Source organism: Aricia agestis, chromosome 15 (assembly GCF_905147365.1).
Source record: "Aricia agestis chromosome 15, ilAriAges1.1, whole genome shotgun sequence".
Lineage (NCBI taxonomy): Eukaryota > Metazoa > Arthropoda > Insecta > Lepidoptera > Lycaenidae > Aricia > Aricia agestis.
Genome location: NC_056420.1, coordinates 1,998,879 through 2,114,353, shown reverse-complemented (window position 1 = coordinate 2,114,353; position 115,475 = coordinate 1,998,879). Strand labels below are relative to the sequence as shown.

Here is a 115,475-nt window from a genome sequence, read left to right as displayed (position 1 = left end):
TTTTTTTTCACTTTTGTATGTGCAAGGGCCCGAGCGTCACGAGTTTCCCCATACAAAAGTGAAAAAAAAATTTGGTCTTTCAGCGCTGCTACTTTCACAGTGAACTCTCTACAAGGAACACGTACAAACCCTAAAGTATTATCACTTATTTTTGTTACACCCTGTATGTATTTTAGTAAGAGAGTGTTGTTATGTAGCATCCTGCATCATCATGCCTAAACTAATGAATATATTGATAAACGTGATATCTACAGTTTTATAGGATAAACAGGTTTATTCAAAATTATCATTTGAGTGTTGCGAACTTATTTTTTACTTTGTATAAAAAATTCAAGATAAGTACCAACAATGTTCTTAAATTTCTGTTTGGTAGGCCTGACAATACAACTTGAAATAAATGTGTTGTCAGGCCTAAACTACCAAACAGATATAATTATTGACTTTACTACGGTAAACTTATAAGGCAAGTTATTTATAATATCAGTAAAGTAAAGCACACTAAACCATTTTTTTTTAAATGAAATAAGGGGGCAAACGAGCAAACGTGTCACCTGATGGAAAACAACTTCCGTCGCCCATGGACACTCGCAGCATCAGAAGAGCTGCAAGTGCGTTGCCGGCCTTTTAAGAGGGAATAGGGTAATAGGGGAGGGTAGGGAAGGGAAGGGAATAGTTGAGGGTAGGGAAGGGAATAGGGTAGGGGTTAGGGGATTGGGCCTCCGGTAAACTCACTCACTCGGCGAAACACAGCGCAAGCGCGGTTTCACGCCGGTTTTCTGTGAGAACGTGGTATTTATCCCGTCGAGCCGGCCCATTCGCGCCGAAGCATGGCTCTCCCACGTATAAGTCTAGTTATATAAACACACCATCTAGTTATATAAACACAAACTCCTTAATCATAGAACTACATAAGTAATAACAGCGGTATTGCTACACTACGTCTACGTAGCACACGCGTACCATAGCACCACGTAGCACACCGTATATTAGACGTAGTGCAAACATTTACATCTAATATATTAAGAGTATACACCAGGGGCGAGAGAAATTGAAAATAGGTATTTGAAAATGTATTGCTGTCTCACCAATCTCAAGTCTCCCACCGCAGAGCGCGATAGAGACAACACGACGAAAGTTGTAATAAAAGAACAGAAAATCTTCGATTCGTTGTCCGCTATTCCTTCTTCAAAACTTAACCGATTTAAGTACTTTTTTCATTAAGAATTAAAGCAAGGCTTGAGCTGTGTTCCTATGTTTTATTTTTTTTATATATTTAAGCCAGTTTTGTTTTCTGGGTTTTTGAACACAGAGGAAAATCTTGCCATTTTTTTGGGTTTTTAGACGTTATTATCTTTTTTAATAATAAAATTATGAAAAAAAAGAAAACATAGGGACATGCTAATAGTGGTCATAGATATTCAGGAAAAAAATCATAACTCTACCGGCATTATCCAGGGAAGAAACAGGGGACAGAGTTTGTATGGAAAAACTGCGGTGTGGACTCCTCTTAAAATAATTAGTAATTATTAATTACTGTATGTAATGATATAGTTTGATAAGTATTATAGCAGTAATAATCAGCATTTGAAGATGGATGCACCGGTGTACGGACAAACCCTTCAGGTTTTTGTGACACCGAGTTTTGTTCTTGTAATATGTATACTTTTGTGAAGAAATAAATAAATAAATAATATAAAAATATTAGTAATACACTAAGTAATATTAGATATAAATGTCTGCTTGTTACAATTTCATCTCAGAATGTTTGTCCCAGAAAAGAAACTATATATTAATACGGGAGCGAAAAACTTTGGAACTCTTTTAACGAAAAATGCGGTAACGTAGGAGCATGAAATTTCGCACAATTGTAGTTTATATGCAGAAGGAGTGCATCGAGCTAATATTGTTTTAAAATAGTGCTTTTATCATACATCATTTTAATAAATAAAATATTACACACACCACAACGCGCGCACTACAATGTTTTGACTGGCAAGCCTATACACACACGAATTATATTCCTTTGTTTATGGTTGAAGTATGATGTCAAATTAAAAGTGGATTTTTGTTTTTTTTTAAATTTAATTTGAAATAGTCAATATTTTAGAAGGGGAGCCAAAAGAAGAAGATAATTAAATTAAAGGTCGAATTTCGACCATTGGGCGATCTCTAGAATAAATTATTGAGATGGTTTTTTTATAATGAAAAATTTAAAAACGTAATTCAAATAATAATTCAAATTGAAATACCTTTTTAGGTAAAAGTAAAAATATTATTTTCGTTACAGAAAATATAATATTTTTTGGCCTCCAGTGTCACAAAAATAATATTTGACCTCATATACACGTGTGTAACTAACTCTAGGACGTACAAAAATATTGCCCCAAGATATTTAAAAATGAAGACGTATTATTTCAAGAAAAACTACCATTTTATTTGAAACGACTAGAGACTGGAGAAAAATAATTATACTCAGTATGAAAGAAATAATGATTTAAATTTAGTTTGTTATTATTTTTAGCAATATTCCGCGAAAACATTTTTTTCGCGGAATATTGCTAAAAATAATAACAAACTAAATTTAAACTATGGATTTCCGCAAAGTAACGCCTGATTCCATTAACTATTTAGAAATAATGATCTTAATAAAATAAACTGTATTTCTAAGAATAGCTACTTCTTATAAAAAATAATATAAGTACACTAAAATAGTCCCTTTATTACTTTACTACCAAGTGAAAACCGGCCAAGTGCGTGTCGGGCCACGCGCGATATAGGGTTCCGTAGTACCGCTAGTTTTCGATAATTATTTTTGTATGGTCATAATGAATCTTATATCTTTAAACGAGCAATTCTTGTATATATATTATATATAATTGGAATCTCGGAATCGGCTCCAACGATTTTCATGAAATTTAGTATATAGGGGGTTTCGGGGGCGATAAATCGATCTAGCTAGGAATCATTTTCAGAAAATGTCTTTTTATTCGTGTTTTATCGATAATCGATAAACTAAAAAATATGACTCTTCCTGACATCTATTGGCGACTAATAATACTATTTTGTTAGCAACTAATTGTTTTAACGACCAGCAGATAGCGTTATTAAGTAATACGAAGTCAATGAGTGTTTGCTATACCGAGCAAAGCTCGGTCATCCAGGTACTGTACATTTAACTAACTATAACGTGTTTTACACTAGGTACTGACAACATCATCTCAGTTACGTTCAAAATAACGAAAAGTTCCTTTATACTTCGCCGAATGTTTTTTTTTAGTTGGTCGACTATAACTCGAAAACCTCTGAAGTCTTCTTAGCCGTGATAGTTTTTCTTTTAAATTCAGCATATTTCCTACTCTCGTGAATTTTTTCGATTGTGACAGATATACTTTGAGTCCTGTGAAAAGGATATAGGAAGCTTTTTATCCCGGAAAAATGTACGGTCCCTGCGCGAAAGGTATTTTGGGGCAAACGGAGGGCGTCATCTAGTCTAGTATAAAAGCACGTCGCATTTTCTGTGATCTAGAACTTTTTAAAGGCTTTATAATGATATCCGTTGCGAGGAAAACCGGTTTTCCGATAAAATATCTATTTACGTCCGGCGCCATCATAAATCTCTATAATACGGGGTGTTCTGTCGTTGGCGACGAGTTATTGCTGCTAAATGCTAATGTTCACTGAATGACGCCTCCAATACGACGTGACGATAGCTAAGGTTTCAGTAGTCAGATAGTAAGGTTAAGACTTAAGGTAAATTTTTCGGGGATAAAAACTATCCTATGCCCTTTCCAGGGACTCAAAGTATATCTGTACCAAATTTCAGCAAAATCGGTTCAGCGGTTTGGGCGTGAAGAGGTAACAGACAACAGACACACTTTCACATTTATAATATTAAGTATAGTATGGATAAACTACGACGTTGAATAGATGAAGTTCTGTTAAACTACCTCGGAAACCGGATATATAAATAAATTATTGCTCTCTCATAAGCACAAGTGACATAGGTGTATACTGTATACGAGGCTATGTGGTCGCTGCTGTATACATAATTGACGACTTCTGTGGCTCAATAGCTATGTCCACATTGTGCCTTTTTTTGTTCATCAAGGGCATGCGTTATAGCGCAGGCAACAGCGCACGTGAGGCATGCCCGCGACGCATGCCCTCTGACCGTATACAAAACTTTCGCTTGTTTCTTTTTTTGCAATTTCTTATGACCAAATAAGCCGCACATATTCCACCCAGTAAAATGTTCTCATCGCACATGTTACAATAATCTGGCAACTGAACAAAAACGACAATGTTGGCGTTGCGTTCGTTGACGCATACAATTATTGAATGCGCCAAAACTAAAGTTGAATAAAAGAAGATGACGAAAATTGAAGATGAAAGTGCATAGTGTGGACATAGCTACTGGGTTGAGACTTGTGTGTGTGGCAACTGGCAGCTCAAGCCGGGGGTCGCGGGTTCGAATCCCGCCGACTCTATCGAGATCTAGTTCTTAAGATTAAGAATAACATTAAAGGTAACTAAGTACTTAAATTAACAAAATCTCCTAATTTATTTGTCTACGACTTTATTAGTTTAGAAACTTAGAATATTAGTTACAAGTTTGTTAATAAAATTATCGTCTGTAGAGTTAAGTACGTACAGTAATTAACTTAGCAACTGATGGAAGAACGAAACGGTATTAAATCTAATAAGCCCTGTGGCTACGAATAATAAATACTATGGAAGAGTAACTGAGTAATAAAATGGTTCCATGATAGGCACACCAGTTTATTTACATTTTTTTTAAATCATTTTACATCTACATCAGAGACCAGACATATCTACATGCACACATCCATACAAATATAATAAATGCGGAAGTGTGTCTGTCTGTTTTTATCCCAAAAAATGTACGTTTCCTTCGTGTTAAACAAATTTTTCTGAAACGGATGTCATCTATAGTAATCTAAATATATATAATATATATAACTCAAAGACTGACTGACATAGTGAACTTTCAACGCACAGCCCAAACCACTGGACGGATCAGGCTGAAATATGGCATGCACGTAGATGTTAAGCATCCACTAAGAAAGGATTCTGATTTCTGATCAATTCTACCCCGAGGGGATAAAATAGGGAATGAAAGTTTATATGAAACTGTGTCAATTTTAAACCGATTTGGCTGAGACTTGATAATTAATTATTAATTAATAATAATACTTCTTAACGCGAGCGAAGCCACGGGCAAAAGCAAGTGTTGTATAAACGCGCCACAATTCCCGCAACACTTTATTTGGACACTTTAGTATAGTTCTCACAAATACGTAGAATTTTGTAATAACATAGGGGTGCATTTAGTACAGCTTTCGCCCTTTCAGTTAATTCTCAAACACGGAACAGTCATACAATTATCGTTGCACTAGCTACGTTTCTATGTCAGCAACTAGGACGATATTTGAACATAAACTGTAAATATCATACATATTATATGTGTATGATATTTACAGTTCTATGCGGTATTGTATTTCGATGCTCCCACGAGATGGAATTAAACACTGGAGTGGAGTCGCGAGCTGTAACAAGATGAACCACTCACATAAACGTCACTGCATGTGAGGAAAGAAACATGTTAAATCCTTATTTGGTTCGGCTCTGTGATTGGTCCAAATTTTGACAGCCAACCAATCACAGAGCCTGAACAGTGTCTTGAGACCGAGATGCATCTTGAGTACTGACCAAAAATACGGGCCTTAGATTGAGTAAATCAGGAGATTATACCCTAAAATCGTTTTATCGGTATTTGTTTGCCAAAATCGGGAGATCTACCGATAAATCGGTAACTTTTACAACACTAAACAAAAAAAAGACGTAAAATTAATTTCTCTGATAGTGTACACGCTAATATCAATTAGTATGTAACATTTTTTATGACCGATAATATAACTGTGTTTAGGTCGCCTTTTACTAATAATTTGTAATAGCTAGACGTGGGAGAGCCATGCTTCGGCACGACCACGTTCTCACAGAAAACCGGATGAAACAGCGCTTGCGCTGTGTTTCGTCGTGTGAGTGAGTTTACCGGAGGCCCAATCCCTACCCTATTTCTTTCCCTTCCCTCCCCTATTCTCTTCTTTCCCATCCCTACCCTCCCCTATTACCCTATTCCCTCTTAAAAGGCCGGCAACGCACCTGCAGCTCTTCTGATGCTGCGAGTGTCCATGGGCGACGGAAGTTGCTTTCCATCAGGTGACCCGTTTGCTAGTTTGCCCCCTTATTTCATAAAAAAAGCTTTTGGCCGACACGTCGTTAAATTATAACGCTGTAGCCGTTTGTATATTTATTGTTTTTATTTATTATAAATACGTAATATGTCTGTGTATCTGCTTCCCCTTCCCGCTTCAACCTCAGAACTCAGAAGCTATTTTGTTAAAGTTCATTGTTGAGATACTTTTTACTTTACAGTAACGGACGTTTATTGTTATTTTGAATATAAATAATTAATGTTATTAAAATTTATTGTGTTTCATTAAAATCATAATGCTTCCATATTTCATTTGTTTAATGGCACGCTAACGTGGCCTAAATGTCACGTATTCGTGCCATTTCGGGAACACTAACTTCAAGGGACAGGAGCTGTCAAGTAATTACTCGAGCCCTTTGATATAGGGCTACATTATGTACGGTGAATACATTACATTCTCACTTAGGGTCAGGACACACAACCGACATAAACATTTGCATAACTATTCTTGTTCGCGTTTAAGGTTTCGTTTTATATGCGTCCGCCCGAACACGCAATTTAGCAGCTACACTGCGAAATTACAAGTAATCTGGGAGCACGGCAGTGCTCCAGCCAAGCTTTTTAGCAAAGGCACGGCCGTAGCATGCATACTTTTCTCGAAGCGGTTCGCGGATTTTTCACACCCCCTTATCTTCGATGTTAACAAAGCTAGGGATTTAGAATTTCGGTGACTCCTAGTCACTATTGCCGAGCCACTATAATAATTATAAAATAAAGAAAACTATTGATAAATTCACTGAATGTTGTTTTAATTACAAAATAAGTTGAAGGCTTGGCTTAAATGTGATCTGAATTTTTTTTACGATAGATATATTGCATCGCTATGCAATATTTTGCTTGGCTCCTTTTTACATTTAATGTTTTGGTGGGATCGTATGTTGACAGCTCGGCCGCGCCGCTTTTTAAATACTCGTAAATCGTTACATACAGTTGCTTGTGATCTCGCGGGCCGCGGACAATTGGATGTTGCTTAAGAGGATACACCAGGGGCTAGAGAAATGAAAAAAAAGCACGTGTAATATCTATAGCTGTCTCCCTTACCTCAAGCCTATACCGCAGAACGCGATAGAGACAACTGCAGAAAATCCAGAAAATCAACGATTCGTTGTCCCCTGATTCCTTCTCCAAAACTTAACCGATTTAAGTACTTTTTTCATTAAAGATTAAAAAAAAGCTTGAGCTGTGTTCCTATGTTTTGCTTTTTTTTGTATAATCTAGCCAAATCTGTTTTCTGGACGTTTGAACACAGCGGAAAATCTGGCCATTTTTTTGGGTTTTTGAACGTTCATATCTTATTTAATAATTAAATTATGAAAAAAAAGAAAACATAGGGACATCGTATTAGTGGTCGTAGATATTCAGGAAAAAAATTATAACTCTACTAGCATTATCCAGGGAGGAAACAGGGGACAACGTTTGTATGGAAAAAAGGGCGGTGTGGACTCCTCTTAAAGTAAGTTTTCATTTTTAAATTTTTGTTAAATATATATTCGCTAATCACCGCAGCAGCATAGCAAGTACTTAAAAAGAACAATAGAGATGAATATAAATAAACATGACGAGTCGCTTCGATTCTGCCCCAGTAAGAGTTTTATCCATTGAACTCGGCGCAGAAAATGACAATAGGCTTGATGACTTTTTTTTTCTTATTGATAATTGAAAGACCCTTAAAAAATAGAAACATCGCTGAAAGAATGACTCTGATAGCTTAAAAATTCACCGAGATGTGACAATTCAAACATCTCATAAAATAGACCTGCCCGAAACGCTCCATACAAAGTGCTACGAAAGTATGACGTCACTCTTTCGTAGTTTGTACGCATCGGGAGAGAACATTGTTCGATATGTCTACACACCAAAGCTGGCGGGCACGGCGGTTTTTTTTTATGAAATAAGGGGGCAAACAAGCAAACGGGTCACCTGATGGAAAGCAACTTCCGTCGCCCATGGACACTCGCAGCATCAGAAGAGCTGCAGGTGCGTTGCCGGCCTTTTAAGAGGGAATAGGGTAATAGGGGAGGGTAGGGATGGGAAGGGAAGGGAATAGGGGAGGGTAGGGAAGGGAATAGGGTAGGGGATAGGGGTAGACAGCTTAACCTCACCGCTTTTGACTTTTATTTTAAAAAAAAATCGACTTGAATATCCAACTTTGAAGGCGCATAACAAAAAAAATACAAATGCTATCAAGCTGAAATTTTGGGAACACTTATTTTTTACCGTTTGACGACCTCTGTGGCTCAGTGGTGAGCGCGTTGGTAGCTCAAGCCGGGGGTCGCGGGTTCGAATCCCGCCGACGGAACAAAAAGTTTTCAATGTTCCCGGGTCTGGATGTGTATTAAATATGTGTATTATATAATAAAAATATTAAATATATGTATAGTATAAAAGTATTAAATATATTTCCGTTGTCTGGTACCTGTAACAAAAGTCCTTTAGGTACTTAGCACGGGGCCAGACTGACGTGGTGTGAAGCGTCCATAGATATTATATTTATATTATTATATACCGTGATTTCTTTATTTTATTAACAAAATTCGCTAATCACCTTGTCATCATCCCTTGTGTACCACAGAAATTATCACTGTGTAATTATCATACACTAGATGACGCCCACAACTACGCGGGAACCGTACATTTTTCCGGAGTAAAAAGTATCCTATGTCCGTTCCTGGGACTCAAGGTATCTCCGTAAATAAATAAAATAAATAAAAAACTCTTTATTTAAACCATTAATGAAACAAATCAGATACAAAAAGGGAAAAAGAAAAACAGTTTGAAATACCAACCAACTTCTAGCAAAATCAGACAGACAGACAGATAGACGGACAGACAGACACACTTTCGCATTTATAATGTTAGTATGGATATCACAACAAAGATATGTCTGTGATGATTTCACTTGTCCCCAATATAGGGCACGCTTGCCTTAATTATAAAGGGTTCGCTGGATTCATTATATTAATGAGTTTAGCAACCTTTGACTTGACAAGTTGAATTGACTTTGAATTCCTCTTGATGATGTGGCTGTTATGTACTCCTATATTATAGGTATTTTTTGTTGTGCTTGTGCTAAAAGAGAAAAAAACGTACAGAAAGTATTTAGGATAAAATGTAGCCTATGTCCTTACCCGGGACTTCAATTATCTCTATACCAAATTTTATTAAGCGTGAAGAGGTAACAGATAGACCGAAACACCTGCAACACCGTTACTTTGTATGTATGTATGTGTAATGTATATGCGTCCGCTCGAACGCGCGGTTTGGCGGCTATACCGCGAGATCACAAGCAATTTTGTATGTAAATGACAGCGCTACGGTGTCGCTATTTCAATAAATAGTTACACACATTTGCTTGTAATCTCGCGGTTTAGCGGCCAAACCGCTCGTTAGCGCGGACTCACATAAATTCGGCCTAAGTCTGCTACCTTCTAAATTTTATTCATAGACCTAATTTTAGAAAGACTAAAAAGGCTGTGGAACGATCTGAATTCGATGTTGGAACAAGCGTCGATCATTAGGCTAAAGAAAGCTTAGGTTTTTGGAATATATTTAGGGCCTGTTTCGGCACTCTCTGATAAAGTGCCGAATATTCACAGCTTTTTTGAAATGTATTTAATATTATATATGTCGTATAATTCATTCATGTATTATGATTTATGACTTAGCACTCATGTTAATATCAAAATCTTTATCAGAAATCAAGCTCATCTGTGCATTTTTTTAACGGGCAAAAGGCCCACTACACATTCCCACAACTGCAACTCCTGTGTCGCCAGGATCAACAGTGGTAACCAACCACGAAAACCCTTTGTTATGATCTCAGGGATGCCCGAGGGACAAGCTAAATCTGTCTTGGGAACCGGAACGAAATTAATCGAATGAAATATAGGAGGAGTAGGAGATATCCCATTTCCCTCCCCAAGCAAAGCGGGAGACAGCCTCATCTGTGCATGCATTCGTCTAGTAAAGTTGTTCCACTGTTACTGTATACTTTTATTCAGTGACAATAGGATCATTCTTAAACATTTAAAGTCCGTCAAGAAAGTGAGGAAATTAAAAAGTGGCAACATCGTAGTGTCATCCTTTTTTTCTTAGATTGATTTGAAAGGGATGACACTACCATGTTGCCACTTTTCAATTTCTTCACTTTCTTGACAGACTGTACACGCACGGATTTTTGCACTTGGACGATGCACGGAACCCTAATAATATAATCTCAGTTTGCACCAGATTCAACAAGAGTAGTGGAAATTCACAAACATTTTCAGCGTGCTGTTGAATTTCGAAATAAAACCGGGTTTCAGTGTTTTTTGTGTTCAATTTTCAATTCCTTATTTATTTTCCATTTATTTAAAAGTGTTATATTTTGCTTCGTCAAACGAAGACCAAATAATTGATGATAAAAAGTATTATGAATATATTATATCAATCTATATTAATACTTGTCTGTCTGCTTGTTACCTCTTTATGTGTCGCTGAACTGATTTTTATGGATTATATTTTAAATTTAGTATGGATAGAATTTATTATGAAGACATTTGAGCCCGAATCCTTTACATATCAATTTATCAAAAAATAAACAAATAGTTAAAGATCAATTATTAAGCTGCTGTGAAGAGTTGGAACATACTAGGCTTAGCTACGAGGCTGATGTATGTAGCCTTCAGTCTGAAATTACAGAACTACATAGTTCCCTAACACAAATAAAAATTAAATATGAATTAGCGCAAAAAGAAATTGTCTGTCATATATCGGCTATGGATGGTTTAATAGAAATGGGACGCTACAATGAGGAACGAGTAAACTCTTTGCTCAATAACTGTCAGTGTCTCAGAAATGTAAATCATTCACAGCATGATCTTGACATTTCAGTTACCTGTTCAGAGGTAAAGGCTCATACTGAACCCTCAAAAAATAATTATAATAGGACCAATGCCCCAGTTAATATATACTGTGATGAAATAGGACATAGCGTTAGTGTACTTATGAATAAATTAAGTGTGGGTCAGCAAGTAATTAGCACTTGTTTGCCCGGGGCATCATTTGAACAAGTAATTAGCCGGGCAATAAATTCTGCTTGCTGTCCCAACACAACCATAGTTATCTTAGTCGGGAGAAGGGGAAAGATAAACAAAAAACAAATGACAGATTATATTAATACATTAAGTAGAAAAGAAAACGTTAGTCGACTTATTTTGTTTACCTTTCCTTATATAAAGAAATTGCCACACGAGAGTAAGGAAAATTATATTAGGTTTAAGCTGAACAGCCTACTATGTAGTGCAACAAATCAAAATTGTTTGGTATTAAGTAATACCTTACCACAAATAGATGTGGTGGACATTAATAATATTTTCAATTCTAGATTAGGTAATTTGACATATGATAAGTATTTCTTATCTAATTTTTTAACTCGACATTTAGCTAAATGGCTATACAATTTTATAGTTTTAAGACAAGCCAAAAAATTGGCTAAGCCGACCACTGCTTTTATTGAGCAGTGTTCTTATTCTAATCAATATATAACTGAGAGCTTGGAATATGTTCCAAATAATTTAAATTAGATTCTAGGACAACAGAGGCACACTCTAGCAGTATATTATTAAACAAAAATAATAATACTAATGCCTACCACCAACAACCTAGTAAGATTTCTAGACAAAATTGTAATTTTAATATAAACTTGGTGCATCAGAACTTACAGGGAAAAATAGGAAAAGAATTAGAAATTGAGTTATTTTTAAATGAATGTAACATTGACATTTTGTGTGTATCAGAACATTGGTTAAAAAATTATGAATTGTCATTTAATTATTCTGATCATCAGCTAGCAAGTTCGTTCAGTCGAGAGAATGCTATTAGGGGTGGCTCCTTAATATTGATTAAGAAAAAACTTAAATTTAAAGAACGTAAGGATATTGTTAGACTGTCAACTGAACGAATTGCTGAGTTAGCCTGTATCGAGCTGAGCCACCTTATTATTGTAAGCGTATACAGACCTCCATCCGGCTTATATGATTCTTTTGAACAAATAATGGAGCAAGTGTTAACAAAAGTGTGTGCATCTAACAAAAAGATTATAGTATGTGGTGATTTCAATATTAATTTACTAGACTTAAACTCCACCACTGTTAGATTCACATCATTGTTCAAATCGTATAACCTTATTAATTTATTCAACGAGCCGACAAGAATTTGTGATACAACTGCGACTTGCATAGATAATATTTTCACCTACATAACTCCCTATAGGAAGGAAATAATTAATGTATTAAGCTCTGATCACTGTGGACAGCTAGCTTCATTTAATATAAATTGTGATACTAATTTAAAAGAAAAAATTGAATATATACCTATAAATACAAAACGTATTGAGAAATTTAGAAGTAAATTATCATCAAGTTTTGAGAAGTTGAATGTATCAAATGATCCAGATAAAGCGTTTAACAATTTATTCAATAGAGTAAATCAGCAATATAACGCTGTATTTACTTCTAAAACGGTCAGTTTGAATAATAAAAGAAATAATTTCAAAAAATGGGCAACTGCAGGTATTATTGTAAGTAGACAAAAATTATATGATTTGTATAACGAGAAAACTATAAACCGGAGTGAAGCTTTTAAATTGTACGTCAAGAAATACTCAAAAACTTTTAAAAAGGCCTGTCAAGCAGCGAAGGCACTTCAAATTAAAGAGAAAATTATAGACTCTAAAAATAAAGTGAAAACCACCTGGAAAATAATTGCGGATGAGACTGGAAAAGTCGCCTGTCGTAACTCTAAATTTGAACTTTTAATTAATAATAAAAAAATCAATTCTGATCTTGAGGTTGCGACAGTCTTTGAGAAGTTTTTTGCAGACATTCTAATCTCAACTACAAAGAACTTAAATTCATCACCTACAGTTGCAGAAAAAATACTTAGAGAACATGTCAAGGAATGTGATGTCAATTTTATTTTTAGAGATATTGACTCCAGAGCTATTATCAAGACTTTCAAATCAATCAATATTAAAAGTACCACTGATCTCTGGGGTATGTCCACAAAAATTATAAAATCAGTAATTGACATCATTGCCCCTTACCTAGCTTTAGTTTTTAATAATTGTATCGAAAGTGGTGTGTTCCCAGACTTAATGAAGCACAGCAAGGTGATGCCTCTATTTAAAGCTGGGAAGAAATCAGACCCAGCCAACTATAGACCAATATCCATATTGCCGACTTTAAGTAAAATCTTTGAAAAAATAATTCTAACTCAATTACTTGCTCATTTTAACTCAAATAATTTATTACATAATAATCAATTTGGTTTTACTAAAGGTCGGTCTACAACAGATGCAGGCATTAGTCTTCTGTGTAGTATTTTTGAAGCTTGGGAGGAGTCGCAGGATGCACTTGGTATTTTCTGCGATCTCTCTAAAGCATTTGACTGTGTGGAGTATGATACTCTAATAAGAAAACTACACCATTATGGTGTAAGTGGCACGGCACTTAAACTTCTAAAATCTTACCTTACAAATAGAACGCAGAGGGTGGAAGTTAACTCCATAAGGTCTAATGGAACCAAAATAAAACTAGGTGTGCCACAAGGGTCCATTTTAGGGCCTTTTCTTTTTCTCATCTATATAAATGATTTACCTTATCTTGTTAAAGATAAGCATGAGATAGTACTTTTTGCTGATGACACTTCACTAATTTTTAATGTGAAGAGGCGACAATTTAATTATGACGAGGTAAATAGTGCTCTCTCAAAAATAGTACATTGGTTTAATGCTAATAATTTACTTTTGAACTCTAATAAAACAAAATGTTTAAAATTTATCTTGCCAAATGTTAGGCAAGTACAAACCAATGTACTATTAAATGATGAGAAAATGAATTTAGTAGACACCACCGTATTCCTAGGCATAACGCTGGATTGTAAGTTACAATGGGGTCCACATATTGCGAAACTGGCAGATAAGCTTAGTTCTGCAGCATATGCTGTTAAAAAAATTCGTGAAATCACTGATGTAGAGACCGCGCGATTAGTTTACTTTAGCTACTTTCATAGCATAATGTCTTACGGCATCCTCTTGTGGGGAAACGCGGCGGACATTAATACAATATTTGTGCTGCAGAAGCGAGCTATTCGTTCTATTTATAAAATGTCGTCTTTGGAATCTCTAAGAGAAAAATTTAAAGAAATAAGAATTCTGACCGTCACATCTCAATACATTTTGGAAAATCTCTTATATGTTAGAAAGAACATAAATATTTTCAAAAAGAAAAGTGATAATCATAATGTAAATACTAGAAATAAGAACAAGTTAGCAATACCAATGTTCAGACTAGCCAAAATAAGCAAATCCTTTAAAGGCCAATGTATACGCCTATACAATAAAATCCCAGAAAATGTTCAAAATCTACCTTTAAACAAATTTAAAAAAGCAGTTAAAGAACGTTTGTGTGCTAAAGCGTATTATAAAGTCAATGATTTCTTCGAGGACAGCACACCTTGGGAATAGGGTGGCTCCATGCAGGTTACTTTTCTTTTAATTTTGTTACATAGCTGTAAGCCATAACATTGTAATTTTCCATTTTTTTTGCAAAAGATGGCCCCGTGCGAGTTTCTTACGCCGGTTCTTCTCGGCGGGGTAGTTCCCGAACCGGTGGTAGGCAACGTAGTTTCTTCGTTCGACTTTCAAAAAGTGTATCATGATACCCATTTTGAATAAAAAGATATTTTATTTTATTTTATATAGGATATTTTTCCGGAAAAACGAACGGATATATGTAGGCACTACATTGTACTACTCAGTTTTCTCGATTGTACCTCTAAAGTCCTAATAACTGCTGTTAAAGAAAAATTTGGCTATTAAGAAGGCTATTAAATGCTTTTCAATATACTTTTTGGTAAATTTGAAGATAACAGTGGATAACGCCAATAAAGGTAGAGAGAGTGTACAAATGTATTGTTTACACATTTGGGCACTGTAAAACAACGTTTTAACGAAACGCTTTTTAGTAAAAATAGGCCGGACCGTGGGTAAGCTCCTTAACGATTCTTCAATTTGAATTTTTCGAGTTAAAATAACTTGTTTCTTAAGCGGCCCAAATTAATGGACCTTTAAAAAGAAAGCATTTAATTTATTGCCGATAAAATACCAAGAACGAGACTTGTGAATACTTTGTAAATGAAATTTCGGCTATTCCTGATGTTAAATGAATATTATTGGATATTTTGCTGCTAGAAATTTTCATCTCTATCATCATTGGTACATTGCTATTGATCATTTAATTTTAGAGCATTAATCCTATTGACATTAATTTTAATTGGATCATTAGTTTCGGCTATTGCCGGATTTATATTTTTTATATGTGTAGACTGTAGACCAATTTATTTCCGCGGTCCGCCGCCCCATGTACTATCAGAGAAGTTGATTCCTATGCAAATCGGGGACTTAAGTAGTTTGGTTGCGTTACGTCAAACCCACCTGACAGATCACAATTAACATATATTCGACCAAATAACGTTGGTCTGTCAATTGCATAGGAATCAACTTCCTCAATGGTACGTAATCTGCCGCCACTCTACGATCCTGCAGCCCTAGGCCACGGCCTATACGGCCTGTTTATAAATCCACCAGGCTTAATTAGTATGATAACATTAGAAACAGGAAAGAATGGACATACTGACAGATTTTAGTGACAAAATCGCGAAGTTCCTTTGTCTATCGACAGATAGGTACGGAAGAATAGACAACGTGACGTCGACTTTGTCTATTCTTTTCCAGACATAAATTGTTCCTATGGTGACAATGCTAAGCCTGCAGGGCTGGTTTAGGCCCATTTTAGGCCCTACGTTTGAGCATAGGTTACCAAAATATTACTTTACTTGTCGCTTACTTTTTTTAATAGCCTCATTATTTAGACATTTTATAGAAATTACATTACAAGTTACAAAGTATTAAATTGTTAAAAATGTAGTCTAAAGTCTAAATGCCTTGTGGCAAAGGCCTCCTCCAGTCTTTTCCATTCATTTACGTCCAATGCTCTATGCCAGGTCTTTCCCGCGGCTGCTTGCCGAAAAACATCTGACCAACATTTTAGTTTTCTGCCTCTTTTTACCCGACTGCTAGGAGGGTTATGTGTTTGGTTCTTTTATTGCCTCTTGGGTACCAGTGAGTTACTGTTTTGCTCCACTTGTCTTTGCCTCGTATAAGTTGTCCGGCCCATCTCCATTTTAGCTTGTTAGTCTGCGCTGTGATATCTTTTACCTTTGTTTTATCCCTTTTTTTATGAAATAAGGGGGCAAACGAGCAAATGGATCAACTGATGGAAAGCAACTTCCGTCGCCCATGGACACTCGCAGCATCAGAAGAGCTGCAGGTGCGTTGCCGGCCTTTTAAGAGGGAATAGGGTAATAGGGGAGGGTAGGGATGGGAAAGGAAGGGAATAGGGGAGGATAGGGAAGGGAATTGGGCCTCCGGTAAACCCACTCACTCGGCGAAACACAGCGCAAGCGCTGTTTCACACCGGTTTTCTGTGAGGACTATTAGATAAAATAAGATGCTCTACGATAAGAGATCTATACGTGGGAGAGCCATGCTTCGGCACGAATGGGCCGGCTCGACCGGAGAAATACCACGTCCTCACAGAAAACCGGTGTGAAACAGCGCTTGCGCTGTGTTTCGCCGAGTGAGTGAGTTTACCGGAGGCCCAATCCCCTACCCTTTTCTCTTCCCTGCCTTCCCCTATTTCCTTCCTCACCCTCCCCTGTAATTCCCTTCCCTACCCTCCCCTGTTACCCCTTAAAAGGCCGGCAACGCAACTGCAGCTCTTCTGATGCTGCGAGTGTCCATGGGCGACGGAAGTTGCTTTTCATCAGGTGTCCCGTTTGCTCGTTTGCCCGTTGTTGTTGTTATAAAAAAAAAAAAAAATTGGAACGGCCGTAAGGAGGTATTAATTTCTCAATAACATTACACCATCACAAAGTCAAATCCTTTAAGGCTATTGAAGGCCGACCGCCTTGGAAAGTAACTCAAAAGTGTCCGAGAGTGGAAGACGAGATTCCTCCAGTCATCCCTAAGAAAATATGATAAAAAATTGAGCTTCATACTTTATCGAAGGCCTCAGAACTGGTACCTCCTAAAGTAACCGCGACCGAAACTCCATAGTTGCTGGTCGTTTCTATAACCGTCATATATAGGTCATAAACAGGTCAACTTTCAGCTTTAATAAAATGGCAAAGTGCCTGTCGCTGGCTCTTACTCTATAAAGGCAAAGGACTGTCGCCGTAAAGACAATACGTACTTGATATTGTTATCATAGAGTTCATCGATACATCTCCTATTCAATCATGAATTCCGTGTGATTGAACGAAACACCGTTAACCGGGCATATAGGTCAATTTTAAAATTTTCTCCCTTTACCCTATATTATAGGATAAAAGGACAAAGTTTTAAAATTTAAAATTTTCAGCCCTTTGATCTGATAATAAAGCTGTCCGTCCTACATGTATGAATTACGTACGTCTACGTAAATAAATTTCTCATTATTTTTTACCGACTGGAAGTCGGTAAAAAATAGGACGTTTTGACACAGATTACTAAATTATAGTTTAAGTACGTAAGTTTTAATTCAGCTGTATTTTTTATAGTGAAATAATATGATAACGGGCAACCTAATCACCTGATGGAAATCGTTTAGCGACTATGGACAATAATAATTTGCGAAAATGATAGAACTTGTTCTTTGACAAAGGACCAAAATAAGTAATTATTTGAAGTTTTCGCAGCTGATTTGTGTAAAAATATTCATATAATAACTTAAACCTGCTTCTTCTTCATTAATTAGAAACCTGCTGAAAAATAGAGTACACTGTTTTAATTATCTTTAACGATCTTTTTATTTCATAACTTTAACAATAAACTTAAAAAATATTAACAAAGTTGTATAGAGATACGCTAAATCATGTTTAATACTTGAATGTGAACAAAATGAGTTTTTAAGCCGCGACTTTGTAAGGAGCAATTTGAGAAAATTACTTTGTAGATGGAACAACATTCTTGCTTGGGCTTATGAGGAATATAATTTCTTGCTTAATTTTAATCTGTCTAATACTCCTATACTCTAAGAAATAAATGAAATTTGGATTCACAGCTTGTGTTTGTGCGACCCAAAAACCGTAGACGTAGATTATAATACTGAAATCTCTCGAAAAGTATAAAAACTTTATCAACTCAATTAAAAATGTGTCAGGATAATATTTAAGGTGTGCAAACGTGGTAGAAAACCACAATTCGATCGTGGTTACATATTTTAGAAAATGTTGTTCAACTTCTACTATTTCTTATGATGATCATGAACCAACAGTACAATCGATTAATCGATTACATATTATTATCATTTATCAAAGTTTTCTTACATCCTATATGCCAGGTAGAACAAAAATCTTGTGATACATCCAAATCCTATTACATTGCTTATTTTAATTAGCCATACTCTCAGTAATTAGGAAAAGTTTTGTCTTGTTAAAATATGTTCTCTGAATTTAATTTGTGCGATCAAAGAGTTTTTTAAGATTTAATTATTATATGAAAACAAGAGTTTTAAATGTTAATAAAAATAAAAATAAAATAAAAATTGTTTTATTTCTGAATAAATTTGAATCAAATATTTTCAGAATGTTGAACTACATGTTGCCTACCACCGGTTCGGGAACTAACCCGGCGAGAAGAACCGGCGTAAGAAACTCGCACGGGGCCACTTTTTTTTTTTTTATCTTCCGAGTTTTATCTTCTGAACGCCCAAAGTCCGAAGTTTAACGCCATAAAACCCGTTCAAGCCCTGTCATGGCGGAACGAAAAACATAGACAAAAGAAATGTCAAGATGACAGTTTTGACACATGCGTTTGTTAGTTTATGTATTGTTTCTTGCTATTTTGTAGTTAAATTAACTTGAAAAGGTTTTAAAATGATGAAAACATGTAAAATAATCGCGTGACGTCACGTAAACTTAGATTTAATAATCGCGATCAAAAGAAGTTTGTGAAATCCAATTGATACAAAACGAGATTTACGTCGCAGCATGAACGCGTTCAATGGGAACTGAGTTTTATAAAACTAAGTTTTATGTGTGTTTGGTGAAATCCCACCTAAGTAGGCTTTGGCACACAAACGTTCTTTAATTACTTTTTTAAATTTATTAATTGATAGATTTTGAACGTTTTCCGGGATTTTATTGTAAAGGCGTACACATTGACCTTTAAAAGATTTACTTATTTTGCTAAGTCTGATCACTGGTATTTCCAGCTTGTGCCTATTTCTAGTGTTTCTACCGTGACTATAACTTTTAGTTTTAAATTTAGTTAAATTCTTTCTAACATACAATACATTATCCAAAATGTATTGAGAAGCAACAGTTAGAAAACCAATTTCTTTAAACTTTTCTCTCAGAGATTCAAAAGCTGACATTTTATAATTTGAGCGTATAGCTCAAAAAAAGAAGCCTGCAGCACAAAAATTGTATTGATGTCGGCAGCGTTTCCTCATAAAAGGATACCATAAGACATTCTACTGTGGAAATAACAAAAATAAACTAGTCTTGCCGTGTCTTCATCAGAAATTTCCCTAATTTTTCTGACTGCATATATGCTGCAGAACTGAGCTTACCTGCAAGATTAGCAATATGAGGACCCCACTGTAATTTACTATCTAATGTAATGACTAAGAATATAGTGGAGTCCACCAAATTCATTTTCTCATCATTTAATAGTAAATTGGTTTGAATTTGCCTAACATTGGGCAAAGTAAATTTTTTACATTTGGTTTTCTTAGAGTTTAAAAGTAAGTTATTAACATTAAACCAATGTACTATTTTTGAGAGAGCACTATTTACCTCGTCGTAATTTGACTGCCGTCGCTTCACTTTAAAAATAAGTGAAGTGTCATCAGCAAAAAGTACTATCTCATTATCCTTAACTAGATAAGGTAAGTCATTATTGTAGATGAGAAAAAGAAATGGTCCTAAAATGGATCCCTGTGGTACACCTAATTCTATTTTGGTCACATTGGATCTTTTACTATTAACTTCAACCTTTTGAGTCCTATTTTTGAGGTAAGAAGTCAAAAGGCTGAGAGCAGAGTCTTTAATTCCGTAGTGGCGCAATTTCCTGATCAATGTAGCATGCTCAACACAATCGAAGGCTTTGGAGAGATCGCAAAACACACCTAAGGCATCCTGCGACTCTTCCCAAGCCTCAAAAATACTGCAAAGAAGCCATGTACCAGCATCCGTTGTGGATCGACCCTTAGTAAAACCGTATTGGTTATTGTGTAATAAATTATTTAAATTAAAATGTAACAGTAATTGCTGTAAAATTATTTTTTCAAATATTTTACTAAGAGTCGGTAAAATCGAGATAGGCCGGTAATTAGTCGGATCTGATTTAATTCCCGCTTTAAATAAAGGTACGACCTTACTGTGCTTCATTAAGTCAGGAAAAACACCACTCTTAATGCAGTCATTGAAAATTATTGCCAGATGAGGAGCTATGACGTCAATTATCGATTTAATAATTTTTGTAGACATGTCCCAGAGATCAGTAGTATTTTTAATATTCAACAATTTAAAGGTATCAATAATATCTCTAGGGCTAATTTCCCTAAACTTAAAATTGACATCACATTCCTTTACATTGTCTCTGAGTAGCTTTTCAGCAGCTTCTGGTGAGGAATTTAGATTTTTTGTAGTTGAGACCGGAATGTCAGCAAAAAACTTTTCAAAGACCGTCGCAACTTCGAGATTATTTGTAATCTTTTTATTTTCCTCATATCGAGGTATTTATAAAATAGGCCATGCTACTCGTAACGAAATTCCAACTAATTAGTAAAGGCTAGTAAGGATAGATATAAATTCACTCTGCATTCCATTTACAGAATTCTAATTCCCATGACAAGGATGTCATGTCAACTCATGTCGGTGTGATTATTGAATTAAACATCCCAAACCCTTTTCCCAGGAGGCTTTCACTTGTTTTGGTAATTCTCTTGCCCAATTTAATCAAGGAAAATGAACTTTATATCATCGGGATAAAGGTCTTAAGAGGTGGAATATTTTTTATTTTTTTATGAAATAAGGGGGCAAACGAGCAAACGGGTCACCTGATCTAAAGCAACTTCCGTCGCCCATGGACACTCGCAGCATCAGAAGAGCTGCAAGTGCGTTGCCGGCCTTTTAAGAGGGAATAGGGTAATAGGGGAGGGTAGGGAAGGGAAGGGAAGGGAATAGTTGAGGGTAGGGAAGGGAATAGGGTAGGGGTTAGGGGATTGGGACTCCGGTAAACTCACTAACTCGGCTAAACACAGCGCAAGCGCTGTTTCACACCGGTTTTCTGTGAGAACGTGGTATTTATCCGGTCGACCCGGCCCATTCGTGCCGAAGCATGGCTCTCCCACGTATATTTATTATTTTATTTATTTAAATAAGTACTACCACACCATGTACATTATTATCACATACATCATAGTATGCACATTACAACACCGGTGTATATAGCATTTACATAAAAAAGTGTTTTATATTCTAACTTAAACTTACTAAAGATTCCTCAAATTAAATAAAAATAATCTATTATTTTTTGGTATTTAAACTTTATAATTATCGTGATAAACATCGAGATCTGCAATTTCGCTATTTATTTTGTTATATTCGTTAAGAATTTTAGACATTGGAGAAAATAGAACAAAGGGTTTGTTTTGTACGGCGCGGGGTTACATAAAACGTTTTAGTGATCTTGTGTCTGGGATATTTGAAAGGTACATGTAAGCCTATACGATCGTGAAGAGTGCTGCTTTTAATTGATTCATGAATAGGAATTGTACGTAGAAACACAGTACGTACACATACAGTCTAGTAGTATATTCCTGGGCCTGTAGACAAGTGGCTAAGCGCTAACGCTAACGCTAGCGCGAAATGAATGCGATTTGACTTAAGTCATCGCTTCGCTAGCGAATAATAATGTCAAATCCATACATTTTGTAGCGCTAGCGTTAGCGTTAGCGTTTTGCCACTTGTGTACTGGGGCTGTTTCGTAAAGTCATCGTGTCTTTGCAAACGTTGTTCGTATGGCTGCCTGTGTGGGAAACGATGAGTGCCGAAAGCGAGATATATTCACCGCGTTCCACTTGACGTCAAGTGTCTAAACTCTTAACACACTAGGCCGAAGTTACGCGGCGTAAATTCCACTTGATTACGTCTGCAATGTCAAACGCATACAAAATATGGACGCGGGACAAAACTCGACGGAATAGTGTGTCATCGGTAATTTAAAATATATTTCGGGCGTAATCATGCGGAATTTACGCCGCGTAACTTCTGCCTAGTATGTTTAGACACTAAAAACGATCAAAACAATCAAAATGCCTCCTATTTTGAGAGTTTTAGTCGTTTTTAACGACAAGTGGAACGCGGGGTTAGTGAATGTACCATCGAGGAAGTTGATTCCTATGCAATTGATAGACCAACGTTATTTGATCGAATATGTCAAGTCAATGTTAATTGTGATCTGTCAGCTGGGTTTGACGTAACGCAACCATACTACTTAGGTCCCCGATTTGCATAGGAATCAACTTCTCTGATAGTACATTGTACGCTGTATGCTTTACTTGGAGTGGATTGTATATTAATTGTATTTATTGGTTTTTGCTTTACGAGTATTTAATGTTTTAGAAAGTAGGCCAATGAAACCGCGCTCAGTTGGAATTTTAAATAAAGAAACAAGTAACTGAAAATGTGCGTTTCTCTCAGAATCGCAATATTTAGGTTGATTTTATCCCCAAAACTCTTGTTCAGGGGTTATAACGTAAAATGTGCAACAGACAGACACAGCTTAAAGCTATCATATAAAACATTGAAAGAAATAAACAAGCAATCCATACTTACTCGTATATGCGATAATATTATAAATGCGAAAGTGTGTCTGTCTATCTGTTAACTCTTCACGCCCAAACCGCTGAACCGATTTTGCTGAAATTTGGTATGGACCTACTTTTAGTCCCGGAAAAGGAAATAAGATTCTTTTTATCCTGAAAAAAATCAAGGTTCCCGCGCGATATACGAATTTTGGTGCAACAAAGTTGCAAGTGTCATCTAATAACAGAAGAAGAGGAGTATAATATACGAGCATTTGCCCGCGGCTTCGCTCGCGTTAAGAAGTATTATTATATACAAACTTTCATCCCCTATTTTAACCCCTTGGAGGTGGAATTGATCAAAATCCTGTCTTAGCGAATGCCTACGTCATAATGCCTACCTGCATGCCAAATTTCAGCCCGATCCGTCCAGTGGTGCGTTGCGTGTGCGGTGACTGACTGACATGGTGATCTATCAACGCACGCTGCGTTGATAGATCACCATGTCAGTCAGTCACCTTTGAATTTTATATATATATAGATTTCTGGTGATATTCCTTATAAAAGTAGTAAAGCATTCATTGAAAAATGTATAATTAAAGTCAAATCTTTTCAGGCTATATTCTCTTTCATCAGGAATTGATTAAAAGAGCGGTTGAAATCAGCAGAAGCTATTGAAAAGATTCAATGATATTTTATGTATTTAAAATGGACCATTCTCAGACACGAATTGGTTAGTTCGACCGAAAACATACCAAGGTCTTTATTCAAATACACTCAAATTATTGCATTCGATTATTCTGAGAGCGAAACTAAAAAAAATTATAAAATTTGAGACGAAGCACCGCGAGGGCCGTGACAATTTAACTTCATTGTCTAAATTATTTAATGCAAACTTAAGGGCCTGAAGAGGTCCTTTGAAACTTACAGTCAGATATACATACTTTCCCATTGATAATATTAGCAAGGATTTTTACATTTTTGCAGGTTTTACTTGAAACATCTCACTCCTCTTCTGTTTACGATTTTGTTACTTAATACTAAGTATACTTAGAATAGTTAATAATGATAATAGTTATTAATATTAGTGACAGAATCTCAAAATAGATCGCGGTCGGGTTATATAATAGGTACGTTTATACCGCGCTTCATTAACATATTGATTTTCAATTAATACACAATAAAGGTGAACTCGTCGCGTACCGATGTAAATTAAATCATAAAAAGTTGGAAATTTTGACCCGATAATGTGGGCACTGAGACAACTTGCAAGCGATAATTTATTCATTAAGGCAATTAGGCAACCCAGTGAAATTCGTATCTCTTTTCTCTTAATATGAACCTTCCCTACAAAATAATAAGGCAAAAGAAAATTAAAAGAAAAGAACAAAAAAATTAAAGAAAAGAGCAAAAAAACAAGCCCTGGCACTGTTAGGGGGATGGTAAAAAAATAATAATAAATAATAAACCTCATTTAGGCTAAAATTAGCCATTTCGTTTCAGCCGTTCTTGAGCTTTATCGAGTCTAAAAAAATATAAATAGAATAATATATTTTATGCTTATCTCTACTAGATTTACGGCCGTTCCCAATATTTGATCTATCTCTGGTTTTGCCCTACTAGAGATAGGAATAGCTCACAATTGACATAAAATATATGTCTCTAATGTCTAATGTGAGCTATTATTATCTCTAGTAGGGCAAAACCAGAGATAGATCAAATATTGGGAACGGCCGTTAGTGCAAAGTGCAAGTAGTAAACATAAGATCTTTATATCAACAACATTCTGGCAATAAAAACATTTGATTTGATTTGTAAAGGTACTGGATCCTGACTCCTGACGCATCACGTCCCAGCCACAGAATAATAGTCCACATACCATTTTATCAATTTGAATATTTATTAGCTTCGTACGTTTAGGAATTTAAGTTCTAAGGTCACGTAACTCTTTCCGTTTTAATTTAGACTAGATGACGCCCGCTACTCCGTTGCGCTAAAATTCGTTTATCGGGCAGGAACCGTACATTTTTCCGGGATAAAAAGTATTCTATGTCTTTTCTCGGGACTAAAAGTATCTCCATGCCAAATTGCAGCAAAATCTGTTCAGCGGTTTGGGCGTGAAGAGGTTACAGACAGGCAGACAGGCAGTCACACATACATTCGCATTTATAATATTAGTATAGATATTGGATATGGAAGCTAACAAAAGTTGTCAGACTGAGCTAATGCCTTCCCCAAATCTGTAATAACTTCATTAAGCCCAGCCGCACATTATTCTAATTTCTGATCAGAAAAGTCGGACGCTTATTCATTTTGACCTGTCAGAATTCTGATAGTATGCGCGGTCCACAACAAAATTTTTGAACAGAGCGTGTTTCGGCGGGGCGTCCGAATTTTTCTGATCAGAAATTCGGATAATGTGTGGTCGGGATTATAGGTAAACGAAAGATGTTTATCTTCTAAATTTGTTTTATTCTTAAGTTGCTATCTGTTACTCCCGCAGATCTATTGACATCCTAATGTTTATTTTACACATGATAAATTACATGATATTTAAAATACTAGGGCCTGTTTCACCACTTCCTGATAAGTGACAAATATGCTATCCACCAATTAACTTGATAGATCAAGTACGGAGAATCTGTCAAAAAAGTTGTGAATAGCCTATTCGGAACTTTATCAGAAAGTGGTGAAACAGGCCCTAAATAATTTGAAATGAATGTTTTTATACTAATAAAATCTGTGATCCAGAAACCCTGTAAACTTTTTGTTTTTCTGGCGGGATTCGAACCCTTGACTATTTTTAGTGTCGACTTTCTAACCACTCCACTTAAATATCTTGCCTAACAGACATTGCGAATTCTGGATTCAAAAATACATTATCATCCCACGGTTAAGTACAGAAATACATAATATGTCGCATATTGTATGCAGAAAGGGTTACATACAAGTTATACACATATACAATTATACACTTACCTTTTTATATTATATCGGTTATACACACAGGAATATACACGAATATTCAAAACATAAAAGTGATCTCGTAGAGGTGCTACGGCGTAGCGCTACGTGGACGCTACGTCGTAGCTCGCGTTGGACTGAGACCTGTAGAACCGTAGGCCGCCAGGCCGCGTGCATAATGGCTTCGGGACGGAAATAAGGGCACGCTCACACCGTGTTTTAGTGATGAAATAAGGACGTGTACACTCTGTGTATAGGACACATACCACCGGAGAAATACCACGTTCTCACAGAAAACCGGCGTGAAACAGCGCTTGCGCTGTGTTTCGCCGAGTGAGTGAGTTTACTGGAGGCCCAATCCCCTACCCTATTCCCTTTCCTACCCTCCCCTATTCCCTTCCCTTCCCATCCCTACCCTCCCCTATTACCCTATTCCCTCTTCAAAGGCCGGCAACGCACCTGCAGCTCTTCTGATGCTGCGAGTGTCCATGGACGACGGAAGTTGCTTTCCATCAGGTGACCCGTTTGTTCGTTTGCCCCCTTATTTTATAAAAAAAAAAGGACAGAAATAAGGGCGCTCTCACAACGTATTTTAGTAGAGAGATCCTTATTTCTCTTCGAAAATACGTCAAATTAGAGTGTGTACACGTCCTTACGTGTAAACACAGTAATATGAACTGTGTTGACGCTGGCGAATGTTGATTTAGCCTCGTTTTAGAACGTACATTGATAGGACGTCCATCCATCCATTTTTGACATTTCAGAAGCCATGGTCGCTATATTGTGTTTTTTATTTCTTCGGAGGCTTAGCAGTTATTACGTCATATGCCGTAAATATTTTAAACGGAATATTATGTATAGTAAGTAAGCAAGAAAATGAACAAGCCGATCGCCTGATGGAAACCAATTATAAGCAATACTTTCAAGTTAACATTTTAAATTTTTTTTCATAAAATTACTTTAAATATTCAGTGTCGTCGTGTAATAATAATTTAAAACAATAACTGTTATGGCGTTAAAGTTGTTAGAGCACGCAAAATGAACGTACGGTTGAAAACATAATAATATCGTGGTTGCGCCTGCCAACTCCTGTATGTGTGTTTAGTAAAATGTTCAGAGGTAGACAATAAACTATTTTATTGAATGATTAATGGACTTATCAAATCAAATATTAGACAGGATTTGGCAGGCGCAACAAAGATATGCCGAATACCATTTTTGGCATGATTTTGTGGTAATAATTTTAATATTTAGGAAGTATTTAATCGTACACTCCAGTTATAACGAATTACACTCGTCGTGCACGTCGCGACAGCGCAGCGTCGTCGCGGCGTGGCGTGGACGCCATTTTGTACACTCGTCTACACAGATTATTATTATATATAGTAGACTCGTCTAGGGAGTGACGTCAGAATCCATTTTGCTGCTGAGCGTCCAAAACGCCGAAGGCAAGCTGCGTGCACGCCGCGCAATCGCGGCGTCATCGCGGCGTGTGCGCTGCGCAGTCGCGTCGCTTTCAAATCGCTCGCTAATCGCCAGTGTGACAAGGCCCGTGATAATGTTTTGTGTTTGAGTCGTCTGTATCTAAGATATAGTTTGGTGTGAAAGTAGCAGTGTTTGTACTATGATAATATAAGAAAGTGTAAGTTTTATTTCGCTATTTTGTGAGATTCAAACAAACATACCATCAAACTTTACTAACCTACTTTTTATAACTGGAACTTTAAGTCTAATCTACAATTATTGGATGTTTCATGTTTAAAGGGCATTATGTATTGAGTCATGAATGCAATCATCTGCATTCATGACTCAATACGTAATTTCTTTTAATAATTTATTTAAATTATTAAAAGAAATTAATTTAATACGTAATTTCTTTTAATATTTAATTTAATAATTAAAAAAAAAAAACATTTTTTTAACTTAACAAATTATTGCAAAGTTTCGAATGAATTTGACTACTGCAGGTAAAAATCGTACTGTAAGATTCCGTTACATACATACAGTCCAAACTTATTAAAAGCGTATTAAAAATGTTTGTGGACACTATATGCTTAACAGCGACCAATTATTGTATTCCTATTATAATTTTTGGAAAGCTGTTTTCTGAATAAAATAAAAGAAATGACCCCCGCAACTCCGTTGCGCCAAAATTCGTATATTGCAAGGAAACCATAATTTTTTGGGCAAAAATATCTTATGTTCTTCCCGGGACTCAAAATATCTCCATGCCAAAATTCAGCAAAATCAACGGTTTGGGCGTGAAGAGACGTTATATAACTTATGACAGACAGACACACTTTCGCATTAAAATTAGTACAGATAAAGTACCTATAGTTAAGTGTATCATGTATTCGATAAACTCGTCGTACATCCTCGTTTTGAGGGCACATCTTTAACCATCTCCCCTAGCATTGAAATACTTGGCGTTAACATATCAAGCGAAGTGCAATTTCGATACCATCTAGAGGGTAAGGCCAAGTTAGCCTCGAAGAAGCTTGGTGTTCTGAACAGAGCGAGACAATCTTCAGACTGTACCAGCGCCTACAACTCTACAAGGCGCATGTTCGGCCTCATATGCAATATTGTTCTCATCTCTGGGCGCCAAAATACCAACTGCTCCCTCTGGATCGTATCCAACGAAGGGCCGCTCGAATTGTTGACTGCCATAGTGTTTCAAACAGCTTGGATCCCTTGCAATTACGCCAAGATGTACCTTCACTCTGCATCCTCTATCGGTTGTATCACGGGGAGTGCTCTGAGGAATTGTTCGGAATCATACCACCTGCAACTTTTCCCTATTGTCCCATGCGAAAAATATACCATCCTCATCACCTTGATGAGTGGCAGTCTTCCTCAAAACTCTGGAACAAACTATCACAAGCAGTATTCCCGGACCTATACGACATGCAAATCTTCAAGAAAAAAAGTATTCCCTCTTAAAAGGCCGGTAACGCAACTGCAGCTCTTCTGATGTTGTAAGTGTCCATGGGCGACGGTAATTGCTTTCCACCAGGCGACCCGTTTGCTAGTTTGCCCCCTTATTTTATTTAAAAAAACATAATCCGTATATAAGTGCACTAAATATTTAGAGCAACAGCTATCCGCCATTAGTGCAAGTGGTCACACAAAAAGATTTCATTACCAACCCATTCCGACTGCGCAAAGCGTTCTTTGTTTAGCTCACCTTTTTTGTTGAGTTTTTTCCGCCTCCTCCCAGGTATCATTCAAAGCATCATAAGCTTTTTAGTATAAAAGAAACCCCAAATCTCTCTCTCATATAGTTTCAACTTGTTCTTTTGTATGCAACTGTTGTCTATCAAGACCATAAAGTTAATATACCTAGCTTCTGCTAGGTATATTAACTTTATGATCAAGACACTTTACAAGGTAAAAACATTGGTTCCGAGTTACGCATCAAAAGAACCTCGACGTCGGTCTATATTTTAATTTCTGTAAGAATTTAAAACCCTCGATTTAAAATTCTTATAAGTGTCTGGAAACAGAATGGAATCAAAATAATATTCCGTTCTATTCCATTTTTCTTATTCCATTCCAATATGAGCTTTTAAACCACAAAAATAGATCAAAACCAGTCCACCAATTAGGATACTACGATGCCACGGCCAGGCATACACTGACAGACAGACACGTAAACTTATAACACATTTCTTATTAGTTTTTTTACCCCCTCGGGGATAAAAAGGCTAAAAAGTATGAAAAGACCAAGGTGACGTTAATACTAAATCTAACGGTGAATGATCTACCGAAATTCTGTAACATTATTAAGACTGTATCGAACGATTTGGATTTCAGCCTGAGGCGGTAACGAACTTCGAAGGCAGTGAGTTACTTAGACAACTTGTATGCGACGACTTCAACAGCAAAGTTTGATGCCCTACAATATATTTTATAACTTCGGTGTTGAAATTATCGAATGCAAATTGTCTAAGTATCCAGGCTCGCAGTGCTCCCGACAGGTCACTTATTGAGTTATGGACATGCTAAAGGGCAGAAAGCTTTTATAAAACGCTTAGACGTATCAGTGAGAAGACATCGCACAATGTAAATAACCTACGAAAGACTGAGCGGGACTATTCGTGGAGTCAATTTAAGGTAAAGGTGTGTACAATAGAACTATATAGGTATAATTATGAATACTTGAGAAAATACCCATGTAATAATACTTCCGAAATATTAAAGTGATAACACCATAATGCTGTCACATTTAAAGTAAATTCTTGTAGAACTCGAACTTACCCGGCCCCTAGACGATCAGTTGTATCAATATCACGCTCAATTTTATTGAACAATTTATTTAATAATTAGATTGAAGGCGCGCGTTGTTCAATATCAATCCTATACAGTCAATAATATTACGCAATACGTAATATTATGGTGCAGTAAAATTGCTCGTCTAGAGGCCCGCTTAAGCACAAAAACAGGCGTGGACTTTTTGGCACAAAAACAGGGCAACTGCCCCCCCCCCTGCCCCCCCTCGGTACGCCCATGACGTCAGATTACAACTAATATTGACTTACATAGCCTGACCTAATAACGTAGTCACCATCTGCCTCTGAATCAATTCTCTGATGGTACATCAATGTATACCTGGAGCATAATTTGTTTATGTAACTATGTTAGTATAGAAAGCCCTTTATTCTGGTAATTGAATAGGTAAATTCCCAATTGTGGATAGAAGATATTTATTAATATAAAGTTGATACTAGGGTCAGGTAACACCGAGACTCGACGATATGCCATTACATAGGTTTGAGCGGTCAAACACAGGAGGAATTTTGACGCGGTCAATCGGAATCGTAACGTGTCGTCGCTGGATATTTCAATTTAGGGTCCCCGCAGACTTAAAATTTCAAGATGGCCGACTATCGTACTAACCACAGAGATAGATCAAGATAGAAGCGCAATGTCGCTCCAATTTGTATGAACACGAGCGTGTCACTTTTTTCATACCTACTTCTATCTTGATCTATTTCTGTGGTTTGTACGATAGTCGGCCAACTTAAAGTTGTATATCTGCGGAGACCCTTAGTGTCGTTATTGTGCACTTCTACAACGCACCTTGTCTCGTTTCGTTTTCGTGTATATTTTTCGCTAAAGAATATAATATTATCCTTTGTCCTTTACCGTATTTCAATCGATTCAGCAGTAACCTGTGATGGAACATAGATGTACCTACATACAAGCGTTTGTACGATGTTTCATATAAAAAGTACCAAACAGATTTGCAAGGCAATATTGGATTCTGCGAAAAATAAAAGTAACGCGCTAAACGAACGATAAAATCTTTTGTGAATGTTGCCAAAAGCCGGTTCTATTTACAATAAAAAAGTGAACACGACGATATTTTGTCACATAGTGTGTTGTGATATGTGCTAGTCACATAGTGACTAGCACATATCACAGTGTGACTAGCAAAATAACATTTGTACTGTACACGGTATACTATCACAGAATAGATAATAGTACAATTATAGTACAGATAATAGTACAATAGTATAGATAATAGTACTATACACAAAACAATTAATGACTTATTTAACTTTCTTAAATTAATTTATTTTGATGTTGTATTGGCTGAACAAAAAAATGCTTTCTTTTTCAGTTTGAGAGAAAGAGAGCGGTCACGCGGTCGCATAAAGTTAATATACCTAGCGGAATAGAGCAACAATCTCGAGCTGTCAAACGAAACCGAAATTGGTTTCATCTGTGTGAAAAATATGTGTACGTATACACTTCACAAGCATGATTGAACATGATTTCTATGAGATTAAATTGTCAACGTGCGAGACGTGCCGACTGGACGTCAAGAAAAGAGTGCGGCTGTCATGTATCACGCGTCTCTTTTTACCACGCAGTGTTACTGATAGTGACTTCTCTCTTGCTCAGACCTTTGTTTCTCTATTCCGCTAGGTAAGTATATTAAGAGGATTCCACACCGCCGTTTTTCCATACAAAATATCTATGGCCACTATTAGCATGTCCCTATGTTTTCCTTTTTTCATAATTTTATTATTAAAAAGATAAGAACGTCCAAAAACCCAAAAAAATGGCCAGATTTTCCTCTGTGTTCAAACACCCAGAAAACAAAACTGGCTCAAATATACAAAAAATAAAACATAGGAACACAGCTCAAGCCTTCCTTTAATTCTTAATGAAAAAAGTACTTAAATCGGTTAAGTTTTGGAGAAGGAATCAGCGGACAACGAATCGAAGATTTTCTTTTCTTTTATTAGAACTTTTGACGTGTTGTCTCTATCGCGCTCTGCGGTGGGAGACTTGAGATTGGTGAGACAGCAATACATTTTCAAATACCTATTTTCAATTTCTCTCGCCCCTGGTGTATCCTCTTAACTTTATGCGCGGTCGCTTGACCGCGTGACCGCTCTCTTTGTTTAAACGGTCAGTTGTGTGTTCTTTGTGTTGTATTACGCTATATAGATACCTATAATCACACAGGAGGCGTTCTGACCGACAAATTCCTCCTCTTTCTGTCTTATTCCCGCTCTCTGTTTGATAAGTCACTCAGTGCCAAACGTTTATTTCTGTTCCCCATGATATCTTCCAAACTGAACTTGGTGAACAACTTCTGAACTTTATAATGAAGATTTGCTGAAGGACATTCTTTGAAAAATATTACAGAGTTTACGCAAATTACGAGAACTGTATTATATAACAAAACAAACATTTTAAATTAAAAATGTAAGTTTATGAAAAAAGTTTTGGGTTACTTCATTCTTTTTTTTTCAGCTCTGGCTTGCATTACTGGTTTGGAATAATGTACACCCGCCACTATAATAATACTATTAAATGGTTCATAACACGGTCACATTAACTTGACGACGCATCGAAATATACAGGTTGTAACAAAAATAAGTGATAATACTTTAGGGTGTGTACGTGTTCCTTGTAGAGAGTTCACTGTGAAAGTAGCAGCGCAGAAAGACCAAAATTTTTTTTCACTTTTGTATGGGGAAACTCGTGCTGCTCGGGCCCTTGCCCATACAAATGTGAAAAAAAATTCGTCTTTCAGCGCTGCTACTTTCACAGTGAACTCTCTGCAAGGAACACGTACACACCCTAAAGTATTATCACTTATTTTTGTTACACCTGTATAACATACGAGCTCCATAATGTCGTCATCAAACCGTGCGTCTAGTTAATTTGACCGTGTTGTACGTATTTTTTTGTGAGATAATACACAAATGCTTTATACATCGTCCAAATAACAATTTAATATTAAACTTTGTTTCAAACAATAACTTATTTATTTTTAATCTACATAACAATTTCAACGTTTCTCTGGAACGTAAATTCCCTAAAGTAATGAGAAGTCAATAAGCAAGAACAGGTAAATAATACTGTTTGTTATAAAGACGTATGCCTATACGTCTTTATAACAAACAGTATTATTCACCTGTTGATTTTATTTACAAAATAGGTCAGCTTCGTAATTGGGTAGGCTAATTTCAAAGAGTGTGATATTTTCGTTATCATCCGATACTTAATATTATAAATTTAGGGTCGAAGAGTGGACAAAATTAAATTGATTTTAGATATTATAATTAGATTATAGTGGAATGAACTGTCGCCAGCTTTATTTCCGGACTAACACGAGCTGCAAATCTTCAATAAGAAGGCGTATTCCCCCCTTAAAGTTTTTATTGATTCAGTTAAAATAACTTATTTATAGGCAGTTTTTTTTCAAGAAATAAAAACAGTATTAGTAAAATATATTATATTATATCACATTCTTGATCCCCTTTATACCTTAAAAATAAATATCACATAATACCAGGAACATTGTAATCCACGGGCGAGCTCCGACTAATCGCATGCTGTCATCCATCCATCCACTAAAATTGCAAATTCGTAAGTATATCACTGTTGGTACTGGCGACATGAGCCGTGACACAAGAGTTGCAGTGGTGGACCTGTGTGCAGGCCTGGATCTAGGGGGGGCCAGAGGGTGCACTTGCCCCGGGCGGCAAAGTTTGGGGGGCGGCCGGAGGCCACCTGCCAAACTTTTGCCGCTTTTTTCACCGCCGCGTGCCTACCGCGCTACCCCGTCAACGTTGTTTCGCAGAATTCTATCTGTTGTTAAAAGACTTGGAGGCGCCCCTTGTCGCGGGGCCATCATAGCATTTTATTTAAGTACCAATTGAAAAACGCACATTTTTGCTTGGAGGGTGGCAAATTGGGATTCTGCTCCCCCCTTTTTAAAACGTAGATCCGGGCCTGCCTGTGTGTGGCGAATCAATAGCTATGTCCACACTATGCACTTTCGTCTTCAATTTTGTTTTCTTTCATTCAACTTTTGTTTTTTTCATTCAACTTTTGTTTTTTTCATTCAACTTTTTGTTTGCAACATGCACAGAGTCTTCAAAATGCAAAAGAAATATATCAGATGTATATCGAGCGCTAAATATTTTGAAACCTGTAAGCCGTTGTTCAAAAAATTTAAAATACTGCCGCTGCCTTGTCAGTATATTTTTGACGTTTGTGTTTTTGTGCAGAACAATCTAGATCGCTTCTTTACTAAAAAGATGAACTTAGCAACAAAAAGCAGTAGAGATAAACATAAACTTGTCATACCTGACCAAAGACTCAACATTTGTAGTAAAAACGCGTATTGTATGGCAGTTCGGATCTATAACAAATTACCTAACTGCTTTAAAGAGATGACAATATAAAAATAAACTATACATCTGGCTTCTAAACAAAATGTAATAATGAATTTTTCGATGATAAGAATATTATGAATGAGTTAATTTAAACAAAATTAATGTGTGACTTATATTATTTTGACAAATTATAAAAAACCTATCTATTGTAATGTAATAAATGAATAATTAATTAAGTATCGACATTTCTATTTCTATGTAATAAATCTTGGTAATACATACGACTTGGTAATACATTAACCTTAAATTATATTACTTAGTATTTTGTAATAATATTTGCACACTCATTGTAGTAGAATATGTGGAAAATGAAAAAGCTAACACCTTATTGTACCATATTCCTAAGCAAATAAATGATTTTGATTTGATTTGTTTTGGCGCATTCTATAATTGTATGGGTCAACGAACGCAACGCCAACATTGCCATTTATGTTCAGTTGCAGTGTCTGCCAGATTATTGTAACATGTGCGACGAGAACATTTAACTGGGTGGAATATGTGCGACTTATTTGGTCATAAAAAATCCAGAAAAAAAGAACCAAGTTTTGGATACGGTCAGAGCGTATGTGTCGCGGGCATACCTCACGTGCGCTGTTGACTGCGCTATACCGCATGCTTTTGATGAACAAAAAAAGGCACAATGTGGACATAGCTAATAGGATATATTGCTGCAATGTTTTCACTCTAAACGGCACGTCAAAAAAAGAGTGCTGCTGTCATGTATCACACGTCTCTTTTTACCACGCAGTGTTACTGATAGTGACATCTCGCTTGCTCAGGCCTTTGTTTCTCTATTCCGCTAGGTATATTCACTTTATGGATTATTTACTGTATGCGCTGGTAGCGCCCTCTGCTCCGATCTTTGCATAATATTCACCATTTCCAGTTTAAAAATGCCTGTTAAAATAGTCTCGTGAATTTTCCCATAACAATCCTCAGAGCTCGCTCGCGAACCGATCACAATCACTCTTTAACCAGATACCCTAGATCCTTCATTTCCTTATCAAACTGCTCATCCCTGTATTTCTTGATCTTCTGGAACCAGGTACCTATGGGTACGTGGTTCCTACAGGTACCCCCGTAGCGCGGCGGCAGGCATTCTGGGTCTATATGTTTGTGGAGGGACTTCAGATCCCAACCATGAAAGTGGATTCTCTCCCAGGTCTTCTGGGGTATGAAGCGTTTGAACAGGTATATGAAGGTGTGGAGTACCCAGGAGTAGTTGATTATGTGGCAGCTTTTCACTCGGACTGGGAGCGCTATCTGTAAATAAAGACATAAATTAATATGAGTATACGTAAGCTCGTAAAAAAAAATTCACACATTGTTGGTTTTGTCTGGACTAAGTTGCGTAATTCGTGCGGACATTTAAAAAAGCCTTGAATGCCTAAGCGAATAAGGGCCGGGACACAAAAACACGATACGACGTCGTGTCGTACTACGACGACGTCGTACGACGTCGTACGATGTCTTGTCGTAATTTTTTATGACGCGCGTCGTAAATCCCCACAACACGACGTCGCATCGTGAAACGACGTCGCGTCGTGGTACGACACGACGTCGTGTCATGTTTTTGTGTCCTAGCTCTGAGATCCAAAGGATAGACGTTTCAATCTAACTTTTTGCCAATCCTATACCATGAAATACCTATTTACCCGTTCAAAGAAGTTATTTCTTACTTCTTCAACAGGACACTAAAAATAAGGCAAAGGCCAAAAAGTTTAGATCCACAATGATTATCCGCTAATATATAATTAGTTAAAGGACGCCTGCAATTCCGTAGCAACTTGCACCAAAATCTTATCGCGCGGGAACCGTACATTTTTCCGGAACAAAAAAAATATCCCATGTCCTTTCCCGGGACTGAGAGTATTCTCATACCGAATTTCAACAAAATCGGTTTAGCGTAGGGAACATCACACTTTCGCATTTATAATATTAGTATTAGATCCACCACATATTCCCATTACTGCAACTCTTGTGTCGCCAGAATCAACAGTGGTATCTAGATAGGCAGACAGACACACTTTCACATTCATAATATTAGTATGGATAATGGATATAAGCTCACCCCCATCAAACAAGTAATCTGATACGCAATACTCGGCGTCAGGGTTGCCGTCTGGCGCAACGTCAGACCCTCCAGGTCGACTATCACCACTCCGCCCATCACCTGCATCTTGGGCTGTCTGATGCCGATCTCGGATATCGCCATCCCCGCCCGAAGGAGATCTTCCACAGGGTACTCGTTGGGGTCCCATGTACCTGGAAGTTGATTTGCTGAAGTTACAAAAAATATGACAACAAGAAGTCGGTTAAACAAGAACAACTGACAAGCTTTTTTCTTTTAAACAGGTATTTAAATTATTTCAAAACAATTAAATAGAAAATAAAACCGTCTTTACTCTCTCTAACAATGCATATTTAACGATTTTTTTTATTATATTCTCAGTTTTGATGCATTACTAATATTTGGAACCCTAAATCCTGTAGGGGGTTTCCCCAAGATCTATTTATACTTCTAACTTCTGTTTCAATCCTGAATGGCGCTATCGTAGTTTTTTTTAATTCGGCGGTATAAACTACAGCTGAAAAATACATTCATGACCTTGATTTTCTTAGAGGCTTACCACCATATTTCCAGGCGAGAGGAAAGGTCAAGCTTCACCATTCTGTCCGATTTTGAGGAAACATTCATCTAACAACAACACTGTACCTACCACTCACCAAACTGGAAGACCCAGGTCACAGGTGAGATGACATCACCGTTCTGATCGAATTTCAGGAAACATTCAAAATCAACACCAACTCTATACTCACCAAACCGAAAGACGGACAGTCTGCCGACGTCCGGTCGGTCGTACATGGAGCCCTCGTAGGCGCAGCCCACCCTCATCAGCCCCCACAGGTCCACGCCGCGGTACAGGTGTGGGTACTGCTCCCGGAACTGGCAGTAGCGGACCAGCTGGAACATAGTATTTTCTAAACTAAGAAATATACGTCACTAATTTTAATTTGTAACATCTACTGCAGGGAAAGGGACTGTAAAGGTTCGCGCTCACTTCGTCGGCGCGTGCCGGGGCTTGCCGGGGCGGATCGGGGCTCAGCGCAGCGCAAAATGCGCTATAGCACACTATTGCCGGGCCGGGCCGCATCGCATTGACGGATTTTGAGTACTTTGGATAGCTCCAGTGCAGTGTGACCACTCTTAAATCACTCGTGACTCGATATATCAAAAACGTTGCTATATTCTACTAAAATCTACTAGACCGTGTTTTAGATTCTACCGAAAATCTACCTTTATTATTCAATGTATTCTACGTGGTTGAAACTAAAATAAAACTAAAATGTTTATAATTTAGTGGTGGTTAATATAACGTATAGCTGATAAAAATAGCGCGCTAGTTCTTCGCAACGAATAGCGCGCGCTATAAATCTATGCATAAGACGCTACGTTATAACGTACCGCGCGGTCACTGATCTAGCGCGGCGCCGCCCGCGCTGCCGATCGCGCGTGGTTTCGTTGGATCGTTGTCGTATCGTTTCGTTGTCAAATCGGGTGAATTCGGCTGTTATTGCATTTGCAGTGTTGCATTGTGTGTTAAGTAAATTATGGGTAAATTATAATATTATTCTTGACTTCCATGTGAACGTATTTTTTCTAAATCTAGATACTTTACTAGTGACAGAAGAAATGGCGCAAATAATATTTTTAAATGTAAATAAAATGTAAAAAAAACTGACATTGTAAAAAAAGACGTATAAATATGTACTTACATATTATGTAGTAAAAAAAAAAACATTTAAAGCCTTTTAAGTAATAAAATTGTATATATACAACCTAACCCTAACATAAACCTAAACCAATTTATGTACATGGTACATATTATATAATGAACTTTGAAATACGCCTATAATTTTGCTAATCATGTTTGTTCAAATATAATATCAATACAGAGTTAAAATTAATATTTCCAACATAATATAATTAACCAAATAATGCATTATTAAATTAACGATTATATTATTCTAAATATGTAACCAACACGTTATATTATATTATTAACTCACCCACCGCGTTATAATTATTGTAGACGTTACGCATCATCATATTATTATTATTGATATAACATAAAGAAAGAATTTCAATAAATAATGGAGATTTCATTCGATATAACGTAGCGTCAAAACTAGCGCGCTTGAAAGAATCGGGATTTCATTCGTTATAACGTAGCGTCAAAACTAGCGCGCTTGAAATTCGTTGTAACGTAGCGGCGCTTGAAATTCGTTGTAACGTAGCGTCAAAGCAAGCGCGCTTGAAAGAATCGGGATTTCATTCGTTATAACGTAGCGTCAAAACTAGCGCGCTTGAAAAATGTAGCATATTCCATATAGCGTGTTATGAAAATATAGCCGTTTAGGAACACCACTGGTTTATATGGACTGTCTTCATTATGCATTTTAATTTTTTATATCATATATATATATATATATATATATATATATATATATATATATATATATATATATATATATATCGGCTCGGAATCGGCTCCAACGATTTTCATGAAATTTGGTATATAGGGGGTTTCGGAGGCGATAAATCGATCTAGCTAGGAATCATTTCTAGAAAATGTCATTTTCATTGACATTGACACTGAGCAAAGCTCGGTCAAACAGCTAGTTATTTGTTATATAATATCGATCTTCTATTAAAATTTACGAAAAAATTTGGACTACTAAATCGTCATTCATTTGACCTCAAATCTACAAAAAAGTGGAAATCTATGTGAAGTGTGGTCACTCTGTTGCCGGGGCGCAGCGGGTTTGTCGGGCCTTGCCGGGCCCTGTCGCATTGACGGAAATCCGTTGCGCCCCGACACAGTGTGAACACAGATACGTGCATCCGCTTCCATACAAATTGTATGGAGGCGGATTTTTGCGATGAGCCCCGGCACGCTGAGCCCCGGCACGGCCCGTCTCAATGGGCTCACTCCTCTAGCCCTTACTACACTAGCCACTACTACAGGTTTCTCAACCTATCAAGGGTAACAGTGCTTCACCCACCAGTGACGAGATTGTTATTTTGTAAGCAGACCTGTAATTAGTTATTAGTAAATAGTAACATTTGTTATAATCTCCCTTTTTTACAGATAAACTTATTATTATTATTATTTAAATTATAATATTTAAATTCATATACGAATACTAACACAGGTAGACAGAGAAGTTTTAGTATTTTTGTACCGTTTTTGCCCTTCGGATACGAATATTAGGGGATACTTATTATTCGTACCGCATATTGATAATAATAATCACAAAAAACCGGCGTGAAACAGCGCTTGCGCTGTGTTTCGCCGAGTGAGTTTACCGGAGGCCCAATCCCCTATTCCCTACCCTACCCTATTCCCTTCCCTTCCCATCCCTACCCTTCCCTATTCCCTCTTAAACGCACCTGCAGCTCTTCTGATGCTGCGAGTGTCCATGGGCGACTGAAGTTGCTTCATCAGGTGACCCGTTTGCTCGTTTGCCCTCTTATCTCATAAAAAAAAATGAAATTGGAATTGATGGATTATGAAATTAATGTTCATCAACAATATAAACATTTGCTATATGTTTTAGGACAATGGAAGGGATCAAGTAAATATTATGTTACAATTATTGTATGAAAGCTACGTAAACTACGTACGTAACCTGTAGGCCTACTAGAAAACCGAAAATGCCGCATCCTACTCTAACAAACGTGAAATGACGTTGTTAGAGCGGGACGCGGCATTCTCGTTCGATTGTTTGAGTCTCAAAGCGGTTTCGTAGTAGCCCTACAGGCTTCTACCCGCAGGCTTTTCGGGCTCTTTGTGTGCGCATAGAACAATGCTAAAACAATCATAATTGTTTAATTTAATTAACTAATCAAAACTTTGGTTATTGAAGCCTATAAGCCGATAACAGGAATTTAATAACTAAAGCTTTTGATTTAGTTCTAATTAATAAAATCAGTGTAATTTTTTATGATAATATAACACAACCAGGTCATAAGCCATGTCCACACTATGCGCTCTAAAGTGTAACAAAAATAAGTGATAGTACTTTAGGGTGTGTACGTGTTCCTTGTAGAGAGTGCACTGTGAAAGAAGCAGCGCTGAAAGACCAAATTTTTTTTCTCTTTTGTATGGGGAAAAACTGGCCCTTGCCCATACAAAAGTGATTTTTTTTTCTTTCAGCGCTGCTACTTTCACAGTGAACTCTCTACAAGGAACACGTACACACCCTAAAGTATTATCACTTATTTTTGTTACACACTGTATATGGCAAAACAATATTTGCCGTGTCAGCTAGTTGCAATGTAATTAGTATTTGGCTACGTTGATTTGGTCAGGAAAGAAGCTCAAAGTGAAGTTCGTTTAAAGACAAGTCACGTGTTGAGTCTGTGCGACCCCAAATCCGCGACTCTTCTTTAAGGTCATCCCCAGAGCAACGACCTTGATCATACATTTGCCGCGTTGCCGAGATCGCACCAAAAATCCATTTTTTTTACTTATCTTAGTTCAAAATTGACCTTAAAAAAATCAAACGGTGAATATGTTGTTAATGAAATTGTCGATCTATTGGCGTGTGTTTCAAATAAACATAATTTGTAAAGGCTAGGGACATACTGAATGTATGCTTGAATTTCAATAAATTGGTATTACTTTGGAAGCTGATAATATCATGACTCATGAGTATAATAAACAAAAATAGGAAATTAATAACAGAGAAAGGAATGTTCATATGCTGAAGATTATTGCTGTATTCTTAATATAAATTTGTAGCTTTCAAATTATGAGTTAATACTTGAGTTTTTTAAAGCTTAGATCCCGCGCCTGGGGAGTCCCACATACTCCTGTCGATGTCATGGATGTGGAAGGCATTTCCCCATGAAAACATTGTCTAACGGCCATTCCCAATATTTGATCTATCTCTGGTTTTGCCCTACTAGAGATAGGAATAGCTCACATTAGACATTAGAGACATATTTTATGTCAATTGTGAGCTATTCCTATCTCTAGTAGGGCAAAACCAGAGATAGATCAAATATTGGGAACGGCCGTTAATGATTCACTATTTTCTTAACTGTAGACTATAGTTCGCTTGTAACTCTTACCAACTTATAAGCCCTTGGTACGACGAACTTCCGCGCGCGGAGGTAACGCAGCAGGTACGCGTCGTCCATCCTTGGAGGTGTGCATTCATCGCGATCTGTAATATTTATATTAGTTATATTATTATATACTAGAGATCGCCCAATGGTCGAAATTCGACCTTAATTTCAACGATATTAGGACTACTACCTACCTATATTTTGTAAAAAACATTGACTTTATAATTTGTTTTTCAACTCTTGTCTCTGGGACTCAGCTGATCTCAGACTGGCCGTGTAAGCATTGTCTAATAGTATCTAAGATTCAATAAAAAAAAACTATAATCCATTTTCAATTTGTCACCTTGTTGTCAACAGACTTCAACCATAAATAAAAAGACTATTATAATTCGTATGTAGAGGCTTGTCTCTCAAAAATCTGTCATTTCTCATGTAGGTGTTTTGTAGTGTGTATAATGTTTTATTTGTTAAAAAAATGTATGATAAAAGCATAATTTCAAAATAATATTGATGAGGGAGATAGAAATTGGAATGTAAAGCAATGAACTAAACAATCTTTGACTTTTTATAGAGGGTGTAACAAAACAAAGTGACAATACTTTAGGGTGTTTATGAGTTCCCTGTATAGAGTTCACTGTGAAAGTAGCAGCGCTAAAAGAGTTACTATTTTAAACTTTTGAATGAGCAAACTCATGACGCCCGTACTGGGGCACTTGCCTATCTATACAAATCACAAAAAAATGTATTTTTTTTATTTTCAAGTCGCGTGTGAGTTATCTCCGGGCGGCGACGACAATCGTTATGAAATAATTGCTTTACAACATAATGATACCCTCGACGCGGTAGACAATTATATTTTAATTCGAGGCTTTATAGGAGTGAGGTGGGTCGCGTACGGCAGATCATCTTAGTGGTTGTGACTTTGTCAATAAAACTGTGCTGTAATAACTACTAGCTATTTGACCGAGCTGATAAAACACGAATAAAATGACATTTTCTAAAAATGATTCCTAGCTATACTCCACTCGGGCTAACTTGTCGCTAGCGGTCATTGACTCCTTGTCAAAAACTTGTCATTTTCCATATAAACCGCGATTGACAATGAAGTGTCAGATGTTATCAATCGTGGTTTTATATGGAAAATGACAAGATTTTGACAGGGAGTCAATGACCGCTAGCGACAAGTTAGCCCGAGTGGAGTATAGATCGGCAGATTAGGCCCACACAACTTTACTGGAATTGCTCGTTTAAATATATGGATATGGAATATGGAAGATTGGGGAAAACCAGCCATATTAATAAATTAAAATGTGTTTTTTTTTATTTTATGAAATAAGGGTGCAAACGAGCAAACGGGTCACCTGATGGAAAGCAACTTCCGTCGCCCATGGACACTCGCAGGATCAGAAGAGCTGCAGGTGCGTTGCCGGCCTTTTAAAAGGGAATAGGGTAATAGGGGAGGGTAGGGATGGGAAGGGAAGGGAAAAGGTAAGGAAGGTAACGGTAGGGAAGGATAGGGTAGGGGATTGGGCCTCCGGTAAACTCACTCACTCGACGAAACACAGCGCAAGCGCTGTTTCACGCCGGTTTTCACTGAGAGCGTGGTATTTCTCCGGTCGAGCCGGCCCATTCGTGTCGAAGCATGGCTCTCCCACGTCTAGAATACTGACTAGCGCCACCTGGATTCAGCAATTGACAGCATAATCTACAATTTAGCATCAAGCCACCTTCCCTCATTTGTAACACTAAGCATTCCCGTATATTTTTTAGTTCTTCCATTCGCTACTAGATGGCGCTGAAAAAGTTATTCAACGACAAAGGCCAAATTAATTTCCATAATAATTCAGGAAAAATTAAAAATCTTTTTCTTACAAGTTACCATTACCCAACCCAATTTTTTATAATCTTTACCAATTTATTTGATAAGAAGATGACGCCCGCAGCTCGTTGCGCCAAAACTCGTTTATCGCGCGGGAACCGTACATTTTCCGGGATCAAAAGTGTCCTATGTCCTTTCCCGGGACTCAAAGTATCTCCATACCAAATTTCAGAACAATCGGTTCAGCGGTTTGGGCGTGATGAGCTAACAGACAGACAGACTGACAGACGGACAGACAGACACACTTTGGCATTTATAATATTAGTATGGAATATGGATAGTTGGATACAATATTATATTGACACCTCATTAATTAGAATTACCTTTGTATTTGACTTCGTTTAGGTGTAAAAAGCAGACTACTCACATAGACAAAATAATAACCGTTCTTTTGCCACTATAGCACAGAATATAAGTAATACATATAACATAATATTATTTTATTAGTAGTACCAAACTTAGTCAGATAAAAAATTACCAACCGTATATCATATTCCGCAGCTCCGTCAGTCCTGAGAGCCTAGTAGCGGGGGTCTCGTTGCATAGCTGCGGTGCGATCTCCAACAACTCGGGGTCCTCGCTCGTGTTTAGTTCCGCCTCGTACGCTATTTCGAGGAAGCACTCGTGCATTATGCTGCCTTAGTACTTTTGGTTCTGCTCGGAAAAAATAAACAAAAATTTTATTGTTTTTTTTTAACTAAGCCGTACGTGGTTACCACAGATCAAACAAAATAAAACTGGCGCTTAAAGCTTAGGACAAACCTACGCGACCAAAGCGACTGCGAAGCGGTGGCGTCTACCGCGCGGCGGACGCTGCCCATGTAATCTTATGGCGCCGTGCACACCTACGCGACCGCGAAGCGAAATGTTCGCGTCGGCAAAGCGAAACATGCGCGTCAATATATTAAGTCTATGGTCAGACGCGTGTTTTGAAGTGTACATAACTAGACTTATTTTTTAAAACCTTTTTTATATTATTTTGTACAACTCTTTAGTTTATGATTTTTTGATTTGTTTACGTTTTGATAGATTGTGTCATGATATTATGGCACCTACCACATGTGCATGCTTGAACACAGTTTTGCTAGCGCTTGCTTCTCGCATGAAAAGATGTAAGACTGACTTAACCACCACATGCATGCGCAAGCCACATTCTTGCCGAGATCGTCGGCGTATAAACAATGTTTCTCAATGAAGAGCTATTTCTTCTGCTTTAATTTTTCCAGTGTTGCTAGTGACAAAATTGATAATGCATAAATAAAATATTAGTTTTCATATGCGTATTTTTTTTTATTCCTGTCAGAATAATCTTTCGATTTGATCTTCCACAGAGCGAGCAGAGATTTTTATAATTCAATGAATTCAGTTGCAAACTGACGTTTATAATATGTACGTAAATCTGCCATTTTATAGCAGCGTGCGCGCATTTTAACACCATATTTTGACTGACAAAGAGCGGCTTGAACACTGAACTTCCAACCACACGCACAGACCAGCAAGTTTAAAAAACAACAAGACAAACTTTGGGGCTTGCGCGTACTACAGTTTTACCAACTACACGCACAACGTTCAGTGTTCAAGCCGGCATGCGCAAGCAAATCTGTAGTCAAGCATGCACGTGTGGTAGGCGCCTAAATTAATTCAACTTGACCATTGTGGACGTGTTTTATTCCTCTGCACCTTCCAAATCAAAAGCAAGCTTAGCATCTCGCAATCCTCATCAGGCCGACGCATCGGACTCTGATATTAAGTATGAGGATGTCATTACCGTCATTGTCATTGATAAAGTCGCGCGTCTTCAGTGATTGTTCATTAACAAATGAAGTTTGACGGTTCGCGCCGTAGTCGCGCAGGTGTGCAAGGGCAGTTTCGCGTTGCAGACGCTCCCGTCTCGCGTACCGCGTCCCCTGTCACTGACGCGTAGGTTTGTTCTAAGCTTAATAGCTCGGCTCATCCAATGAACTCAGAAAAAATATTCATAATCCGACATGCACACAAAAGCTTGTATTAATATGACGTTTATGTAATATGATCTATTAGCAACTTCTTAAAAACATCCTTATGATGTTGGAAAGAACTATTAACAAAACATTGAAGCTAGGACTATTTAAGACCTAAGCATATTATGACCTTCATTCTAATTCTAGATCTAGAACCCCAGTCCCTTGCAAAACTATATCATTATTAAACCACAGAAATGACATAATCAGCGTCATACCAGGTCAATGACCTAGCGGCTGATGACGTTTATGTAACCGTAATAATCCTTCTGTCGCGGTAAACATCGTTTTGTAATCATTACAAAATAAAGAGTTCCCTCAAAAACTAAAAAAAGCAAAAGTTATAAAAGGTGAGTTTTAACTTTTAAGTAAAATACTTTGATGATTTTGGTTTATTTTAACCGTTCTTTAAAATTAGAATTTAGAAGATTTAAGAATGTTTTCTTTGTTGGAAAGGTGTCGACTGCCGTTATGCGTAAACTAGATAGAATGTTATCGTTAATTTCGTTATGAATACAATATGCGCTCTGCAGGCAACAACAGTTGTTAACAACAAATAAAGTAATTGTTGAACAACTACTCGTATTTTAAATATGATAATTATTGTTAAGTTTCTCACACCAAATAAAAATATACAGTCGACCATAGCACCTTTTTGGGAGTCGGTAAATATACTGCTTTCAACTGTTAGATCAAGAATCAATAATTTACTTTTTTCAATAAGGCATGCAACATAGTTTGAAAATATACAGATAATATCTCTTGCACAGCGCGGCGGCGCGGCGGCGCGGCGTGAGGAAACTGCGAGGCTATATTTAGATAATTATGTGTTATTATTTATTACATAACATTTTACAGTGCAACACAATTGCACTTTAGACGCAAGTTTGCAGTTACGTTACATGAAACAGAGGACTTTTTTATGATATTGCTGGGTGTATGTAATTCCTTTCTCATAATAAATTTTAAATAAATTTAATAAATTAAAACTGAACCGGCTAGTGAAAGCTTACTATTAACTTAAGAAATCTTTTGTTTTATGAAATAAGGGAGCAAACGAGCAAACGGGTCACCTGATGGAAAGCAACTTCCGTCGCCCATGGACACTCGCAGCATCAGAAGAGCTGCAGGTGCGTTGCCGGCCTTTTAAGAGGGAATAGGGTAATAGGGGAGGGTGGGATGGGAATAGGGGAGGGTAGGGAAGGGAATAGGGTAGGGGATTGGGCCTCCGGTAAACTCACTCACTCGGCGAAACACAGCGCAAGCGCTGTTTCACGCCGGTTTTCTGTGAGAACGTTGTATTTCTCCGGTCGAGCCGGCCCATTTGTGCCGAAGCATGGGTCTAAGTGTATAATTTTGTAATTATAATTTATAATGTACATTGTACAGTCTACACAACAAAAAATATATATTACGTATTTTGCCAAAATACTGCAAATCTTTTGCTAAAACTTTTAACTTACATTTTTGTTTCTAAAAAATCATATTGCCAATTTGCTAAATACAATAGGTATGAATTATAATGCATGATCTTTGTCTTTCACATAGCAGAGATCACAATGGTTCCGCCGTGGCAATGAGATAGAGCATTACACGAAATCTCAAGGTCTTCTGACTAACGCTAATGCTAATTGCTAGTTGCTACCTACTTGACTATAGTCTATAATACTTGTATGTACTATGTAGCATGTACTAAAGTAGTACTAGATGACGCCCGGCGCCCGCAACTCCGTTGCGACAAAATACGCTTCTCGCGCGTGAACCGTATATTTTTCCAGGATGAAATTATTATTCTGCCTAGGCCTGTGGGCGGCTGATCGAGGGATCACCGTCCACAATATAGGCCTCGAGGAGAAAGGCACCCCCGATGCCCGGGGAGCCTCTCGGTGCAGATAGGCGGCGGCAAAGGCTGCTGCAGTCGAAGTGATGCCGGAAGCGGCAAACGCTGCGGAGGACGCGGTTGAATGCTTGCGATCCCGATCCTTTCGCGTGTAGCGTTGACGAGGGCATGGGGTGGTTTTAGTCGGTAAACCTCTGTGGAGGGAGTCCGACATACCCCTGCCCCTTCCCCCGAGGGGGCGGGGGATGCGTAAAGCATTTCCCCTCCTCAAAAAAAAAGGATGAAATTATTCTATAGCTATGTCCACACTGATATCATGTATTTGAATGGCTTAGTGGTTACGAGTGTGGCTCTTAACTCGGAGTTTGTGGGTTCGATTCCCGAGTTGGAAACATGTTATTTCCAAGTTTGGTTAGGACAAAGCAGGCTGATTACCTGATTGTCTGACAAGTAAGATGATCTATGCGTCGGATGGGCATGTAAAAAGTCGGTCCTGCGCCTGATCTCTCGTCGGTCGTGTCGGTCTTCCGTCCCACTGGGTTATGAGAGCAAAGGAATAGAGAGTGCTCTTGTGTACTGCGCACACACTTGGGCACTATAAAATTACTCCTGCGTAACTGGCCTGGTTTCAATGAAACCGGCCACCGTCACCGAAACCGGTGTGGGTGCTATATTATTATGCGCTTTCGTCTTCAATTTTCATCATCTTCTTTCGTTTTGGCGCATTCAATAATTGAATGCGTCAACGAACGCAACGCCAACATTGTCATTTTTGCGTCATGCGTCGCGGGCATGCCTCAGCATGTATGACCAACGTTCGCTGTTGACTGCGCTATAACGCATGCCCTTGATGAACAGGCAAAGGCACAGTGTGGACAAAGCTTACGTCCTTTCCCGGGACTCAAAGTATCTCTATACCAAACACAAACACCGCATTCACAAGACAACCGCCTTCAGATTCTGAGTGCGGCAGTTTATCTCAGGGTCTACACAGACGGACCGCATTTCAACTGCAATCCAACTGCCAATTGCAGTTCAAGTGCAGTTTGAATGAAGTTGACACGACTGCAATACGACTGCAATAGAACTGCAAACCAAACAGTTCTCTGCACGCCGACTGCAACTGAACTGCAATCCGACTGCGCGTTTGCTTTGCAGTCGTGTCAACTGCATTCAAACTGCACTTGAACTGCAATTGATGCACTTGGATTGCAGTGGAAATGCGGTCCGTCTGTGTAGACCCTTAGATATAGAGTTCTTTTAAGTTAACACTTAACAGAATACAGTGCCAGCATATTCAAATAGCTCCTAAACAAGAAACGTCAATGACCGCTGGTGCCACTTTCAATAATTTTGACTATAGTCGCGTGGAACATCTGCGTATTTACTTAGAGCAGGGGTTCCCAATCTTTTGCAGCCTGGCGCGGTTACACGTCAAAACTCACAATATTTTGTCACGGCGGCCTACTCTACCTGGCTATTAGAAAAATATACATACATAAATAAACACCTTTAATGATTATAATAATTACGTTTTTTTTTTTTTTTTGCTGATGACTGGTCAAGTAGCCCTGATGTCACTGCGACCCTTGAGGATCTATTGTGACTCCTTCGCATTAGAGTACCGTCCCTAACGGTAACCTAACGTAACCTTTTTTTTTTGATGCGCAGGGGAAACCCATCATGGGTCCCCCGAGTCGGGTATGTGCCTCAGTTAAGCTGAAGCACCCTGGGGGTATGTGGGACTCTTACCCACTAAAACCACCTGCGGTTGCCTTCAGCCGTATACGGAGGGATGTCCTGGATCTGTCTAACACAGGACTCCCTCCACGACCGGCCGGTCTACCTCACAAGGGACCGGACTTCCACCAAGTTAGGGAACGCTTAGGCAAACTAAAGCGTTCCCCTCGGCGCCGGGACTAGCTAAGCCGGGCAGGTACCCATCCTGACCCGGAGCCCCGTGGGACGAGAGTTATTGGAGGTTCGCATAGCGACGCCTCCGCCCTCCCGTCCTACGCCGGCGGAGCGGAATGGGAAATGCCGGACTTACCCCCTGGGCTCCAACTGAGGCCCAAAGAATACCTCAAGAAGATGACATCACCCCGGAAGATCAAGACTTCGAAGACATCCCAGTCAAGAAGATGACTTCCGGGAAGATGACAGCAGCTACCAACCAGGTGGCCAACATACCAAAACCCTCAATAACACCAGAGGGTACGGCACTTAAGCCCCTTCAGGGCAAATAACTGTTTGACGCGGAAAATGTATGTTACCGAAATTATAATAAAAAAGAGACAAAAATAAAATAGAATTTAACAAGGGCACGGGCCACCTAGGCCTGTGGAAAAAAAAAACCCAACGCTGCTCATAAATTGAACGATTTGGTTGGGGTTGGTGCCACTAATTTCCTCGGTGGATGTGTATTCGTAGCAACCAAGGTATCTATCTGTTCTTGCTCTGTAGTAGAGCAGGGCAGTCAAGGAGAAGGTGTATAGGTGTTTCATCCTCCTCCTCGCAGAATCTGCAAGTCATTAAGCTACTAACACCTATTCTGTTAAGGTGCTTATTGAGCTTGCAGTGCCCAGTTAGGCTTCTGGTAAGGATTCTTAATTGACTCCTACCCATGGTGAGCACTATTCCTGACAGTTTCTTGTTGAAGCCAGAAATTAGTGCCTTAGAGTGTTCAAGGCCAGGGGTCTCAACCCATTGCTTCCTGCTCAGTTTGAGAACCCATTCCTCGAGCACTTGCTTTGTGGTACTGGGAGATATTCCACAGACTGGTTCTGGGCCATATATGAGACTCTCAGTCCCAAGCCTAGCCAGTTCGTCCGCGGTTTCGTTACCGGGTACGTTACTGTGGCCCGGGACCCATACTAGGCGTATTTTGTTGTCCTTTTCTAGCATGTTCAACGTCTCAATGCATTCCAGAACCAATTTCATTACGTTATGCAGGTAAATAATAACAAACAAAATAGTTTTAATCATCTACCTGCTTTACATATTTTATTACGTTAATATTATAATTTTATTTTATAATATTTGTGGCTTTGGATAATGATTGAGGATCGACTCACGCCCCCTCTTGCCTTTCCACGGCGCACCAAGGTCCAAGGCGCCGCGGCGCACACTTTGGGAACCCCTGACTTAGAGATAATCAACAAAAATTTGACCTTAGCGTCACGTGTTGCAAAGACCTGTGAGAAACGTGAGGTGAAGTGGCACACCGCAAACTAAGCCTTGAACTTCATGATTTCCTAATACTTGCTGCGTTCAATTCCAAATCAATTTGGTTTTGGTCCCGCTCTCCACAATTTTCAACATCAAATTGAATGGACGTTCCTGGACCCAAGCCACGCTACCCGTAAGGTTCGGTGGCGGAAGACGGAAAACTTTTGACGTAGCATTACCGGCGCTCTTGTCCTCAGTTCACGCAAATCGCCAAATAATAGCCAAAATTTTAGAGCTCTCATCTTGCCCATTAGACATTCCCTTTGCGGACGAGGCCAAGGACGCCTGGGATATTGCTAGTGCCGGCAGCGAGGTCCCCAAAAACACATCTTCACAGAGGCTCTTGGACGGGCCCGTCTGCGAACTGGTGCGTAATAAAATTTTAAACATGCCTACCAGCGTCGCAGAACGCGCTCAACTTTTGGCCGTGGACAGGGGGGAGTCGGGAACTTGGTTTCAGGCACTACCATCCAAAAACACAGGAACATTGCTGGACCGAAATACATTCCGCCTAGCCACCATCCCCCATCAGCATGTTTGCGGCGCGCACGTAGACAGCTGCTACGGTCATCACGGGTTGTGCTGCTCGTGAAGCGCTGGACTGAACGACCTCATTCGTTGGGCTCTTGTCACTGCTGGCGTGCCTGTGATACTGGAGCCCTCCGGTTTGGTGCGCGACGATGGCAAGAGACCCGATGGAATGACCCTGGTTCCCTGGAATGTGGGACGAGCCCTTGTGTCGACACATTCGTCTCGTCCCATGTTCAGGGCACCTAAAGCTGTGCAGGCGCTGCCGCCATCCAAGCAGAGAACCTCAAGCGGCGCAAATATGAGAAACTCAGCGGAGATCTCATATTTGAACCGTTTGGGGTAGAAGCCCTAGGCGCATGGGGTCCGGGGGCACATAGGCTTTTTAGAAAAATATCTGAAAAGCTTATTGAAGCCACCCGAGACCCCAGAGCCGGGAGCTACCTGGCACAGCGGATAGCAATTGCCATCCAACGTGTCAATGCTGTCAGCTTGCTGGGCACTCTGCCAGGTGGGGACGACCTGGAGAAGTTTTTCTTTCATAGTTTTACTTTTTTATGTTTGTATAATACATATGTTTATTATTAGATTGTATTTCTAGTGATAAATTGTATGGTTTAGGGTTAACTATGTTATTCGATGTTCATTTGGTTTCACATTTCGCAATAAAATATTGGATTTTTAATTAACATGGTTTTAAGTTAACATGGCGGTTAGCGACTTTGAAGTACATAGTATATATATTCAACCAGTGGAGTTTTTGGGAAAATAATACGTCTTGTAATAAAATCTGTGATCTGAGGAATGAGTGGAAATTGGTATAATTGAGAATTTATTACCAGTGCCGTGTTAGTGCAAAGTGCGATTTTGAAAAGGGTATCATTTAAGCTATCACCAATTTAATTAGTTTTGTGTTTCTTAAATAATAGGGTTTGTCCTCAAAATAGTAGATCTGTCACCAAAATGTAGTCACCAAACAATGCAAAATCAGTTCCACAATAAATCACCTAAAATCCTGAGATATAAGGTCTAGTACCAAATAAATGTTTTTGTATGTATTATAATAGGTGTGTCCTAATAAGTATTTAAGCAAACCAATTTAAAGAGATCACCAATAAATCATATTATGTTACTAGAAAATTGCATTAAGTTCAAATAAAAAATTAGGGTTGTCATCATCGTTTCAACCAAAAGATTCTGCTACTTAACTAGACTCCCAAGGTTCTAAATTTCCACTGGTAGTATAAATTATATTTAAATAAAATTTTTAGCAGAGTAGTAAATAAAACAATTAAAGTCAAAATAATCAATATTTATTGTTTAAAATAATTACCACTGAACAATCAGCGCTGGTTTAAAATAGCTGGCTTATGGCTAGCAGAATAGTAGATAAAACAATTAAAGTTAAAATAATTAAAAAAAATCGAACCTAGTTACCTACTACCCATCGTTGAGGCCGGATTGGTCAATTTTTAAAGCGCGCCAATTTGTCTCCGCCCCTTTGATCATTTTTTCATTAAAATTATAAATTGATGTATTAAATTGGTAACGAATACTATTAATTTAATATCTGAACGAAATAAAATGTTACTACTGTATTGGTGACAAAATATCAAATAAAAAGGAGTCGCAGTCAGGGATCGCTAATCGATTTATTTGGTGACAGATCTACCATTCTGAGCATAGAGCTATTATTTAAGTAACAAAACTGTTATTATAAGAACGAAGTTTATATTTATGTAATGCAATATAATTTTATTGGTTATCGATCTCTTATTTTACACATATATTAACATTAATTTGATAATTCATACCTGGGAACAATTTTTGTTTATCTGAGAACGAAAATATTTCGTGGCGATAGATCTATTTATTAGGTGATACAACTTGATGACAAATATAAATTTTGGTGATAGAAAATATAGTTCCCTTTTGAAAATAACCTGCAGCAATTCGCAAAGGACTTTTTGCAAAGAATTGTTGTTTACAAAAAGATCTTGTCGAGTTAGTGAAGTGCAGTAGCAACAGTTCTAAAGAAATATGGCCTTCGATTTGAAATATTATGTATTATATATTTTCTTTTGATATTTCTGTGTAATTATTTTTATTCTAAGAAATATAACATAATTTAAGTATATAATATTTTACTTCAGAGGCTATAAAATATAAAAGGTCTTGTTGGCGGTTGTAAAATTTTAGTACGACCATAAATTGCGAAACAGTATCGTAATCTCTACCATAATACCTGAAATATTCTAACTGTAATAATTGTTTTGGGCTCAACATAATCAACATAATATAACATTAAACAATAAACATACATAGACTAACAAAATATACAGGGTGTAACAAAAATAAGTGATAATACTTTAGGGTGTGTACGTGTTCCTTGTAGAGAGTTCACTGTGAAAGTAGCAGCTCTGAAAGACGAAAAAATCACGTCACGAGTTTCCCCATACAAAATTGAAAAAAGTGTTGGTCTTTCAGCGCTGCTACTTTTACAGTGAAGTTTCTACAAGGAACACGTACACGCCCTAAAGTATTATCACTTATTTTTGTTACACCCTGTAGAATGTAGGTACGTATGGCACTCAGGGACTGCCGTTTGCCGCGGCAAAGCTGCATAGCATTCCTTATCAACTAATGCGATTAAAATGAGGACAAATGACGCTATGTAGCAATAGCATGCCGTAGGGTCTATCTCTATCATGTCAATTGTCGTGTCAAACATGTCACGAAATAGCTTCCACATGTCAAGATATAGCTGTCATATTATGTCCGGTCGGAGTGGGGGGAGGGGGTTGTTAGGTTATTTTCGTTACGGAATATCTTGATTCAAGGAATAGCTTAAAAATCGCGCAGGACACTTAACATTTTTACCACATGAAATTCTATTCTATGCATGGTAGAAACTCGATTATCCGGCTCTAAGTTATGCGGACGATTATCCGGACTGCCACTGAATATGTCTTAGTTTTCAACTTTTCAATAAACATTGACATTCTGTGTTCCTTTTAACAAAGACATTATGTACTGAGCAGCACCAAACTCTTTTCTTCATACATTCGATTATGTCTAACAACAACAGTCCGACTATTTCGGCAGTTTAAGCATTAAAGGTAACAGACAGACCGAACGTCAGAAACACTTTCGCATTTGTAATATTACTCTCTAGATATTGTCGGACTTCGTAGTGCAAAAATTAGCTTACCGCAGGGGATCCATACATTATTTCAGAATGAAAAGTATCCTACAGTACTCCCAAATTAATAATGCGCATGAATGACCGTGAATAATGACGGTATTAGAAATAATACGTGGGAGAGCCATGCTTCGGCACGAATGGGCCGGCTCGACCGGAGAAATACCACGTTCTCACAGAAAACCGGCGTGAAACAGCGCTTGCGCTGTGTTTCGCCGAGTGAGTGAGTTTACCTGAGGCCCCATTCCCTACCCTATTCCCTTCCCTACCCTCCTCTATTCCCTTTCCTTCCCATCCCTACCCTCCCCTATTACCCTATTCCCTCTTTAAAGGACGGCAACGCACCTGCAGCTCTTCTGATGCTGCGAGTGTCCATGGGCTACGGAGGTTGCTTTCCATCAGGTGACCCGTTTGCTCGTTTGCCCCCTTATTTCATAAAAATAAAAATAAAAAAAATAAGCTACAGGAATATCACGACGAACTTTGACATGTAGCGTAGCCTACTAATAATAAAAACTATGTAGGTATCTTAAACGCAATGCAATTAGAAAATGCAATATCGTCTACCGTCGCTCGGGAAATACGACCATTGTCGTAAAATTTCGAAAATTTCTATGCGCATTATCACTTTGGACTCCAAAGTTTAGGTTTTGGGAGCACTGTACGTCATTAGTCATTACTATTTTCTTAGAACTCAGAGTAAATATTTTTACCTACTAAAATTAATCAAAAAGGTAAGACAGACAGACACACTATCGCATTTATGGATGCTAAGGTGTACTCGGGGAATCGAGACAGTTGCGGTCATTGACTCCCTGTCACAAAACTTGTCTAAAATGACAAATTTTTTTAACAGAAGATACCGTATTTTGCATACTCGATGTGAACTGAATATGAAGCATATCACTGAGATCTCATAAAAAGTTGACGATTATCATTCTAAGAGTTACCAAGAGGTTTTCCGACGAATCTGTAATAATCTGTGTCTTTATAAGAGGTCAATTTTATTCTGAAATATTTTAAATACAGTGCGAGCATTTTTCATTTAGCGCCTAGACTAAAAAGATCAATGACCGCTAGCGCCATGTTTCGCCGAGTACAGTATTATTTAAATAATATAGCAACTTCTTGAAAGCACCCGAACTTTCTTCGAAACTCGAAACAATACCCTTATCTCTTATGTAACCCTGGTACCCACTACAATACTCTCCCGTCTCTGTCTCAACTTCATTGTTTTAGATAATGAGTATGCCATCCCAGTAGGACTTCGTTACGAAAAGGAATCAGCGTCACATACAGGGGGAAATTTCACCAAGGTTGCAGAAGTGCGTAGGAGTAGAGCTTCAGTTAGGAACGGGAAGAAATAAATGCAGGAATACCTAATTGTGCGCGGGAATCTTGTAGGAATATTTTTTTGTTCCGAGTTCACAAAATAGTAATAATTCTTAACTAGCTCGATCACGTAATAATTAAATCTTTGTACACAGTGTAGTATATAATCAAAGAATTAAATCACAAAACTTTTTACATAAAAACATTCTCGATTAAAATATTATCGTGTTACGTACATTTTTTACAAAACCACTTTGATGGACTCGACGAAACTTTTAAATACTTACATAATTAATATTATATTCCTCAAAGTTGAACTTGAACCTATCAAAGTCAGTCAGTCAGAATTTCTGCCTGGTTTCTTCGATTTTTTGACAACACTTTTTAATGAATATCATCAAAATTTTGGAAGCAAATAAAGAAATATGAAACAACTACCAAACATCAGCTAGTCAACAACGGCATTGAAATTAAAACTCTGGAATTTTAACTTCACTGGACAGTCAAATAGGTACCTCAGAGCTTAGCACTAGGCATTAAGGCGAGTCGGCATCATTCGTTCGTCACTTCGATCTCGTCGGAGCATCGGAGCTCGCTCGTCCCACGTCGTCATTTCACTTTCATCGAGAGGGACAGTGCTACGTCACATCCCTTGACGTCACAGGGGCAGCGATGGTGGGCTTGGGACCGATCACATCCGACGATTACCAGGGGCACATAAACACAAGGATGCATCGCGACTCGCGAGCTTTCCGAAGTTCGTTCGAGACGGTAGTGGAGTTCACTATCTCTTTCTAAAGCTTCCTATCACAGCGAGAGCAGGGTCTAACATTTTATTTTGTATGTATTTGGTTTTCACTTTTCAGCACTATCATACAACCACATACAACTGACATTCCTTATTACTAGCTATTTGACCGAGCTTTGCTCGGTATTCGATTTTCTAATGGTTCCTAGCTAGATCGATTTATCGCCCCCGAAACCCCCTATATACTAAATTTCATGAAAATCCTTATATATACAAGAATTGCTCGTTTAAAGATATAAGATAACTGCTTCATACAGTTAAATGCATTTAAAATAATCGGCCAAGTACGAGTCGGACTCGTGCACGAAGGGTTCCGTACCGTTATAAAGGAAAAAAAGGCCAAAAATTGTGATTTCGTATGGGATTCCCCTTAAATTTTTATTTCATTTAAATATTATTATTAAACTAGTCATATAACTAACGCCTTTAATACAAACAAGTGCCTAGCAGTAAATGCCATTATTGATAGCGAACAAATAAACCAAAAAAATAACGTTTATTGTATGGGAGCCCCCTTTAAATATGTATAGTATTACCAACTAATATATTATATTCTGTGGTATAACCATAACTTTTTAAGTGACTATTTTGCCCGTTTTCTTTAATACTTACACCCCTTTAAAAGCGTGTCACGAATCACGATATTTTGTAACTTACGTCCAAACTACACGTTAACGTTATAAAGCCACTCTAAACTAGCGTTTGAGAATGACAAACTGCTAATACAGAGTAAAAACAAAACAAAAGTGAATTATATTTTTTACATAATATTATAGAGTTCACTAGAAGAGTTTCGGCGCTGAAGAACTAACTAGCTATTTTTGAATTTTTGTGTCGGCAAATTCATGACGACGAACTATTTCGCATAGAAACATAGTCTAAGTCAAAAGTAACCCTTTAGCGCTGTTGCTTTAACACTGAACTCTATGTATAGAGGACTTAACTTATAAAGGACACATACTCATCCTAAACTATTCTTAGTTTTGTTACAATCTGTATAAGGTATGTATATAATTGTAAACCGTCTTTGGAACTGTTTATAACATCTAAGGGACTCCGTTTACGTTTATGGTGTATTTAAATATAAACAGTAAACACACACAGTTTACAGAATTTAATAGGTACTATTTAGGTACCGTCCAAAAATCCGCCATCTGACTATGAACCTCCTTCTCTGACTACATACCTACTAAGATAGTACATCAAATTATGATTAGTCAATCGGCCTCGCTCACAAGCCGGAAGTATTATACTGTATTTAACTTTTGATACAAGGCTACCTAGATTATGTGTTGTTGTATTTTTTTTATATCAGCTGTTATAACATTACTATGGTCCAGTGACCAAACAAATAGAAATCCGTTTATTGACCTATATCTACTTTTATCTATCACACGCGTAGACAGCATAGACTATAGATCAGTATAGACAAGAGATTCGCAAACTCCTTTGTTTAGTAGTTAACTCCTTTAGTCCCCTTTCAAAACTTGATGAATCCAGTGGAGCCCTGCAGGGCAAGCATAACAACAGTAGACATAGGAAAGAATCGACATACTGACAGATTTTATCGACAAAATGGCGGATTTCCATTGTCTAACTGTTGTGGCGGTACCCACAATTCGCCTAACATTCCTGCATCGCGCTATCGAAGTTTTCTGAGCGCATCGGTATATATACGGCAGTCTTCGGCCTGACCGAGCAACACCTCGCTCGGTCGGAAGATCTTCCTTTGGCCACCACACACATATCCCACACTGTCACTTTGGCTTGTCTAACTGTCACTTTACCTATTCTTCCGTAGAAAGAAAACATTTCTATGGTGACCATGCTATGCCTGCAGCCAGCAGCAGTCCCAATACTATAGAAACTTGGTATGTATTACTTTAAGAAACAGTCGCTTTGCTTCTTAACAAATTATTTGCCTATGCTTTCTGAGAAATCAATCTAACATAGTTCTTTACTGCAATCAAAATTAATTGTCATGGACCCCCGCTTACGATTGTGGACCCTCATTTTTTGTCAGGCCCAACGAAGACCCCCGCCGTCGAGTCTCGCGTGGACCCCTGGGGGTCTTTTTTTTTTTATTAAATAAGGGGGCAAACGAGCAAACGAGTCACCTGATGGTAAGCAACTGCCGTCGCCCATGGACACTCGCAACATCAGAAGAGGTCTACTACTGGTATAGACTCTGGTTTCGGAAAAGGGAAAAATCAAGGATGACTAGGGAGATCGCAGACGACAGACTTCTTGTGCGATCTCCCTATTTGTGACCAAAGATAAAACTGATAAAATAGAATTCTTTGATTATGACATGCTCCAATTACCATCCTCACCCAATATCAAAGAACAATCTTAAAGCTGTGCGCGGCTTATAAGAACATATTTCTATCAAATATTTGCAAGTTTGAGTTTTGAAATGTTTGCTAAAAGTAGATATTTAGCGTTGTATAGTTAACACCTTCAAAGTTGTCACATTCTCCATTCTCTGCTAATATACGCGAAGTCTATAATAATTCATACGCAATAGTTATTTTTGGCCTTCGATTTTTCCAATACATAAATGTCAATTCAGCAAATACTGCAATGTTCTCGCGCTAGAGGCAGCACAAAGCTCGGCTTTTACTAGTTTACTGTATGTGCCAGAAGCGCCCTCTAGATCATTGATTCCTAAAGTGGTCCAGGTGGACCCCCGGGGGTCCACGAGAGTCCGACAGGGGTCTAGGTCAGAAATTGTTATTGTAAGAGCTTGCATATACCATATTCAGAAAGAGTGTGTCAAGACTCGCCGATGCCGGGCTGCCCGCCTAGTTAAAGTCGTGTCTGAACTCTGTCTATTAGCCTTGATTTGAAAAGCACAGCGACTGTTACATAAAATTAATGAATGAATGAAAACATTTATTTCAGACAATATGCCCATAGTGTTGTTAGTGTGTTAGTTACAAAAATAATAGCAAGTTTCATGGATAAGTATTGTAGGAGGGGGGGTGGGGGGGTGGGGGGTTGTTCACAGGGGCAATGTTGCCAACTATTCAAAACGTTTTCCCCCTAAAGCAACTTCAAAACCCACTAAATTTCAACCAAAACTACCCAAAAAATCAAAATATTTAAAATTGCTTGGAGTGTGTTCTACTAAGCGCTCAAAACGCTGAAATACACCTTCAACAGGCCAAACAAACAAACAGGCCAGCAGTTTTTAAATACTTCAATATTTTTTTCATTACTTACAACGACAATAATTAATATAATAGATATTATATTAATGTCAGCCTACTGTGCAGTGTCAGCTGGTACGACTCAAAAGACTATAAAATATGAAATGAATACGAGTATACGTAATATAATAGTTCCTCCATTTAAATTCTTCTGCACCCGCGTTCCCTCTTAAAGTATGTTGGCAGCATATAAATAAGTCTATGTTGGCAGCTATTATTTATCACTTAAATTAATACCTACCAAACTTAGACATACTAAAACGCTAACAGTGTGCAAAAAGTTTTGTAAAAAATTCACGGTCACTTTCAAAAAGAAGAATAAACTATTTACATAATAATAATAATAATTTATTTATATATAATAATAATAAATTATATATATTTGCATACATAATGTATAAAGTCAGTGTTATCAACGTACTAGATGACGCCAAAATTTTTGAATCGCGTGGAAACCGTACATTTTTTCGGGATAAATTCTATGTATTCCTAGTATGTTCTTTTTCGGGTCTTAAAGTATCTCCATATTATCAAATTTTAGCAAAATCAAACTAAGTGGTTTGGGCGTGAAGAGGTTACAGACAGACAAACAGACACACTTTGGCGTTAAAAACCTTGTGTCTACAACCAGACATTTTTATAAGGCTTTGGCCCACACCACATTTTGATGTGGGCCAAATTTTTTGAGGGGGACATCAAAATATCGTCACCACTTGAATGATTTGTAGTCAGTAGTGTATTTAATTGACTGTTGACGATTGTGAACGTTTCATCATCATCTCCTTAAGCAGTTTTTACATTGAACGATACGATATCGCTTGAAGCGTGCGATAATGTGAGAAATGTTTGATGGACGTTACGATTTAGGATATAACATCGCTGCGTCTTGACAATGCCAGGTAAATAGAGATTTTATAAAGTATTTTTAGAGTATCCATTATACCAAAGAAGACCGCACTAGGTATAAGTGTAACTACTAACTACACTGCTGCGTAAAGGCGTAACTGCACAGCAGCGGAGCTCTGACTACACTCTTCATTGAACTGCTGTGCCGTGTCGCGTCGCTGGCTGCAGGGAATATTGCAGTTTCACATTGAACTTTGGCGAATAGCCTCGTATAAGATATCGTATCGAGTGGTATGAAAAGCGCTTTACAGTAAATGTTTTATAGCTGCTCTACACAATTTACAGGTTACTTCATACTTCCCAATGTTGCCATACTTATAAGTTTTATGGCCGGTTTCTCAACGTTTAATTTAAACATAGATACTTCATTTAATCATAAATTATAAATCTTAAACACTAACTAGCAGTTAGTAACACTAAAACAATTACTAAAAAGCGTGTAACCGTTTTGAATCTCAAACAGAGAGCTACAAGGCAAACGAGCAAACGAGCCACCTGGTGTAAAGCAACTACCGTCGCTCATGGACACTCGCAACATCAGAAGAGTTGCAAATGCGTTGCCGGCCTTTTAAGAGGGAATACGCTCTCTTAAAATTAAAATCCTTGTATGTAAGCATTTTAACTAAAGTTCATCTTAACTTAATCCTTAATTCACTTCCTAAGTCCCAGGGACTCACATCAAAATTTGAAACGGCATGACACGGGCGACGCGTGACGCGACGTGGTGCCGCGGCCGAGAGGATGAGTGCGTACTGCGTAGTTGCGTACGTATACCATATTTGGTGAATAATAATAATACTCCCCACACCGGTTTCGGTGACGGTGGCCGGTTTCATTGAAACCAGGCCAGGTACGCAGGAGTAATTTTTATAGTGCCCAGGTGTGTGCGCAGTACACAAGAGCACTCTCTATTCCTTTACTCTCATAACCCAGTGGGACGGAAGACCGACACGACTGGTGAGAGATCAGGCGCAGGACATTTACATGCCCATCCGACGCATGGATCATCTTACTTGTCAGACAATCAGGTGATCAGCCTGCACTGTCCTAATCAAACTTGGAAATAATGTTATGTTTCCAACGCGGGAATCAAAACCCTCGACCTCTGAGTCAAGAACGACGCTCTAGACCACTGGACCACGGAGGCGTTTGGTCATTGGTGAGTTAATACGACGAGTGAGTCCCAGGGACCCGTGAATTATGTTATGATTATTTTTATTTACTTATAAAAGTTTTGATATATTATTTTTTCACCGTTATTGTAATTTAAATTATGTAGGTATGCTTTATTTTTCTGTTGTAGGATTGCAAAATGGCTCTAAAAAATGACTTTATCAATCTAAGAGAAGACGGAGCAGATTCCATTCTGGAAGCCTGGCTTCAAGAAGATTTGGACGAAAATTGACATTCCTGAAGATGTGAGCCACCCTGAAACAAGTTAGCTAGGGGGGAAAGTATTTCTACAACACCTGATGATGATTTTATCGAAACCGGTCGTGTTAAACATAATTGTTATTAATAAAAGTAGAAAAAGTGCATGAAAAGTGTATATTATTACTGTGAAACTATTACTATTTATATATAACTTAAGGGAAAGTATTCTTAAAATTAAAATCCTTGTATGTAAGCATTTTAACTGTAGTTCTACTGAACTTAAAAAGACTACTTGACTTTAAATTACCAAATGCGTCATTGATTTTTTGGGGACGAAAATATAGTATAGTTCAACTGCTGTTGTCATCAAAATTACCATTTTTCAACCTCGTTACTGGATAATAAAGCTCAAAAGTTACAAGCTAGTAACTGTACAATGACTTGTAAGCTTATGCTCATAGTTTTTTAATGAAATAACTAAAAGGTCAGTCAGTTGATAGGTAAGGTGTTTGAAGTTAAATCTAGTGGAAATATACTGCAAGGTTACATTGAATAAATTATCTTGTTCTGAATGCAGTCGTCTAATCATTTATGATTAAATATTGCCAATCAACCGTTTGTCTCCAAAATACTCTATGGTCTATCTCTATAGTACATATAAGAGTGTAATAGAGACTATAATAATATAGTAGTTTATTATAATATAGTATAGATTGTATACTAATGCTAGCTTTTGCGCGCGGCTTCGCTCGCGTTAAGAAGTATTTATTATTGAGTATTAATTAGTTTTTAAAGTTTCAGCCCGATCGGTTTAAAATTGGCAAAGTTCCATTACAAACTTTCATCCCCTATTTTTCCCTTGGGGGTAGAATTATTGATCAAAATCCTTTCTTAGCGGATGCCTACGTCATAACATCTACCTTTTTTTTAACATGGGGAAATGCTTTACGCATCCCCGGCAAATCGGGGATATCGGCCGGGATATGTGGGACTCCTGTCTGCCCACTAAAACCCCATGGTGCTCCACTCCTCGCTTAAGGCAGAGTTGCGGGTACGATATAATAATAATATAATGTAATAATAATAATATCTATGGACGCTTCACACCACGTCAGTCTGGCCCCGTGCTAAGTACCTAAAGGACTTGTGTTACAGGTACCAGACAACGGAAATATATTTAATACTATTATACTATACATATATTTAAGATTTTTATTATATCATACACATATTTAATACACATCCAGACCCGGGAACATTGAAAATTTTGTTCCGTCGGCGGGATTCGAACCCGCGACCCCCGGCTTGAGCTACCGACGCGCTCACCACTGAGCCACAGAGGTCGTCGATAGAACCTACCACAACTTAAACTAAAGCTGGATAATAAACTCCGCTGGTACTTTTTACCTCTGTAAAGGTCACAAACATGTAAACTTTCAGCTTTCCTAAACTGCTGTAGGTCTGGCCGTCGCAGGCTCTTACTCTATCAGTGCAAATGTCAAAATGGCAAAAAATAACTGCATATCAATCAATAGTGCCTGGTATTACCGTATGCGCCTTGACATTATACAGGTCTCGGCCAACATGTTTCATACTTAACCAATTCATTCGATACTTATAACAAATAACAGTATTTTGAGTTTTATAACGAAACTTTAGTTTTTAACTCGACTGCGACGAAGCCAAATGGAAGTAATGATTTTCGCAGTCCATGTTTATGATAATAATAATAATAGCTCCCACACCGATTTCGGTAACGGTGGCCGGTTTCATTGAAACCAGGCCAGCTACGCAGGAGTAATTTTATAGTGCCCAAGTGTGTGCGCACTACACAAGAGCACTCTCTATTCCTTCACTCTCATAACCCAGTGGGACGGAAGACCGACACGACTGGCGAGAGATCAGGCGCAGGAGTCAGGACCGACTTTTTTACATGCCCATCCGACGCATGGATCATCTTACTTGTCAGACAATCAGGTGATCAGTCTGCATTGTCCTAACCAAACTTGGAAATAACATGTTTCCGACGCAGGAATCGAACGCTCTGTACCACTAGACCACGGAGGCGTCATGTTTATGATATTATGTATGTGACATGTGTAATATATAATTTAACTCCTTAATGTTAGAATTTTTAAAAATTATGCCTTACCCTAAGAGCCATTGCCCATAGGTGTGCGACGTTTCAAGTTTCTAGCACTAAAAGTTTGGCCAATCAATGATCTATCAGTCAACTGTCAATCCACGAATCCCTAACTAAAAGGGTTTGGTTAATATTGGCGTCATTTTCAAATTTCGCAGCCACTCACCAAAAAGGCATATTATGAAAGAACATATCAAGGGGAGTAAACTTTATTATGGGGGACATATAGCTAAAGCATAAGCAATTGTTGGTCAGACATTGGCAACTCACCAAGGAGAATAATTATTGCTCACGGAATCATACAATTAACGACTTGACCGATTTCGATAAAATTAAGCGCATTAAGTAGGTATATCTTGAGTAGAAAATGACATGGTACTTTAAAAGGCGCGCAAATGCACGGTTTCTTCGGGTTTTTTTTTACGCGCACAGAGTGGCTAAAAACAGCTAACCAAATAAGATAATATTATGGTCGAATGCCCATTTAGAAAGTTAAAAATTGTACACCTGTTTCGAGTTTGACCTACTGAGCGGACGTTTTGATGGGTTCTGTTATTTTGATTTATTGAGTGTAGAATCTAGGATGTCCAAACTCTAGACATTGCGTGATATGACCTATTTCCACTCATGTTATCCTGGTACACTCCAAGCGACTACTACAATCTCAGCGACGCGACAGACACAGTTAAAATATAAACATGTGACATGACACACTGGGAAATAATTTATTCGAAAATAGTTAATTATCGGGTTTACGTCGTTTATAATAAATAATAATCAATAAGTATAAGTTATTTCAGGTATAAAAATGATGCATACAAAATTTCAACAAAATAGCCGTTTCGAAGAAGTTAAAAAAAACCGCAAGACAAAAATTTTGTGTACTTATGTCAAATATGTTTTGTTTTAAAAACGAATACAAGAATTGACTCAGCTGTTTTTTGCGTTTTCTGGGCAGTAGTTTAAAACTTGGATTATAACTTGCCTTTGATTACTAAGTAACTTCCATTCCGTTGCATTTGGAAGAACAACCATTCCCCGTTACCGTTATGTACGCTCAAACAAGTCAACGAAATTGATAATTTAAAAATATAAACAATAATATTATTATTCATGAATAGAGATTAAAAATAACGCTAATTATTATAGAATCTATTGTCAATTTCAACGTATTATTACAAGTTTAGTTTAGTTTTTTACATCTTTATTAATAGAAATAACAATTAAAATTTAAACATTGTTATTATTCTAGTAACAATAAATCATACCTCAAGTCCTCAACAAATTAACTACAACACAATTCACATCACTCAACAACAACATCCAACAACAACACAGCGAGACGACCGCGAAGGCACTGACAACATCGCCGCGTTATGTCAATGGTGTCATGACTCATGTCGCCGTGAACTTACAAGGTGAAGTGTCCTGACTCCTGACTCAGGACACTTCACCGCGCGTTCTGTCAGGACTCCTGACACCATATATACAGGGTGTAACAAAACTCAGTGATAATACTTTAGGGTGTGTATTTTTGTGTAATGTGTATGAATCCCGATTCCCATGTATAGAGTTCCCTGGAAAATTAGCAACTAGCTTCGGCACAAATGGGCCGGCTCCACCGGAGAAATACCACGGGCTTACAGAAAACCGGCGTGAAACAGCGCTTGCGCTGTGTTTCGCCGAGTGAGTGAGTTTACCGGAGGCCCACTCCCCTACCCTATTCCCTTCCCTACCTTCTCCTTTTCCTTTCCCTTCCCTTCCCTCCCCTATTACCCTATTCCCTCTTAAAATGCCGGCAACGCACCTGCAGCACTTCTAATGCTGCGAGTGTCCATGGGCGACGGAAGTTGCTTTCCATCAGGTGACCCGTTTGCTCGTTTTCCCCCTTATTTCATAAAAAAATACGCAAAAGTCGTAGCAGAGGGCGCTACGAGCACATACAGTAAATAAATAATCCGACTAAAATCTTGAATCGAAACTGAACATTGACTAAAAGCTCAAGTTATGGACGTGGTTGTAACCAATCACAAAACGAATTAATTGGACTGCGAACATGCCATTTTGATCTCTGAATGTCTTAGAATGTACCGTGCCCGTAGGCCGTAACGTCGTAGAAATTCGATCATCTGAGAACCGTACTTTTTGCCGGAATTAAAATTACTATCCTATGTTAAACCCTAAACCCCTGTCTAAGTCGTCTGTCTTTTAACGTTTTTGATGAATTTTGGAGACGAGCTACTTCGAGTCCCGAGTACAGACTAACTGCTGCACTCAGAATGGAATATTAATTACTTAAATGTGATTAACTTAAAATTTTGACGTAAGCCTCTTAAGCCGCTAATATTAATTACTTAAATGTGATTAACTTAAAATTTTGACATAAGACATTATCTGTCAAACTCTTCATTAAATTGAAGGTTATTCATAATTACTTAAATGTCTCTGAGTACGGCCGCGGCAGTTTTAGTTGCTCCATACCTAATTTTAAATACAAGATGTTAGTGTAAACACCGTTATCCTTGAAACCATCAAATGAGCCCGTCCAAATGAACAACTTTTTCTATGAGAGCAATGCTAGGAAATCAAAAAAATCCGTCTTCATACCCATACAAATTGCCGATCCGGGCATCCGTATGGGTATGAGGACGGCTTTTTTTTAATCCCAGCATTGTTCTTATAGAAAAAGTTGTTCATTTTGACGGGCTCATTTGATGTTTTCAAGGATAACGGTGTTTACACTAACACACGTATAAGATGTTACAGGCATGCTCTTTCACTTATTTTATGGATTTCAAGGTTTTATCTAGGTGCGGGCCGGAATACAAGGTAAATGTCCTTTTTTTACATGAGGAAATGCATTACGCATCCCCGGCGGATTGGGGACATCGGCCGGGGTATGTGGGACTCTCCGAGGAACTACCCACTAAAACCCCATGGTGCTCCACTCACCGCTTAGGCAAAGTTTCGGGCACGATCAACCCACCGCAACTTTGCCAACGGTTGTCTGTGCCAGACCCATCAAAACATGCAGGCTTTTCTAGGTCGCCTCGCGAGGTGGCCTAGAAAAGCCCACACGGTGGCCGCGATGTGCAGGAGAATCATGCGCATCTCGGCTCTCTCTGGAACTCGGTGGGGCGGCGGTGTCCCCACACTACCACCCCGAGTATCCTGGCTAAGGCAAGGCGCTGCGGCCACTCCGTGGTGCGCGTCTTCTCCTCGGCCGTCTCAAGGGGTCGAACGCCTCCCGTTCTCTCCTGCGCTCGGCCTCCTTTGCAGTGATGACATCCTGGGCAAAGTCATTCACCGCCTGCCACGCAATCTCGCTGCTCAACATTGCCCGGATTATTGCTGGCAGGGAGAGGTCCACTCACATGGCAGCCGTAAGGGCCGCGCGTTGTTCCGTCCAAGATGGATATGAATCCATCTTGGATCAATCCATTTAATGAAAAATATATGAATTATGATCATACATTTTTCATTAAATTCAATTTAAATAACGTAATAACTGAGTTAAATATACAAATTATTATCTTTATCTAGTCTCGAGGCCGCGCTCGCCTACACAACTTTACAGTGTCTCTGCGCTCCTGGTAACCGCCTTAACACTTTGCTTGGGGGAGATATGGACACTGACCCCATGCAGTGAACGCCATTTTTTGTGATTGGACAAAAAATGAATGATATTAATGATATATCTCATTCTACACCTACACACATATATTTTTCTGTCTCTTTCTTATAATTTACTAAATGACGGCTGACGCCCGCAACTCCGTTGCGCTAAAATTCGTTATTCGTGCGGGAACTGTACATTATTTTTTTGGGATAAGCAGTATCCTGTGTCCTTTCCCGGGACTCTTAAGTATCGCCATATCAAATTTCAGCAAAATCTGTGGAGCGGCTTGGGCGTGAAGAGGTTACAAAGAAACGGACAAAATATTAAAGTAGGATAGAATAGTATTTGTCAGCATTATTATGTTTTTGTTATGTTGCATTGTGATAATTCACTGATAAAACAACACATTGGAAAAGCGTCTTACGAAGGAAAATTGTTCGTGCGTGCGCGGGAAACCTTCAAACCTGGTTTAAAGATATATACTTATTACAAATCTTTAAAATTGAGATAAATGAACACAAAAAATCGTTATGATTGTCACAATTTATTTGATTTTTACATATTTTGAAAAATCACATAAAATAAATTGCGACTTGCGAGGCAATGTTGAATCAAAATTCTGTTATTAAAATATACAGACAAACATGTAACCTCCTCCTTTTTCGAAGTCGGTCAAAAATACTTCTTATCTATATTTTTACTCAATATACTCCTGGATTTTTCATTTTTTTTTAATTTGACTGTTTACAAGCGCCTACTTTATTTTTAAGGCAATATATAGTTTGTGATTGCTCATTAGCTATGTCCACCCACACTAATGACTATGCGCTTTCGTCATCTTCTTAGTTCTTTCATTCAACTTTCGTTTTGGCGCATTCAATAATTGAATGCGTCAACGAACGCAACGCCAGCATTGTCATTTTTGTTCAGTTGCAGTGTCTGTCAGCTTCTTATAACATGTGCGACGGCCGACGAGAACATTTTACTGGGTGGAATATGTGCGGCTTATTTGGTTATAAGAAATTCCAGAAACAAAATAACAAAGCGAAAGCTTTGGATACCGTCAGAAGACGTCGCGGGCATGCCTCACGTTCGCTGTTCACTGCGCTATAACGCATGCCCTTGATGAACAGAAAAAGGCACAGTGTGGACAAAGCTAAAGATCACAAAAATTAACGAAGCCGGCAATTGTTTTGCCATAATATAAAATATATTTCGCCCATATTATTTTTTGAAGTGACTTAATAAGTATGGCACCATGGCAACGTCCATCGCTATCCTATCGCACAAACAATGGTCGCCGTCAGTCTCGAGTTGTTATAATTTACTATTATTTATTAAACAAATGCACTTATCAATATAAAAAGTAGCCAGTAGCCGATTCTCAGACCTACTGATTCTACTGAAATCTGAATAAACGAATAATAAAAACTAAGGAATCGTAACTCCCATTCTATTACCGTTTTAAATTTGGTTCCTTTTGATCTGTCATGTAACGTCAGCCTAGCACCGCTCAAGGTCACCTAAACATTGCAAATGTATTGAAATGTGTACCTAAGCTACACTTTTTTGACAAGTATTGTGGAGCATGTTTTTTGACGGAGTTACTTTTCCTTACTTTTTACTAGCTGTGCCCCGCGGTGTTACCCGCGATTTAAAAAGCAACAGTTCCAGGAGGAGGAGGGGGGGGGGGGGTTTGGGGGTGGCGCAGCCCCCCCAAGCAGAAGACGGGGTGAAAGCCTATTAAGCAAATGACACACGAAATCCGTGTTTAGTTTAGGTTAGAATAAATTCACTTTTATAATTAATTACTTCAATTGTTTGTAAAAAGGATAATTAAAACTCAGCACTAACGACGCGATACCATTTCGTTAAAAGCAACAGTTCCAGGAGGGGGGGAAACCGGCACTGACTATTCAGCTGTATACAGTAGGTACAGATTGTTTATTGCACAAGAACCGTATATTTTTACGGGATAAAATTAAATTTCAGTTAAAGCGGTTTAGCGGTTTGGGCGTGAAGAGGTAACAGGCAGACATACAGACAGACAGACACACTTTGGCATTTATAATATTAAGTATGGAATCCATACTATGGATGTTCTGAATACTATGTATGATTCCTTTAAGCAGCCTCCACACGTTGGCCGTGTTTGCCCAACAGAAAAGGACGGCGCTATACTAAAAAAAGAGATGGAATTATTTGCGTCTTTCTTTCTGGTATAGCGCCGTCCCCTTCCGTTCGGCAAACACGGCCAACGTGTATAGCGGCCTTTACGTTCGCGTCGTTCGTCAGTCTATCCCGAACGAAGCGCTGAAAACGAAAGTTATGACGTCACAAATTCGATATTCACTCGCGAATATCGATTGAAACGAGAGCTGAATTCAGTATGCAGTTTATGCGTCCCTGGTGTACAATATCCCTGATACATTATCAAAACCGTGTGCAGACAGATAAGCGACAGCAAACAGGAAAACTCAATAAGTTAGCTGAAAAAAAGTAGACGCCGAACACAACAATTTTTAAATTAAATAAAAAAATGTGCCAGATATATACCTATCTGGCACATTTTTTTATCCCATTTCAAACACACACTTAGTTTAGACACTTAGTTTTAGATTCTGGTAGACCTTAGACAATATAAAACAAAGTGATGATGCCCAAAACTCCGTTGCGCCAAAACTTGTTTATCGCGCGGGAACCGTACATTTTTCCGGGATAAAAAGTATGTAGTCCTATGTCCTTTCCCGGGACTCAAGTATCTCCATAACAAATTTCAACAAAATCGGTTTAGCGGTTTAAGCGTAAAGAGGTAATAGACAGACAGACACACTTTCGCATCTATAATGTTACGTGCTAGGGTTCGAAGGATTTGGAGAGAAAGACCTGCTGACTCTCTTGAAGACTTTATTCACTAAGTCTAGGTCACACAAGCACCCACTAGGTCACAACACTTTGCACTAGGTCCAAACACTAATCACTAGGTCCAATCACTAAGCACTATCACTGTCCTAGGTCGTAGCCAAGTCGAAGGTTTCACTGGTTCACTCACTATTGATCACTTGTTGTCACTCTGAAATCGCCTTGATGATCGCTCGAACCGAACGTTCGGTTCGAACGCGAACTGAACTGCCGGGCCGTCTACCTGCGGCTTTTTATATGGCGAGACGAATTCCAGAAAGTTTCCGATTCACGTAAACAAGCATGGGAACTTTCTAGGAGGCTCGAGCATGTACCACCTAGCGCCATCTAGTTTCGAGTAGGGGATTTATGTGTAGTGTGTCCCCTGATCTTTAAAAAATTCAATACCCTCTTTACTTTGCTGTAGTCGGGTAATAAAAATGCATTTCCTACAACCTGCAGGTGTGCATTGTTATGATTTCATTTTGTTGATTCATCGTATGTGTAAATGAATAAATAAATATTTGTTAAGACTAAGACTATACAGTACTAAGGTTAGGTTGCACCAACTAACTTTAACTATAACTGAAACTATAACTACAATGCAAAATGTCAAATCTTTGGTTAAAGTTAAAAATGGACGCCATCAAGATGCCATATTTAACCATAACCATAGAGCTCGACAAGGTTTTGAATGCACGTGGCGAGAAAAGGAACTAACGCTGTCATCATACAAAAACGCCATTTTTGACAGTTCTCCTTTACCAGCACTCAGCAGCGCCCCCGCCCACGTTCATTTATAACCTTGTTGGACCAGCTGTCATCTGTCAATTTCTCCGGTCAAAGTTAAGGTTAAAGTTAAAGTTAAATTAAGCCTTAACTATAACTTTAACTCTAACTATAACCACGCATCTGGTGCACCGTGCAACCCAACCTAAGTAAGTATAAAATATAATATTGTAATGGAAATTTTTAGAAAATAATATTTTAAACTTACTACAGTGGTTAGTGTAAACACCGTTATCCTTGAAACCATCAAATGAGCCCGTCAAAATGAGTTCCCAGCATTGCTCTCATAGAAAAGTTGTTAATTTTGACGGGCATATTTGATGGTTTCAGGGATAACTAGCACACTGTATTTTTAATGTCCATTTTCACCAACCGCCTCCTAATTCTTTAAATCTTTAAAATAATATGTTAAATGAGCGTTGAAATAACGTTTTTTTTTGAAGCCCTGAAAAGCCTACTGGCTAACTGGCTACCTAAAATGGTATATACTTACCGTAATTTATTGTTAGGGAGCGGTTGGTGAATATGGACATTAGTCTCTAATCTAGGAAAACTAGGTTTTATGTTTAAGGTTGGTTTATCACGTATGTTGGTTTCCATAATATCAACATCGTCGTCGTTTCGTCACAGAAAGTAAAAGTGTGACGTCAGCACCCGTCGCGATGAGCTTGGGACCGACAGCATCCGACGAGTACCAGAGACGCATGACACAAAACAGCTCACATACGACCACCTATCCACCTCTATATTCCTAGTGCTTTGAATTTTAAGAAGAAATCTGTGCGAAGCTGTGGTCGCAACTCGCAAGTAAAAAAGGATTTTGCGGTTACCATGCACGCATGCATAGCGAATACCCAAGGACAAAATATTTTTGGAGAAGGCAAATCAAGAAGATATTGACCTTGTGCATTGCCCTCTCATCTGCCGACAGCAAAATTCCAAAAGCATTCAAACTCGTTTGGAATCAAAAAATCGTGTAACTGTTATCTATACATCTATTACAAATAATAAAACTGTAGAAATGACAATTCTGTACATTAAAGATATCCAAAAAATAATAAGCGGGGGCTGTTACTACATCGCTATAGAAGCCAAAACTGTGGTTAGTTTTTTGTCTGTCTGTCTGTCTGTCTGTATGTTTGTTCCAGCATCACACGAAAACTACTGATCCGATTTAAATGCGGTTTTCGCAGATATCTGGTGTGCAAAAACTTTTCCCCCCACCTATCCAAGGGGTCAAAAGAGGGGGTAAGATTTTGTACCAAACTCTTTTCTTTAACACGAAAACTACTGATCCGATTTGAATATGGTTTTCGCAGATATATTTATCTTCTTCCAACTAAACATCTGGTGTATAAATTTTTCCCCTCTCACCCCTCTAAAGGGACCAAAGAGGGGGTCAAACTTTTTTCCTCAATGGACTAACGCTTCACGCTTATAATGCCCCATTCGCGTTAAGAGGGCGACTAACGCAAAAAATCGTCCTTCTCTCTTCACACTCACGCCCGTCTTTCATATGCCAGCCCCTCTATCATGAGCTCTTAAAGCCAGCCAGAATACTGACTGGCTCGCATTTTGGTACCATGACCTCTATTTTCCAGCCAGTCAGTGGTCACGTGACACAAAACTCACTTCTCCATTGTTAACTAAGTAATAATTTCGTATCATGACAACACTTCTGACATAAGCTCGCTTGCTTTTACGTCAAATACAGCAATTCAATAAACACCAACCAACGAGTAGCTTTTACTGAATAGTTTACATTTTAGTAATTTTATTTATTAATATTACATACTTTTTAGTCTTAAATTATATTGCTATTTAGTTGGTTAGTTACTTAATAAGTTATATTTTAGTCTATAGCATATATTTTAGTGAAAATAATTCGTTATTAAAACCAAAAAACTAAACATTCGAAGTGTCCAAATTTTTGGAAAACGATTAAGTATTCTCAAGTTAATCACGAAGTGATACATAAGTAAAGACGTAGAGACCTTAGTAATCCATTTAGTGTTAGTGAGGTTTCAGAATAATAACATAAGTGAGGTGTAGTATAATAATACAATATACTTACCTATATGTCTAGTCAACAATAAGGTTTGCATTTGTGCGATGAGCTAAGACTGCATTGATTTAGTACACAAGAAACACATACAAGGTATAACACAAGTGTTGTGTATAATTACTTACTGTAAAACAAGTATGAATTTTCACCAAAAACCTACAGGTACAATCTTATAGTTGCATTGTAGGTTTTTGTGTTATTTCACAAACAATTTCCTTGTAAATCTGAAGTATTATTGGTATATGCATGATAAACACTGCACCAAAGAGGTAAATTCAATATTACTTACTTTTAACAAGAATTTTCAGAACACAACCTTTTAAACTTTATATGTATGTATAACATGCTCCGGATAAACATTGACACACCAAAACTACTAGAAAAGTTAAATAATTGATAATATCATAGAATCCCAATTAGCTAAATTCTCATATGAGCACTTTTTCATTTAAGTATAACTTCTTCTCTTGACTACAATATGGTATTATATGATGGGAATAGTGTAAATCACTAAATTTTACTCAAAAACAAAAACCTACATTATAGTACTTTTCCAAAAAATACTTAAGTACCTACTTAATGTTAATTGCATAACAAACATATGGAACTTATTGTTCATAAAACATAATATTATCATAGGAACATATATTATTATGTATTACCAAAAATACTTTTGTACTTAAGTACCTCAATAATAATAATAAGTATTAGTTTTATATTAAATTAAAATTTAAAATACATGAGGACTTACTATGTACTTCTTAGGAACCTATCTTAGGAGCATTTCGTACAATCTTTTGATTGCAGTAGGTCTTTGTGTTATTTCACAAACTATTTCCTTGTAAACCATGCATGATAAACGCTGCACCAAGGAGGTAAATTCAAAGGTATTACTTTCTCAATAACAAGAATTTTGAGAACACAACCTTTGAAACTTTAGATTCATGTATATTCACGAATAAATATTGACACACACACATACACCTAAACTACTAGAAAAGTTAAATCATTGATAATATAAAATCCAAATTAGCTAAATTCTCATATGCACTTTTTCATTTATAACTTCTCTTGACTACAATATGATATAACATGCAATGGGAATAGTCACTAAAACTCAAAAATATAATCCTACATTACTTATAGTACTTTTTCCAAAAAGACATAACAAAAATTGCATAACAAACATACTTATTGTTCATAAAACATAATATTTTCATTGGAACTTATATTATTATTACCAAAAATACTTTTGTACCTCAATAATAATAATATTAGTTTTATATTATTACATTTAAAATTTAAAATACATGAGGACTTACTAAAGTCCTCATGTATTTTTAAAAAGATGTGGTCGTTTTAGGGACCTATCAGACAGAGTGGTCATGCATTGAAGCATTTGCGTTGGAACAGTCAGTGTGTGACTGAGGAGCAATTCTGACACATTCAGAACTCCTCCTGTGTGAGTATATAGAGATACTCACACGGGAGGCATTCTACAACATAATACAACACAAAGAACACAAAACCCTTGACCGCTCTCTGTCTGAGATATCCCAGGCAATTTCCCATAGTTGCAACTTGCAATGCAGTTTCTAATAATTGTTATTGGTTTGCCAAAGAAAAGTCTGAAATTATAATATTGTTTTTATCTTTCATCAAAAGTTTGTATTTGAACTCCTTTAATAATAATAAATTAATATTCACACAAGGGATGTTTGATTCATCTTCTTTGATTTTAAGTGACAAGACCTTGTTTAAGATTTCCGCTGTATAAATATGTTTATAAGTATAATATAAAAGAGATTTAACACTTGCCTATCTGATACTAGGTTGATAATAAGGTGTAAGACAAATATAGTACCTATTGATGAAAGCTGTGTATGAATATGTATCTAAGGTAGGTATATTTAAGTGAGAAAATAAATGAAAAAACATTTAAAAACGAGTATTTATTAAATTTCTTTTAATTAAAGCTTTTGAGTGAATATATATTATCTTCCTAGGACTTCGTCATCATTACACTTGCAATTCTTTATTATAAAATGTAGTACTTATAGTATCTCAGTGTTAGCAATCATCCTTTATCCTGAAAAATATTTGGTTCAGCGTACACAGTACTAATAATGTAAAATGCCTTACAAGGCACGAAAAGGGGATTATTAAACTTATAAATTGCCTGTTTATGTTACAATAATACCTATTTGAAAGCTCAAAAAAACGTAGGTGTTCAAGAATGAGTTCAAGTTCAACAAACTATGTTCAACTCATGACATCAACTCTGTTGTAATGCATGTAATTGTAATCCACAAGTTTGATGCATTTCTAAGACTTTTTTATGGTAAATTATTTAGCGTAGGTATCAAATAGGTATAGGATATAATAAACTTATCAATTTCTTGCGTAAAACATAATCTCTATAAACTAAAATAACAATATCTAATTATCTTTTTTTTGTCTCCTTCTTCTTTTTTTTAATTGCCGACTCAGTTAGTTGCCAATGTCAGAGAATTCTTTCTCTAGATCGCCATGCTTGTGATAATATAAACATGAAGGAGTGTTATTTTCTCAGTGTTTTCATAAAGGGCTTATAAAATACCAAAAAAATATAAATAAAACCATTTACACATTTATAATAATTACCTTTAAATACAATAAATCGGTGCAAAAGTAACTATTCCTACATTAACCACGTTATATATTAGAAAATAGTATATTTTATAATAAAAATATCAATCTTTTTTTAAACTATATTTTCATCTTGATTTACAATTTTTCCGTTAGTCATTATGGCTAAGCCATTTCAATTCCTAAAAAAAAAAAACAATTCCGTGAGTCAAATTTGACGTTCGTGTTTGACATTTCTTAATCCAGTTCAGAGACAAATATTACAGGTTAAAACCATTCAGAAGTAAAAGTGGATATGATTCCGAAACAGAACCACTCACTTTACAACTGTTTACATACCTGCGCGGATTAGCTCAGGTTTTGACAAAGTTAATGATAGAGGCCCAGGTGAAAAAGGACGACGCGGATTCATTTAAATAAAAATAACATTATTTTTTTCCTAATAACTCGATAAATATGTAACATTTAAAAAATCCGCTAGGTCAGTTCTTCAATGATAGAATTGTATACAATGTGTTAAAATATTAACTTAGTTTAATGCACGGTAATGGGAATATATGAACAATTCGTGAAAATTAGATGCATCTTTGTGATCGAAAAAATTTTAAGATATCGTGTTTTTGCTAGGTCTGATTCTCGGAAATATAATGTAGTATGATCTATGTCTACAAAATGAAACAATTCGGGGCTTATTTTCAAGTATAAAATGAATTATAAAATCGTCAATTTAGGGTTAGTCGCCCCCATAAGATAGTGATAGGGTATTAGAGCGAGCGAGAGAAATGCGTAGCTCGATTTTCATTCGGCGGTATCCGCTTTTCTGACATTTCACTAGATTTAGTTTAGTGAAATGACATATCACTAGATTTGTTTAGTAAGAAGACGTAAGAAACAAGAATATTCGGTATCTACCGCGATTTCGTGACATCCCTAGGGATTTCGGGATATCCCTGATATCTTCTTTTCCCTGCGACATATAGATAGATATAGATTAGCAAATCTAGAAAGACCGGAGCGGTCAAATAACCGCATTTTCGTAATTAATTTGCGATATTGTTGTTAGTTGTTACATTTTTGTTATTATTTAATACTTTTCGATTGTGTAAATTGTGATAACGTATTTTTAATGATTGCTCAAGGCTTCTAGACGTGAATTACTGTACATAAGAGTAACTTTACCATTCTATTGCTAAAATGAGAAAATATAAAATCTGAAAAAAACGGTGTCATATGCTCATATATAATACAGGAACAAAACCAATAAGTAAATCTTGTGGAGTCATTATAATGTCATTATATCAGTAGCAGGATTTTCTTGAATATTTGTTCTATAATTTAATTAAGTTGCATCCATACTTCCATACTTCCATACTAATATTATAAATGCGAAAGTGTGTCTGTCTGTCTGTCTGTCTGTCTGTCTGTTACCTCTTCACGCCCAAACCGCTCAACCGATTTAGCTGAAATTCGGTATGGATATACTTTGAGTCCCGAGGAAGGACATAGGATGCTTTTTATTCTGAAAAAATGTATGGTTCCCGCACGATAAACGAATTTTGGCGCAACAGAGTTGCGGGCGTCATCTAGTTTATAAATAATTAAATGATCAATTAAATGCAAAAGCAAAATAGTAAGACACATAAAAAAATGTAAAAACATACGATGGGTCATTTGACCGCTCTTGGTCTTTCTAGGAAGTTCAGAATTCCGGTCTTTCTAGTGTCGACTTTTGACAGCGTTTCTGTCAATATCCTGATAATATTATGACGTGTGCATGTCGGACTTAGGTCGGATTGTTTGCTGTATAACTATGTGCTAGTAGCGGCCTCGGCTTCGACATTACTGTTCAGTCAAATCAATATAATGTTGTCTCACTCGCACATGCATGATTTTCAATAAAACTGATAATACCTCTTCAATTATTTATTTTTTATTAAAAATTTAAATAATTGACCTACTTTTAACCTTACCTTTAGCAGGCTGACCATGCTCTGAAAACAAGATAAAATTATTATTTTAATTTACTACATCATTACTATTAAGAATATTTTGAATGTAATATTATTATGTAAATTAACATTAAAAATTATTAATATATATTCTTAAATAACATAAATATTAATGATGCTTACATAACTTTTTGTGAGTTTGTATGTAACCTACCTATTATAATAAGTATATAACTCTACCTATTACCGTTCTTGAGTTACAGCCTAGAGACATACAGACGGACAGACAACGAAGTCATAGTAATAGAGTCCCGTTTTTACCCTTTGGGCTCTGAAGACCAAATAAATCCTTTGGGTACGGAACCCTAAAAATCACTATGGGGTTACCATGTGTTATGTAACCTATACTTAATAATTAATTAATTCAGACCTTCTACAATATTAGGGAACATACCCATACTACTTGACCCATTTAGGGGGGGGGAGGAGGGTCTTCAAAATACTACGCTCGGTCACGAGAGGGGGGGAGGGAGTCTAGACTTTTGTCACGTAGTCAATTTCGCCGAGAGAAACGTCATACGAAAAACATTTTCTTGACATTTAATACTTGACACTGGCATTTATTATGGTTATTTGTAGCCAAAAATTATTCTTGTCAATACCACGTGAACAATTGAAGGGGGGGGGGGGGTCTTGGCATATACTTCGCGTGGTCACCAGGGGGAGGGGGGGTCAAAAAATCTTAAAAAGTAGGTCACGTAGTATGGGTATGCTCCCTTTTCACTTTTCACGTTATTGAATACCCACAGTGTCAACCCAAAACTGGTTTATCGCCGGTCAGTTCGGTAATAATAATAAGTTAAGGTCAATTTTCTCGTTAAAAACGTGCTTAATGATCACGTGTACATTAGTATGATTAATAAAATTGTTACTTCCTAAGTTCCTAGATATAGTTCCGCCACAAATAAACAAAATAAAAATAATATAAACATTTGTAGAAATTGTTTGAAATCGTCAGCACAATGATATCATTGTCATGTTCATAGAGCATGGTGGCATTTGGTCCACCTTAGAATGGTCCATAATCCAGATCACCCTACAAGTTACTTTGTCTTTGACTATCCTCGTCTTTGAAGGACAATATTCCTTGGCTTGGTTAGAAGCCCAGAACCCATCATTGACTGCTTCAAAAAACTCCGCTTCACTGACCATGGCATTGGCCAGTTCCAGATCAAAATAAGCTATAATGTATATTTTTACATCTTCGTATCTTAAGAATCAGAGCTATATGAAAATATACATTTATATTTTGATACATCTAAATACATCTCACTACATCTTAATACATTTCTGTATATTACTATACATCTCTTCTCTTCATAGGATGTTCAAAAATTTCTGTGATTATATTATAGGTGTATATACCTACTTCTAGATATGTATATACTTAATATATAATAAATATATATAAATATGACCGGACCGGACTTAATATATAATAAATATATATAAATATGAAATAAACGGACCGGCTCGACCGGAGAAATACCACGGGCACAGGAAACCGGCGCGAAACAACGCTTGCGCTGTGTCACGCCGAATGAGTGAGTTTCCCCTGCCCTTTTTCCTTCCGTACCCTCCCCTATTTCCTTCCCTACCCTCCCCTATTCCTTTCTCTACCCTCCCCTACTCTCCTCTACTCAAAAAAATATAGTCCTGTAACCTGTTAATAAAAAAAATATATCGTTTTAAATATTTTATTCCTACGCAATTACAAAATATTTGCACGTGTTTTTTTCGTTTTTCTAAAAATGTGTTGCTAAGTATCTCTTATTAAGCAATTACATGTTCTGTTTTATTGAGTAAATTGAGTGAATAGTAATAGACGTAATTATTTATTCGAAAAAAACTTTAACATTGACACGAAAAAATTATATAGACTGTAAACAAAAAATTACCAAGAATACGAGTTAATTCAAAATGGATATAAGAACGTTTCCTACAATCCTTCCTCATTTATCCAAGTGAACTGGTCAGCCTCGGTTCGATCATTTTTTTCTTTGTTCCAATGATCGGCGTGATTTTTTTTTTAGTTCAAGCGACCAGTGTGGACTGTGTAATGATCTACATTGCACAATTAGATAACCGTAAACGTCCATACTTATTTGTATTCTAGTGTTATCAGTCTGTACGTAGTCCAGTGTCGACATTCGACCAATCGATGCATTGTAATCAACTGTGTTTTAAAAAAAGTTTTTGTTTGTGACTTCAAAAAATATTTGGGTTGCAGAAACAAAAGGAGGTAGTTTTTGTGATAAAACGGTGCAATGTTTTTGTGATTTTGTGTTGGATACTTCAAAGCAAAAGTAAGTTTTTTTTGTTATTCATGTAATTGGGTATTATTTTTGCGCACATTATTAGTGTTAAAATACAAAATCTATAATGGCTTTAAAGAGGCCACATTTAATGATTCAGAACATTCTTGTTTCTTCTTCTTCTTCTTTAATAGCAGTTTCATGGATTGCCAATGTCAGAGTGTATCAGATAACTGATAAACTTTACTAGGTCTGATTCTTGTTTTGTAAATGACCAAACATAATATTATAACCTCATGAAATAAGCTATCAGTGTGACATGGATTTTAATTTCTTATCGAAATTCTTTCATTATGGTGATAAAAGATTAAACTGTTCTACAATACCTATTTCCTGATTAAAGCTTGTGTAAAATAAATTGGTAAGTACCTAATAAATAGGGTTTTCACTACTTGTTTTTAAATTCAGGATCAAACATTTTTAAAACAAGCTTTCGACTAATTTTTCAAAAGGCACATAAGAACCTCATGAAAAGTTATCTATACGACTAGCTGTTGCCCGCGACTTCGTCCGCGTGGACTTTAGTTTATAGTTGTTCCCGTGTTTTCCGGGACAAAAACATTCCTTGTCCCAGATTCAAATTAGTATCACCAATTTCCATGCCAAATTTCATCAAAATAGATTAAATAGTTTAGGCGATAATCATAAAGTTTATTGTGCGGGAACCGTACATTTTCCGGGACAAAATTAGTATTCCTTGTCCTTTCCCGAGACTCAAAGTATCTCAATACCAAATTCCGTCAAAATAGATTGAATAGTTTACGCGCAAATCATAAAAGTATATTGTGCAGTAACCGTACATTTTTCCGGGACAAAATGTATCCTATGTTCTTTTTCAGGACTCAAAGTATCATTATAGCAAATTTCAGCAAAATGGGTCCAGCCGTTTACGCGTGATGTCGTGACCACGCGAAATATAACGTTCCGCGCAGCTTCGCCCGCGTAAATTAAATACTTCACAGACAAATTATTATTCATGAGATAAGCCCTATTAAATAATTTTCCCCGCTTTTTCTATATTTTCCTCTATTTCTTCGCTCCTATTAGTCTTACCGTGATAAAATATAGCCTAATAGCCTTCCTCGATAAATAGGCTATCTAACACTGAAATAATTTTTAAAATCGGACCAGTAGTTCCTGAGATTAGCGCGTTCAAACTAACAAACAAACAAACTCTTCCGCTTTATAATATTATAATATATAATATACTAGCTGTTGCCCGCGACTTCGTTCGCGTGGACCTTACTTTATAGTTGTTCCCGTACATCGATTGAGTCGTTTACACGCAAATCAGAACAGTACTTATATTGTGTGGGAACCGCACATTTTTCCGGGACAAAAAACATTCCTTGTACCAGATTCAAATTAGTATCTCCAATCTCCATGCCAAAATTTCATCAAAATAGATTAAATAGTTTAGGCGAGAATCATAAAAGTTTATTGTGCGGGAACCGTACATTTTTCCGGGACAAAATGTATCCTATGTTCTTTTTCGGGACTCAAAGTATCATTATACCAAATTTCAGCAAAATGGGTCCAGCCGTTTACGCGTGATGTCGTGATCACGCAAAATATAACGTTCCGCGCAGTTTCGCCCACGTAATTTAGATATTTGACAGATAAATTAGTACACGAAAAATAGCCTATGATCCTTCACGTGGTCTACTTCTTATCTGTGCCAAACAACAGAAAAATTGCTCCAGTAGTACGTGAGATAAGCCCTTTCAAATAATTTCCCCCGTTTTTTTTCCACATTTTCCTCTATTTCTTTGCTCCAATTAGTCTTAGCGTGATAAAATATAGCCTATAGCCTTTTTAGATAAATGGGTTATCTAACACTGAAATAATTTTTCAAATCAAACCAGTAGTTCCTGAGATTAGCGCATTCAAATAAGCCATTTCAAATAATTTCTCCCGTTTTTTCCACACTTTTCTCTATTTCTTCGCTCCTATTAGTCTTAGCGTGATAACATACCTATCGCCTATAGCATTCCTCAATAAATAGGCTATCTAACACTAAAAGAATTTTTCAAATCGGACCAGTACTTCCTGAGATTAGCGCGTTCAAATAAGCCCTTTCAAATAATTTCCCCCCGTTTTTTCCACACTTTCCTCTATTTCTTCGCTCCTATTGGTATGAGCGTAATAAAATATAGCCTATAGCCTTCCTCGATAAATGGGCTATCTAACACTGAAAGAATTTTTCAAATCGGACCTGTAGTTCCTGAGATAACGCGTTCAAGCAAACATACTCTTCAGGTTTATAATATTAGGTATAAGATTTTTTTTAATTATCGCTTGACAAACTCGATTCTTGATCTAAAAGACTATGAAAAGTACCAATAACAGGGTCATTATAGGCTCATAAGTCATAACCATGGGACGATGCATGGTATAATATTATGGTAGTGATGATGATGATGATGATGAATGTAATTTGCATAGTAGCATATACTTTCCGTTCTTAAAACAACGCCGAAACTCCCAAACTTGTATCTACATATAAAGAATCCGAAGTTCTCTCAGCACCTTCCGAACCACGGTATACCAGGTATACCTCGGTGCAAAATCTTACTTGTTGGTAGCATACGCTTAGAATACTTCCCACGAAACCGAAGTCACCACATGTTTCCCTATAAATTTTCATATCATCAGATCACCACTTTAGTGAATATAGTACCAAATTGAGATGATACCCCTATATACTTAAAGAAATTTTTTGAAAATCGGTTAACAAACGGCGGAGTAATCGTTGAACATAATAAAACGAACATAACACCTCCCCCATTTCGAAAGTCGGTAAAAATTGTAGCCTATGTGTTATTATGATGTATAAGCTATATTATTGTAAAGTTTCATTAAAATCCGTTCAGTAGTTTTTGCGTGAAAGAGTAACAAACATCCATACATCCACACAACCATACATCCAAACAAACTTTCGCCTTCATAATATTAGTACGATATATATACAAGAATTGCTCGTTTAAAGATATAAGATAGGAGCGAAGAAATAAAGGAAATAGTGGAAAAAACGGGGGAAATTATTTGAAAGGGCTTATCTCACGAACTACTGGAGCAATTTTTCTGTTATTTGGCACAGATAAGAAGTAGACCACGTGAAGGATCATAGGCTATTTTTGTAGACTAATTTGTAAACAATGAAATTTGGCATGGGGACTCTTAATTTTTTACCTAAGCCTTAATTTTACTTACTACTTAGGAGTCCTAGAAAATTTAGTATTTAGAATGGCGGTTCTTATTCTGCCAGATTATTTTAATTAGTCGAAATGAGCGGAAATAGCGGATACAGTTTTCCAATCAATTAGACGCGATATGATTATAAAAAGTCCCGGCAAACGTTATTTTGCCATAAAATGATTTTCCCTGTTTTCCTGCTTTTCTCTTGAAATTTTTACTGATTTTTTTTTCTATAGACCTCACGGAGCCCCCGAGACCTTTCCAACGTATCAAAATCGGTTCGTGCGTTCTGGAGTTATACCGTCAGGAAGGAAAACCCGAGTTATTTTAAATTTTATATACATGATTCCATCTGTTATGACTTATGAATCATTTAAAAAAACCAAATTCCCGATTAGCGTTTGAAACAGGTTTTTTAGATTTGAGGTGGTTCGCTGACGTACAATAAGGCGAAAGAATTAATTTTAAATTAATTCCAGTTGCGAATTTTAATTATAAAATATTTCTCAAAAATAAAACGAAAGTACCTATTAGTATGAAGGTAATAATTACTTGGTCTACATTTACTTACACAACACTTTAATTTTAAATGAGTAGATCTATAAATTAAATATAAAATATTAAATATGTATTAAATTTAAAATAATTCTTGGAAAATATTTAGAAACTAGCTGTTGCCCGCGACTTCGTCCGCGTGGACTTTAGTTTATAGTTGTTCTCGTACATCGATTGAATCGTTTACGCGCAAATCAGAAAAGTATATTGTGTGGGAACCGCACATTTTTCCGGGACAAAAACATTCAAATTAGTATCGCCAATCTCCATGCCAAATTTCATCAAAATAGATTAAAATATAGTTTGGGCGAGAATCATAAAAGTTTATTATGCGGGAACCGTATATTTTCCGGGATAAAAAGTATCCCTTGTCATTTACCGAGGCTGAAAGTATTGCCATACAAAATTTCATCAAAATAGATTGAATAGTTTACGCGAAAATCATAAAAGTATATTTTGCAGTAACCGTACATTTTTCCGGGACAGAATGTATCCTTTGTTCTTTTTCGGGACTCAAAATCTTTATACCAAATTTCAGCAAAATGGGTCCAGCCGTTTACGTGGTGACCACGCGATATATAACGATCCGCGCGGCTTCGCCCGCGTAAATTAGATATTTCACAGACAAATTAGTCCACAAAAATAGCCTATGATCCTTCACGTGGTCTACTTCTTATCTGTGCCAAATAACAGAAAAATTGCTCCAGTAGTTCGTGAGATAAGCCCTTTCAAATAATTTCCTCCGTTTTTTTCCACATTCAATTTTAAAAAACTATAATCCATTTTCAATTTGTCACCTTGTTGTCAACAGACTTCAACCATAAACGAAAGAGTATAATTCGTATGTATACGCTTGTCACTCAAAAATCTGTAATTTTTCCTAGTGTGTGTGTTGTAGTGTGTGTAATGTTTTATTTGTTAAAAAAATGTATGATAAAAGCATAATTTCAAAATAATATTAGCTCGATGCACTCCTTCACTATATAAACTATAACTGTGCAAAATTTCATTCAAATACGTTTCGCCATTTTTTCGTCAAAAGGGATACAAAGTTTTTGGCTCACGTATTAATATATAGATAGATACGTCTCTGACGTGCGGCAGTTTGTGCCTGAGGGTGTATTTTGTACATATTTGCTGTCAGATCATGTTCGAAGAGATCGCATTCGAAGCTGAGTTGAACCGGAGTCTGGACCCCGAGTGCGAGGACGAGGCGCGCATACTCTGCGAGGAGGAGCCCCGGTATAGGCGGAAACGGATAGAGGAGCTGAGGGATATGGTATACGGTAAGGATTTTTTATTTGTTAGCACTATATGTGGCACTATCAGAGAAATTACTGAGGGTGTTTGATATTATATTTGCCACCAGTGCCGCCATGTAGCCTTAGGGCACAGAGTACTAAATAGTTACTACGTAACTTAGGGTCTATCGTGTAACGATACAGCTGTCATGTGTCACGATAATATGTCTACTTGACACGAAAGACCCTAAAGCTACATAGCGACACCTGGTGGCAAATAGAATGTCAAACACCCTCATTCCCAGGCGTGGGGAAGTACGTCATTTAGTACAGTGTATTTTTTGTCCAAAAAATTGGCCATGCCGTTTTTATTACTTAATTTTATAGGATTTATGATTATATATGCAGGTCGAGAACACCCGACTGCCCATTTCATATTGAAGAATGCAAATTAGTACTTGAAAAAAAATCTATGGTTTCCAGAAAAAATATAGAAACAGTTGTAGCTCAAAAGTTTGATATTCTTTTAATATTGTATTAATTGGTCTAAATAGTGTCTTAAAAGCCCTGCGATAACGAAAAACATCCAGGCTTTATTTGTTCAAGATAACGTATTTATGACTGAATTTGTAAATGTATGTTTTATTTTTTTAACGCCATGTCTTTTCATATTTGGATTTGAAACTAAGACTGAAATATTCTTTTTATTGTTACTTATAACCCAAAAAAAAAATGGGATCCAAATGAGGCGGGGCACCGGAGTTATTCAATTTTATATTATTTTGGATAGGGTTGTTACCGTATATTTAGTTGAATAATATTTGAAGTAGGTTTTTATATTATGCTCATTTTTCTAATGAAGTTCATAACTTCAACAAAACGATACGTGGGAGATATACGTGGATATACGTGGGAGATCCATGTTTCGGCACGAATGGGCCGGCTCGACCGGAGAAATACCACGTTCTCACAGAAAACCGGCGTGAAACAGCGCTTGCGCTGTGTTTCGCCGAGTGAGTGAGTTTACCGGAGGCCCAATCCCCTACCCTATTCCCTTCCCTACCCTCTCCTATTCTCTTTCCTTTCCTACCCTCCCCTATTACCCTATTCCCTCTTAAAAGGCCGGCAACGCACCTGCAGCTCTTCTGATGCTACGAGTGTCCATGGGCGACGGAAGTTGCTTTCCATCAGGTGACCCGTTTACTCGTTTGCCCCCTTTTTTCGTAAAAAAAAGATGACTCGTTTGCACATTTTACTCCTAATTTTATTTAAAAAAAATGTCGTACTTGTCCAGCCCAGTCTCCTCCACGACACGACTGAATATTGACTTGATATGCCCTGACCAAATCTTTGATCCTCCATCTGCCTCCGTGATTAAATTTCTAGATGATAAAATGCACAATATTCGCAAGACCATCTTTTTTGCACGTAAAGCAAAACAATATTTGCAGGAGCAGCTGCATAAAAATCATGTTGTGTATAAAAATCGGACACAAGTGCATAAAAATAGAATGTTGACATAACAATTTGACATTGACAGTGTCCTATATGTTGACCTAGCGGCCCTTTTGTCGACCTTCTCAATCCTTTTTAAATTTACTCGTACCCGAACAAGGTAAACGCTTGGTCGCGAGTTAACACCCAAACTTATCGTACTAACTGTTGCTCAGACATGGGCGTACCCAGGTTCTGGGCCAGGGGGGGCAAATCAGCAGCAGCTGCCCCCCCTGTCCCCCCCTGAGTACTGAGATAATATTAGAGCTTTTTAGCAGCTTTTTACCGAGCTCATACTGTTTTTTAACACGTCAAAGACTCTAAAGCCGTGATTCTTAACCGGTTGTCCCTGGAGGCATTCCAAGTGGTCCGCGAAGCCATCCTAATCTTACGAGCCAAGCTCGGTCAAACAGCTAATAATATGTGAGAATCAAAAGTTAGTAAAGAGTATGCAGTCACAAAAAACACTTTAAATGAAAATCTGTAGACACTGTACTGTTACTATTAGATTTTCCAAATAAAAATAATCGGCCAAGTCCGAGTCGGACTCGCGCACGAAGGGTTCCGTACCGTTATAGAGCGAAAATAAGGAAAAAAATTGTGATTTTTGTATGGGAGCCCCCCTAAATTATTTATTTTAATTTTATTATTTAATATTAAATTAAGTACTTAAGTACACATAAAATTGAGGATTTTGTGAAAATTTCAAGTGTCTACTGCGTGAAATTTTAATGGTTGTTTTCCCGCAGTGAAATGATTCTATATTAGTGATACAATAATTATTATAGATTTTTGAAGTGTTTAGGGTTCCGTATCTAAAGGGTAAAAACGGGAACCTATTACCAAGACTTCGTTGTCTGTCCGTCTGTCCGTCTGTATGTCTCCAGACTGTAACTCAAGAACGGTAATAGCTAGAGAGTAGAAATTGTCACAGATTGTGAATTTCTGGTGCCGCTATAACAACAAATAAGTATTAAAAACAAAAGTAAGCTCATATTTAAGGGGGGCTCCCATTCAAAAATCATTTTTTCCATTCTTTCGCTCTATAACGGTACGGGACCCTCCGTGCCCGAGTCTGACTCGCACTTGGCCGATTTTTTTTTATATTTGGCTTTTCCATTACGCGACGACATAGATTGGAATTTTATTGTGAAAATATTACAATAAATCTTTAGTTTATAATAAAATGTCATTAATACAGTACTTATAGAAACAACTAACAATTTTATGTAATACCTGGATAATACATATTTAAAGTTTTTGCTTACTTATCTCAAAGAGCCACTTTAACAAACACCAAAGTATTTGCATATTAAAGTTGCCCTCATTATAATTTATATAATGCAAAATGTTATTAAGATGAGAATTTTTAAAATTTTAATTATATCTTCATAACTTGTTTTGTCGAAAATCTTTTGTTTAAATTAAAAGTCTCAAAATTGGTACCTCGTGGCTTGTGGCAACTGGCTAGCATTAAAATAAGTATAAATATAGTATTATTAAATATTCATTATTAATCTTATATATTTAAACGAGCAATTCTTGTATATATATAAATATATAATTGAAATCTCGGAATCGGCTCCAACAATTTTCATGAAATTTAGTATATAGGGGGTTTCGGGGGCGATAAATTGATCGAGCTGGGAATCATTTTTAGAAAATGTCATTTAATTCGTGATTTATAGAATACCGAGCAAAGCTCGGTCAAATAGCTAGTAATTAATAATAGCAGATAATAATATATTAATAATTTAATAATATTATAATATATATACTTACTCATAAAATTGTTTTTTAATTTCTTTGATAAAAAGTATAATAATATTATGACGAGGATATTAAGTATAATCAAAGCTTTGAATTTCGACTAATACAGAGACATTCTCATTCATTTTGAATCTAATTTTGTTTGTCATATTAACATTATGGTCACGCAAAATTTGAATCAAAATTAAAATGTATCTTTTGCATCTCTTTATCGTCAAACTTGTGTCAGCTTGTGTGAATATAAAGATCGTGGTCGCAACAGCACTACACGAAAAATTAGCCCGGAAAAACTAATAACAGCTTATGCTTTCCCATTACTTAATAAGTTATAATGAGCCTTGCTGAAACCCTGGGACATGCAGTAGATTTCGATTCTGGCCACTTCGTAGTTATATTAGTTTGAAATTCGACCTACAGTCGCTACAGTACCAAAAATTAAAACTTTTAGGTCTAATTAAAGTTTTTTCTGTAATAATATTATGTCATAATAAATTATTCATATTAATATTCGTTCGTTGTAACTTTAATTATGTTAATCGACTCCTGAATGAGTTTTTAACCTTAATTAGGCTAAGTTTAATGGCGTCAATAGACAAGAAATTGATTATAATATTTAAATTTCATAAGAATTTGTTCGAATATCGTAAATTATTATATTTAAAACTATGTTAAAACTAAAATTAAATGATAAAAAAATTAAATAATTACATTACGCACATAGTATAATATGAAAGTTAAAGAGACAGAGAGCAAAAGCTGTTTCTCTCAGTGTTTCTTCTACTCAGTGTGAACTTGGCAACATCGCATTTACACCTCCCTGCAGCTATGCACCCCTGGTGAATTATTTTACAAATCCGACGTAACTCCCGATTGGTCTCCCCCGACTGACGACGGCGAAACCGATTTCATACATACGGAACCCTAAAATCGCCCAAGTGCAAGTCGGACTTCCGCATGAAGGTTTCCGTATATGATATATAAAGCAAAAATACTAGCTTCTAGCGGTTTTTAAGATACATCTTGGAGACAGACATAATATTATATTGTATAGACAGACAGACGGACAGGCAGCGAATTATTAGGTCCGTTTTTACCTTTTCGGTACAGAACCCTAAAAATATCCACGCTCAGATATGGAACCTCTTATTATAAATATTTTGATGTTAGCGAATAGAGACACACGTCACACACACGTGGAGGTTAGGTTAGGATAAAAGACCGCCCGCAAAGAGTAAAAATAACTTTTCTTGCCGCAAAAAAGGAAATACTTAAATGTAATACGAGATCCAGCGATTTTTAAATTCTAATTTTTTTTCTTTAAATAAATCGTACTCGAACGTACTCAAAATGTCATATACTTACTACTCTACTAACTCACTAAAATAAATTATGTCTCTTCAAAAAGTTGTAACTAGTTTTTTCGGTTATCAACTATAAACAAAAGTAGACAGTATTATATCATAATTATTCATAATATTAATTAAATTTGCTAACCGGCAGACCTTGAGGGTCAACAACCTGACTAAAGCTGCCGAAACCCGACATGAGATAACTCTTTTAAAAACCTTATTTGGTAAAATAAACATTTTGCAAGTCACGCTTAGTGTAGCTGTTTTTTTTTTTTGTAATGAGGAATGAGGATTTCAGAATTCTGATAATGTTTTCTTCTAATATTTTTTTTAATGAAATAAAGGGGCAAACGAGCAAACGGGTCACCTGATGGAAAGCAACTTCCGTCGCCCATGGACACTCGCAGCATCAGAAGAGCTGCAGGTGCGTTGCCGGCCTTTTAAGAGGGAATAGGGTAATAGGGGAGGGTAGGGAAGGGAAGGGAATAGGGGAGGGTAGGGAAGAGAATAGGGTAGGGGATCGGGCCTCCGGTAAACTCACTCACTCGACGAAACACAGCGCAAGCGCTGTTGCACGCCGGTTTTCTGTGAGAACGTGGTATTTCTCCGGTCGAGCCGGCCCATTCGTGCCGAAGCATGGCTCTCCCACGTGTATATATATATGCGGCTGACTCGTCTCACAAGTCACAAGTCACCACCATCTAGCTGTCGCTGTTTTGAAAGATAAGGTTCTACGAATAATAAAACTATATTTTAATATTCGTAGCTTATCTGTACGTATATATGAGTAGGTATCTTGATTTGTACGTATATGAGTCTTGAATCTTGATACTTGAATTAAATGATTACTATTATTATTATTATATTATTATTATTATCTTTCAAAACAGCGACAGCTAGATGGTGGTAACTTGTGACTTGTGAGACCATTCAGCCCCAAGATTATTGTTATTTTCATTTTTCCAACCTGCCACTTCATGGCATCATGTATCAAAAGTAATATTTTTAAAATACTCCCAGCAACACTAACTTTAACTATAACTTTAACTGCAATGCAAAATGTCAAATCTTTGGTTAAAGTTAAGAATGGACGCCATCAAGATGCCATATTTAATCATACAAAAACGCCATTTTTGACAGTTCTCCTTTACCAGCAGCGCCCCCGCCCACGTTCATTTATAACTCTGTTGGACCAGCTGTCATCTGTCAATTTCTCCGGGCAATGTTAAGGTTAAAGTTACAACTAAATTTAGCCTCAACCATAACTTTAACCTTAACTTTTAACTTTAACCACGCCTCTGGTGCAACCCAACCTTAAGGTTTACTATAAATGCTTACAATTTATTAAAATAATTAATGTATTTCCTCTGATAAACCAAAAGTTTGGTAAGGCTAATTATAACCTGGGCTCTCTGGCCTACGGATCCATCCCCTAATGTAGAGGCACAGGTAGAGCTTTTCCCTGAAATAAGTGATAACGTTTCTTAGCGAAGCTCGCGTTGCGTCTTAGAAAAATCTTAGTAAAAAGCAGATATCTTTAATTTCATTTATTTAAAGACATGTAAGTACAAACATTCAAGCGATTGTAATAATGAAAATATTATTTATTTTAGGACCACTTAACGTACAATTTAGTACTGACATAATTTCCACAAAGCTGGAGCAACAAATTGTCTTTTGTGTTGCTTTCAATAATTTAGTCTTGAGGATCCAGATGTACAATAATAATTATTATTTATTAGTAGAAGAGTAAACTTCTAAATTTGTTCCTGTTGAAATCAATTTGCTAGCGACTCCGGGGTAAAAGAACTCTGAACAAATTGTAAAAATACTTCCTAGTTCTAATTCGTTTTGTGTTGAATCACGCTTGCTCTTTTGGTATACTTACTGACCTTTCCTTATGTATAGGTATAACAAAATAGAACCAGGGAACTGCCATTTTACGAATTTAAATAACTACTATTTAGCATTTATTTACATAATGTCAGCTGCAGCGTCAGTTCCTTTGTTTTCAGAAAGGGGCGAGTGTCTTCCTCCGCGCATCGACGACGAGTTTTTGCTCCGATTCCTCCGCGCCCGACGTTTCGTGCCCGCGCGAGCCCACCGCCTCGTAAGTTCTGCGCTCCTGGTACAAATGGTTACGCGTCTGACAAATCGAGTCGACTCTGAGCCAAACCACGGGGCAAATAGGAACGATCTTGGCACAACTCCGTTATCCGCCTCTCTGCTATGCTTTCTGCGATGCTAAGCTATAAAAAATGTACTTACCATTGAACTGAGGTTGTGGTTATAAGTCCAAGGTTGAATTTAGTCTAATCTTAAACTTAAGAGCGTTCCTGACTCCAAAAATCAAACATCGTCCTCCTCTCTTCGCACTCACGCCCGTCTGTCTTCATATTATGCCAGGTGAAAAAGGACGGCGCGGAATCATCGCCGAGTTAGTTTTACTTGAATAAAAGACGAAACTATAATGATTATGAAAAAAGTGTTTTGAGCAAATTTAGGTTTTATATATTAAAAAATAGCCTTTTTAGATATTAAAAAATATCAAAGAAAAGACTTCAAAGATCCAAGCAAAAATGTATCTAAAACAAGGTTTTTTGTAAAAAAGAAACTATCAGCATTTTTTTAGTAATCGTGTTTTCGTGTTTTCGGCATTTAATCTTCATGAACTAAAGTTACTTGTGTCAAAAAATCTGTATTCTAGACCTTACAGATTTTGAGATCTAGGTTCAAGTATGTAGTCAAGTTAGGGTCAGACTCAGGTGCGCTCTTAAAGTAAAACCAGTTTTACTTTAATAGATTAGACTAGTGCCGAGTGTTTTTCAGTCCAGACTGAAAAACACTCGGGTGCGGTCTACTCTTCACCTATGCCATATTAAAATCATTCCAATACTTTCTGACCCTACTCAAAGTAACAATTAATCAACTTGTGATTCATATTATTGTGATCTTCCACGGGTAAAACTTTCCTGTAAGCCAAGCAACGATTCATTTAGAGTCATTTACTACGTATAGTTTCTGACGTGTATTTAAAGGTTTCAGAATGAAGAGTTGTCCTTTAATTCCAGCTGGTCCGCTACTGCCAGTTCCGAGACGAGCACCCTCAGCTTTACCAGGACGTGTACTGGTACGACCTGACGAAGCTGGGGCACATCTTCGAGGGTGTACTCTTCGATAGACCTGACGTGGGACGACTCATTGTTGTTAACTTGGGTGAGCTGCTTGACAGTTGACGATTTGACCAATTTGGAAGGGTGGACGTCCTCAAAGGTGCTTAATATCTCAGTGAGATATTTCCCTTTAGCACCTCCACTCTCCAACTCTTGATTCTACCAACTTTTGATTTGGTGAGATAATCTTCACCAAATCAAAAGATTAATTGTGTCTTACTTACCAGTTGAGATATAATTGAGATATTATGTGTATTCGAACAACTCAGAAACATCTATAATAATTGGCCTAGGATCCCTTCATAGAAGGACCTTCACCTAGCTGGTTAATGGATGAAAAGTATAATTAATTGCAAGTGGGTTGCCAAAAAAATTTCACTCCAGAATAAAAAATAAAATAAAACAACTTTTTTTTCTGGTTTGTTTAATAGACAAATTCCATACCAATCGAAAGTATGAAGCCCGTAGAATATGCAGCATTAACCAGACCGGTACTAGACGTATCGATTTACCTGCCTACCCAAGAGTTGTGACGGGAAAAATATGGACAACCTAACGTTTACATATTCTGGCTCCATACTTTCGATTGGTATAGAATTTGTCTATTAATCAAACCAGCGAAATGTTCCAAATTATTTTTTAATTTTTTTTCAATTTTTTTTTGAGCAACATTCAAAAAATGAGAATTAGACTTCAAAAGGAAGGTTATGTGCATTGAGATACATAAATCTCAATGGTTATGTGCAATTATGTGTGTTGACTGTTGACCATTTGACCAGGAATAACCATGATTGCTGATTCGGCGTTAATAGATGAGTTTGCTTTCTACACGCTCATATTATTATTATTCATTAGCTTGTATTGACATTCATTCATACATACATTCATAAGCGGCTTATAGCATTTGAATGTGATATTTGGCAAACCAAATATCAAGCTCAAATGCAATAAGCCGCTATAAAATATGATTGATTTAATTTGGTAACGAACGACTTACGATATCAACAAATTATTATGATTGTACAAGTTAATCATTAGTCGCGAAGAGGAAAACCGTTAAATGACATTTATCTAATAATAATAGGTTCTAAATCTAGTTTGTTAGTCACATCCTGCCTTCATAGTTCATATTATTAAAATCAAAGCTATTAACATTATCTGTATTATTTGGGTCAGTAGAGATAGCAGAAATATTATCTTTAGCATGGACTGTAATATATTCTATTTTTTTATAGTAAGTATAGAATGGAGATGAATGTACGAATGTTTCAGATTCATTTTGAAGTAATTAACAAATTTCTTAATACTTTCGTACATATACTTACTCGTACAAAACAAAATCCAAGAAAAAAACATTGCGCTTTAATATCAGAATATGGATAGTAGACCTAATAAAAAGATTGTGGCATATTGTGATTATATTGAAAAGTAGACGAAGTTGTTAACTAAACATGCAAAGTGATGCTCGAAAAACATTACGTGTGGCCTGTGGGTATAAAACAGAGTGTCTCTCAACTGAAATACTTATCTCAAGGCGTTAGCTTTAAGCGTTTTGTTCAAAACATAATTTTAGGGTTGTAATACAAACATGCACACTGCCTTGCATTTCAAACATAAAATAATTAGAGACACAAGACATGTGTGACAAACATACATGCCTCTTATGCAAAGTACTCACATACGGTTTTACTTGATCGAGCAATAACAGAGTAATAATTATAAAAAACACTGCTCGGGTTTTCGTCCACACATTCATTTTATACGTGGGAGAGCCATGCTTCGGCACGAAGGGGCCGGCTCGACCGGAGAAATACCACGTTCTCACAGAAAACCGGCGTGAAACAGCGCTTGCGCTGTGTTTCGCCGAGTGAGTGAGTTTACCGGAGGCCCAATCCCCTACCCTTTTCCCTTCCCTACCCTCCCCTATTCCCTTCCCATCCAATCCCTACCCTCCCCTATTACCCGAAATCCTCTTAAAAGGCCGGCAACGCACCTGCAGCTCTTCTGATGCTGCGAGTGTCCATGGGCGACGGAAGTTGCTTTCCATCAGGTGACCCGTTTGCTGTTTTCATAAAAAAAAAAACAGCATTACATGATAGCTTTACCCGAAATCAAGTAAAAATTATCGTGTGGAAAATGTGAACACGTTTGAGCATGGCTTGAGTAAAGCTCGACGGCTCGCGTTCAGAGGAAATTAGATTTACCTATTTAATTCCATCCAGCTGGCTCGATGCGAGCCTGAAGGCTGAGTTTTGTGGTCCACATGGTAATTTTTACTCGATTTGGAGTAAAACTATCGAGTAAAACCGTATGTGAGTACTAAGCATTAGACTTCCTCATACCTTCCAGGTAAATGGAACCCAGACATCAACCCCATAGAGGACCTGATAAGCTGCGTCCTACTGGTCCTGGAGATCGGCGTGATGCAGCCCAAGCTCCAGGTGCTGGGAGGAACCACAATCATAGACTGCGAAGGCATCGGCTTCAAGCACATGCGTCAACTGTCGCCCAGCGTCGCTGCGCTGTGCCTCAACGTTATGGGGGTAACATGAGTTTGTAGGAGTTAATTAGACGGGAGCGTTGGCATGCTGCCAGAAGGGCGGTGCCAGGTTAAAATGATCGCACATCTATCAGCACGCCGAACGCGCCGTATTTTAGAATTCGTTGTATGGAATGATGAGAAACCTCGTACATTCGTCCACACAGGGTCCACACCGTACGCGCTGCATTTTGTGTACTATGCGGTGCGTTCGACATGTTTAAAAAATTAAAAGTTAACGATAAAAGAATATTCTGATAGAAATAATTTTTATTATACTGTTGCCAAAGTTACAGTTTTATCTGTGTATGTATTATGGTCGATGACAGATGGGTGTACCACTTTTCCAACGTATTAGAACTAATTATTACCAAAACATGAATTATCTTCTTTGACTGTACCGTGACCTGCGAGTTTCGGATACGTGTCATACTGATCTTATGGTATTAGTGGTAATAAAATATAATGTCCAAAGTAACATTATATAATTTGCGAAGTCAGGTTATAAATTGTTAACTACATATCACCTTTTTGATTATTACATATTTAATAGTAGGTGTAAACTATGCCAAGCATTCCATAAGAAATGTTACTACAGTATTTACATAGTAAAAGAAGGGGTATTAATAAACATTGAACATAATTATTTTTACAACAAACTGGCACGAACAATAATAATTATTATTTCCAGTTTTTATTATCTCAGAGTTCACAGAGTTCAAGAGAGTAAACAATCAGAGTGGTCACTGACCTTGAGCACAGTCCTTGCAACTCCTGGTCCCCTGGTGAACGAAGCTCTGGCTTGAGTCACGCCTCAAGGAACACGCCTTACTCCCTCCCCCCTTTGGGAAGTGACGTTTCCACTTGTGAATAGCCCCAAAGGAAATAATTGTGCACATTGAATATACAGTTAAATATGACACACACAATAATAATAATAATTATTGTGTTTCATATGGGATTTTCCAATAAGGACTTGACAACTTTTTTTCAAAATAAAATTAAAACCATTTGAGATATTTCAACAATTTTAGTATCGAATAAGTACAATAAAAACATTTTTTAATGGAACTCGACTTCGCGCATAATATGGTCACCACTCACCGCAGGCCCGTTTGCAGCGATGATTCTTTGAACGTGCTTTGAACCCAATTTTGTATGACTTTGCTACACATTTCGGCTATTTCGCGTTTAATTTTGGCTCTGAGCTCTTCCAACGGCGTCGGCTTATCCAACGACTTGACGCAGCCTCTAAGAAAAAAATCTAGAGGCGTTATATAGCACGAAAAAAGGCGGTTAATCGACTGGTCCATATTTTGAGCTAATACGCTCATCAAACTTGCTCTTCAATAAATCGATTGTAATTTGTGATGTGTGGCTTGTGGTGCCGTCCAATGGAAACCTCATGCTGTCCAAGTCCATATTATCTGCCAAAATAATCTATAAACATGGCCAATCTGCCTGACTACAAGGGCGAGAATTACGATCGAAAATCGGAGTTCGCTCTTAAAGTAGCGGCCACCGACTCTGAATTACTGTAGTACTAGTAAATTTTTAAGACGTTGCTGGTTCGTGTACTTCACCATGATAAAAATGTTATGTCTAATGAGTAAAATGACAGTAAGGCCGCGTTTCCACTGACGCGGAGCTGGGCGGAGAGGAGCTTAGCAGTTAGCGGTGCCCGAATTGACCAATCACTATGCTCAAAATCTCCGCTCCGCCTCAATGGAAACAGCACGAGCGAAGTGGAGCAGAGCCGAGCGGATATTCATAATAATAAAAATACAGCGAGGCGATGCGGTGCGAAGGACAACGAGCATTGGGATGCAGAGCGGAGGACAGCGTGCAGCGGTGCGGAGCGGGGCGGCGCGTGACTCGCGCGCAGTGCCTCAGTTAATCATTCCACTCCACTCCACTCCGCTCCATTCCACTCCACTCCATTCCACTCCACTCCACTCCGCTCCGCTTCAGTGAAAACACTGACACCTTTTACTGCACCTCTCCGCCCAGCTCCACGTCAGTGGAAACGCGGCCTAACAGTGTGAAAGGGTGCGTCCACAAACTAAATTCAATATGCTCAAGTCCTTATTGGGAAACCCTTTATATTATATATAATCAGATATAATTGTTTCACACGTCTGTAGATTTCTAAAGAAAATGAAAATAAATTAAGCCTAATTTTGTTAATTATGAAACGTCATTGTCATACGCAGTAAATATTTTTTCCTTGTTTCACCGTATGGTTCACTTTTAGGCTTTTAGCATGACTATTGATGTTTACCGCACATACGGTAGTTGGTCCCAGACGTATTGACTAGTTCTTTGCTCTGGACTAGGCCGACTATGTTGCGAGAATGCCGTATGCGCTTGGGAAACCATACAGGCATTTAAAAATCTTGTCCCAGGCGCTACAGTATTTGAAGAGTGGTTACTACGCCCTGATAAATCATCCACAACGGATGCAAAAGCCTAGTTTTTTTGTTAATTTTTAAAAAACTTTCATAGAAATATGTCACTTCCATACAAAACCAAAAGTTACCCTGAAAGTCCTGAAACATTAGGAATTTTGTACATTCCACCCTATTTTCAACGCTTTTTGGCGCATATTCTTTCCGTATCCCCTCACCTTCTACCAGGGTCTCATAACTTGATGGTGGTTTCAGCTCGCTGTTCCCGTCCAGCAGCGCGCAGTCCATATCATCAACTGCTCCAGGATGTTCGAGAGACTATTCTACGTGTTCAAGCGAGTGGCGCCAGCGGCTGATGAGATATGGAAGAAGGTGCACTTCCATGGATACGACTTAGCTTCTTTGCAGAGGTAAATATACTAAATACAGTTATAGATCTATGAGCATTTTTACGTCAATCTTATCTCTTTCATAACAATAAGTAAGGCAAAAAAGATAGTTAAACAATCGTAGGAAACTTGAAGTAAAAACAGATAAATAAACTGTGCCTGGCCGAAACTTCGACTTTCGACCAACTTATTATTGCTCGATATTGCATTGGGCTTAAGTCAAACAATATAACAATAATTATTTAATTGTACGTTGAAAATTCTGTACTCAAAATGCGCAATAAATCACATGACATCTACCATGACATATTCTTATTCCCTATTTCAAAACACTCGAATTAACAATTCTCCTTCAATATTTCAGACACATAGATCCAGAATGTCTTCCAGAAAAGTACGGTGGTCTTCGCAAGACAGTCACAGTGGACAAGTGGCTGACCAAGATCAAGAAGTATAAGGACAAACAGTTCGACACAGATTTGGCGACGATGGGTTATGCCGTTTGATTATGCCTTTCATGTTGGCCCATTATGGATATTCGTATATGATTGCCTAATGCCTATGATCAAAGAGATTGGCAAACATGGTAGCGTTATATCTATCATGGCTTAATGTGAAGGTCTTTGGAACTCGCCTTAAACCAATTTCACTTACAACCCCAATTCATGTAATGTGAAACGTCGTTTCAAGTGTTGAGCATGGAACTAAGGCATTTTGGGAATTTTATCACTAAAATTTTACACCCAATCCTTATAACTACGTTATGTAAGATGGGCGTTGAAAATGTAGGAGATTGAAGATGACAGCGCCGACCATTAAAGTCAAGGCTGTGCCATACACATATTTCAGGCGGAATTTAAAAAGTGGGTCTTTGAAATTTTGTTTTAACTTTTAGGTCGTAAGAGAATATTATAAGTCAGGAATTCTGGATTATTGAAGAGAAAGAATAATTGCAGCAAAATCCTTTTCCAACCCAGTTGCCTATTACCTATAATTTAAACAAGCAAAGCCTTCGTCTGGTAAATTGTTAAAAGCGAGATCAAGGCGTTATGTAGTAAGACGCCTGCGCATAATCGTATAAAATTTTATGACAACTGAATATTTGCTCAATATTTTTGTCAGGATATAGGACATACAATATAGTACATAGTATTATGCATAGGCACATTAGGATAGCCGAGGTCATATTTTATTTTGTACCTTGCCTGCCTTAGGTCTTTAGGAGTCAGTAGTGCAAATGTCAAGCTATTTACGAATGACGTGGACGCCTAATAAATTTAACTAATCCTTGGTATTGCACACGGTAGGTAGTCCAGGTTACGCTGTATACACAGGGAGTCCCAAGACCAACAGTCCCTGGCTGCATGAGACGAGATACTAGGAACACATAATCTGTAAAGCATTTTCCTATCTAAAAATAGGGTTACCAGAGCCAGGGTTCTGAAAAACTGCAGGGTTATTATTAGAATATTGTATAATAATTTGTATATAGTAAAATATAATATTGTCGTGTCGCGGTGTTTGTTGCTCCTCTGTAACGGCTGCATTGATTTTGATGATGTGTGCTTGTCGGATAGGCCAGTATGTAACATATATGGCAAAATAACGTTTGAGCCGATGCAGGTAACTAGTAACATTTCTGGTCTATTTTTAGTGCTATTTGGAAGTAAAATGATTCCTAGTCAATCTACTGAGTGCTGACTGAAAAATAATTGTTAAGTATAAACAATACAATTTTCTAGTTATTTTAATGACAATAATTAAGAGTTCATAATTATATTCTGTGATAATTTATTTTCTTATGACGTAATAAAATGATTATTTTAGTAAACATGTTTTCTTGACTAAATTCTAACCCTTTTCTTTTACCAATAATAGGGTACACTCTGTATAATGTATAGTAAGACGTTATAACTTATAGTATTATAAAAATAAATCAATAAATAAAGGTTTATTTGACCCAATATGACATTTCACATTACACTACAATAATTCACATCAACAATTAGTTAGAATTTATGCAAACATTAAAACATAACAATACAACACGAATAAAACCGGACACAATAACATAAAAACGAGAAACAATAATAAACAGTACTAATTGAAATAAATCAGTAAATGGATTAGATGGAATGGTAGGTAGGTAGTGCAATGCCTTATGTGCCAAAAAGGACACCACTCAGGCGTAACTCGAAACCCGAAAACCCGGGAAAACTCGGGTTTTGGGGATCATGAAAAAACCCGGCTTTTCGGGTTTTTCGTTTTTTTGATAATTAATAAAGGCCAGACCTGATTTAAGGTATTTATAATAAACTAACATACAAATTATTTATTTTATAACATATTGTATAGGTTCAATTATTTATATTGGTCATAATTAAACAAAATATAATATTTTAAAGTAAAAGTTTCGTTTTAAGAGCATTAAAGACTAATTGTCATAAAAATATTTATTAATAATAATTAATAATACATATTTTAAAAATCCTACCCAAACTATTCAATGTAAAAAAAGCCAAGTCTCTTCAAACAATCTATCTTTCGCAAAAAGTTTTCAAATTTCATAGAATATAGTTTTCAATCAACATCCAGTGATTGACCACAGTTTTGTTTATTATTAATTCATCAAAGGCTTACAAAATAAAGTATGGACAGCTTCAAAGGGTTCTAACTTCTAAGTCTGCTGAAAGTATCGTAGACTTTTGATGATGGGCAAGTCAGCCTCTAGTGACAAAACGTTGAAACTTGTATGGACCGTAATTGCTGATAAAATACATCCATCAACAAAGTCTTCGGGATATTTGCATTTTTGGTATATGTAAAAACCTGTCAGGAATTTTTGAAGACAGTGTATGGAATGACAATGATAGCTTATTTTTTGGTATTTAAAAAAACATATTATTAAAACATTTTCCCGAATTTTATCATATAACGACAAGTCAACCAATCTTTATTTCGTTTTATAAACTAAAAATGTCATTCGAATGAGATATTTTTATTGCTGATTGTCAAATTAATAGTAATAATTTATACTGATCGATGTTTGGCATTATTTTTACTAAAAAATATGTTTTGTGCTCTGCTGCGGTATGACGCCCAGTCTTCTTTGCAATTTAAAGTCATTATTTTCAGTTGTCTAACTTACTAAAAACCCTTAAAGGGTTTTGTTTGTCGTTATGTTTTTTGTCATTATTTGTTATATTCACAACAAAACAAAAAGCGACAATATAAAGACTATGCAATCAGGTTCCAAGAAAGCAACCAGCCCCTAGAAACTGACAAAATCATGCCGAGGAGTTTCCATCAAGTATAATCTGAATCCATATTTTTGTATCGCGGTCTGGCAAATGCGGCAGATTGCTTTTCATTGCTTGAGAGACTAATGTTGGTAACACGTAATAGGACGAATGGTGGCTTTCTTTAGCCGGCCGTGTATGTCATACTTACTGCGGAATTATTAAAACACGTGATTTTAGTGAATCGAGATGAAATATAACAAGCAGAGTTTTTACCAGCACCAGCGCCAGGGACTATTTCTTGTGTGTAACAGCATGCCAACCATGGGGTTAATCTTCCAAATTCATTAAAAGCAACCTTCAGCATTTGCCATAATATTATGGTCTGGTCTGATCAATCATATGGTAATCTGACATGAATTTTGTCTATTGTGACTAGAACTAATGATTATTAATAACTTGACAATCAGCAATAAAAATGTAAACCGGGTACCCGGGTTTTTATTTTAAAAAACCCGAAAACCCGGGTTTTGAAAATTGTGTCCGGGTTTCGATGCCCTATCTGTAGCGAGCACTACAGCGCCTGGTGTTCTGTGGCTCCTGCAGCCTGCTGTCATTGTCCTTTTAAAGTCTATATTACTATCTATATTACTTTGTTTTGTCCTTTTAAAAGTCTTTTAAGCCTTTCTGAACAAAATATTGTATAACTATAACGTTTGTATACAAAACTAGATGACGCCTGCAACTTCTTTGCGCGTCGTTTATCTCGCGGGAACCGTACATTTTTCTGGAATAAAAAATGTAACCTATTTCCTTACTCCGGTTTCAAAGTATCTCCATACCAAACAGCGTTTGGGGGTGAAGAGGTAACAGACAGACAGACACACTTTCACATAAAGTTTCAGCTGGTTAGAGTTCCGTTATAGGGTTCTGTAATCAACAAAACTTTTGACTACTGAACCCTAAAACGGAACCCTAACAAGCTGATTTTTTGTATATTGGTAGGTCAATAGTTATATAATTTAAGAGTAACATTGTCCTACAAATAGATCATTCCATATTTTAGGACCAGCTAGTCAAAGTTTGAAATCCTTTCTATCGCTGTTAGCTACCACTTTCAAGATTTTTCGCAGACAAAAAATATGTTGTTCGTCTTATCAAAATGAAGCTACTCTCAAAAAATTAGCTTGGTAGTAATTAAAAAAATGTTCTAGGGAACCCGGACTATTATTATTACAATGCAAAGTTTATTAAAGTGTATTTTTTTGCAATTTAAAAATCCAAATACACACCCTTATCTCCTTTATGGTAAACACTGTATTATATTATCTAAATGTACCTCTAAATTATGTAATTAACAATAAGACATTTACCTACCAAGAAGATTAGAAATTGGAATAATACTATGAAGACTAGAAATACTAGAACACTATGCAACAGATGACGCCATAAAACAAATGAAAGCTAATTTCTAAGTTCTAACGTCATATTTAACGTGAGTTTCTCTTGAGACTAGGCGTTAGAGATAATGTTAGCAAAAACATAGGTACATAGAGACAATGTTGAGACTAGAATGCACTGTTGCTGTCTACTTTTAGTCACGAGTCACAATTTAGGACAAAGCTTAAGTACTAAATATCTATAACTCGTTTACAAGCATAATAACATAGTGCGCGCCAGATAACTCTGCGCGCAGTCAAAATCGCGAACCTACAATTTTTTTTTTTGTTCTAAGCTCTTAACATGGGCGTTCCGAGGGGGGGGAGGAAGGGGGGCTGCCCCCCCCTGGATTATGTTGACGACAACACAAGCTTATGTTGACGACAACCTAGCTTATGAAAAATCTGATTTGCCCCCCCCCCTGGTACGCCCATGTTAAGAGTACTTAAGAGCTTCGAACAAAAAAAAATACTGTAGGTTCGCGCTCACTTTGTCGGCTAACTAATAAGCAAAAAAACAGCCCAGTCACGCGCTCAGTACGTTATTTTAAAGATAGCCCCACTTTGTGTAAATATAAAGCATGTGTTGATTTTAAAAGTTAAAGAAAATAAGTGTGTAGTTTGCTTTTTATAGTAGCCTGAATGATAAGGTAATTTTAGTATTATTTTTTTTTTACTTTAAAAAAAAATGTATTCGGCTCCGCGGGCCACAAGGTTAAACAGACGGCGGCCGCATGTGGCCCGCGAGCCGCGTGTTGTCTACCCTTGCTTTAGGGTGAAGGGTGTTAAGGAGTACAACTTTCATTTTCCCTTATTTAAAGAAAAAAAACATTACGCTGCAAAAACGCTGCTACAAAATTATAAAAAAAGGTACATTTTTAGCGCAAAAAACACTCATAAAGTATTATCACTTAGTGTGGTGGCTGTAAAATAGGACAAAGGGTACTTTTACTTTCATCTTTTTCTCAGACACGGATCTAGGGGATATTTTCATCAAGTCATCGCTTAAGGCTTTCCAAATATTTTGTCTATTTGGATTTAAAGAGGCAGTAACCCTAAAATTAGCATAATGTTAACGTGACACGTACAAGGTCGTTGAGTCTTGACGTACTACAGCTGGACATGAATATTCATTGTCCTTGTATGGATTACGCAACACAATTGCAACATTAACATTATGAATATTTTGACTATCGACTAACGCCTGATAAGTGGAAAATCTTTGTCACAAATTAAAATTTACACAAAATTGATGACATGAGAGGACGAATTCACAAATTGTAACTTGTCCACTTCGACATCTGGCTTATACCTATATCTATAGGCTATACATAAAATCCAACTATTTTTGACTTTGACTACGAAATTGGTGCCGCGTTCAAAGCTCAGTCTCAAGCTGACGCACTAGAGCATAACGATGATTAAGAAGCTGTTGGTAATGATGACGTGGGTGATGATTCAGAAGAACTTCATCTTAGCGGACTGCAGGAGGAATACACAGAATATGGTAGTGACGCGCGTGACGTTTACTACGAAGTTGGAGCCGAGTTTGAAGCTGTTGAACAGTCTGAAGTTGACAGGCTGCAGAGAGATATAGTCCACGAAGTGACGCAGGGCACGCTTCTCCTTGATTCTGATACCTGAAGTGTTCAAGAGAGAGCGGTGAGAATCAGAATCATTCAGGAAATTTCTTAAAATAATCAATTAATTTCTTTTGGTTGCCAGATGGTAAACAAACTACTTATAGTGAATTTTGGGCCTAAAATAGTTATAATTATTAATTATTAAAAATCATACTGTTTTTTTTTTGTTCGACTTCAATCTAAAGTATAAGACAAGTCACGGAAATGAAAATTTTGGATCATGCCTTCATTAATGAAAAATACGAACTTTTTCTTAAGCTCTGCTGAACGAGCAGCATCTTGATGTCCTCACACTTATACACTGTCATCTCTGCGACGAGACAGGGCAGCAGGTTCATGAGATTCATGTTGATCACCGTTATCATAAATGGTACTGTCACATCCGTCTACAAATACAGGAATGTGATGATAATGGTTAAAGGATAGAAGTTTTTAAAAATGCTATGAGTCCAGAATCATGTTAATCCATGAGTCCATTTGCTTATATATATTACATTTGTTACTTTAAAGTTGTAACTGCTTTTTATGTGGACATCAATAAGATGATCTGATAAATTGATTCATAGGCAGATGTCGGACGGATTACATGGAGAAGTGAATATAAATTAAAATGCAACTGGTTGGGTACTTACGCCGCCAAATTGTGATAATATATACAAACCAATGAAGATTCCTAACACTTCTGTTGCGAGCCGTAAGACAAACTAAAAGAAGAACACAATATTGGATTTTAGTTAATAATTTTAACGATTTCTTTGATTTATGAAAAATGACACGTATAATACATTTTTGATCTATTTATGTTTGGCTTATAACCCAAGTGCCAGAATTTCGTCATTTTATAAAAGCTGAAAGTTTATCTTTTTATGAACCCTATATAGTAAAGAGAAAAGTTAAAAACTAAGACGAGATTCCCTACATTTATCTAGAAGAAAATAAGATAAAAAAAGAAGTTAGGTAGACCTTCAGAAATGGAACATCCTGAAGTAACAGCGACTGAAACTCCATAGTTGATGGTCATTCTTACCTCTATTATGGAGGTCATAATATACAGTACAAATAAACTTTCAGCTTTTATAAAATGACGAAGTCTGGCTGTCGCTGACTCTTAGGTTATAACAAAAACTGAGTTTTAGATTCAGCACTCTTTGAAATAGTAAAGTAATATTGACTTACTGAAACTTGAATATTTTCTGCTACCTCCGCTGCCATTTCCACCAATGATACGTAAGCATTAAACAATTTAACTACATCTTTGTCTTGTTCTGTTTCAACTGTATCATACCACTCTTTGGGATATATTTCTTTAAGGTCATCATGGACACTAGTCACTCTGTTATGAACCAGTAGAATTAGATAAAACCTCCAAACACACTCCAAGTCACAGCACGTTACTCTTATCTGTGACAAAATATACACTGACATTCTGGAAATTTTATCATCCTTAGAAATCAACATCTTATAAGACTGATAAAACTTATTGATTAAGAAATTAGTAATCATAAGTGAAGTAAGAATTATAAGCGCCCTTTCTTTTCGTTTTTTATTTGCGTCAATTTTTTGTAATTTCCTCTCTAGATGATTAAGGAATTCTTTGCCGTTCGCGACGTTGTATACAATTACACATACGAATTCGAAACTATAGGAGAAGTTCCAGAGGATGTTCAGAAAATCGTGCTCATAGTGCTCATGTATGGTTACAATAAATGTTATTAACGCCACACAAATACTCGTAAATGAATGAAGTTGTCTCAATCTTCTAGGAAGAGCACATTTATTCATTCCAAGCATGAAAAGAGGAATTACTAATATAATCATTATAGATCTCGACGTTTTAAACATTTTAATATTTTAACTTTTATATCAACCAGCCAGACTTAGGTCTTTGTTAGAAATTAGAAGTATCGACTTAGGTATATAAGTAAAGTAGTTCGCCATTAGGTACTTAATGTTGTCCTCAATCTCCATACTCTTTGTAATGTTACTTGTCGCATTATCTAAATGAATGACTTTACTCAAAGTCCTTATCATTAAATGTACTTAAACAATAATGTTAAGGACTTTAAGTAAAGTGCTCGATGTAGCATCAATCATTTCAGAAAATATCGTTGCTAATATTGAAATAGATTGTTTAGACGATTAAGTATAGAGTGAGACCAACAAAAAAAATTGTAAGGTAAAAACTTGACCAACAGAATGTTATATTATTAGGAAGTAATATCTGTAAAAATAGATAAATTGTAGTTTTTCATCACTCTAAGATTAATATAATAGGAGCGAAGAAATAGAGGAAAATGTGGAAAAAACGGGGAAAATTATTTGAAAGGGCTTATTTGAACGCGCTAATCTCAGGAACTGCTGGTCCGATTTTAAAAATTATTTCCGTGTTAGATAGCCCAGTTATCGAGAAAGGCTATAGGCTATATTTTATCACGCTAAGACTAATAGAAGCGAAGAAATAGAGGAAAATGTGTAAAAAACAGGGGAAATTATTTGAAATGGTTTATCTCACGAACTACTAGAGCATTTTTTCTGTTTTTGGCACAGATAAGAAGACTATATGAAGGGTCATAGGGTTTTTTCTGTGAAATATCTAATTTACGCAGGCGAAGCCGCGCGGAACGTCTAGTTATGAATATATTGACTATCGACTAACGACTGATGAGTGGAAAATATTAGTCACCAATTAAAATTTACAAAAAAATAAGACATGAGTGGACGAATACACAACTATTTCCCGTAATCTTTGAACAAACCTTGTGACTCATCTACTTCATCATCTGGCTAAATATGATATTTTGTACTTAATTATAAAAATATATAATTCATAAAATCCATTTTTTTTAATTTCAAATCATTTATTCGGTCATAATAAGCCTCCTTTTATGCAAAAAACGTCAATTTTCTAATTGTTAGAATTACGTACTTCATTCACTCAAGTCTTCAATAAAATTATAAGTAACACTAAGTGTCCCCTAGCGGTCATTAAGTGTACCTATCTTTCAAGATATGATTATGGTTTATGTGTCACCTAAGTCCTTAGACACTAATATTGGCAAAACAAGATTTTTCAAAAACGTGTCTGTGTTAAGAAATACATTACCCCAAAAGGCCGCTAGGGAATACTTAGCGTTAAGGACGCTATCACATTTTTTCACAAATATCAGCGATTCTCAGGTACCATTTTAAAGAATTAGGAGCCACACCGCGAGGATATTTTGGTTTCAAATGAAAGATAATATATTCATATTCACATCTATACCATAAAAATGTTATAGCCGCATACAACATTTTCACATAAAATACATTTTAATCATCACAATAATCGCAAAAGATTAAGAAAATTGTTTTTGATTAGGTACCATTATAGCTAAATACACTGAAGTAAGGAAAATAAATATACAAAAAAATTGTTGCTTATTTAGTCCCCTATACGAATAGCTAAATATTTTATAGAAAAATAAATAACATTTCCATTTATAAGAAAAATAAGAAACGCTCTCAAATTTCTTCATACATTTTCGCCCTATCAAGAAAGCGGCGAGCGTCGTAACCGCCACTGTACAAGGCGCGCTGATATTGAACGTTATTTTAATGTAGTTAAGGTCGATATTCGTACTGACCTGTTAATTTTTTGTCATAATTATTGAGATAGCGTCCTTAAGGGCGGTTGGAGAAAACGGGCATTAATGTCCACAAACAAACCCAATATAAGATCCCTTTGTTAGAAAATGGGAAAAAAACTAATTTCAGATGTTTCAAAAAAGGGCTGAATTCAGTAATCGCATTTTTACCGAATTAAAAGAAATTAAATATTGTTAATACTAAACGGCTATAATAATAATAAATCTTTATTTTCCTCACAAGCACTATTAAGGGCTAGATAACATTTTTAATCGACATAGTACATGCATAGGTCTGTGAGGAGCTGGTGTTTGTGTTAGGTCAGAAGCCTGTGGTACAAATCACCAGGTCCCCAACCTCAGACATTACAGTGAAACAAATCAGTTACGGAATTATATTAGAGACATAGGAAAAAACATTCATCATGATAAAAAATAGACAAACAATTAAAACTAAATTAACAAGTAGTTAGTGAATTAAATTTTCAGTACTTTTATGATAATTTAACTTTTGCAACCAATCCATGACTATAAATTTACATGTAGATTTGTGTAAAATTGTTATAAGATTGGGTCCAAGGAGACAGAAAATTTTTTGGGCAAAGGTGGTTTTATATAGAGGCACATGATAAGCTCTATCTCTTCGACGGATTTGTAGAATTGGATCAAAGTTACAAGTGGATGTTGTTATAAAATAACTTTTAATACAAAGAGTTGACGGACCGTTAATAACTTCAATTTCAAATAGAGATCGTTAGTTGGATGGTAATATGGAAGGAACAGGGCTACTTTCAAAAGTGACCTCTGGACACGCTCGAGTTTCAGAAGGGTAGTTTTGCACACGCTTCCCCATGAAGTAATGTAGTATTCCAATTGAGACTGACACAGCGCGTACTGTTTTGATTACAGATTTTGGAGCAACTAGTCTTAGGCCTTTAATAATAACTGAATTAAAAAAAAAGATAAAACCAACTTCAAAATTGTACTTAATTGAGAATTAAAACTGCCTATCTCCAAAAATACTGAACCGATTTTGATGAAACTTGCACTATTCCCTAAGTTGAACAATACCTATACAACAAAAAAGAATCACTGAAATTGGAATGGTAATTCCAGATATATCCGAACACGAACATAAAACATACATACATACACTTTTGAAATTTAGCACATTTGTTCAGACGCTGATATAGACTAACAGATACGAAAATTGGGCTGTTCTGGAAATATTACATACATACGCGTTGATTTGTAACCTCCTTTTTTTGAAGTCGGTTAAAAACAGCTATTAAACGACGTACCCTTGTCACTAATAGATCGATATGCTCATTAAATTTCAGATTTCTGACCATGATCATACCCAGGTATTTTGTGGACTCTGAATTCAAATTGTAATGTGTCGAGCTAGCGAACGGTCGTGCTCCACGTTACACACGCCGCAAATATTATTTAATTAATATTTTCGCGAATCGCGCGGCACGTTGCCGCTGCACGTGACCATGGCGCTCGTAGCCAACGAGTTGCTGGCGTTTATCCAGCACGCCATCGACACCATGAACGAGGCCAGCATCATGCAGATCTGCAAGTCCTCCTTCACCAGTGAGGAGATTTGCAAGGGGAAGCAACTGCTGTATGAGACGCTCGGCCAGAGCGCGAACATGCCATCGCGACGAAGAGACGGAACCGAAAGGAGCGTGCAGGACATCATCTCCCTGCTGAAGCAGACTGATCCAGATGAGGTACCGGCTTTTGTGGCTAAAGAGCTGCACAAGCTGCCGCCCGTCACGTTGAACCACGTCGACGTCGTCAGCCTACTGAAGGACATCAGGTTCCTGAAGGAGGAGCTGACCGGAGTTCGGGGTAGATTGCAGGCGTCAGAAACTATCTACGTAATGAATTATCACAACTAAAAAGTAATAATTCATTATATAGGTCACCAGCTGAAGCCGCATTCGTCACTCATCGCCGAGGCGCACAAGCGATCACGTTTAGCCCGTCAGCATTATCGGACGGGTCAATGAACGCCGCCACTGCCGCCCCCGCCCGCGCTCGCCTCCCGGTTGCGCCGACGCCGAGTCCACAGGCGACTCAGCAAAACTACGCAACTGTTGCTGGTCGCCCCGCGCCTCCCCCGCGGGCGCATAAAAATGGGGAAAATGAGAGCCGTAAGGCTTCGGAGAGTCGCAAGACTACGAAGAGCCGCAAGGCTACGAAGAGCCGCAAGGCTAAGTCTTCTCGACCTGGCAAGGACGAGAGCAGGAGGTGGAGAGAAGGAAGAAGAAGCCCGCCGCCCGTAACCATCGCGGCACCGCGCCATATGTACCTGAGCTGCGTCTGCGGAACGAGGTCCTCGCGACGCCCCTGTACATATTCCGCCTGCACTGGTCCATGGAGGTCGAAGACGTCGTGGACTACATCAGTAAGAAGACATCCCTCCACTTGAGGGTCGAGCGTCTGTAGTCTGCGTCTGCAGTTCCTTTGTGGTGAGAGTACCGACGCATCTTCTCCCGACCTTTGAAGCAGAGGAATTCTGGCCGACTGATGTGGTTTACCGAAGGTTCCGGGGGAGACTCCGGAATGAAGCGCGCGTCACGTCGCCGTTAATTCGTGATAATGTGTAGTTGTTAAGTTTATATAATTTTTATGTATGTTAGTCATTAAGGTATATATTGTATGGGCCTACGTAGCCTGATTTAAATAAATAAATAAAAAATAAAATAAAAAAAATAAATGTTTAAGGAAAGGACATTGACAACATATTTTATCGTACGGGGTTGAGCATGAGTGCGAGACTAAACGAAGACGGGAATCTGACTTATCATCATCAGGTCTGATAGAAAAAGTTATGTAGTTTGATTTTTCGACATTCAGTGTAATATTATTATTTAGTAATTTGGTCACCATGTCTATCCCATTTTGAGCATTTGCAAATGCTTCATATCAAGAAGAACCACTAAAGAGAAGAGCCGTATCATCAGCTAAAGTAATGATATCTGCATCAAGGAGCTTAATTTGATATAGATCGTTTGTATAGATCAAAAACAAGGTTGGACCTAAAATGCTTTCCTGAGGAACCCCAAAGGTTACCGGAACTTCTTTACTTATAACGTTTCCGATCTTTACATATTGAGTTCTGTCCATGAGGTAGTCTTTCATTAGTTTAAGCTTAATGTACCTGATGCCGATACGTTCAAGTTTGTTCACTAAAATAGGGATAGAGACAATGTCAAACGCTTTTGCTAAATATTGATACTATCATTGATTTATTACAAAAAACAATTATAATTTTTAGAAAAGACTAGTTGTTGCCCGCAACTTCGTCCGCGTGACTGTATGTTATTATAATCGAGATTTAGAATATTGAACACCCATCTACGACTATTTTATTTGTATCTATATTACACGCGAAATTATTATTTACATCAAAGACCCAGGAAACTTGAACCACAGATACTTATCGTTTTGAAAAATCCTTTCTTCGAAGACCGCTTGGCGTGGACAGGGGATGGGGGCCACAGGACAGGGGAAAGGAATATGTGACGGAGATAGAGGATAGACTACAGAAGACGTTAACAATCTATACAACAAAAAAAAAGAATTTTGAAAATCAGACCACAAACAGCAAAGTAAACACTAACTCCTCCTTGGAAGTCGGATAAAAAAGTATTTAAGATGTTGACCAGTGATGTAAGGTATAACCATGCCAAATTTCATTGAAATCGGTCCAGCGGATTCAGAGATTAGCCTGTACAAACAGAAACAGACAAACAGACAGAGAAACAAAAATTTCAAAAACAATAATTAAAATGTGTTCTACTAGTCTTCTAACATGCCCCAGTCTCGTTTTTTCAAGTTTGAAAACAATGTATAAACATTTTACCTCTACGATTTTATTATAAGTAGTATATAGTATATAAGTATATTTTAGAAATATATAAGAGTCTTTATGTACCGTAAAATTTTAGAGACTGTAGCTAAAACTCGTAGAGTCTAGAGTAGACGGGCTGAAACGAGACAATGATTAAGAAGATATTGGGGAAAATGATGATGATAACGGTGATCATTTAGAAGAACTTAATCTTAGCGGACTGCAGGAAGAATAAGCAGAAGGTGGTAGTAACGCGTGTGATGTTGACTACGAATTTGGTGCCAAGTTCGAAGCTGTTGAACAGTCTGAAGTTGACGCACTGGATTGAGAAGTTATTGGAGATGATAATGATGATAGTAATGAACATTTAGAAGAACTTCATCTTAGCGGACTGCAGGAGGAATACACAGAAGGTGGTAGTGACGCTCGTGACGTTGATTACGAAATTGGTGCCGAGTTTGAAGCTTTTGAACAGTCTGAAGTTGACAGGCTGCAGAGAAATGTAGTCCACGAAGTGACGCAGGGCACGCTTCTCCTTGATTCTGATACCTGAAGTGTTCAAGGGAGATGAGAATCAGAATAATTCAAGGAAATTAATAAAAATAGTAAAGAGATTCCTATGGTTGCCAGATGGTAAACAAACAGGTAGTTATTATGGTTTGTATAATGAATTTAAGGCCATAATTAGTTATAATTATTAAAAATCATACTGTTTTTTTTTTCTTTAACTGCGTACTCTAGACTTAAAAGAGATTGATTAACATTGTGTATAATGTGTGATGACTTCAATCTAAAGCAAAGGGAAAGTCACGAAAATTTTAGGCCATACCCTCATTTATAAAAAATACGAACTTTTTCTCAAGCTCTGCTGAACGAGTAGCATCTTGATGTCCTCACACTTATACACGGTCATCTCTGCGACGAGACAGGGCAGCAGGCTCATGAGGTTCATATTGATCACCGATATCATAAATGCCATTGTCGCATCCGTCTGCAAATACAATAGGAACGTGATGAATGGTGATAGGATGGAAGTTCTTAAAAATGCTAGGTGCCAGAGTCATGTAAATCTATGGGTCCATTTGCTAATATTAATTACATTTGTTATTTTTTTTTAAAGTCGTAACTGTTCTTATTTGGACACGTAGATGTACTATCTGAGAAATTTATTCATAGGCAAATGACGGACAGCTACGTCATTTGGTCCAGCTATGTCAATTTAATATTAATCGTGTTCTATCGGTTAGAATAGATATTATAAGGCTAGATCATGTATATATCTGTCTATAAATCAACTTCTTTGATAGTATATTATATGGAGAATTGAATATAAATTGAAATGTAACTTGTAGGATACTTACGCCGCCGCCTACGATTGAAAATATATACAAACCAACGAAGATTCCTAACAATTCTGTTGCCAGCCGTAAGACAAACTAAAAGAAGAACACGAAATTAGATTTTGGGAAATCTTTATACTTCTTTTGATTTTTTTAAAGTGACACTCATAATAAATTGTTGATCTATTTATGTTTGGCTTATAACCCAAGTGCCAGCGACCGCCAGACTTTATGGGTATCTGGCAGTGGGAAGCTACAGTAAAAAATGTGAAAGACGAGATTCCTACAATAATATCCACAAGAAAATAAGATAAAAATTGAGCTTAGCCCTTTATCGGAGGACAGGTAGACCTTCAGAACTGGATACCTCCTAAAGTAACCTCGAACAAAACTCCATAGTTGCTGGTCGTTCTGACCTCTATAGGGGTCATGTACAGGAAAACTTTCAGCTTTTATAAAATTACGAATGTCTAGCTGTCGCTGGCTCTTGGGTTATAAACAGAAAACATCGACAAAGGTTTCCAAACAAAGTTTGAAATTCAGCACTCTTTGAAATAGTAAAGCAATATTGACTTACTGAAACTTGAATATTTTCTGCTACCTCTGCTGCCATTTCTACCAATGATACGTAAGCATTAAACAATTTAACTACATCTTTGTCTTGTTCTGTTTCAACTGTATCATACCACTCTTTAGGATATATTTCTTTAAAGTCATCATAAACACTAGTCACTCTGTTATGAACCAGTAGAATCAGATAAAACCTCCAAACACACTCCAAGTCACAGCAAGTTATTCCTATCTGTGACAAAATATAAACTGGCATTCTGGAAAGTTTATCATCCCCAGAAAGCAACATCTTATAAGACTGATAAAACTTATGGATTAACAAATTAGTAATCATAAGTGAAGTAAGAATTATAAGCGCCCTTTCTTTTCGTTTTTTATTCGCGTCAATTTTTTGTAATTTCCTCTCGAGCTGATTAAGGAATTCTTGGCCGTACGCGACGTTGTATACAACTACACATACGAATTCGAAACTATAGCAGAAGTTCCAGAGGATGTTCAGAAAAACATGCTGATAGTGCTCATGTATGGTTACAATAAATGTTATTAACGCCACACAAATACTCGTAAACGAATGAAGTTGTTTCAATCTTCTAGGAAGAGCACATTTATTCATTCCAAACATGAAAAGAGGAATTACTAATATAATCATTATAGATCTCGACGTTTTAAACATTTTAATATTTAAACTTTTTTATCAACCAGCCAGACTTAGGTCTTTGTTAGAAATTAGAAGTATCGACTTAGGTATATAAGTAAAGTAGTTCGCCATTACTTAATGTTGTCCTCAATCTCCATACTCTTTGTAATGTTACTTGTCGCATTATCTAAATGAATGACTTTACTCAAAGTCCTTATCATTATT

The 115,475-nt window shown here is 37.1% G+C and overlaps 2 protein-coding genes across 3 annotated transcripts; one reads left to right on the top strand and one right to left on the bottom strand.

The window, feature by feature from the left end:
• Window positions 1–35,683: 35,683 nt before the first annotated feature.
• LOC121734288 (clavesin-1-like) lies at window positions 35,684–65,796 on the bottom strand. Its single transcript, XM_042124811.1, has 6 exons — window positions 65,718–65,796; window positions 44,359–44,530; window positions 42,001–42,095; window positions 37,680–37,824; window positions 36,931–37,124; window positions 35,684–36,122 (listed from the first exon to the last, which is right to left on the bottom strand). Exons 2-6 carry the CDS (start codon window positions 44,504–44,506, stop codon window positions 35,823–35,825), a joined length of 882 nt encoding a protein of 293 aa, XP_041980745.1. The 5' UTR covers window positions 44,507–44,530; window positions 65,718–65,796; the 3' UTR covers window positions 35,684–35,822.
• Window positions 65,797–80,500: 14,704 nt separating this feature from the next.
• On the top strand, window positions 80,501–100,670 carry LOC121734309 (clavesin-1-like). Of its 2 annotated transcripts, none has more exons than XM_042124838.1 (7): window positions 80,501–80,766; window positions 85,673–85,814; window positions 92,398–92,492; window positions 93,454–93,598; window positions 95,905–96,098; window positions 98,758–98,912; window positions 99,256–100,670. In XM_042124838.1, exons 2-7 carry the CDS (start codon window positions 85,676–85,678, stop codon window positions 99,395–99,397), a joined length of 870 nt encoding a protein of 289 aa, XP_041980772.1. In that variant the 5' UTR covers window positions 80,501–80,766; window positions 85,673–85,675; the 3' UTR covers window positions 99,398–100,670. The 2 variants fall into 2 exon arrangements, with proteins under 2 accessions (XP_041980772.1, XP_041980773.1); XM_042124839.1 differs by lacking the exon at window positions 80,501–80,766 and adding an exon at window positions 81,035–81,136.
• The last annotated feature ends 14,805 nt before the right edge of the window (window positions 100,671–115,475 follow it).

What these genes read in the sequence shown, in the direction of transcription:
- LOC121734288 (XM_042124811.1), bottom strand. Translation starts at nt 44,506, where the DNA reads ATGCACGAGTGCTTCCTCGAAATAGCGTACGAGGCGGAACTAAACACG. An exon ending in GCTGCGGAATATGATATACG is followed by an intron (nt 42,096 to 44,358) that starts GTTGGTAATTTT and finishes TAAATATTACAG; the next exon opens with ATCGCGATGAATGCACACCT. An exon ending in AGATTACTTGTTTGATGGGG is followed by an intron (nt 36,123 to 36,930) that starts GTGAGCTTATAT and finishes CTTTATTTACAG; the next exon opens with ATAGCGCTCCCAGTCCGAGT.
- LOC121734309 (XM_042124838.1), top strand. Translation starts at nt 85,676, where the DNA reads ATGTTCGAAGAGATCGCATTCGAAGCTGAGTTGAACCGGAGTCTGGAC. An exon ending in GCTGAGGGATATGGTATACG is followed by an intron (nt 85,815 to 92,397) that starts GTAAGGATTTTT and finishes CTTTGTTTTCAG; the next exon opens with AAAGGGGCGAGTGTCTTCCT. An exon ending in CCGCGCGAGCCCACCGCCTC is followed by an intron (nt 92,493 to 93,453) that starts GTAAGTTCTGCG and finishes CTTTAATTCCAG; the next exon opens with CTGGTCCGCTACTGCCAGTT.